Here is a 122,694-nt window from a genome sequence, read left to right as displayed (position 1 = left end):
AAACTGAGAAATGTTACAATTTTATACACAAAATGAATGCATAAATTGATGCCTGCTACAGGTCTCAAAATAGTTGGGAAGGGGGCATGTTTACCATGGTGTAGCATCACCGCTTCTTTTCAAAACAGTTTGAAGACATCTGGACATAGATGTTATGAGTTTTGGTTTTGGAATTTGGTCCCATTCTTGCCTGATATAGGTTTCCAGCTGCTGAAGAGTTCGTGGTTGTCATTGATGTATTTTTTGTTTAATGATGAGCCAAATGTTCTCTATAGGTGAAAGATCTGGACTGCAGGCAGGACAGTTCAGCACCCAGACTCTTCTACTACGAAGCCATGCTGTTGTAATAGCTGCAGTATGTGGTTTTGCATTGCCCTGCTGAACTAGACGTCATCTGGAGGGGAGCATATGTTGCTCTAAAACCTTTATATACTTTCAGCATTCATATTGCCTTCCAAAACAGGCAAGCTGCCCATACCGTATGCACTTATGCACCCCCATACCATCAGAGATGCTGGCTTTTGAACTGAACGCGGATAGCACGCTGGAAGGTCTCCCTCCTCTTTAGCCCGGAAGACACAGTGTCCGTTATTTCCAACAAGAATGTCAAATCTAGTCTGACCATAGAACACTTTTCCACTTTGAAACAGTCCATTTTAAATGAGCCTTGGCCCTCAGGACACGATGGCACTTCTGGACCATGTTCACATATGGCTTCCTTTTCGCATGATAGAGTTTAGTTGGCATCTGCAGATGGCACGGCGGATTGTGTTTACCGACAATGGTTTCTGGAAGTACTCCTGAGCCCATTTAGTAATGTCAATGACAGAATCATGCCGATGAGTGATGCAGTGTCGTCTGAGGGCCCGAAGACCACGGGCATCCAACAAAGGTCTTCGGCCTTGTCCCTTACGCACAGAGATTTCTCCAGATTCTCTGAATCTTTTGATGATTTTATGCTCTGTAGATGATGAGATTTGCAATTTTGCAATTTTTCTTTGCAATTTGACATTGAGAAACGTTGTTTTTAAAGTATTCCACAATCTTTTTTACGCACTCTTTCACAGATTGGAGCGACTCTGTCCATCTTTACTTCTGAGAGACTCACTCTGCCTCTCTAAGACATCCCTTTTATAGCTAATCATGTTACAGACCTGATGTCAACTAACTTAATTAGATGTTCTCCCAGCTGAATCTTTTCAAAATTTATTGCTTTTTCAGCCCTTTGTTGCCCCCTTGCCAACTTTTTTGAGACCTGTAGCAGGCAAAAATTTGAAAATGAGCTCATTTAGTGGATAAAAGTGTAAAATTTCTCCTTTAAACATTTGTTATGTTCTATTGTGAATAAAATATTGGCTCATGTGATTTGAAAGTCTTTTAGTTTTCATTTTATTCAAATAAAAAAAAAAGTGTCCCAACATTTCCGGAATTCGGGTTGTAGTTTATGAACACTAGTTACTTGAAGTGTTCATAAACTACTTGCAGCTATTTGGTTGATAACTACTAAAAACAACTACTAAAAAAGGGCAGCAAGTTAACAAGGATTGAGGAATACACTGAGTTAGAGGAGGAAAAGAATATAGATACTGTAGATAGATAGATTGGGGGGGGGGGCAGTGTAGTATGCTGGGGCTGGAGTGGGTCTACAGGGAGTCAGTGGTGCACTGTGCCAGGGAAGGTCATATTACCCTGACTGTGGTAGAGCAAGGTTTTAAATAGAGAGACTCACTCCCCACCCTGCCCTCAGCGCACTATTTTGGGGACACATGAGAGGGAAAGAGTCAGAATGCACTGTTACTGCCACAGCCAAGACTGACAGATGACTGTTCCAAAAAATAAAAGTGGAGATCTGATTATCCAGTGTTTGTGTTTGTGTGTTAGTTTCTATGTATCGACTTTTTGGTTTTTATGCTTTCATTGACAACTGGATTTATGACTGTCACGATCACAAATGAATTAACTCATTGTAAATGATTTCATGCTGCATGTATGCAATAAAATCATAATCATTTTGCACGTTCAATCATCTACATGAACACACTTAGTTTGAGAAAAAAATGACATAATTCTGCAGATGTTTGTGCTAATCAGTCCATCATCTCATTTGGTGTTATTCAACATTTCCTTCCCTTTGCTCATCGTCTTGATATAGATCTTATCATCCGGCCCCTTTCCTCCACCCTCTGCTCTCGATATATGGTCATCCTCTTCTTGGAACCCCTCCTCTGTCCCGCTGCCGTCTCTAAAGTTATCATGGCATATGCCGCCGACCTCTCTCTCTCTCTCACCTCCATCCTAAAGTACACGCGGGTGGTTGGTGGTATGGCTGCCAGCACTTGGCCCTGTCACTCATTTGCCCTAGACCCCCGCCCCCATCTCATTTTACCCCCGAGTTTGTCTGTCTGTCTGTCTCTGCACCATTAGTGAGGTCCGTGCTGCAGACACCGCCTTGCCCACCACACGCTCTTCGTAGTCCTTAAGTGCTAATTCAACGCAGAGGGAACATTTTTTGACAATTTTTCAGAAATCTACAGAACGCACCGGCTTGCAAAGGGATCCTTGTGTTCGTCTGTCATTGGGAACAAGCGCGCAAACTAGTGGAATACTTTGGACCTCTTGACTTGTCACCTGTTCTACCTCACCATAGCCTGGGTGCATCCGAGTGTCTGTGTTATCGCGTGTGAGTGTGTTTGTGAGTGTGTGTGGTTGAAGAGGATCTAGGTGGTGTCCACGTTGGGTTTTGGTTTGAAAGGTGCACGTGCAGGAGCGTTGCACTGTGGTTCTTCTGTTTGGATTTACTGCTCTGATCAGACATGGCTACTCTGAGAAGCTTGCTGCTGGGGCTCTTGCTGGCCCTGCTTTGCTCCTTCCAGACACCGCTGGCACCCTCAGCCTCTGTCAAAGCCCAGGATCTGCCATTCATCCGCGAGGAAGGCCTGATGGCTGATGATGATGATGATGATGATGATGATGATGACGATGATGATGATGATGACGATGATGATGATGACGACGATGATGACGATGACGATGATGACGACGATGATGATGATGATGATGACGATGATGATGACGATGATGATGACGATGATGATGATGATGATGACGATGATGACGACGACGATGATGATGACGATGATGATGATGATGACGACGATGATGATGACGATGATGACGACGACGACGATGACGATGATGATGATGATGATGATGATGACGATGACGATGACGACGACGACGATGATGATGATGATGATGACGATGATGACGACGATGACGATGATGATGACGATGATGACGACGATGATGATGACGACGATGATGACGATGACGACGATGATGATGATGATGATGATGATGATGACGATGATGATGATGACCATGAAGGTACGTAAAGTTGCTCTCGAAGTGCTGTTTAATCTCCCTGTAATTTAGCAAATCATCTGCCCCCTCTCTTGGCCCTCCATAAGTATTTTCACCAAATTGGGAAAGAGAGGGGAGGAGCAAGGGGGCCCTTTTGGCCACTCCCACTTTCTTCACCTCAGCTCTGCCTCAAAACGTTGCTCTTGGCCTGCTGTAGTTGTGGTCCAATCAGTCGGTCATGTTATCCAATCAGATCACTCAGAGCTTAGCGCAAGCCCCACCTCCTCCCCTCTCCAGCTGTCCATCACCCTGGCTGTCTTTGACTCTCTCTGTCTTCTCTTCCCTGCCTAAATAGAGCTATGAGTTCTGTGGGCCCTCTGAAGGCGGACTGCTTCAAGTCCTGACGTGCAGTACAGTACAGTGCTTATGAACTGAGGACTTAAGAGAGAAAAGAGAAAAACAAACCCAGCGCTGCAGTCTGAGCCCCAGGCCTCACTCTGGCCCAATAGATCAGATCGTTCTTTGATTTTTGTCTCGTTTTGAAAGAGCGGGTTCCACCCTTTCCTTCATGCCTATATTTGTCCTGTTTGAATTTGGAATCTTCTGCATTTGTGTCACCGTGTGAAACTACAGAGAAAGAAAGAGAGCCAGGCAGATGTAGTGGGGGAATATACCATGGAGAGAGATCACGTGGAGTAGTAGAGACCGATAGAGAAAGAGAGAGAGAGAGAGAGAGACAGGAGGATGTTGGATGGTTGTGGGGAGTATAGGAAGGCAGACTGATTGGACAGTTTGGTTCCAGATTCTCTCTCTTTCCCTACATCTCCCCGATCTCATTCTTTCTCTGTAGAGATTCTCCATAACAGAAGTGACATGTACACCACCCTGATCTGTCTACTTGTAAAGTCATTGTGTGATATTTAAATGATCTATATGGGTTTATAAAAGTTACATATGTTATCTCTATTTATGCTAATATCTATTTATTTCATTATCCTTACCAGAAAGGATTCTCATTTTCTAAATAGTTGCAAAAAAGGGGGAGGGGGGAAATCACCCCTCTCAATGTTTGATTCTTAAACATGTCCTATTGCTGTAACAGTACATTTTAGTTTTTTTTTTTCTCTTTTTCATTTAAAATAAATTAGTAAAACAGACAACTGGAAAAATACGGTGAGCAGTCAGGGACAATATGTATGAAGTGTTTAAAGGATAAACTAGGGGGACAGCAGCACAGATGAGGAGAGGTAGCAAAAGAGAGAGAATGTTCATTCATAATTTACATATTCATGTTGATACATACAGGAAGTATCACAAGGGAACAGGCAATACAGCAACTATCAGGAGATGCAAAATATAACTGTTTAGACTGAATCCTTTTTCTGTAGTAACTGTTTTTGGGGTTTTTTCCTTTTCTTTTCCTGGTGTTTGTCTTTTCATTCTCTGTTTTCTGTAATATCTGCTGTGTCATCATTCTAAATAGCACAATGGTGTGTTGTACAAAGCACCACATCTCTTAACACCACTCTGAAGCGAATAAATCAAAAGATCCTGTGTTGCACAGTGTAATTTCTGTTACCTCTGTTATTTTACCTTTAAATGAACACAGTGTGTGTCTCAAAATGTTTTAAGCTTAAATTAATGTCCATTTTTGGCAAGTATTGCCAATTGCTATTTATCTGGATAGCATACTGTACATGCAATCAACCGAGATAATTTATTAATTGTAGCCCAAAAAGTGTACTGTATTAACAAAGAAACCTAAATGCATTATAAAAAGAATATTGTCATATTGTGATGATATTAATATAACATTTATAAACCTTTATTTGTTTTTTTTTTAAATATACAATAAGTGTATACTTTGTTTTTTTGCACTTTTTGTGTTTGTGTATATGAATGTGTTAAAAGTATTAATTTTCATATATATATATGAAAATTAAACATACACAACACGTTTGTGAGTAAATATATACTCACAAACGTGTTGAGTTGTGTATGTGCATGTGTGTGAAAGTGAGAAAGAGAAAAAAAGTGGTGTTCACGTGAGTAAGACTAATTCATTCTGTTCCTCATCACAATTCTCACCACACTTTTTACATACACATATCAATAATAATAAAAAAACCACAGCTGACGATATATCTTTCAGATGATGACGATGATGATGATTATCATGAAGGATCCATTTGTTCACTGTGTGCCCACTGTGAGGTAGGATCCTCTGAGCTCTATTAGTCTAATAAAGTGCACTATTATTTGTAGTCTAATTACGCCTTCATTCAGCCAGTCTTCAACCAGTCTTGCTTTGAATTTGGCCTTGATCCAGTAATTTCTAATTTCTCCCTCAGCATTGTGACAGCTGTGATAAGTGCCCATGCAAAAAGGGAGATGACTCTGAACACTGCGACTTCTGTGATGTGAGAAACCCACCACAAACACACATTTCCTAAATAATGTAGTTTACTAAAGAACTCAATACAAAAAAGCACAGAAGTTAAGAAAAGACCAGTGCAATGTATCATACATTCCATTATTACATTGTACTTTATTTTCTAGGCTTACAATCAAGTATAAATAAAAAGTATTTGATTTACCTGACAGTATTGTTATTTTGACAATGTTTTGAATTGATAGCCAATTCATAGTTGTAAAAAGCTAACTAAATAAAAAAACTAATTTCTAACTATATAAAAACTAATTTCATTTACCAGAATAAGTCATTCTGCATTCAATCCTGTTATCTTATGCTTTCCCCCAATACATACAAATTAGCATTCTTGAAATTTTTGAAAGTCCTAAATTCTTCTCTCCAAACTCAAGCTATAAAATCTATGATAAATAAGTTTTATATACCTACAATCCAACACATGGCCCAAAACGAACTAGTGCTTAGTGAGTGATTAATATAATTATTTATTTTTATTTAATTCTATTTTTGTATCTGCTCCCTTTTTTCACTTAATACTGTTTTTAGACTTTTATTCTCTAATCATGAAAAGTTCCACCAAATTAACACATATCTGCTTAACAAAAAATGTTTACAATGCTCAATAATAATGCATTTATTCTTTGAAAGCAATGATAGTTTGATTTACAACTTCAGTTTGATTTTCAGAAAAAAAAACTACAGAAAGATGTAGAGTGTTAATAAATTGCACTTACTGTAGCTGTTGAGTGAAGCTAGAGGCCCTTCAGCTGTGTTTGTGCATTAATGACATAATGACTTGCATTAGTCACAGCATGTGGGGGTCCAGGCTAGTAACAGTAAGTGTTTAAATGCAAATTACGTGGCTGTCTGAAGCTATAGATGGCTAAAGTATATAGGGTGTTCCTTTTCCCCTACAAAACCACATATAAATATTTACACAAACAATTACTTAAAAACACTTTAACTTTTATCTTTTGTCTGTTCAGGACTGTGGAAAGTGCTACATGTGTCCTGTTTGTGACACCGTATGCAAGCCAGGTAAGAAATGCACCACAACAGTTTCATACATGCTATTTTAGTTGTTTAGATTGTGGATCATTTCAAAGTCTGATTATTTGATTAACTAATTTTACACTATTTGTTTCTAAAAGGTGGCTTTGTTGACTCTGTTTCTGGATCCCTCTATAAGTAAGATAATATTATTCTGCAAATAAACCTGCAGTATTAACTGTTGTTACGAGCATAGTCATATAATGATATATCCCCTCTTCTCTTCTTTTTCAGGACTGTCGCAGACGTCTTTAATGATGACGACGACGATGACGACGACAACTAAACCCATTCGTCACCAGCATGTGGCCAAAAGAGGAACGTGCAATTGGTGTTGCATTTCACAGATTTCCGGATTTACATTGTAGCGTTATGTTCATTGCCTTTAAGTTGTTTTTCTCTTTTTAATGCTATTAAATCACACGCTACAGTCTGGTCAATAAATACATATACATGGAACTTAAAATAATTTCATTAGGCTACCTTAAATTAAATGTATTTAATTGAACAACATTTCCCTTTTAAACAGTCTTGTTATTAACATAAGTTATGATATGAATTGTAATTGCAAACCTAACTGTGTTGTTTTGAGACTACTTATGGAATAAAATGAGGGAACGTTTTATTTATGTGTGTAAGTAATAATACTTTCAAAACATACATTATATCAGTGATTACAAAGTATTGTGAGGGATGTCCTTACTGTCTCTGTTGAATAGGTTGTAATGTTTTTCAATTTGCTGTCAATTTTTCCGCTGACGAAACATGATTTCCAAACATGATTTGTGATATGAAATATGGCCTTAAAGGGATGTTCATCCAAAAAACAAAACTGTGTCATCGTTTACTCACCATCATGTTGTTTCAAAGTCATACAATTTTCTTTTTTCAGCAGAAAACAAAGGGAAAATTTCAGAAATAGCAGGAGCGGCCTTTAGATATTTGATGTCCAATAGTAAAAGTATGCTAATAAGAACATAACTAGCACATTAAATATTTATAATACATCATCTATTATTAGGCTCTCTGCCTGTATCATGATCAGTCAATACTCACTCAATAATGTTTGTTTGTTTGACCAATGTCCATGTCAACATCGGGTCTCCTTTTGCTATTTTCACACAAATGCGAGCAGCTTATTGCCATTCTCTATCCTACAACTTTAGACAATTAGCAATCATGTGTAGTAAAGTGGCCTTGGAGGAATAACTTAATTATTAAGCATCCCTTTGATAAAACAATTGAGCAGGGAAAACAAAAAAAGCAGGGAGGATGAATGCAAAAAAGCCTTCATATATTAGCTAATTAGTCCATAGAAATCTATCTTAGACTTAGGTCAACTACAGCTATATTATCGTCCACACACCTGAAGTTACGTTGTCTGCTGCTTAAATGTCTGCTCTCTTTAAAGCTGGGTGGATTCTGATTGGCTGACAATATATTTATCGTTCATCAACAGGAAGAAAAAAAAGTCATTCTTAAAAAGATTTCAAAGACATCACTGTTCTGTGTCTTTATCAACTTTTATATTAAAATTAGAATGATTATTAATTTTTTAGTTATAGTTATATAGTTATTGTCTTTGACATGAACAGGTCTTTAGTCGTTGTCCTTGGCATATATTGGCTTTAACATGTATTCTTTGAATACTGTAATACAGGGGTCACCAGATTCGGTCCTGGAGGGCATGTGTTGAGGCAAGTAGGAGCTAAACGCTGCAGTTTGGTAACCCCTGCTATAATATAATAAAAAATTGCTTTCTACAATGTAATATTTTTAGTAGAAGCTGTGACTGTGCAGCTTATGTGCATTATTATTATTATTATATATATTATTATTATACTTATCTGACAGGGGGCGCGCGCATGACACCAGCGTTCTCAGAGAACTTTTATTCTGAAACCAGGAAGTCGAGCAAAAGATCCTTTCCGGCTCAGGATCATAAGAGGTAAAGGTAAACAGCAACTTCTGTGCCTATGGCTTATTCCCGCACGTGCAAACCTGCTATTAATATACGATAGAACAAATTACGTTTGATTTATGTGTAGCTTCCGGCATATTGTTTTAATATGTGATGTCTGTTATGTATTTCCTCGCTAGTTGACTAACGTTAAGCAACTAACGTTATCTAACATAGGCCAACGTGTAGTTATGTGAAACTGTGTGCAAAATCTGTTCACCAATACCATAAAAACAATTAATTTTGTTCTGTAAAGGACAAGCATGACTCGACACGGGAAAAACTGCACCGCAGGAGCCGTTTACACATATCACGAGAAGAAGAAAGACACCGGTAGTGTACGCCTGCTGGTCCTATGTAACGTATTTGTGTGTCGTGAAATGATTGAAATGTAATTACAATATCAAATTGTGCATCTCACTTCATATTTCCAGCCGCTTCTGGTTATGGGACACAAAGTGTGCGTTTGGGGAAGGATGCGGTCAAAGATTTTGACTGCTGCTGTCTGTCCTTACAGCCCTGCAGGGACCCCGTCGTAACGTACGAGCCACATTTGCACTCAGAGAAATGATTTAATGCTGAAATTGTCTGCATGAGGTTATTTAACTTATTAATGTGTGTTTGTTTATATTCGCTTACTGCAGTGAAGATGGATACTTATATGAAAAAGAAGCCATCCTGCAATACATCCTTCACCAGAAAACAGAAATTGCCAAGAAAATGAAGGTTTGAGCACTTTTTACAAATATATTTTGCTCTAAATGTGAATGCCCTTCACTGTTTGTCTAACACAAACACATATTTTTAAACTCAGGCTTATGAGAAGCAGAAACAGGCGCTAAAGAGTGAAGGCCGGCTGGAGTCCAAGTCTGAGGAGCGAGAGAGAGCTGAGAAGTTCAAACAGAGAGAGAACAATATTGTCTCCAAGCCAATCAACCCCTTTACCTCAGGTATGAAAGCCAGACAAGGCGGTTTAAATTTAAGTACAACACAATGAGATTCCTGCTCGATCATGTGTGTATACCTCATGTTTCTGTAGAGAAATCTAAGAACGAAGGAAGCCAGAAGGGCTCAAGCAGCTCCTCCAGTTCTGACACAGGAGCATCCAGTTCCTCTTCAGCTCTGCCCAGCTTCTGGATCCCCAGCCTGACACCAGAGGCCAAGCCCACCTTGCTTAAAAAACCCGTAGGTCTCTAGGTCTGTCACTTTCCCCTATTTGCCAGCCACGTGTCCCTAACCTTGGGTCTTCAGTAGTCCGATGTCCTTCGTGGAAGAGCATTACACAAGAGATTGTGCTTCCCCTGAAATCAGTTTGCATGCCAAGTGTTCTTTTGGTCGGTCATGATGCCCTTGATTGGTTTGTTTGTCTATCTCTCCTCCTGGCTCAGGCAGTTCTCCACTGTTTGTTCAGTAGCTTCTTGTGTCATGATTGTCCTCTTAAAGTACCTCATCCTGTATGGGGCACTCAATTTAAGAAATACACCTCACAAATATATTAACTCTTTTGACATCATCTATTATCATTAACTGTTTTTCCTTCTCTCCTGCTTTTTCAGTCAAAGACAGTGTTGTGCCCCATGTCAGGAAGTCCTTTGAAGATGAGTGATTTGATTTCAGTGCGCTTCACTCCACTGGACCCCAGTCTGGATAGAGTGGCCCTCCTCACACGCCAAGTAAGAAGCCTTCATTTTTGAGCTTTTCCTTTATGTATGTATATATTTACGTATGTATTTATTTATTATGAGCTGCATCTCTCTTTTCATTTAATACTGTATACAATACCTTTCAAAAGTTTGGGCTTGGTAAGACAGTAATAAGAAAGGAAAACTGAAATAATTGATATAAAATGAATTTTTATGTTTTCTGTTATGATTTTAACATATTAAAATCTAATTTATTCCTCATAGCTACATTTTCAGAATTTTTTTACTCCAGTCTTCAGTCACATGATCCTTCAGAAATCATTCTCAAGTAGGAATGTAAGAGTCTGTCGGAAATCGTAACGTGACGATTCATGTTTCAGATGCTGAGTATGTGAGCAGAGCGGAGCGGCAACAATTTCCCCTCCGTGCTCCGAGCATTTAATAATCACTCCGTTCCTGCTCCACTCCGGGTTCACTGATATCAGAAACACCGCTCCGCCTTCGTTCCGCAGCTAAAGTATTTCAGTATGTTTAAAATATCACAGTTCTGTTCATAATGTATATTAAAAGAAAAAAATAAAATTACAGGAGCATTTCAAAGTGGCTTATTGGAACATAGTGTGCAAACGTGTTTCCTACCACATGCCGAGCTAATAACATGGTTGTCAGCATTAAAAGGTATAATTTCTGCTTTTTGCAGTGCAAATTTTGTTTTTGATGAAAATAACAGTATGTTTTCGTCAGTTATTTTACCTACGGATCGCCGCATTTCTTACAGATTTCTGCTCATTCGAAGTCGGATACAGATGTAGTAGCACTGAAAGATTATATGTGATCCTGGACCACAAAACCAGTCTTAAGTCGCTGGGGTATATTTGTAGCAATAGCCAAAAATACATTGTATGGGTCAAAATCTTTTTTTTTTTTTATGCCAAAAATCATTAGGATATTAAGATCATGTTCCATGAAGATATTTCGTAAGTTTCCTACTATAAATATATTAAAACGTAACTTTTGATTAGTAATATGCATTGCTAAGAACTTAATTTGAACAACTTTAAACGCGATTTTCACAGTATTTAGATTTCTTTGCACCCTCAGATTCCAGATATTCAAATAGTTGTATCTCACTTATGACTGCTTTTGTGGTCCAGGGTCACATATTTGTTTGAATGCATTATTGAGAGAGTGATTGTGTGTGAATAAGTGTTGTACCTGTTTAAATCATGCTTTCACCTGAAAATATTCAATATCTAGAAGGAACAAATAAATTCCTTGAACTAGCTGTAATTTCCCGCTCATGTCCATTGCCGTCATCATAGCCTTCACATTATTTCTGATTTGAGTGATCCTTCTCTATCAAGCTAGCTAAATATGTTTAACATGCGAATTCTAGCTAAATATACAGTTAAATTACGGATCATTGGCATGAATTTCTCTCGTGATGGAGGACCGGAGTGAAAACCACAACGCTCCAATCTTTAAAAAAATCCGCTCCTCCATCCTCCCTCCATTCAAAATTACACCGCTCCACTCCGCGCTCCGCTCACATACTCTGTTCAGATGTTAAACAAATCATGAGACAATTGCTGGTGAGGGTTTATAAATGTACTTCTGAGGAAAACTGACTGTCTTCAGAAACGTTTAGATGGTATTTTCTTTGCATCTTGCCTCAGTATAAAGCATATTGAAGTAGTGTTTATAAATGCAGTGCTGCTTTGTTTACTTCGGTAACCAAGGAAATGCTGTATTACAGCTGTTCCATAAGCGCCACCTGCTGCCAGAGAGAGAATTTGCGTTCTCATTCAGCCCATCTGCTTTTATGTAGTTTTGTTGCATAATTTCATTTCACAAAGCCAAAGTATTGTGTTTTTGTTTCAGATGCTTTTTCTGTACAAGGTGCATTTTCTGCTAGAAAATGTGAACATTTTCTTAAATTTATAAATCCAAGCTAGGCAGAGCCTTAGTTTGTTTATATTAATTATTTGTTTGGGATTTATTTATATTTGTTTTTTATTTGGAAAATAATTTATTATTGTTTATTTGACAAAAGATATTCCGATGTCAGGTGCTTCATTTTGTCTGAGAAATAATAAAAGGACACTTATTCATTTACAATTTGTCTTTAATCTCGTGTTGTTAAAACAATCATAAAAAATTGGATCATGAAACCAGTATCATGAATTGTATCGCATTGCGAGTTGAGTGAATCGTTACATCCCTATTCCGAAGAAACATTTCTCATTATTATCAATGTTGATAAATGTTGTGCTGCTTAAGAGTTGTGATTTTATTTGTTTATTTTTTAAGGATTCTTTGATTAATAAATTCAAAAGAGAGCACGATTTATTTGAATTTTTTCGTAACATATGTACTGCCACTTTTGATGAACTGAATGCATCTTTGCTTAATAACAGTACTGATTTAAAAAAATAAATTAAGGATAATTCATTCAGTATTTTTAAATGTTAAATATATATGTATTGTATCTTAAGAAAAAAAAACTGACCCAAACCTTTTAAATTACTGCACGTCTTTACAAGCAGTATCTTTAAGGTATTTATCAACCGTTCAGAAATTGTTTTATGTGGTCCTCAGGACAGATACGTGTGTGCCGTAACCAAAGACACACTTGGGAACTCTGTGCCTTGTGCAGTTCTTAGACACTCGTGAGTTTGACTTTTAAACTGTTTGTTCAGCAAGAATTGATCTGACTTCATACATTTTCATACATTTAGGCCTTGGCCTCACTTTTAGTTTCTCTCACTTTTTGTTTCCTGTCTTTCCCTCAAGTGGAGTCGTAGTCACTATGGAGTGTGTGGAGAAGCTCATACGGAAAGACATGACTGATCCAGTGACTGGAGACAAACTGAAAGAAAAGGACATCATACCCCTTCAGAGGGTGTGTATGAGAGACATAATGCTATAAAGAGTGTCAATTTTTTACAGTCAATGAATGATGTCTGTCTTTGCTCTTCGGCAGGGTGGGACTGGCTTTGCAGGCTCAGGAGTGGACCTCAAAGCTAAAGAGGCCAGACCCGTTATGCAAGCATAAACGAGGATTGGACAACGCTTTGACCCTGTAAATATTGTCATTCATTTTGCTGGACTTTTTTTGTAGTGCTTTTGTTGTCAGTTGTTTGGTGAAGGGTAATTGGAGTGGATGTTGAAGTTATTTTTTTTTCTCTTGCCCCCAAAGATACTTTAATGTCATGTGTACACAATATAAAGTAGATGTGCTTTTTTTTTTTTTTTAAATAAATCATTCATTTTACACACTTCAAAAATCAAATTTGTCGTCTTTTAATAGTTTTAAGAGACATTCAGGCTTTTTGTGGTAATAATGAGGTTAAAGTTCATCATGATCTTCTGTCAGGGTCCCAAAGTCAGTTATAGTGCTGACTTTAATGAAATCCATTTTATCCATGATCTCACTGATAGAGAGACGGCCATCCTGGAAATGACATTAAGGACACAGATACATTTTGAAAAATGCAAAGGACAAATTATTTAGCTGTTACCAGAATGCAGCCTAATGTCTTTGTGAGAACACTGAAATTAAACCCCAGTCCACAATTAAAAAAACCAACATGGCTTTATTTAGAATTCACAGAGATAAAAATGTCCCACCAATACAGTGTCAATCACTTTTGTCTCCTCCCATCTATTGAGTCCCTTCTCCTCTTTCCCTCCCTCTGGCTTCATTTCTCCTCAGCTATGCCTGTTTTCATGTTGGTGATATGTTGAATGTGAAATCACAGACCTCTAAAATTCAGAACTCTGAAATTTTTCTTTGTAACAGTCAAAACATGGTATTTAATATTTTGAATATTGATGCAACTGTCCCTGTATTCAGTGCTGAATTCCTGCGCATCTCTCAAGTGGAAGATATCAGTACATTTCCTCACAATTAGCAAGCTGGAGTGTCTGTTCTTAAGGAATGTGAGTGTTCCTTACGATTTAGTTTCAAAGGATGAAATGTGTTTGACAATAAATAAAACTTTTATCTGTCTCACTAAAATACCTATCTTCATTGAAGTCTAACCCCTGACTTTTGACCCTGGAAATGTTCCTACCAAACACATGATGAAAATTAGCTTTTATTTTCATATTCAGTTTCCTATCTTCTCGCATACACCCCAAATATATTGCCCTCCCGTGTACCCAGATTTGCCAGCATTAAAGTTCATCATGTCTTTTGGTGAGATCTTCTCCGTAATTAGTCGCTTGGCTCCCGACAAACATGTTCCAGTTTGCCAGAATCTCCTTCTTTGTGATTTTGTCATCCTGGTTAGTCAATTACATGAAGCAGTTGGAAGTCCATTGCAATTCATTGGCAGTAAATTAAAAGAAAGACAGAGGTAAAGATTAATTTAAAACTGATTTTTGACTGTTATTATAGCCATTTATGCATTATTGTCAATTAATGACACCACCCACGTTGAAGACCCAGTGAAAGTCACTTACGTTGTCTTCATCGGTTTCATGAATGAGATGCCGGGCCTCATTATCAGCATGGTCAACCTCTCCAGGGAGAATCCAATGAGAGACTTCACTGGCATCAAGGAAACCGTCCTAACAAAACCAAACAAATCATGAACCATGAAAGAATAGCCAGGAAAAACACTCAGGTGATGCTGATAGATTTCCTTCCCACAACCACATACCTTGTTCATGTCTCTGAGCTCTGAAAAGTGTTTCTTTTCTGTTGTGACCCAATCTGGTTCATTCTCTCCATTTTCAGGAGTGAACATGTCCCCTAGGGTCAACAGGAACACATGCACAGTTTCAATTCATTTGGCCACAAAATATCAGTTCTAATGTAGGCTTTCATCTTTCCCAGGTGAATAGAGTAGACATTTACCAATGTATTCCTGCAGATCAATCTTGCCATCACCATTCTTGTCAATGTCTTCAATTGTTTCCTGTAACAATAAAGGATCAAAGTTTGCAGTGATCTGTTCTGGTCTGACAGATGTTAAACACTAACAATAGATAGCAAAATAAATAATCTTCATAGTAATTCTTCTGTCACTTGGCCAATTTTTATGAGTATTTCCTTAACATAAAGATGCATCCTGCAGAATCATCTAGAAACCCTCTTCCTCAAATCCTTTGTCATTGTCAGATCACACAAGATAAACCTCTCACATGTGAACAAGAGAGAATTTTTTCTCCATGTGAATCTTCCTCAACATGTATTAAACATATTTTTCTGTAAAATATGCTTTCTGCTTTACTCCGTGTACCTGTATCACAATGCCCCTCATGTGGTCAAACTCCTCTGGATGGAGGAAGGCAGTGAACTCTTCTCTGGTAGCAATACCGTCCCCGTCCCGGTCTGCGGACTTGAACCGTCTTTCATCTCTAGTGAGCATGGCTTTGTAACTCGCCTTATCATCCACATCATCAAACTCCGTATCTGGAATAAAGTAACAAAGTACATCAACAATCACTATTCTTTAGTTCTGCAGTATGTACTGGAGTTTAACTTCTAAACACTAAACATTTTTGTCTATTTAATTTAAATTCTAATTAAACCAAAATACAATACTTTCTTTTTGCGAAGATGTTGCATTATTGTGAACAGTAAATACGTAACTCATAAACAGCTGTTTCTCACTAAAAGCCACATAATTAGTAGCCATGCCCAAATTCAAAGGCTTGTTTAATTACCTATGTAATATCCGTAGGTGGTATTTTTGTACTCGATCCAGCCAATCTTCCCATCCTTGTTCTGGTCGTACTCTTTCCAGTGCTTGTCCACATTCTCCTCGATGTATCTCCTCTGCCTGTGCTTGATCCAATGGTGTAGCTCAGCATGACTGATGAAGCCATCCTTATCGGTGTCAATCCTATCCACGATCTTTCTGCACGGACAATATACAAAGTAAGACATGATAATATTATTAATCTCCTAATTACTGTCCCATTCTCGCATATTTATTTTTACCCTAGTCTCTCTTTGCTCTCTTCAGGGCTTAGCTGGTCAAAGGTCTTGGCTTCCTCTTTGCCCAGGAAGGCCTCGTGGTCATACTGGTATCCATGGGCATCATCATGAGCATGGTCACTGAGGTCAGGCTTATGATGTACACGTTTCTCCTGTGCAGGCACAGCAACTGTGACCCCAACAAACAGGGCAAGTGTCCCTAAAAAGAGCAGCTGCATATTCTCCCTAAGGAATGTGTGTAAAAGAGACAGAAAAAGATTTTATAAATTCTTTCTGCCCTAGAAAAAAAAAAGGATTATGAACACTCAAAGTCATTGTGCTCAGCAATGAAAATGTACATTTATTATCAATGGTCTCATTCAAGTTTAAATGAAATGATACAGCATAGACATTTGTTTTCAACTTTCTTAGTAAGCATAAACTATTTTATATTAAATCATAATGATAAAAAACAAGAACAAACATATAAAATCTAAAAACAATGTTTTGTTTTATGCAGTGATTTACAGCATATAATGATTATTGAACGAGCTGTACAAAAACAGTGCAATTTAAGTGAAAAAATTTAACCATTTTTTTATGTAAAACTGTATAAATGACTTACCAAGTCTGCAGTGATTTCTGCTTGAGTACACCCGTTTATCCTGAGTTGAGGAGTACGCGTTGGCACTGTTCTTCTTTAAAGTGCACGTAAAAGGGGGTGGAGCAGCCACGTTACGTGTCCTCAAAAAGTTTTTACTGACAGGAAAAAGAGCCAATTATAGCACGAGATTGGGCGGGGCCTAGGAGAATTCTAAACTCTACTGGCTGCGGAACGCCACGTTGACACGCGAACGCGCATTCAGAGAGGCAGGCGCGTTTTTTTGGCAACTGGGAAAAAGTTTTGAGAATAGCTAATATTTGACAGAAACGTTGTGTTAATTGCGTTTGGACTGTAAAATTAATGGAAATAAATTTCGTTAAATTAAACACTAAACTAGCAATTTGTTTGTGGTCAGTTTGACAGGTAGGCTATATCAGCGAGAACATGTTGAAAAATGTAATAAAATATTGCAACTAAAGATAACTGGCTAAAATATAGAGCAGCAGTGTGAACACAAATCAAAATGTTTTAAATTCGATTCATGTTTTATATACTGCAGTTTATGTTATCAAGTTGAAATCCCGTTCAAATTTACATCATACTTGTGCATTTGACAGATGGTTTCCTATAAAGTGTCATACACTCAAAGTATATGTTATCAGTTTATACATTCCCTGCAAATCGAGCCTAACCATTGTTTTGCTATCACCAGGCTGCCAGTAGAGCTATAGGTCTAAGAAGTACTAACTTGGTTTATGAGCAGGCCTAGACAAACTGCAGATTTTTACATCCATCCTCTGCTGTTTTTAGGGGAAATTTGTGTCAGTTCTGCAGAATGTACATGGTAAAATGTGTGAAATTGAGCATAATCAAATTAATAAAAAAATAGGTAATAAACACACAAGGGGCAGCATAAACGTTTGTACTGTTTGGGGTCAATAAGAATTTATTTATTTTTTTCTGGGGGGAAAAGACAAAAAACACTTTTATCCAGCAAGAATACAATAAATGTATCAAAAGTGTCCATAAATATTTTTATTTTTATATTTAAAATAAATGCTGATCTTTTGAACATTGTTTATTAATGAATTCTGAAAAAAATGTATCACTGTTTCCATAAAAAAAAATATAAAGTAGCACAATGGATCATGTGACACTGACTGGAGTTATGGCGGCTGACAATTCATCTTTTTGTCAAAGGAATAAATTACATTTTAAAGAATATTAAATAGAAAACATTTATTTTAAATTGTTAAACTGCTTCCCAAAATTCTTGCTTATACATTTTTCCCTTTTTTGATCAAATTATTGCAAAAAAAACATTTAAAAAAACTGACCCCAAACATTTAAATAGTAATGTATGCATATAAGGGAGCTCAAATTTCTTGCATCGAAATTCCATGTTAGCCTGCTTATGAGACAACGAAATACTTGCACCTATGGATGCTAGGACCAAGGCCAGTTAGTTGTGTCTACTTGTACCTCCTTCAACTTTGTCACCTCCCGATTTCGTTGTTTCTCATTCCCTCATCCTCCCTCACATCTTTTCGCACAACTTTTCACACCTGCCCTCTTTCTTTACCTCTTTGTCTCTCTCCAGACATACACAGCGCTTCGTCCCTCGGTCCTCACCCCTTTTTCTCTCTGTGTGTGTGTATGTGTGTCCCCTCTCTTCTCTCTCTTTGCCTGTGGCTGTGTGTCTAGTACCATGGAGCAATTGAAGGTGACAGGGCCAGAGAGAGAGGAGGGGAGAGGGAGGACGTGGCACTCTGTAGCCTGGGGGCACACAACAACACACAGAGAGAGAGAGATGGGAAAGGAGATGGGAGGGCAGAGACGACAAAATAAGGAAGAAGACAAGTGCTCGGAAACCAAACGGATGACACAGAGTGATGGAGAGACTGTGGGCCTAATGAATTATTTGTAATTGATGCATTAACATCAATGCCGGATTTTGGCGTCACACACGGGGTATCGAGTACAACACTTGCTCCTTTACCACATATACATGCACTCTCATACATGTACACACACTTTTTTAAGCGCTTGATGTTAATTTGTCCCGGCATTGTTGCTATGGTGACCTCTCTTCCCCCTCCCCCCCAGCAGAGAGAGAGAGGGTGACAGGGATGAACTAACAAGACACTGAAAAAATGTGCCCTGAAGGAGCGTACGCTCACACACCAGCACACATAATAAACACGCACTCAACGTCACATGTGTGCAACACTCTTACAATAAATATTAATGTTTTATTAGGATCCGTACTCATTTGCTTCACTTTTGTAACTATTTCAAAAAGTAGCCCACACGGAGAAAGATGCTCTTCATCTTCCATTGTGTTTCTGTTTAAATCCTCTGTCTGTTTTCCATGTCATTGTCTTTTTCCGTGCATCCTCTGAACGAGTGACAAAGAGGGAGACGTAGGTATGGGGGGAGGATGAGAGAGGAAGAGAGCGAAGGGTTTTGTCAACCGGAAATAAATAAAGCTGGCACCCTCCTTCTCCTCCGCCTCCTCTGTCTCTCTTTCTCGTGCCCTCCGTGTCCCCCTTCCTTGTTTTTTTCTACAAGGATACATCCATGGCCTCGTTATGTCTTCCTATTTCTCTCTTTCTGTTTCAGTTCCTTCGCTATCATGCGTGTACCGCACGAAACCCCTTGTGATTTGTTAGTGCCGTGACAGTGTCCATTGACCTGATGGTGCTTGTCGCATTAAAGAGATGGACCGCTCAAAAATTAACATTCTGTCATTTACTCACCCTTGTGTCGTTCCCGACCTGAGTGATGTTTGAAACACAAAGGAGATGTTTAGCAGAATGCTCAAGCTGCTCTTTTCCATACAACGACTGGTGTGAATGGTGACTAGGGGCTGTTAAATCACCAAAAAGTACCATAAAAGTAACATAACAGTAGTCCACATGACTCCTGCACTATGTTCCAAGTCTTCTGAAGTAATACAATAGCTTTGATCAGACCAATATCATTTTGGAAGCTTGGCAGCTCATTTAGACACCTTTCACTTTCATTTCATAGAAAAGAGCAGTGTGAATATTCTGCTAAACTTTGCGTTCCACAGAAGAAAGAAAGTCATACAGATCTGGAAAGATGTAAGAGTAAATAACCAATGACAAAATTTGCATTTTTAGATGAATATCGTTTTAATATTTGTGTAGATCTACTCTGACCCCATAAGTAATCTCTGTAATAAAATTCAATAAAAGTCAATAAAATGTATTGACATAATACTTTCTCATTCAAAGCCTTTGCATAATATTTATACCCGATTTATAGCAGAAAAAATATCCAGTTGTTCTCAGCTTTTTTGTCTTCAAGACCCGCTTTTGTTTTCAAAGGCCCTGAAACGGTCTGTTGTAATGAAAATAAACATGTTTTAGTGGGTTTTTCCTTAGCATTTTAAATTAAGATTAAGTCATTGGGGCCACCTTGAAAGTTTGCTGATGCCCCCTAGTGGGTCCCGGCCCTCTGGTTGAGAACCATTTACCTTAGAGAGAATGCATGAAAAAAGAAACATATCAGTACACAATAAAATAGCTCATGATTCTCTGATTCAAGGTCTAATACCCAAAAGGATAAAAACCCCTTTGATCATTCTTCTTACTTCAAAAGTGAGCATAAAGAGTCCTCGTATTTATTTACATAAGTTGAACCTTTCATATTAACTAGAATTAAAATTGTCATGCTTGTAAGTAGTGTTGGCTGAGTCTCCTGTATTAGACCTCCAAGTCTCTCTCTCTGTTTTTCTCTCTTATTTTAACATGTCACATGGTCTTTGGTTTTTAAAGTTAATCCAATAAAATATGCAAATATAGCATTGGGATTGTCACAAAGTGCAGTGGAGGGTAAACATGCTGTATATACTCTGATGTGTGTGTGTGTAGAAGAGAGGCGCAAATCTGAGAGCGTCTCCTCATGTTTGCATGTAATCGTATTAGCGAGCATGGAACGTGCAGAGAACAGAGTAACGTGTTAAATTTCTCTGCTCATGAGGATGGCAGTGTCTTGTTTTAAAATTGAAGAATATAATGGTCTGTTCATTGAAATTGTTTTGTCAGCACAACAGCTTATATTGTCTATATGTTTGTGTGTGAATGTGTTTTATATTATTTAAACTGCTTTCTTTTAACCCTCATGTTCTTTTTGGGGACTATTAGGCCCCAATGACATTTTAAAAGCTTTAAAAATATACTAAAAGTATAGTTTAGTACTTATGCTCACCAAGGCTGTGTTTATTTGATTTAAAATATAGTAAAACTGCAATATTGAAAAAAAAAAAACGCTTTGACATCACAGGAATAAATGACTTCTTAAATAACACTGAAATAGGAAAATATATATTACAATTTAAAATAACTGTTTTCTAAAGAAACATTTCTTTATATTATCAATGTTGATATTTTTGTGGAAACTGCAACACATTTTTTAATCACTCTTTGATGTGAAGTAGCTTAAAAATTTGCATAACTGGGATCAAACAGAACAAAGTTGTTAGTCGCGTGTCTGAGATGCATTTGAATATTTTATGATAAATCAAAGGGTTAATGCTTCATTTATATCAGCATGCTACGTTTTGATGATTTCATAGGAACACGTTTGAATTAAGTTAACTTTGAAATGACTTCTCATACATTTGTGTTGATCACAGCAGTGCAGGGGGTTAAACTATCACTGACCGCTGGCCATCAGAGCAGGTGCATGATCTGAAGCTGTCTCACGGCTCTTAGGTTAGCCATTTTTGGAAGTCGTTATCTACAAAAAGCAAATTGCCTTTGTGATACTTTAGTAATAGCTTTACGTCTCCTCTTTTTCAGTCTTTTTGCCTCCACCTCTCTCTCTCTCTCACTTCATCACCCCTTTTCCTGGCATTAAGTCCAGACCTGACACTGACACTGACTCTGTGTGTCATCCCTCTCTCTCTCTTTCCCTCTCTCCCTCATTGCTTCAAGGACCAGAGTGCCTGCAGATGCATTTCTCTGTAGCCCACTACCCCTCCCTCGCCTCCTCTCTTTCGCCCTGTCTAACTCTCTCCATCTTTCTCTCGCTTTCCTCTCCTCCCATGCTCTCTCTCTCTCTCTCTCGAACACAGTCCAACATTAACAAAGCAAGAGAACAGAGAGAGGAGAGAGGGATGAGCAGAAAGTGATAGAGACACTTAGCAAGTGTGGACCACTTTTACAATTCATTCATCTACCAGGTGAGTCTCCTGCCTTCAAAGCGACTGAGACATTAACAGATTCATGACTCTTATTGGAAAAAACGAAATAGATTTGGGAACATTTCTGGATAATTGTGGAAGGGTTATGGAAGACTTGACCTTTGACATTTTCTGTTTTGTATAGGTTACAACAATATGTTGTGTTACACCACCAAAGGCAACATTTAAATCATTTAAATATGCTTGTATTTGTCTTTGCTTGAGAGTCATACAAAGTCATATTTAATTAATTGAACTAGTTCATTTCAATTAGTGCAAAACCTTTTCACATTTTTACGTCTATATACTTGTCAGCATTATTTTATTATTTATTTATTAATTTACTACTAAACTTTATAAATTAATTGGACATTTTATTATATACATATGTCAGTATGTATTGTATATTAAAGAAGCCTTTGTGGTTGTATCAATATTTAACTGTTCATTTCCTGAGCATATCTGAGCTCTAATAATATTTATTATTATTATTATTGCATATATATTGTAATAATAATATATATTACATTTTATTTATCGTACATATACATGTACACTAATAAATACAGCTGTAATGCCATTTTTCTTGCAGCCTAATCTCTGTTGTTTCCGCTACATGTTCCGCCATATGTTCTAGATCATACTTTGCCTTTGAGAACCATGGTTTACACTCAAAACCAATGCAAATATTATTATGCAAGCACTTCTAGGTTATTTAAATGGCTAGATCTATAGTATTCGTGACGACGGCCTCCTTTGTATGTTAGTAGTTTTACATGATGTACAACTATCAGTGGAACCAGTGATATTTTTTTTTCTAACCCTTCAACAGCATTTATTGATTTAGCTGAACACTCAATTATGTGCAGGTGCTGGCTTTTTTGTGACTTAAATGCACTTGCTTTTTTGTTGGTGGCTTCATGCCTCCATTTTCGTTCTGAGTTTTGTTGCGTGTAGTCAGAGTTTGTAGTCGAAAATGTGGATTGTGTGTCTTTGTGTGCGGTGTATCTATAATTATCTCTTTGTTTTGTTGGAGTGTATGTCTCTCTCTGTTGTGTAGCATGTGTGTGTGTCTGTGTGTATTGTTGTTAACATTAGTTGACAGTATTACTCTCTCCAGTCATGCGTGTGTGTACGACAATGTCAGACTAGATGTTCTGTACTTCTTAATTACATACTGTGTGTGTGTGTAATGAACTCTCTCTGTGTGTGTTGGGGGTTAATGTATGTTTGTGTGTAAGTGTGAAAGATACATAGAGAGATAGACAGATAAAGAGAGTTTAAGATTCAATAGTAACAGACATCAGATGGGTCATTCATGCTAGTTTGATCTAGTTTGAAGTGACAGTTTTAATTACTTTTTTGTATAAGTAATTATTTAAGTGTTAAGAAATTGCATTGTGTCGTCTCAAGAAAAATTACTACATTTTAATAAATGCTGGGTGTAGTTATTCCTTCACAACGGTAACAGGGTGGATTTTTTTTAACATAACCACTTTGACATTTCTCTGTTTTAAAGTCAAATATTTACTATAGAAAATCATGAAAACAGGGTTGACGAAAGGCTATACATAAAACATAAGATGAATGGATAACAGTAAATGGACTTTAACTTATCATCGGAAAGTTAACTTCTGAAAGGACAATGATGTCATTATGACAAATTCATTATAATCTATAGAATAGTTCATTATTTAAAAAATGGATAAATATGATAATATCAGAGTTGGCAGAAAACTAAAATCTAGGTTTTTACTAAGACGCTAAAATGCTAGCTTTTGTTTCTATATTTTTTTGTTTTCCAAAAAAAGGGGCATAGTTGATAATATACTATTAGGAGATGTTGGAAACAAAGACTGAAGGAAGGCCAAAAATGTATCATTATAGGAAAAATTAAAACATAAAAAAAGATTTAAAAAATGAATAAAGAAACGTTACCTGGTGTGTTCACTGTTAAATGAAATTATTAATAATTTAATAAATTAAATTACATTATATTCTCAGTTAGAAATCATCAACATAATCAGCCAATCAAAGCCATGATGCAATTCTAAATCGGTGACACAACATAGGTCTAAAGAGTGAAATACAAGTGCCATTTACTGGACATAAATACGGAATTTATTGTATTTGATTTTTTTCCGATGACCTTTTTTCACAGTTTTACCTCTTCTGTCCTTGCTTCAGGGTTGGAGTAGTCTGGATGATAGAAGGAGAGGGTCAGTGTTTTCTCACAGGTGACTTTTGATGTATGACAATCTGACCATGCTGAACTTACAAAACGGCTCCAACTGGACTGGTCCAAACAACTGGTACCACCCGGCCGACACCATCACTCCTCAACACGGAAGAGGTACATGAGCGTTACTGAGTGATATCTTTATATATTAGTAAAGCACCTCTGTGTGTGAATGTACACTGTTTGTGTGTTTGTGAAGTTAGCTTTGGGGTGAACAAGCAATTCTTATACTTGACTGAGCACAAACAGAGGGTGCCAACAGCTACACCATCAGCCACGCATGTACACCCACATACAAACACGGCAGTCTCTGGCCTTGACATCCTCTGTTTCATTACAGGAAGGCGGAACTAAAGCGAGCAGACATTAGACACACAATTAGATGGCCATAATACAGTTGCTGCTTATTCACATGTACACAAATAAGGTCAAACTGTCAAACACAAGATGCTGCAGCGCACTAGAATTACAAAGTCTTCAAAGAGACAGTTCTGTCTTTATAATAACACACACATTTGCACACTGAAATGCAGCACTCTTACAATAAATACTCTCTGAAGTTTAATGGGTTTTTTCTCTCTCAGATGGTTGCATGGAAGATCTGAATGTGCAGATGGCCAGAGCAGGGGAAGGAGTGGTGCAGGGAGAGAGGGATGAGGTGGACGAGTCGCAGCTACACCTGCAGCTAAAGAGGAAGCTGCAGAGGAACCGCACCAGCTTCACCCAGGAGCAGATAGATGCCCTAGAGAAAGGTGTGACTCAAAGTGCTGGCTCGCACTGAGCTTTCCATGCAAAATAATCTCAGTCATAGAGAGGATGTATTTGTGTGGGATTGTTTTTGCTTTTTGCGTTTGGGAAAGACGGATCTTTTTCATATTCTGCCACATTCTTTTTCTTATACTTTCATGTACATTATACATTTTCCGTACATTTTTTTCCTCATTCTCATGTTGTTTCAAACCTGTTTAACGTTTTTCTTCTGTGGAACACAAGAGAAGTTATTTTGAAAAATGTCTGCGTTTTTTGTCTATACAATGAAAGTCAATGGGGTTCAAAATGTTCTACAGTAGAATGTCACACTTGTTTGGAACTACATGACAACATTCTCATTTTTTGGTTAAACTATCCCTTCAAAAATAAAAAATGTGCTTTTATTAAATATTTGGTCTTCTGTTAAATCTGTTTTCCAGAGTTTGAAAGGACTCATTACCCAGATGTCTTCGCTAGAGAGCGACTGGCTGCAAAGATTGATCTTCCAGAGGCCAGAATTCAGGTGATACTGGCTTTGTGAAATATTTGAATGATCCTCTTTGAGATTTTATGGTGTTAATGCTGAAGTGCCTTTAAACAATACATAAAGACACTGTTCATTATGCACTGACCCATATTGGGTGATTGACAGGTATGGTTCTCCAATCGGAGAGCTAAGTGGAGAAGGGAGGAAAAGCTGAGAAACCAGAGGAGATCAGGGGGCACCAGTTCCTGTTCTCAGACACATACTCCCCTGAGCACGTCCTTTACCTCCCCTGTATATCACTCCCATCACAGCAACAACTCAGGTACGTCTTTTTTATGACTTATCTTCACAATATTAGAACAAGTACAGCTTTGCTAAACAACCGACGGATAGATTTCTCCACTTCTTTCTCTCCTATTTTCATGCAAAATAAATTGGTGGTTGTTCACTTTGAACTGTTTGTTACTACTCTTTCTTCAAACTCCTAAAATCAAATATCAAAGTTCTGTATTGCCATGACTGTTAGATGCAGTATTAGCCAAAGCATCCATAAACGCTAAAGCAGTGATAAGCAGTAGTAGTAGTAGTAATAATAATTGTTGTTGTTACTGTAACTATCCTCTTGTGTTCTCTCATATAAGGCTCAATGCACAGTCGGAGTGATTCGTCTCTCTCAGGCTATAGCTCTCTGTCTGTCTTCTCCAGTATGCAGGTAAATCATGATGACCTTCCCTTGCAGTATACCATAGGATCTTGATAGGCAAGATGTCTGACCAAATGGACATGTAATTCTACAACAGTACTGAATCATGTAGGCCTACTCAGTATTTTATTTTTATTTTTTAGTTATTATACTGACACCTAGTGGCGCGAAAAAGCAAAAGTTTGATGTTGCAAATGCCTACCAACATTCGTCAAAATAACTTATTTTGTGTTCCACTTAAGAAAGTCATACAGGTTTTGAACGCCGCGAGAGGAAAAAATAATGACTACTAATGAAAATTAATTTTGGGGTGAACTATCCATTTAAAGCTCTAGTCAGTCACGAGCCAGGGTTGTGTACAGGTAAATCTCACAAACTAGACCGTTCGAATTTCACTAAATTAACTCACTGAATTAGTCAAGGCGATTTTTAAAAACAAAACAACAACAATAATAACAATAATACAAAACGATTTCTGGGTGCACTTTTAACGCTTACAGACGTCAGCTACTGTATGTAAAATATAAACTATTTAGCCTATTCTATGGAGGACAAACAATATTTTTTTTTAATGTCTTACTTAAAAAATTATGCCCTCTCAAACATAACAGCATCCGCCTTTTTGTTTCTTTAAAGTATGCAAAACAAAGTGCTTTCTCCAATAGTAAATAATGCAGACAAAACAATTCTAGTACACGCACCTATTACGCAACTGTGAGGTAAAACCTGACTTTCAACATAATCTTACCTTAAATAGCGTAAAAGCGCCCTCTAGTGTTTCTTATGGAATATTCACAGCCTGCTGTAGTTTCTCAAAATTATCACTCGCACGTATACAGCAGGTTTACAGTTCAACAGGTCCGATGTAGTCCATAAATCCGCTCCCTTTAGTCAAAAAAATATATCTTATATACCTCGTGCACTCTTTTAAATTATGTCATATCAACACACGCAGTGTGCTGGTCGTCTGATAGGACTGCACTGAAAAATATAATTTATTTTGCAAGTTTTTGCACGCATATTTTTGAAGTAAAATTCAAATACTGAATTAAGTAAAATCTATTTAATTAAATTATGTAAAAATTAGCAAAGGAAACAAGTACATTTAACGTGGCTACTGGCCAGGTAGAGTTTGATGAGTAATTTCTACTTAATTATTTTAAGTTTACCCTGCAATACTCTGTACATTTCACTCAGTCATGGTTTGTAAACTTTACTCAAATAACATAGCACTGAAAAAAAAGGCCTATAAGACTTATGTAAGCAGGTAGACAGCTCGTTATTCTTTTTAAGGTAAAAAGTTGACTCAACTTAGTTATACTAATAATTGTTGCTGTTACTGTAACTATCCTCTTGTGTTTTCTCATATAAGGCTCAATGCACAGTCAGAGTGATTCGTCTTAGTTACTAACTGAATGACTGAATTAAAACGCAGACCTGAATACTTGGCACATGTTACACAATGAAGGTGACAATCAGTGAATAGTGTTCGAGTATGAATGGGTCATTTTAAGTAAAAAATATACTCCATATGTCACAAAACAGCAAGTTACTTAACCTAACAACAAAAGCAACCATAAAACAGTGTAAATACATCCCGAAAACAGCAAAAAAAAAAAAAAAAAAAAAAAAATCATTATTAATTATCCATGCCCAAGTACATGATGGGAACAACAGGATCATGACGTTGATATTTTCTTAAACAATCTTTGTAAAAATAACAATTCCAAGTAAAATATATTTATAAGTTCAAACTTTAAATTCTACAAGCTTAAATTGAGTACTAATATTGAATTTACTTTTTTTATTATTCTTGCCTGAACTAAATTATTTAATGTAGAAATTACATTTGTTTTTCTGTAGTATTTACTTCACCACAAAATCATTTTTATCAGTGTGTGCACATTAAGCTAAAACATCATCAAATCCCAGAGTAAACTTTTGAGGGATGTTTCTCGCATAATAAGCTGTCAAATTATTTTATTACTGAATCTGTTGATACTCTAAATGAAATGAGATTAATCTTTTATCTTTATTTGCTCTTCTCTCCTCTAGTCTTTGCCCTCCCAGTCCACTCCAACTTACTCCTGCATGCTGCCTCCTTCTCCTTCTGCCCTCCCCCCTCTTTCCCGTAAATTTGACTCCTCATCTTACACCTCTCCCCACCTCCCACCCCCACCCACGGCCAGCTCAAACACAGGTGAGTGCCGTCTTGTATCATACTCCACCCTCACACCGCATATGAATACCGTACTCTAATCCACAGGCCAAAACACTGCATGAGCAAATAATGTGTGAATGTGGTTTAGCCACTTTGTGGTTTCATTTTGTGTTGCAAATAAGTCGTCAGAGGTGGCCACGAATGAAGAACGCACTGATAAGGCCTTGTGGTTTTTTCAGGATTCTTTCCAGGTGTTTCTGCAGCAGGGCAGACTGTAGTTCAAGGCGGCGATCAGGAGCTGGGACAAGGTCTGGGTCAGTACTGGACGAGACTGCAGTAAAAACACACCTTATCATTATCAGACAAAACCAGCAGCTTCAATCAGCAACTTTGAGCAAATTATTTAACAAAACGTGTCAGGAAACCAGTCTATGTAAGCCATAATCCTGTGAACCTCACAAACCTGCACAGAAGGAAGAGAAAAGGGACTCCAGCCTTTTTGATCTGCACAGTTATATAGGCCTATCCAGCACCATGCCAGACAATAGCACAGACTAGTCTGGTTAACATTCTCAGCTACTGGAGTTAAAACAGTGCACATCTAAAAAAAAAAAAATGAGCTGAAGCCAACACCTTGCCTCATGTTGATGCAACGGAAATGTTGTTTAATTGATGTGCCACTTACAATCAATGTGATAAACTGCATGTGACCAAAAATGAGGACGTTTTAAAACTGCTTCTGTAGTTGCCGTTCAAAAGTTTGGGTTTGGTAAGATATTTTAATGTTTCTTATGCTTACCAAGGGTGCATTTATTGATTGAAAATACAGTAAAAATAAATGCTGAAATATTTTTACAATTTAAAATAACTTATATTATTTAAATATGTATATTTTAAAGTATATTAATAAGATTTATTCCTGTGACAGCAAAGCTGAATTTTCAGCATCATTGCTCCAGTCTTCAGTGAGTCTTATCAATATAAAAACACTTTTGCTGCTTAATATTTTTGTTATAACCCTAACTGTGATACATTTTTTCCAGGATTCTTTGATAAACAGAAAGTACAAAAATTACATTTACATAAAACAGCATTTATTTGAAATAAAAATCTTTTGTAATGTCACTTTTGATCAATTTAATGTGTCCTTAAAATCTTACTAAGCCCAAACTTTGGAACGGTAATGTAGATTGATGGTATTGAAAATGATAGATTGAGAAGTCTATTATCAGTTACCAGTTATCAGTCTGTTATCATAATACTGCACTGACGTTGAGAAACCAATGACAATCAAGCTTGCAGACAAGCTAAGCAGTGACAATCAATCTTGTGCACAAAGTAGCTCAAAAGAATCAAATTGCTGTACAAAATACAGTATTGCAAAAGGCTGCAAAGACAATCAAACATACCGACCATGTGTAATATACTGAAGTTAAGTTAATGATTTATTACTGTACATTGTTAAATGGACATTGCTGTGATTTGATTATTGCTTTATTTCACCACTCTGTAACATTCATAGGTTTTTTCCTGTCAGATCCCATGAACTCACTGTAGATTGGTATGTTTGAATGTGTGTGAATATGAAAGAGAGAGACAGCAATAGAGTGAGAGTGATACCGTTACTGTATTTATAATTAGAATTGTGAACATTTTAGCGTAAACCCTTTTGTGGAATTACTAAACATTGAAATAAAAATATTACATTGAAAAGAACAACATGCATTTGTGTTTGTCTTAAAAAGTATTTGTATTCATTCTTGGTACATATCCCAAAATATTCTTCTATGATTTTCTTTTTTCTTTTTTTTTCATTTCCCCTCATCTTGATCTTTTTCTCTAGAGTAACTGTGAATTGGTTCACTAACGGCCGTTTGGGTTGTGTTTACTTATTACGGTCACCAAACAGTAGCATTTCCTGCCTGTGTGCTGGTGGATTTCCTGTTTTTGTTACTTAAATTACCACACCCATTGAAAATAATGTTCTGACAAAGTTATTCTCACTGGGACTCAGACAGTTCAGGAGTTATGAATAACTTTGATGTAATAAGATATTTTCATCTCACATACCAGAACATAAATATAGAAAATATCGCCACATGGTTATACATTTGAATATAATAACCAAGCATAGATTCAAATGAAACTTGGTGTAACAGAATTCTCTGTTTGTCCTTGGAATTTCTTATGGCACTCTCAATGCCATTCCGGAAACTGGAACGGATACACTTAGAGGTCTGACTCTGCCCATATCTGAGATTTATCCTCCAAATTTCCGGTGCACTACACTTGATGAGTTTAATTAAGGCTGATGTTAACGAGCTGTGGAGACCGGGAGGGCAAAGCACGCAAATTTGTTCTTTTGAGCAGAGGTCAATATAATAGTCACGTCTCTTCTATTCCCATAAGGCCTCAAGTCCCCAATCAGTGCATGCTTTATCTAGTCTGTGTGAACATGGGGTCTCCTCCCTAAAACTCATCGCTCCATCTCTACCCCTCCCTCTATCTGTTCATCTCTTGCCCTCTGCACACAGACTTGGCCTGTGGTTCCCAAGAGGATAAACACATCCTCTGTTTCTCACGCAAACTTCCCTGGAACAGCTGAATGTGACACATACAAATTCTGATTCTTTTTTATGATTGCTTAGATATTAAAAGGACATTTCAGATTGAGTACAAGTTAAGATCAAACAGCATTTGTGGCATAATGTTGATTACAAAAAAAAAAAAAAAATCCTACTTTTAAAAGCACTTACAAAGAAGGTGAATGCAAGTCAATCTGTAAATGTAAAAATACTCACTGTTTCAAAAGTATAGCCTCAAGACATAATATGTTAAAACAATTTTATAGTGTGAAAAAGAGCTTGCTAACCATTTCTGTGCAAAATTTTACAACATTGTCACCGTGAAATGTAATGCTGTAAACCTTAAAGCTCTAAAATTACTGTAAACATTATACAGCTAAATTTAACAGAAAACTTAAGATGAATAAAATTACATTTATAACATAATATAATAAATCTAAAAATAGATGACAAGCTTCTCATTTCTGTTTTTAAATCACCCCAAAATTGGCCCCATTTACTTCCATTGCAAGCATCTCACCCTAATGTTGATTTTTTAAAGAAAATAAAGGTCAAAATAATTTTTGTGTTAATCAGCATTATGCCATGCATGAATGCTGCTGATTCAGCTTAATTTGTATTGAATCCGAAATGTTCCTTCAGCAACTCACCTCATTCTAATCCAAAATGGCTCAAATATTGTGCATATGGCAGGCTGGCCTGATAAACAAAAGTAAAGGTAGTCAGGTACAATTCTAGCACACAGGCTAGGTCACTGGGGTTCTTTTACAATATAGCATAGAAAATACACAATAAGAACAATTCAGAGACATTTAATTTTCCTTAATGAACACAACATCTTTTTTTTTCAGAGAGGGGTAGCCATTTTGAACTCTGCACCACATTTAGAGTCCACCAGACTCTGTGTGTGTGTCTCTCTGAGAGTTCTTTGCTGGTTTCCTGTCACAGAGGAAGTGCCTCACCCAGCTGTGTTGCTCCCTATTGGCTCACAGTCAGGAGAACAGTGATTTCAGGCTGATAGGGTGGCCGAGCGAAGGATAGATAGAGGGAGTGCAGAGTGAAGAGAGGGACAACCAGTCAGGACAGGTCAGAGGGTAGGCAGGAAGAAGAGAGTGCACAGCGAAATAAAGACAGTCAACATGAAGAGAGCAAGTGAAGGAGGGTGCAGACGCGAGAGCATATCATCTCAGCTAAAGAGGAAATAACTCTGAGGTAAGACATCAGAGACCCGCTGAAGCTTCAGAGAAGAAAAAGATAGTTGCACGGACAGATATGAATTTACAAGTATAAAGACAAAGCTTGAGAGTTTGTCAACTTTGGATGTTGAGGAATGTTGCTGCTGAGAGGCTTTTGTGGTAACTACAGATTTTATTTTAATTTCTGTAGGCTAATGATATTTTCTGTGCCTGCTATTTCTTTATGATGGACAGCATTGTGACCTTTTAAAATGGCGCAGACTTTCAATGGTACTTAACCCATAATATTTGCAAACTGATATATTCCTAAATCTCTCAATACTTTCTCATAAATCTGCATTTCCTCTTGCTCCTTTTCGGTCTTGTCAGCTTGAATTGCTCTCAGCATATTTTTGTTTTTGTTTTTTTGCTAATAACTGACCTTTTTCTATCAATGCTCATCCAAGAATTGATTTTATGACCTGCTACTATGTCTCTGTTTCTCTGTCTGACCATCCATCTCTGTCTCTCCCAATCCTTGTACCAGTGTCTGATTTACAGATGACGCTGGACGGGGTTTGGGGGGGGCTGAGGGAGGACAAATGCTCCCCGAATTTCCTGTCATCAATACAAACAGTAAAGTACCATCACCAAATAACTCTCTTTTCTCAGTGGTTGAGAAATATGTTGGTTTTTGTCTGTAAATAAACCCTATTTGGAAAAACATGAGTGCTTTTGTTTTTTAATAAGATTTTTTAATAAGATTTTTTAATAAGATTGTTTTTTTTTTACTTCACTTTAGAGTGCATTCAATACGTCAAAATAGAAATTTGTCTTTAACACCAGCATACAAGACAAACAGAAGTGAACAGTATATGAACATGTAGGGTACCCTATAGACACAAACATTATAAATAAGCATATGTAGGCTATTTGTTGCAAAGAAGCATCAACATTTGGAGTAAAATCTGAGGGCAATTATAGCCAATGGAACAAATGATTTAGTTTATAAAAGTTTGTTACTGTACCATTTGAAGATACCGCAAGGTTGAACCCTGTCCATTGGGTAAATGGCTTCGTCCTACCCTGCTGCTCAGTGACATGCGCAGTGCTCACAACTAAACTCGGTCATTCACAGGACGGACAAATTGACGCGGTACAGTAGTGAAACCTGTAGGGAAGGTGAAGCTCTGTCGGTATCGACAGTGGATCTATAACATCGATATGAATCACCGAACTCTCCAATAATATCAGACACAGTGACTCTTAAGCTCGTCTGACGTTTGACTCAGTTCGTGGCTGAGTCGCGCGTGCTGTATCTGTTTTGATGTTAGTATCCTTGTTTTAATAATATTGACTTTGTCGATGCGATGTTTTGATTTGTTGCGTCGCGACTCAGCTGAATCCTTTGGACGTCGAGGTGACATTATTTACCAGGTATGCACTTTTGTAAAACAGGTAATGTTTGATTTAATCCAAGACAGTAAATTATATCCTCACAGTTATATTTATGACTGTGAATATTTACTTGTATTCAGGTGTAAATGGTGGCAGTGTGTCATTAAAAGAGTAAGCCTATCACGAATTGTTCATATATGTCAAGAGTGTGGCAGAATGAATGTAAACAGCCTTATAAACATGTTTTTCCCGTATCTTAGTAATTAGTTTCAATCAGTTTTTATTTATGCGTTCAGTGCTACCAACTTGATATTTCACTGACAGACAAACAGCCCACATCTGTAATGAACTTTGTAGGTGTCTATTTAGTCTGTTAGTAACTTTACTATAGGCTACTAACCAACCTAGTAGCCTATAGTAAAGTTACCTACAGACAAACTAGACATCTGCAGAGTTAGTTACTGATCAAGGGTTTAAGTTTTTACATGTAAGGTCACTGCAATACAGCCTGAAAACATAAAGGTTGTGTCCATACATGTGCTCCGCGTGTAAAAACAAAAGCAGGGAACCACAGTCACCTGATGACTCTGAGAGACATTGAAATGTTTGACTTTCTATGCATGTTTCACTTGACAGGTAAAATAAAAGGATATTGTTTTCACTTGTCATTAACATATAAAATGCTATTCCAGCCTGGTCAGTCAGTCTGACAGTTTTGCAATAAGGTAAATTCCTCTTCTGAATTAGAGTACATATGACTGTATTGTGAGTGATAAACATGCCACTATAGCAGAAGCTGGGTGATGACGTTTTCTCGCTTCTGCTGTGAAGTCCACACTTGTTGAAGCTGGAAACTGGTTAGAATTTACTTTGTTTAAATATTTTTAGCCTTTTATGGTATTGGGTTAAACGTGTACTATTAGTCTTTAGACTGCCTCTTATTTTACATTTCAGTACAATTATGGATATATATTTAGCCCAATAATTCAAATAATTCAAGTAATCACATAATATAGTTTTTCATTATTCCACACACAAAGTCCAAAGTAGCATTGTAGTTTAATATATTAAATAAAGCTCATTTTATACCATAATATGTGTGCCATAAAAAATGGCAGAGTCTAGTCTCATACAAGTGGGGTATGGAGGGAAAGACGAACAGGTCAGGTAACAAAAACATGTCAAGTGTTTTGAGTTGTGAAACTCAAACTTTACCCAGGGGCCCGTTTCAATAAGGAGGTTCATCCAACTCTGAGTTTAAACATGAACTCAGAGTTGACTTACTCTGAGACATGAAACTCTGAGTTTTCGGTTACAAAACAGCTGAACTGAGTTAGTTTACTCAACTCTGAGTAGGTTGACTCTGAGTTAAGCTCGTGCACCATGACTATGAAAAGTCATGATCAGCGGAGCGCCGAAATTACGATTCACCATGACAACAGCTCCCGCCAAAAAGACATCAGCGTGCGTACTTCCGTCAATGCATAACTTTAATTCTTAATAACTGCCAATAACGTAATAACTTTTATAATATCAGAGGTGAAAACTATAAATTATTGAACTAAAATTCATTTTAATGGTATCTCATGATCACAAAAAAAAAAAGAAAGAAAAAGACAGAAAAAAGAAACAAGAACGTGGCAGCAGCTAAAAATGAAGTATAAAAACACAATTCAATCAAGGTAAAGCTTTAAACATGAAAGGTTCATGGGTGTGGGCTACATGACGTTTGACATTAAATATCATTCAGTGTCTATTTCAATGCGCTGCAGCTTTTTTCACATAATTAAATATTCTCTAATCCAACCAGTTACATTTCTTAATTACAGTAATAAAATTAACTACTGACTTGTCGACAGCAAGAAGGCAGAGGCTCCCAAAAAGGGGGGAGAACCTGCACCTGCACCACTGACAGATGAAGAGGAGATGGTCAAGTATTGGAAGATTTCTAAAATCCAAAAGTAACTTATAAAAATAACTTTTTCTTTTGTATTAGGAAATAAAGATGACCAAAAAATTGTGACTAATTTGTTTATTTAACAGCTGTGGTGGTGGTGGTTATGGCTTAAACTACCCTTCCATCTGGCATCCTTCCATTCCATAAAGTAATCGGTTTCATTTTCAGAAGGGGTGATGGTGGGGATATGCTTGTCATCAGTGCATCCAAGCTTCCACACTGGAAGTCCTGAAGGAAATTCGGATTATTGGGTTACTTCCAGACGTCACAGAATGATGTTATCAAGTGAACATCATTTATCAGATTAGCCTCATTTAAACCGATTTTAACACTACTGACTTACAGTCCTGTGAAACCCCTCTTTGACGGATTTGTGCCCAGGAAAAAATTCTCAAAATGGGTGTGAGAGGGATGCACACTTTCCTTAGAATCTGCATACAGTGGACTTATAATGAGCTCTGCATCTCCGATGTTTTAAAGTGCATTTTTCTTATTTTGCAAATTATCTTCCAATAGGGTAAGAAATTAAAAGTATTCTTGTTTCCGTTTGCATTAAGATTATTTTTCTTACCCTATGGCGGACAATTTTACTTGTTTTATGTAAAATGCACTTAAAAGGAAAATCCCCCAGGAAAAAAAGACTAAATATAGACAATTATATAAGATGCATATTAAGAATTTTTTTATATTTGTACTTGAAATAAGACAAAAATACTTAGTAAGAAAATCTATTTTGCAGCGTGAATGAATGAATAAGGTATTTAAACTTCGCTAACACTATAAAAAGGGGGAGGAGACCGAAAGAAACTCTGGGTTTACAGAAGAAAACCTGCTCCCGACCAGGTTAGGTTCACAGAGTAAGTTACTACGGTAACTGACTCAGAATATAAGTTACCTCTCTTTCAGAAACGGGTTTGACTTACCCTGCTTTCTCGGGTTTGACAAACCTCCCATTTTGATTTCAGGGTTAACATACTCAGAGTTTTCACTTAACCTCCTTTCTGAAACGGGCCCCTGGTCTGCTAAAGAGAAAAACAAATGCATACCCACAGTGGAATTTACAAGTTCTGATGAGTCGTAATAACCTGTAATGTAGAGGAGCGAGTTATAAGCAAAATGCTCACAGTGAATGAGAAGAATTATTGGAATGATAATATGCTTTACAAGAACTGTCATTGCTGTTCTGATGACAACACACACACACACAAATACACTATGTACTAATATATATTGCCATAAAGACATTAAGTCTTGTTTTCTTATAAATTAAACAAAATTAAGAACAAATATCTGTCAGTGGGCTATGAAAACTTGTCTTCCCTTTGAATTAATTAGGTTTTTCTGAGCCCATTGGCAGATATTTGTACTTTTTAAATCATAAACTCACTTAATTTTGGTCAGTTTCTTGGTCATTTTTCTTTCCCAGTGTATCTTGATTTATGAATCTGTGAAGTGTTGCTAATACATAATAATACATTTTCGCTCCATCTATTTACATTTAGAGAACATATGAAATAAAATATTGATAAATTCCAAGTTTAATTTTTAAAGTAAAAAAAAAAGTTGTGACGTATTGTCAAGTATGGTGACCCATACTCGAAATTGGTGCTCTGCGTTTAACCCATCCAAGTGCACACCCACAGCAGTGAGTAGTGAACAAATGCACACACACACACACACATGGAGCAGTCTGCGGCGCCCGGGGAGCAGTTGGGGGTTCGGTGCCTTGCTCAAGGGCACCTCAGTCGTGGTATTGAGGGTGGAGAGAGTGCTGGACATTCACTCCCCCCACCTACAATCCCTGCCGGCCGGGGACTCGAACCCACAACCTTTCGATTACGAGTCCGACTCTCTAACCATTAGGCCACGACTTCCCCACAAATCTATTAATTTTAATTTTAATCTACTAATCAGGCATCATGTCTGCGTGACATTTATATTTTGCGTTATTATGCAATCGAATCGAAAACGTATTATTTGTCTTCAGCGATAATTTTTAACGGTAATGTATTTCCACCAAAAGTTACTGAAAACCCTACTTAGAGGACACTGTATATAGATAGATGTTGTTGTCATGTTTGTAAAAGGCTATAAATGACGTAGATAAAATAACTGAGGTAAACAGACTGGAACTTCTAGCTCTTATTCTGTGTCATCGTATGTTTGAGTGAGAAATAGCTCAGAAGTAAGTGTCTGTAGTTGTACTTTCACTTCCTTCAAGTACCCACAATGAATTGAAGAGGTAACTCACTTCTCTTTGGATTTGATGGGTTTTTGGTTGTATTTTAATGCACAATTCCTCACTAAACATTACACATACAAAGTGTACATTGACCTCCAATTAATCATTTGTCTTGACAGAGAGTTGTGGCTCTGGTTTAGTTTTTACTTGTGGAAATTTGGTCAGTAGAACATTGGAATTCCTGAGTGGTGTTTTGTATTGTTGCATAATATGAAAGTGTCCTCACATTTTAAAGAGTTTTAGTTCTCTCTCTGTCTCAGCGATGGCAGACGTAGTGGTCAGGCCTGCTTCCCCCTCACCCTCCATCTCCCTCCTGGAGATCAAAGCGGAGACACGATTGGTGCTGAAGTCTTTCCTGCGTCACTCTCTCTCGATTCCTCCTGGGGAGCGCCCTGGAAGGATAGGAGGAGAATACAACGACCCAAACAAATACAGGTGACGCAAATCATTCAAACTGACACAGAATTAAACACTGTAATGATGCAAAATAAAACAACTCATTTTGTAAGTATCACTGAACATCACAGACTTTTTGGCTTTGAATTCCTTTTAAATTATTCACAATATATTTTATTTGATTTGAACCTGTTTTCACCTGTCAATCATTATAATTATTTGAATATATAAACTTGCTAACCTCACTACTGTGACAGTTTTTCAAGGATCCTTCCTACTAACTTCATTTTATTCAGTAGTCCAGGGGAAATTTTAGTGGTCAAATCTGGTCATCTAATCTTGGACCAAAGCGATTCTATTATCTTTAAATATATAAACATGCAAATTGTACGGTGGCCGAGAGAGCTCAATGCGCTGCAAATAGAAAAAACACCTGCAGATTAAGAAAACGACTTTCGTCAATTTGACAACACACACACTGCAAGTGCTCACAACATAACCAAATAAAGAAACACTGCAAATAAAATGTATTTGTTTGTATTGTTAGCATTTGCTGTGTGTTTCTTTATTTGGTTGTATTGTTAGCATTTGCTGTGTGTTTCTTTATTTGTTTGTGTTGTGAGCATTTGCACCACCTGCTGTCAAATTGATGAATATGTTTTCTTGATTTGCTGGTGCTTTTTCTATTTGCATGTGCTTTCTGAAGTTGCAGCGCGTTGAGCTCCCTCGGCCACTGTAAAATTGGGGTAGTTTACCCCAAAAATAAAAATGCTGTCATCAATTATTCACCCTCAAGCTGTTCTAAACTTGTATGAGTTTTTTTCCGTCTACTGAACAAAAAAGAAGATATTTTGAAGAATGCTGGTTACCAAAACGTTGCTGGTCCTCATGTACTACCATAGTATGAAAAATACTTTGGAAGTCATTGGGGACTACAAACTCATGGAGGTTTCCAACAACTTGAGGGTGTTAATGATGGAAGAATTTGAGTTACTTTTTTTTTTTTTTTGTATTTCTGTAAATATTTCTGCCATTATTATTGATGTTCCCCGACCAAGTGATGACACCTTGTTTTGTATATTTTCAAAATAAGTTTAATAAAGCAAAAAAAAAAAAAGAAAGTTGAATAGTTTTTTTTTTTAACAGGAAATTGAAAAGAATGATCCATCTTTCTCTTTCTAGTGCCTTAAGAAAAGACAAAATGAAGAAAAATGCAAATGGATGGGACTCCTTGGATGAGGAGATCAGTGCCGCAGAGGAAAAGAAACATGGAATCAAAAATTTAATAAAAAGAAGACTGAGATCTCGTTCATCTATGATCCGCCGCTCTAAGAAAGAAGGCAGTTCTGACCCTACTCCAAACAACACCCTGGAGAAGCAGAATCAGCCAGACCAGTCTGACAAGCCGTCAACAAAAGGAAAACACAGTTTACCCAGAAAAACAGAGGTAAAATCACAAACCTAAGGCCTTTTTTTATAATGCAGTGGTTTTTTTTGTTTTGTTTTTTTGTCAAATAATATGTAATGTACTCATTTTATGTAGCTTCAGAAAAACTTACATTGCAAATTAATTTGATAATCAAAACCTTAAAAGTGCATTTTTACAATGAATGGTAGGCTCATACACTTTCAACTCTACACTTCGACTTGTGCTCATACCGGTAGTGTGTAACCTCTTAATATGTGCGAAACAAGCAAACACCGTTGACTATATCTGTAGAGGCCAAAACTGGCTTTTGTTTTATCTGGTGCATGAACGTCAAAGCTAATTAAAAACTTTTATGGGTTCAGTATTAAAAATTGACTGACCAGCCAAAATGCATTAATTTATAACTTCCAGTATGTGCATTAACTATTTGTTAATGACACATTTTCTTTTAGGAAGAGATATTCACACCATCCTCTGCATCTGAAGAGGAAGGTGACAGAAAATCAGGGGACAAAAATAAGAAAAATAAGAAAAAATTGAAAATATCTGATATACTCAAAAAAGTGTCATTCAAGAAAGAAGAGCCTCGTCCTCAGCGCCCATCCTTTCTGCCTTTAAAAGGTGCTACAGGTGTTTCACAACCTGAGGATCATACTGTTTCACCATGTAAGTTTCAGATGTTAAATCATTTCTTTAACTTGTTTTATGGATATATGTAGAAGTTGAGACACAGGAGGCACTGTTTTAGATTGTCTTATTTTGCCTGTTCTGTTTTTTTAAGAAGTCTCTTATGCTCACCAAGGCTGTATTTATTTGATTCAAAATACAGTACAAACAGCAATATAGTGAAATGTTATTAGAGTATATTCATACTGTATATATACTTTATAAAGTAATTGTTTTCTATTTGAATATATTTTAAAATGTAATTTATTCCTGTGATTGCAAAGCAGAAATTTCAACAGTCTTGTGTCACATGATCCTTCAGAAATCATTTTAATATGCTGATTTGCTGCTCAAGACACATTTCCTAATATTATCAATGAAAAACTATTGTGCAGTTTTTTTCACGATACTTTGCTAAATAGAAATGTCAAAAGAACAGCATGTATTGGAAATCTAAATATTTTGTAACATTTTAAAAAGCCTTTACTGTCACTTTCTATCAGTTTATTGCATTCTTGCTGAATACAATTTGAAAAAAATTTAAATCTTACTGACCCCAAACTTTAGAATGATAGTGTGTATGGACTCTGCATGTGATATGATGTGATATGTTTTATCTCAGCTCATCCACCTGAGTTTTATGACGATGTGGCAGAAACTCTGGACAGAATCGCACAGAAACACAGTGTGAAAAAGAAGTCCCCTGTTAGACCAGAGCCTGTGCCAAGTACACTCAAAGGTACACGTAAAACCATAAACCAGACTTGTTTATGACCTATTGGTTTAAAAATTTATCTTAATGTGTACAGTAGATGCATTGTCAGTATCAAAGCAAGAGCAGTTGAATACTAAACAGACCTGTTGACTTGGGTACATAAATTCATGTTCGGTCCTTTAACAATAGCTTATTGTTATAACGGGTTGATGGTCCAGCTGATGTTTTTTGACGTGTTGTTTGGATATTATGTTACGCTTCTTCTTTTCTTCGTAGACAATGACAAAGAGGTTGTGGTTCAACAATTAGTTCAGATACTGACTTCAGAGGGGGATGCCATAAACGAGAAGGTAGTGATCCTTAAGTTTGCCAGTCTTACTGGGATATATAGTCAGCTTGGCTTCTTATCATAAAGATTTTCTGACATAAGCAGTGTTTTGACTGTTCATGGTTTATTTTTGGTTACTTTGTGTTTATCATTGTTAGTCATTGTTTATCTTTGTTGATGTTGTAGATAAACACCAACCCCTTCCTGCGGTCCACCCTCACACGCCTCTCCTACCCATCCTTTGCCAAACTCCTTGACATGTATGCCAGTCAGAGTGAAGAACCCCCCGCTCCGCCACCAGTCAGCCCTACGTTACGACGTCTCGCCATCACCATGGACGTGTCTCGACGAGTGGTCACGGCCACTGGAGTTCAGCGTCTGACGGGGTATGCTGAACGCTACATGGAGAGCTTTGCACCATGGGTGAGGAGTCACGGAGGATGGGTGAGCAGTCTACGTTTAGCATTTTCCTCAGTCTCTCTACTCCAGAAGGGGGCAGAGTTGTCAAGTAAACAGTTTTTTGTGTGTGTGTGTGTGTGTGTGTGTGTGTGTGTGTGTGTGTGTGTGTTTTCATTCACAGGGGAACATTGCACAATTGGATGAGGTTCTGGAGTGTGATTGACCTCAGTTCATTATGAACTCTGGATCATGTAGCATGACCTCTGTGAGGAAAGGAAGAACAAGAACCAGCCAACTGGGAAATTGACACTACTTGATTATATGGTTTCTCTGCTGATGTATTTATTTTTTTGTAATTTGGATGTTTTTTAAAAAAAATGTATGTGACTTTTATACCAAAATATATGATTTCAATCATCTACTGTTGTATTGCATCCTTATTTAGTTGTAATGACCTTAAATTACATTAATATAGTACAGACAATTGGTTTAGTATAACAGATGATCTGATTTCCATTTAAAAGAAATTGACTTCACAAGTTCATCGCAAGCAGTTATAAGGGTATTTAACAAAGAATGTAATAATACTAGGATTTACTTTTTCACCTACTGTATACATTCACTTTATATTCATTTAATCATCTTTTCCTAAGCACAAATTAATTATTTAATTTATCTGAAATTCATCTGAGCTTCTTCCTAAGAGCAATGGCATAATTTATGTGCACATGCATATCACATCCAGTATTTCTAATAGAAAAGTCTGTTTAAACATTTATTACATATTCAGAATTATGATTTAAAGAGCCCTGGCACAATGGGGCGAAGGTAGGGTCAGTCCATGTATTTTTCTGCACGTAGGATTTGGCAGTACATCAGCATGGAGAACACCAAAGCAAGAATCTGGAAGAAGAAAATGCGGTCACATTATATCTAAGTACATGCTGTGCTTATATAATAATCAAACTATATGAGAAAATTTTGTTTCAAAGTACCTGAACGATTCCAATGCAAACTCCAAACCCAAGCACTGAGGTGATGTTAGCCAGCAGCCAGTCTTTGGCCTTCTCATAGCATGGCTAAAACACATTTAATAAAACATAATCAGGTTCAGTCAGCTGCTCATTATGACTAAATAAATTCTGGCATGACAATCAGGGTCTCTTATCATTTATTCCTGAATTTTCAGCAGCCTTTACTTCAGTATTCAGTGTAACATTATCCTTCAGAAATCATTCCAATATGCTGATTTGGTATGAATCAAGTATTTCAAAGAGCATTACCAGATGTAAGTAGGGTTTGTTCTGACTTTCTTTTTACGTTAAACATATGGTTGCATTTACCAATAGTTGGTGGGATTTAGGAATGTGTGGCACTTAGCTGACCCTGTGACCCCAGAAATGATCTGACCTCTTCCCAGTGATGGCAGCGTTCAGTATTATCTCTGCAGCAGGAGTCAGGAGGTTTGCCATTGGACGTTTTGTTGTGCCAGTCAGTGTGGTTGCTCACACCACAGCACTTGAACTGAAGGAAACAGAATCCATGATTCATGCTGAAGAATCTCAACCTTCATATTTGTGACTGTTATAAATTCAACTCACAATTCTCTGCATGTTGTCCCAGGATTCTTTTAGCCCTTTATTTGTGAGATAGTCTTTCATTCCCTCTCTTAGGTCATCCTTGGCTTTCTTGTCCAACTAAATGGACAAAACAGAGAGAGAAGCGGATAAACAGGAAGTTGAAGGCAAAGTGTTTTCCTGTAAGTGTTTTATTTGCAAGGCTCAGACATTAGTCCCTCACCTCTTCATGATACACGCTCAAAACCAAAATCAGTGCCACTTCTGTCAGGACTAGAAACAAGAGGATCACAAAAAACTGAAAGAACCAGAAAGAACTATTAGACTACATGAATGACAACATTATATATTTAAAAACACAGACATGGCGTATTCTGACAGTATGCCCATTTAGGACAGAAAAATCACAAATGAAATCTTTTTAATATCTCAGTTGTTTCTCTTAGGCAACAATGAGATTACACAAAGAGCATTTAGAAACCTTTGCTTCTGTTCCTAAGATTTTTCTCCTGAAAAAAAAGCACTACTCTGCTCACATATGTCTCCTCAGAAGAGATCTCAACAACGTATCATTTTGGGCTCCTTTTTTAATTATTCGATTAAAATATGAGATCAAATATTTCTTATCAAATACACTAGTCCGAAGTATCTGAATTGTGCTATAGACACCAATTTCATAGTTCTGTACTCGATAACTGCCTCTCATTTGTTTTTATTTATATGTCCTCTAAGGAGAAACACCAGAGATAAAGATGATACTTGAATGAACATCTTTATATTCAAAATAAATAAATAGATCAACATGAAATTTCAACATTTGAAATGGATCAAAAAAGTTCCTCAAAGTTGTCCTAAGACAAGAACGCATTTTGGTTTTAGGTTTTATAACAACTTTGATGAAAAGTTTTGATCCACTTCAAATGTTGATACTATATGCACATTGTATATCATATAAACATTCTACAGGTTTGTGGTCGGTAAGATTTTTAATGGCATTTTATGTATTTTATGCTCAGGAAAGGCTGCATTAACTGATCAAAGATACAGTAAAACCAATTATAAAATATATCACAATTGAAAATACTATTTTCTATTTCCATATATTTTAAAATGTATTTTATTCCTGTGATGGCAAAGCTGATTTTTGTTTCTTAACTCCAATCTTCAGTGTCACATGATCCTTCAGAAATCAGAAACATCTGAGATGAAGGTCTTGAATTAATGTTTTCCTCTGGGCAGTTTTGCACAAATCTGTTTTACTGATGTCAGTAAGGATCCAGGTATCTTACCGTCATCAATAGGCACTTCTGCTCTTTCAGAGCACCAAGGCATCCGAGGAACCCTGTTATCATGGTGACGCCTCCAGCTACAAGCAGTAGGTTGGCCGCGGAGAGTGAAGGGAAGGACAGTGGTAGAGATGAAAACTCTGACTGTGTGAAGGCGAGCCACACCCCAACACCAAATAAACCACATCCTCCCAACTGCACAAACAAGCACAGGTAAAGAGAAATAACGGTGCCATCATCATCATGCTCAGAGAAGTCACTTCCCATCAGTGTAAAGCAGTTTGAGTTGTTCTGAGGGACAATTGTAGTAGGCCTGCATGGCCTTCATAGACTTTCATTGACTAGTAGGCTACTTAACTGCATGTCCTTGCATATTTTATACATGTTTAACAATTAGGCTGGAATACACTACATGACTTTATAATTCTGAACAGATTTTAAAACACTACGTATATATACTTTTTAAATTTTTGAGAAAAAATTGGACCTCAGCATTACACACTAAAGGAGTGAGCATCACACCTTACCAGACTTTCAAGTCATTCCAAACACAATAAACTTAAGTAGAAACATGTGCCTCATTGCCAGGAGACGAATGACAAATGGAACAATGAGTTCTAAAACGGTCTCAAAATATCAACCTGGATAGAATTATAGTCTTAAGCTAGACACGTGATTTCTGTGAAAACTGTCAACTCTAACGATCCAAAATCTGCAGACTGGCTATATGACTTTCGTCCAATGTAAATCAGGGGTGAAATCTTAAAGTTGTTTTGTACAGTTCCACCCTTTATTTGAGTAGCCTACTTGCTTTAGTTCAGTGTTTGGCTAAGCAGCGTTCCCTGGCTGTTTTCTATAAACGTTACACCAGTAGTGTAGACATGTTTTTTAAGTGAGTCAATGAATCGATTCCCCGAGTGAATGATTCAAAAATTCAATCCACAGCGTTCATTCGGGAAAGCCACTGCTGTAGTGTTGTTCAGAAACGCTAACAGTTGATACTGTTTGGACTTTGTTGGGAATTGTAGATGCAGCAACAAAGTACTTGCGTAAGTATTTGTGAAAGTATTAAAGGGATAGTTCACCCAAAAATGAAAATTCTGCTCAAAGCATGTGTGAGTTCCTCTGCTTGTATGCGAGTTCTACTTAGGCAGCACCACAAGCATATGTCGAGGTACTCTCGTGAATGGTGGCGGACTGACCCGAAAGAGAAGAAATTGTTGATTAAAGTTGTTTTTTGTTTTTTTGTGCGCAAAAAGTATTCTTGTAGCTTCATAAACTTACGGTTGAACCATTGATGTCACATATGGGCTATTTTAACGATGTCCTTAACTACGTTTCTGTGCCAGGACTCTTGCTGTCTATGGAGGGTCAGAAAGCTCTCGGATTTGATCAATAATATCTTAATAATGTTCCAAAGATGAAAGAAGACCTTACGGGTTTGGAATGACATGAGGGTGAGTAATTAATGATATAATTTTCATCATTTTTGGGTGAACTAACCTTGAACATATTGTTTACTGAACTGGGGCAGCTATTACTGAAACTTCCAATTTCAATTATTGATTTGAAGATTGGAAAAGTTATGTTTCCTAAGTGAAATTACCATGGTTACCAAACAGAATATCTAAATTAGGATATTTCTGAAATAGAGCCCCTGTTGTTTAAAAGGAATAACACAACCTTGTGTGTTTGAATAGGCTCCTATCATTAAGGACAACGGTTTGAATTGAAGAAACTCTTACGGGTTCGAACAATGGTGATGTTCTACTGAATATGGTTCCACAATCTGCCAAATTGATATTCAACAGAAGAGAGAAGCAGAACTAACCCAGAAGATGAGGTTGAAAATAAACATGAGGTACTTCACACAGCAGAGGCAACCTCGTGACACAGACATTCTGCATGAAAGAAGAAAGACAGGAATAGAGTCACCAAATGACGATAAACGTATTGTGTGTGCTTTTAACGCGTGCAAACTTTCACACTCTCCTGAACTGTAGCATGGTGAGGAAGTGCCGTTTCCAGACAGGAAGAAAACACCCTTGTGTTGTACTGCTGATAGCATTAACTAAAGCTGTTATGATCCATGTCTGAAACATGTACTCATGTAGGGCCTCTCTTATACGTTAAACGTAACCAATTTTGTGGACTTTTAATAATATGTTCCACTTCATTTTACATGAACAAAAGGCAACAATCATGTCGGTGGTTATTTTTCCCATTTTGTTCAACAAAATCCGTTTCACATGTGACCACAGAGTATATTATGGGCCAAAATGTAAACATATAAGCCTCCTCGAAGTTAGGCAGCACATGGATTTATGACCTGATTTCAGTAGTATGTCAGTAATGGTTCTGGAAATTGGCACCATATGTATATGTGAATTAAAATGCATTCTTTAAATATGAGTACACAGAAACCTAATCCTATACATTTAGTTTTCTTGTCATTACAAATGCTTAAAAAAGAGGGAAATTAGCTCGAAGCATAACCCACTATTGTTTTCTCCTTATTTTTAATATTGCAAAATGTATATTAAACATGAAGCAAAGATAGTCACATACCTTGATTTAGAAAAAGTGACTGACAGGCAATTGAAGAGTTTCTATGAGTTGAGATTTCACTTTGTCCTGAATTCAAAACTTCCTGTTTTGTCCCTTTGTTTCGTACTGATGAAGTTCATGAGATCTTGCTTTATTTATTCATAGATAAAAATTATCCACATTTCAGATGTGATTTCTCCAGTTCTCAGTTCTTCTGGTTGTTAATGACTCTTCATAAGATGCAAAAAACCATAAAGGCTGATGAACTGAAATATTGGTCTCGCAGTTTTGTGGGATTCAGAATTCTTCATAAGCTTTTCTTTCTTTGTTGTTTAATTCCTTCAGACTTCTATCATTTCTCTCCCGGATTTCTCCTGAAGTTCCAAAATATATTTTCTTTTTTAATTAACAAACAACGTCAAAGTATTTGTTTGCTTGTTAGTGTGTTCCCTCAACCCTAATTATCAATTTCTGGTTCTCCCTGGCTTTCTATCTTTTCTATCAGCTATATTTTCCTCCCTCTCTTGTTCCAAATAACTTCCAGATGTAGTTCTCAGCCCTCCCCTCTCACTGTTTCCCTCTCTCCTCCTCCTGCTGGTCTCCAGAGAATCCATTCTTTTCCAAGACCCTCCTCTCCTGAATCTTTCTCCCTCCCCATTTTTCTTGGCTTTGTCCAAACAATCCTGATGGATGTGGCCAGCAGACGCACATTTGAGGCTTTGCAGCTCTCTGTGTGTGTCTTTCTGTTTAGACTGTAGATCTTTAATCTATTAAACACAATACTAACCCTTTGTAGAACCAAGAGAAACACTTTTTTGTTATTAACATATGTAGTTGAATTTATTAATGTGATTTAAGGGGACTTATTCGTATTCATATATAATTCTATTAACACTCACCCATTCACGACCAACCCAACCCCCCAATGTAAACTTGCAACAGAACGCATAAATATTGTTATTTTAAATTAGATTATTTATAATTATTAATTATTATTAGTCTTATTTGACAATTACCTGGATGAGATTAATTTTTATTTATTTATTTTATTCATTTGCTTAAATTGGACTTCATTATTATGTAATTATTTGACCCATTTTTATCTAAATAAATTAGCATTTTTTTTCTTTTTAAAATGCCAAATTTTATATGACATATGATTATTTATTATGTATTTGTGATTAATATTAAATTATAAATTAATAAATAGGGTCTAACATTAATTATAATCTATTAATTCATCTGTCTAATCATGTCTACCAAGCTCTGATAATGAATGGAATATTATATTAACAGACTATCCAAATTTAATAAAACAATAGGCTTATACCTTTAGAAGCATGGATGTGTCTGTCAATTTAAAGGTATGGTTCACCCAAAAATAAAAATTCTGTCATAATTTACCCAGGTTGTTCTAAAAGGTTTAGACCCCCCCCCCCCCCCCCCCCACACACACACACACACACACACACCACACCACACACACAATTTAGTCCCCATGAGTCTGCGTGTATTCAGGTTTAAGTCCCCACCAGGATATATGAAACTGTAGACACACACACACACACACATTTAGTTTCTGTGAATTGTGGGGACTTTCACTTCTATTACTTTTATACTGACCAAACAATATTTGTATCCCCTAAAACTTCCCCTTACAGAAAACCTGTTTGCATTGTTACATTTTCAACACACACACACACAATGATTTTGCTGAATGCTGAATTCTTGTCATTAAAATTTTAATTTAATGGAACTATATTAATCACAGTCAATTAAAATTTTTCCCCGATTACATTTGAGTGAAATATGCTGTAAGAATATTTGTTGGAAATCTTGTTGTTAGCTCCATCTGGAGGTCATTTGGAATATCATTTATTTAGTTGGATATGCCTTATTTTGATCATCAAGAAGGTGAAATGTAACCAGTTTAGATGAAAATGAATGTTTTTGCTGTTAATGAGATTTTAAACAATAACTAACAATGTCGCCGTGTTAGGGATCTCACACTATGTGTTACAATGTCAGAAATCCCCAAGGAAGTATAGGCCTATCTTGTTGGATATTTAAGAAAACCCAAAGAGTCTGATATCTTTTAAATGATTTTTCTTCAAACAAAAATAACCCACCATTGCACCCTTCCTGTAGCCAACATTTATTCACACCTCTCTACTTTCTGTTTGGCACACCCTTCCTTTCCAAGATTAGAAGGCTGCTGTTTTCTGATTTTTCTTTAATTTAGTGAGATATAGGTATGGATCTATTGCTAGCTATGTCCCGAGCAATACTTTGTTTTCAGCCATCCTTGGGTTTCTTGATGTAATTATGGTAAAAGAGACACAGCTTAATAGTGCTGATTTGAATGTTGTGTCTTAACAGATAAGACATGACAGCTCAGCAGAATTACACAGAACTGTAATGCTTGTCATTACATCCCCTCCCTCTTGCATACTGTATGCTTATTAGGTATTTTAGTTAGTTTGATAATGATTATAATTTATCATTTTAAGAGTCTAGAAATTTCACATTCACCACAGAATTTTACAGTTTTTCCTGCAAGATCAGCAAAGAAAATATTTTTAAAAGGACTATGAAAATGTTTGTATTTTAAAAATATTAAACGTTTATTGCATATTTTGCCAACATTAATATACTATGCCGTAAATCTCTGTGCTTACAGTAAACAAAAGTTTCATTCTCAGAATGTAAGTCTTAAAATCTTAAAGGTTGGCTGTTTTTTTTAACATCAACATTGTGTGCCGTAATCAGTGAATTTTAGTACACTGTCAGTAACCTCATTCCTGTAGCCAAGTACAACTGTATCTTTAGATGTGGATAAAGATGCAGATTGTGTGTTTTTTAGCTACACCATAGCAAACATTTGAAATGGATGAATGATGATTTTTAAAGTGCGGTCACATTGTTTGACAAGTTTTCATTGGTGAAATTCAGTCATTTCAATAGCAGTCCATGCAGTCTGCAAATTTGCATGAGAGTTAAAGCTTTCCCCAAAAACATTTTGCAGTAGGTTCAGTTGGTCATATGAATTTGCCATTTTGACCAATGGAGAGCTGCTTGGTTTCAAAGTTATTTCTATACATGATTCACACATCTACAGTACACTATTGACAATAATTACTCATTTTTGCCAGCAGAAGTTTGGCTAATATGACCGCACTTTTAAATATAAAACAGCAGAGGAATTTTAGAACATTGTTAAATGTCGCACCATTGCTGATACTGAATGGCGATAGTCAAATAATATATACAAAACTATATTACTTAGTCCTTGTTTATAACACAAATTACGTAATCAAGTCATTCCAATGAATCCCTTAATGTTCATTTATTCAACAGAAGACTTTCAGACAGCTGTGGTGAGACAGAATGTTTCTCCTCCGTTCATCTCCTTCTCTTCACTTTTTTCATCTCCTTTCTGTTTCTCGCTCTCTTGCAGTGTTTTTCCAGTCTTGTCTTCATTCACATCCTCATCTATGTAGAGCAGAGGCTCCTGCTCCTCCCATTTCTTAGCCTCCTTGGTACCATCTCCACCCACTCCACCATCTGACACATCTCCCTCATCCAGTGCAGCGAATGTGCTGAGCACCATATCATCTCCATCCTGTTTCCCATTATTAGGCAGAAGACCCTCCTGTACCTCAGCATCACATTCAACCCCTGCCTCCAGATTGACAGGCCCCGCCCACGCATCATCCTCCGCCCCTTTTTTCTTCTTGGACCGTTTACTTTGTCCATTCATATACACGGGGCCGAAATTCCTTGAGGCGATTTTCTTTCGCCGCAGGGCGAACAGAATCATACCCACACACAGCACAAAAATAATGGCCACAAATACTATAATTATTAATAACCAGTTGGTTTTCAAGGCCATAATACTTTCCTCAGTAATCACGCTGGTTGTTGTGGGGGTGAAATGGGTGGAGACTAATGGATAATCACCAGCATTTTGAGGGAGCTGTGTAGTTGATGTTGATATTGTTGAAGTTGTAGTGGAGGTTTCAGTGCTGGTGTCCACAGGGTCGGACATGATGGACGGAGACTCAGTCCAGTCTGCAGGTGGTGTGGTCAGGACGGATGTGGGATCGAGGGCTTCTGCTAAATCAGAAGTCATGGCCACAGCTGCTGAGGTGATTTCATCTGTAGGACGTTCTGTAGGACTGGTCGACTCAGGAGATGTGAAGCCAGCTGTTGTTTCATATTGACTTGTGCTCGGGGCATCTGAAGTTATTTGTTCAATCACTGTTGTTTCCACATTAACAGGCACCGTAGGGGAGGTCTGCTCCTTTTGTACAGTTGTTGTTTCAGGAACAGATTCTGGTGATGTTTGTTCAATCTCAATACTCAGTGGTGGAGTACTCTCACCTGTTGGTTCCTCAAGCGTGGTGTTTATTTCATTAACAAGTGTGGTTTCTGGATTATGCGGATCCGCTTCTGTCTGTAGTAGAGTAACTGTATTTTCAGGTGTGGCGGTGGGGATTTCAGAATTTAACGTTGACTCCACAGTGTTGTTATTTTGTAATGGGATGGTGATGTTTTCATCTGTCTCTGTTGTTATCTCTTGTGCATCAGTGGACTTGAAACAGGGTCCAAGAGCAAGAAACAGAAGCAAATTACCCAATACAAGCCTCATGATGAGCATACTGGCTGAAAAAGTCACTCAATCTAGAAGCTTCCTAAAAGCAATTTCAGTGTTTGGGCAACAAATTGCTCAGGTGAGCTGATATTGTCTTTGGAGATCCACTTTTGAGCCTTGAGAACGTGATTAGAAACTCTTGACTATACATTAAGGGCAAGCAGTTGGCAGAAGAAATTCATCTTTTTTCTCTGTGTGGTCGGTGTTTTACAGAGGTAATCTTGTGTGAATCTGGGCCGGAAAGTTTTACACAGGCCTGTTCCTTCCTCTTTCTCCTTCTCTGTCTCTCTCTTAGTGTAGCATGGCCATTTCAGCTTTGAAATAAACATGTGAGAGTAATAAAGACACCGGAAGAAAAAGACAGTCAGTCAAAAAGATCACACTTATTTGTCTCAAGTATATATATTTTATATTAATTCTATTTTTTGTAAGATTTGTAATGTTTGTAATGCTTACCAAGGTTTTATTTATTTGATCAAAAATATATTTTTAAACAGTAATGTCCTGAAATATTGTTACAATTCAAAATAATGGTTTTATATTTTACTATATTTTAAAATATAAGTTATTTCTGTGAAGGCAAAGCTGAATTTTCAGCAGCCATTACTCCAGTCCAGGACTCCAGCCATTACATGATCCTTTAGAAATCTTACTAATATGCTGAATTACTGCTCAATAAACATTTTTACTATTATTACCAATGCTGAAAACCCTTAATATTTTTGCGTAAAATATTCCGAATTATTTTGAATGCAAATATATATATAATTTATCATTCTTAAAAATATTATTTATTTATTGATTGATTTTTGCTATAGGGTAGAATTAAATTCGAATGCTTTTATCTTAATTGACTTTCTTAGAAATTTTGGGAGCGCTATGAAATTGGCATTGTTTGTGCTATGCTCTACCTACCAGATGAGCTACACTTCATGTGACGGGCAGAGGTACATCCTGGTGGCGGTCGTTTCAGTGCATATCTACCACATTTACTAAATGCAATTCGAGTGCCAGCATGATGTTAATGTTTCCCTATAATCTGCATATTGCCTTTTTTTGGTCTACCTGTCCTCAAGCATCTTACACCATCACAGCCACAAACTGTTTACAGTTTGTCCCCCGTTTGGTTCCTTTATGAATAAGTGCGATTGCCACTTACCTTCATGCATCTGAGAAAAGTCACTGCAAGCTTCGACCACCAAGACCAAACTGCTCATGTGAAAATCGACACATTCACGCATGCAGAGCACACCTATATCCTGTTAATTTCTCTTCCTCTCTCACTCCTACATGCCCTCTTTAATTTCTCCTCCCTCTGAAGATGTCATATCTCTGCTTGCATCTGGCCGAGAGAGGCTGCAGCCGAAAGACTAAAAAAAAAAAAATGTGCCAAAATTGCTAGGTTATAGTATGAATTATTATCTGAGGCTGAAGTAGAAAAAGAGAAGCCAGGCTCTAATGGGAAGCTCTGTGCAGGGTGTGTTGACACGTCTGTGGGTTTTGACTGCTTTGTCTGCACAATTTTGCTGTTAAGTGTCTATATGCAACCACATGTGTGTTTGAGTGTGTACATGTATATGTGCTTGAGTTTGTGTTTGATGGGTGGAGGGTATTGCAAACTTAGAGAAGTGTGAAAACTTTTGTCTAAAGTAAGGTTTGCTCAAACAGTTCAAATGTACGTCCTGTCCTTTCATATTTCACAATCTAAATGACTACATATTTAAAATGAATACAGGATTTGGCAACTTTACCAATTGCAACTCTCGGTAAGGTTCAAAAAGGTTAATTTAGGCATTTTACATGAGCACTATATCTTGACCTTGACTTTAATAACAGTTTTCTTTCTGTCAATGTTTAACTTCAGCAGAAAACTACTAAGACTAATCACTTTCATGTCCTCTTTCTGAAATTTTAGCACCTTTTTTATGATGCTTGTCTCTCACTCTCATTTTCACCACTCAAGCACAACAGAAACCTACATCATCTGTTGTAAATCTTCAAAATGAATGATTCACACCATCTCGGGATCAATATTTATTTTACTTCACTTTATTTCACATGATAATCTTTACAAGTGCAAGCCAGCAATGTCAGATTTCCAAAGACAATGTGTTATCAGAGATTTCTGCCCCTAGAATTTTTCTTGGGCATGTTATCGCAAGTCCTGACCTAGAGATTGTGGCAACACAAGATGTAATTGTGTGCCTGTATATGGACTGAAAAAAATCTGAATAGATTTTTAAATTGTTTCTTCATTCAGTACTGTTTGCTCAAGGCATATCAATTGAAATGGCAAAATGGCACATCATGTAAATATACATTAATGCAAATGTTGATTTTATTTGATTTTTTTCAGGGATTGGAACTTTATGAAAAATAACCTAGAAAATTCTGAATATTTCAGCTGTGTATCAAAAATTGATGTGGTTGATGTGGGCCGCCCTTCACTTTTCCAAGTAAGGAGAAGTACTGTTTATCTTTCTGGAGTCACGTCAATCTTCTTGCCCACATTTTATTTTGTCTGATGTCTGAGAAGTGTTATTTTACTGATTGACACATCCATTTAATTTCACTGTAAAAAAAACTTGAAAACTTAAGGCAACCGGCTTCAGGACTTTTTTTAGCGCTGCTGAGGCCTGTGCTTTTAGTAAACATAATAAGTTCTGCATATTCTATATAAACTTGTATTTTAAGTTAAGTTTAATGTTACGAAATACTGATGTAGATCATTCTTAGATTGACTAACTTGTGTATATGTTTGTTGAGCAAACTGAAAAGGTTATACAGAGTTATATCTACACACCAAAACAAGTTGTGCGTGTGTATACTCGCATGAAATGGAAGGAACTTCAGAGAGAACACTTTAATGGTGACTTGAAACAAAACACAACAAAATAAAATAAAAAATATTTCACAGAACTAAAACATCTCATTCTTAAAAGCAAATATTTGTCATCATAAGTCCCCATGCTTTGACCAAAAACATCAGTGATCAAACTGAGCATACTCTCAGCTGCCTGTTAGCTGGACCCTCGCCACCAAACTTGAGACTGTAATGCTGCCTTCATGTGCTATCGCAAATTTCCTACTTCCCAATTCTGTAGTTATCACGAGTTTGTTGTAAGTGCTTTGTTGTTGAAAAGAATAGAAATCATATACAGTAAGACGGTAGGTTCATTCTTGCCCGTTTTTATGAGGAAATCTTACTGAAGCCAAAATGTATAGACTTTTAGTCATTTTGAATAAAATATAGCATCCCATTAATTGGCATTACCCACACTATTGTATACATTCACCGTGCTATCTATACAGTCATCTCGTTGACAATTTCAGAATTTTGGTAAAAATAATTTTTTACAAGTAATATGCATCAAATGGTTATTTATGTACGTAAACATACATAAGTTTAACGGCAAGAGAAAGCAATGCAAATGTTTTGGGAAAAATCAAACAGTCACTATTATTGGTTCTCTCCTCCATCATGTTTAAAGCTTATGGCCCACCCAACTCAGAAACTTGCATATCACAATTATCTAAATATGGCTTTTAAAAGGCCATTTATGTCCAGTTTCTGCTTGGGAAATTCATATTTACGATAATTCCATTAGCATGTGATGGCAGCATAGGCTCTTTCTGTTTCATTCATAATTTAATGTCAGCTTTGTCTATATACAATAGGTCAATCAACCTAGAGTTTGTCTGTTTTATTTTTTTATTGTGCACAGCTGAACACAAATCCCTAATTAATTAATTAAAGGTGCATGTAGGATCACAAACACAACATTCAGACTTTTTTAGTAACTCAAACTTGTGTAACTTGTGTTTTAGGCATAAGCATGACGCTATAACTGTCCAAATAGTTTCCTTTGGTGCCTTTCAAAGTTTGTAACTATGTGTCCTCCGTCCTCTCCTCCTTCATGCGTCTGTTTGCATACCAGAACTCTGTTATATCGTCCACAGTCACTTTAGGCTGAATCCACAGGCTGTTCTCCTCATTATCCTGTTCCCGTCCTCTCCTCTTCATCCTCCTCCTGTCCTTCTCCTTCCTGTCAGCGTCCAGCGTGGATCCATTGACGTACCAGAACTCCACTCTGTCCTGCACCGAAGCTTTGGGGTCGGCCCAGAGGCTCTCCTTCTCACACTTTTGACCTCCTTTTACTCTCCGCTTCATCTTTTTTTTGAAGACCGTCAGACGCACCCAAAGGAAAATGGTTATTCCTAGAAATATGGTAGCGGTCATTGCTAAAGTCCACAATGCGAGGAAACAGACCAGCATGGATTGCCGAGAATGAGGTTTTGTGTCCAAACATGAAGCCACATTGTTTTCTGTGTCAGTTTTGTTTGTGGCATTTAGGCGGTTGTCAGTTATGATAGAGATGTTTGTGTTGGAGGTGGTACCACCGGGTGTGTCTGTTCCTGTCCTGTTCTCTCTTCCTGTGGTTGCTGTGGAGTTTGTGAGCCTGTATATATTCTCCTGTGTCGTAGAGTGATTTACTCCATCTGTTGAGGTGTGATATTCAGGTGCATCTGTAACGGTGGGGTCTTGTGCTGTTGTGTAAGACGGTGTGGTCATGGGAATATCTGTGTTTTGTGAAGTTGACCATTCATTACTCACTGTTGCTGTTGTATCACTGACATTGATTGCATTTGCTGATGTGTCGTAATGTTCCTCTCTGTGTTCACTTGTGAATGTGTAACTTCCCTCAGTGCTTCGTGTTTCTCTCGACTCCTCTTTCATATTAGTAAATGTGGCCTGGGTGGAGTTCGTTTCATAATTTCCTTCATCGGCTTTCGTTCTCTCATCTTCATTCTCTGTGGAATTTCTCCAAGGAACCGTTGAGACACTGTCGACTGGGTCTGATAAAGTGTCTGCAGTCTGAACGGTGTGCCCATCAGAGTTGTAAATCATACTTGACGTTGTTCCTGTTTCATTACTGTCATCTTTTTGTGGTGTCACTCTTGCAAAGTTAGTGGAAGCTGTTGTATGACTTGTATTCACATCGCTCATAGCCACATTACTGGCATTGCTTACGCTCTCGCCATCATCCATCATGACATTTTGAGTTGGAGTACTGCTGTTCAGTTGATGCAGGGATGCTGTTTCCTGTGTGGGTGTCACGTTTGGGGTTATATTTGGCTGTGTATACACTTCACTGGGCAAATTTGTTGTGCTGTCCTGCATTGTTGATGCGGTCAGAGGTGACGAAGATGTTGCATATATATGGATCCTTGGTTCTGGGTTTGTTTTTGTTGTTGCTGGAGTTATTTGTGTGGTTTCAGTGTAGTCACTCGGGGTGTTTGTTGGCAGTGTGTTGAAATAAAGAGCTGAGACGATGAGGAACTGAGTGAACCATACTGTGATGGACAATAGAATCTCCATCGTGACTTCTGTAAAAGAGCAAGAGACGACATAAGTACAGACAACGTGATAACAAGACAGGGCAAACTAATGAAAACACACAAAAACAAAGTTCAGTTCATCAATGCATTAAGTACCTGTACTCATGAACTTAAAATTAAAATTTTTAGTAGTTAATATAAATTTTTAATTCATATTTGTTCACAATACATTAAATTGTGTTAATTGAAATGTTAGTATATTAGTGTGTATAGAGATTGACGTTAATTAAAATATATATATATATATAATTTATTTTTTTATACATACTTATGTACATTTTACACACACACACACACACACACACACACACATGTTGGTTTTTATGGTTTATGGGGACTCTCCATAGGCGTAATGGTTTTTATACTGAACAAACTGTGTGTGCTATTGCCCTACACCAACCCTACACCTAAACTTAGCCCTCACAGGAGACTTTGTGCATTTTTAGATTTTCAAAAAAACACCATTTAGTATGTTTTTTAAGCCTTTTGAATTATGGGGACATAGGCAGTGTCCTCATAAACCACCTACATATTGTAATACCTCTGTCATACCCATGTCATTATACAAATTTGTGTCCTCATAAACCACATAAACATGCACACACATACACACACACACACACATACACATGTTGTGGGGACTTTCCATAGACTTCTATTACTTTTATACTGACCAAACAACATTTTCTATCCCCTAACCCTAAACCTGCCCCTTACAGAAAACCTGTTTGCACTGTTACACTTTCAGATAAACATCATTTAATATTTTTAATATTTATTCCACCCGTGGGGAATGCAGATTTCTGATTTTACTATCTTTGTGGGGACATTTGGACCCCACAATGTAGCATAAACAAGTACACACACACACACACACACATATAATCTTTTGTAACATGATAAATGTCTGCTCTGTCACTTGTGATACATATTTAATGATAAAAGTATTACTTTATTTTTCTTACTGACTCCAAACTTCTGAACGGTAGCACGTGTGTGTGTGTGTGTGTGTGTGTATAAACACACACTCACACACACACACATACTTACATACATGCACATACATAAACACTAAATCACAAGTCAACTCTATATCGTTTGAAATGTTGCTATTTGCCTAAATAACAGTTCTTTTCATTTCATTTAACTGATCTGACAAACACTCCAGGCCTACAATGAACGTGACAGACGTCACAAAATGGCATAAACTTCACACTATGCTTGAATGTGCTAAGAATAAACGAGAACCCTTACATAAGCGTCGTCTGTATAACTTAATATTTAGTTTTACGCAATTGATAGAAACAAGTAAACTCTACCTGATGTTCAGAACTCATCACACCGTCCTCTTCCTGATGCACCGTGATTTCCTCGCTTGTGCTGTGGTGCCTTCTGGGATACTTCTCTCCCCTAGATGAAGCTTTCAAATGACATGAGGAAATGACAGTTTGATCACCATGCCAACAGTAGGATGAGGTAAAGCAGGATGTGGTTCAGTGACTCCTCCTCTTCTCTCCATCAGCGCTGCTGAGGAAGAAAAACACAGAACAGAGATGTGAAAATATCCTGTTGACTAATATTACATTCAGATTGATCAATTGCACATCACTAATGAGGACACCAAACTTGCCAGAAAGATGCATTGACAAGGTGATGAAGATGTCACTTCAGCTTTTTGTGTATGTATGTGTATATAATGAACTATACATGTATGTATATAAACTATATCCAGCAACTTTCTTAACATGTAAATATTTATTTTAACATAAGACGTTAAACAACTGAGACATAAACTGAACAAGTTTAACAGGTGTTTGACAAACAGAAATGGAATAATGAGTCCCTGAATTATTATTTTTTTTTAATTCCGCAAAGCTGCATTAATTAATCAATAATACAGTTAAACAGTAGAATTGTCAAATATTATTACAATTTAAAACAACTTTTTATATAATATAATATTAAATATGAAATACAAATATTTTTCAATATTTCAGTATATTTTTAAATGTATTTTATTCTTTCAGCAGTCATTACTCCAGTCTTAAGTGTCGCATAATCTTTCATAAATCATTCTGATATGATGATTTGGTGCTTAAGAAACATTTATTAACATTTTTTAAAACAACTGCACTGCTTCACATTTTCAGGATTCTTTGATGAATAGAAAGTTCAAAGAATATAATTTATTTGAAATTGAAAACTTTTGTCATCTGTTTATTAGTTTATCTTTTATTAGTACTGTCAAACGATTAATCACATCCAAAATAAAAGTTTTTGTTTACATAAAATGTTTGTGTACTGTGTATATTTATTATGTATATATAAACACACACTCATGCATGTAAATATTTAAGAAAAATGTTATATTTGTATTTTAAATATATTTATATATCATATAAATTATATAAATATATACATGTAAATATTTTTAAAATATATACTCTTTGTGTGTGTATTTATATATACATAATAAATATACACAGTACACACACACTGTCACGTTTTAGTTATGTCTTCAGTTGACCCAGTTTCCCTGATGAGTTAATTAGCCCCTCACCTGTTCCTGTTGTCGTTTGATTATGTTTTGCATTTAAGCCTGCGTTCACCCTTGCCATTTTGTCTGCTATTGTTTGATGTTACACCTTACGTTTCAACAAGTAAAGATCATTGTTTTCTATACCTGCCTGTCTCGTTCGCATTCCTGGGAGCAATACCGTAACACACACATTACATAAACAAAAACTTTTATTTTGGATGCGATTAATCGCAATTAATCATTTGACAGCACTATTTGCATCCTTGCTTAAAGTATTACTTTCTTTCAAAATTGTATTACTGAACTCAAACATTTGAACATTAGTGTAAGGTAACTTGCATTTGATTATTTTAATTTGTTTTTTTGGCCTGTTGTGACCTTTTTAGGCCACGACCCACCAGTTGCGAAGCACTGCTGATATATGGATAGGTAGCTGTGACTTCTCACTTTTATCACACTTCTTTCTGTCATTTCTATTTATTAATTTCAGTCCTGCAGATCTCATTCTCCTTTTCCACTCACTATTATCCATATCCTAATTCTGCAATATAACTCATTACATTCTATATTGTCTGTTTATCTCGGATTCCTTTTTGTCCTTTCATTGATGCCGTAGTTGCTGTGTCCGTGTTTAATTGAGGATTGTCTTGGATTAGCTGTTTGAGAAAGCCTTAATCTGTTTGAGTCACTGAGACACAGTTATGTGAGAAGAGCTGAGGGTAATCACAGAGAGTGCCAGGCAACATATGCGCCTGTGTTAGTTAACCTGAGAGAAACGTTCGAGGAAAACCAGATCTCTTTGGGCAAAGACTTTAGATGGACAAAGAACTACAGAGTGAGGAAGACATGGAGCAGGAAATGTCCTCTGAGAAAGACGAGGACAGCGAACCAGAGGAGGAAGACGAAGCTGAGGAGGATGAAGAGGAAATGGGAGAGATGCAGGACAGAGGGGATCTGAGGAACATGGAGGTCTGGAATGGGTTTATTTCAGGAGCAGGGTTGGCAGCTGAAGAGGAGGCACTGCTGGACTGGAAGCCAGGTGACCCTGTGACCCCTCAGTATGTCCTCAGGCTACCAGGATACACAGACGGTGAGGACACCGGTTTATTTGTGTGCTTTTGTTCTTTTACTGCAACACTTTCTTTTCTTTACTGTTACTGGTTATGTCTACAGACTACCTGTGCTCCCCAGAAGACAACATCTACAATATTAGCTTCTCACGATTCAAAATAAGAGACCTGGAAGGTGGATCGGTCATTCTGGACCTAAAACGACACTGTCCGACAGGTATGTTAATGCCTTTTTAAGGTGATTTTGTAAAAGACACATAACTTGGCTGTGTGATATTTCAGATTGTGTTTGAGATGTGTTTATGCTAATGAGGAGCCAAACATGTCATTTGACCTCTAGTGGACATTATGTACAGTAGCATTTTAAAAATGTCTTGAATTTCAGCCTTACTTCTCTTTGTTTTGCTCTTTCCTAAATCAGTGTTATGTTAGAATTATTTATATACCATTATAGTATTTATTAATATTTTTATTTAGCATTTCTTTTTATAATTTTAGTTTGTTTTCATTCAAGTTTATTAATTTTGTTATGTGCTTAAGTTTGTTTTATTGATTTTGTCATGATTTTTTAATGTGTATCAATGCATTGTATATTTATGTACTATTAGAATATTTATTTATACTTTAAATTAGCATTTAGTTTTATATTTTCAGTTTATTTAGTGATTTTATAATGTGATTTTTGTTTTTGTCAAATTATACAATGTCAAAGCATTGTATTTTTTACTATGATAGTAATATTTTGAATGAGCATTTACTTTTATATTAGCATTTTATTTTCATTTTAGTTTAAGTTTTAAGTGTTTTAATGTGCCTTTGTCATTTTTATTATTACAGTTTTGTTTTAATTTATTTTTATTTCAAATGCAATATTTCTCATTTTCATTTAAAATGTCACATTTTCAGTGAAATTAGAACAGCTGTCCTAAATATGGTATAAATTCCTCTTTTTTCTCTCACAGAAATAAAAGATGTTATAGAGCTGGATGCAGGCCGTTTCATTCAGTATCACTTCAGTCCTGCATTTCTCAATCTCAGGGAGATTGGAGCCACGTATGTTTATTTATTTTATTTTATTTTTGTTGCTTTGGAGCCTTTAGAATGGATTTACATTTTTAATCCAAATCAGTATTTGCATAATGTGTAATCTCTCTTCTGAATAGGCTTGAGTTTACAGTGGGTGGTAAGGCAGTCAACAAGTTTCGGCTGATTGAGAGGCATTACTTCAGGGATCTGCTGCTGAAGACGTTTGACTTTGAGATCGGTTTCTGTATCCCACACAGCAGAAACACCTGTGAACACATTTACAGCTTACCAGATCTGGATTCACACACAAGTGAGTAACACACACAAACTTACAATGCATTTGACACATTTTACAACTGCATGAAAAATATCCATGTGAACATATGGGGCTTGTGTAAGAGTACAATGTTGACTATGTTGTGTTTTTTCAGTTGAAGAGATGATCAACCACCCTTTTGAGATGCGGTCAGACAGCTTCTACTTCGCCAATAATACACTAATCATGCATCATAAGGCAGAGTACTCCTTCAACCAGGGGCTGGAGCTCAGTGAGATCCAAACCTAAACATCAATCACAGTATAGGCGGCTGAAGACTGGTAATATGATATACAGAGTAGTGCTGTATATTTGGTTTCATGAACCATAAACTATATACATAAACTAGGAAAAGGCATTTTTACAGATGTTTGTGCTGGAGAGATGTTGTGTTGCTTGCACACTAATAAAAGACCTTTATCAGAAAACATGCTGGAGATTTGATGTTTTGTCAACTCAGCAAGAATAGATGGGGTAAAGGGAAACCCTGATGATGATTAAGAGAACAAAATTTTGAGGATCCATAACATGCCTGGTTTATTTATTTATTGCAATTAATGTTTCCCTTTATTCATTCACTCACGCCGAAGCTCATAACATCCTGTCTATTTATATCAGAACACAATGGATAGTACCTTTTCCTCTTATCAGGGGGTCTTACGCCTCCAACATAATTATAGAAATGGGAAATTATACTGTTTTTATACTACTTATAGATATAAAATATAATTGATTTCTGTGATGGCAAAGTGGCAAAGCTGATTTACTCTAATCACATGTCACATGATCCTTCAGAAATCATTCTAATATGCTGATTTACTGCTCAAGAAACATTTGTCATTGTTATTAATTTGGAAAACAGTTGTGCTGCTTAATATTTTTGTGGAAACAGTCATATTTTTCATATTATTATATCATCTTTTGTAACATTATAAATGTCTCATTAATTATTATTAATGTCTTAAAAAAACATACTAAGCCCAAGCAATTAAACTGTAATATAGGTTTACACTTCATGGCCATGCACTCACTGTAAGATATGGTTGTGCATTCATGAGAGGATGCTCCCACTGAGGGGAAGAGAGGGAGCCAGACAGAGGTGCAGGACAGTATTGATCAAAACAACTCCCAGCCTCTTGGGAAGCAATCTGAACCCGGTCAAAGCATGACTGTGTGGATGAAGAATACATGCACTATTCTTTATTTAACTCTATGACTTTAGCATCATTTTTGTTCTTGTAGATGCCTAATGTTAACAAAATTCAGCTGTTTCGTGATTCGTTATTAATAGTTTTGCTGGTTTACACACTTACTGTGGTAGTTTTGAGGGCGTGAACAGCGCGTGGATATCACATTGAATGACCATGACCGCAGTTCTCGCAATGATCGGCGCCACGCTTCTCAGTGTTGTGAGCGCGCGACCTGCGCTGATGCCAGATCAGTACGCGCGAGGAGTGGTAAGAAAGTTCTCTCTGTGTGAAAATGCAATAAAATATTTTAATGTAATGCAGTGTTTTAATGTATAAAGCATTTGAATGTATATCGAATGCAATGTTGATCAGATACGTGTCAGAAACGTTTTAAGGGGAAATAGGCCTATTTGTCATTATTTTCAGATACAAATTTTCAAGTAAAACTTTCACGTCCATGATCATCTTCATAAACTTTCAACACAAAAAATCAATTAAAAACAAATTACATATTTGGATGATGGCCTATAATCTAATAATCATCAAATACAAAAGTAACTGTAAACAACACGAGCTATCATAACAAATCTGAAACCTAAACTGTGTAGATTTTTAAAATAAATATATTAGATTATGCATCTCTCTATATAGTCTTTGTAAATTTCAAGTTTGTGTGCTTCAATGCTTTCAGAACATGTTTTTTTTAATTAATTAATCAAACAATGTATGTGAGTTTTTGTTTGTGTGTGTAGGACTGGTTGATACGGTATGGGTATTTACCCTCTCCAGACACTCTAATTGGTCGACTTCACACCAGGGAGGGTATTGAAAAAGCTGTCCGTAAAATGCAGCGTTTTGCTGGTATTGAAGAGACTGGCAAACTAGGTGACAGTTTTTTCCTCATTTATTTGTACTGTAATGCTTTATAGGTTCAACCAGATGGATGAACGCCCCTAGAGAACATATGCCATGATCTTTCTGTCACTAGCTCTGATGATTCCACTTGTCCTTTTGTCAAACTTTAGATCATGCCACTTTAGAGCTGATGGCCAGACCTCGCTGCTCTGTCCCAGACACCATCATCTCTGAGGATCTGCTGAAAGGAAAGAGGAGAGGAAAAGAGAAGCTGAAGAGGAGAGACACTCTGCCAAGGCTGAGCTGGAACAAGACAGATATCACCTGGAGGTATGAAGTCTCCAGCAATATATTTATACATTGTAAAAAAAAAAAAAAAAAAGGTTTGTAACTTCTACAGAAAAAGGTAAAAATGCTACAGTAAAAACCTGGTAATTGTTAACTAAGTTATACAGTGAACACTGTAATTGATTTATGGTTTTTGCAAGTAAATTACAATATAATTTGTAGCTTTATACCTTAGAAAAGTACAGTAACAGGACATTCCCACAAGTCCTTTAGTAATACATCACATATGATTATAATTTATATAAATTATATCATTTTTGGTGATGGTGTTTTGTGTTTTTGTATATGACCCTGTGTACTATCAATAAACACAAATATTGGGCATGTTTTATGGCCAGACCACTTACAATAAACTCAGATTCATCATGTGGATTTATTTTTTGTTACAGTGAAGCCTTTATTTATGTAACATTTTCCAGAATATTCATGTCCAATAATCCCACATCTTTCCTTTCTTTTCCTCAGCGTGCAGGAGTTTCCCTCTTCCTCTGTGTCTCCCACTCTACATCCAGGGCTGGTGAGGCTCATTTTGACCTCTGCCCTCCGAGTATGGAGTGATGTCACACCTCTGCATTTCAACGCTTCTCCATACGACCCATCACCACAGATAGAGATCAAAGTCACCTTTGCCAGCGGCTACCATGAAGATGGATATCCTTTCGATGGCAAGGGAGGCACTCTGGCACATGCATTCTTCCCAGGAAAGGGAGATCTTGCTGGTGACACACACTTTGATGATGGAGAGAACTGGAGCTATGGAGGTAAATTAAATGCTGCATACATTTTTGTGGATCTGACATCATTATCTACAGATATTCATTGATAAAAGAACAGGAGATTGGTCAGAAGTGCTTAAATGTTTTATGTTTGTGCAATTCCACAGATTGGAGCAGCTCCACAGATTTATTCACAGTTGCAGTTCATGAGTTTGGTCATGCTTTAGGCCTATTCCACTCATCCTCTGATGACTCCATCATGAAGCCTTATTACCATGGTCCTGTGAGAGACATGCACAGCTTCTCCTTATCCCTTGATGACAGACTGAGAATACAGGCGCTTTATGGTACCCCTAATATGTAAAAGACATACATTAGATAGATTCAACACTTTTGTTTTTGCCCCCATTTTTCATGAGCTGAACTCTAAGACTTTTTTATGTACACAAAAGGCCTATTACTCTCAAATATTGTTCACAAATCTGTCTAAATCTGTGTTAGTGAGCACTTCTCCTTTGCCGAGATAATCCATCCACCTCACAGGTGTGGCATATCAAGATGCTGATTAGACAGCATGATTATTGCACAGGCGTGTCTTAGGCTGGCCACAATAAAAGGCCACTCTAAAATGTGCAGTTTTACTGTATTGAGGGGGGGGGTATTGGCAGGAAATGGAACACGCTGTCGTATACGCCGATCCAGAGCATCCCAAACATGCTCAATGGGTGACATGTCTGGTGAGTATGCTGGCCGTGCAAGAACTGGGATGTTTTCAGCTTCCAGGAATTGTGTACAGATCCTTGCAACATGGGGCCGTGCATCATCATGCTGCAACATAAGGTGATGGTCGTGGATGAATGGCACAACAATGGGCCTCAGGATCTCGTCACGGTATCTCTGTGCATTCAAAATGCCATCAATAAAATGCACCTGTGTTTGTTGTCTATAACATACGCCTGCCCATACCATAACCCCACCGCCACCATGAGCCACTCGATCCACAACATTGACATCAGCAAACCGCTCATCCACACGACGCCATACACACTGTCTGCCATCTGCCCTGTACAGTGAAAACCGGGATTCATCCGTGAAGAGAACACCTCTCCAAAGTGCCAGACTCCATCGAATGTGAACATTTGCCCACTCAAGTCGGTTACGACGACGAACTGCAGTCAGGTCGAGACCCCGATGAGGACGATGAGCATGCAGATGAGCTTCCCTGAGACGGTTTCTGACAGTTTGTGCAGAAATTCTTTGGTTATGCAAACCGATTGTTGCAGCAGCTGTCCGGGTGGCTGGTCTCAGACGATTTTGGAGGCAAAGATGCTGGATGTGGAGGTCCTGGGCTGGTGTGGTTACACGTGGTCTGCGGTTGTGAGGCCAGTTGGATGTACTGATGTACTACTGTGCAATAATCATGCTGTCTAATCAGCATCTTGATATGCCACACATGTGAGGTGGATGGATTATCTCGGCAAAGGAGAAGTGCTCACTAACACATATTTAGACAGATTTGTGAACAATATTTGAGAGAAATAGGCATTTTGTGTACAAAGAAAATGTCTTAGATCTTTGAGTTCAGCTCATGAAAAATGGGGCAAAAACAAGTGTTGCGTTTATAATTTTGTTCAGAGTAGATAGATGCCTTATTTCTCATGACTGTTTACCATACAGGAAAGAAACAAGCTTTTAAACCTCCTCCATCTGTTGTTGCACCCACAACTCATCTGCCCCACTTCTCAAGACCAGCTCCTCCACATCCTCCCTATCAGTGAGTAACACTGTAATCATAACAGGTTTCAGAATGATTGTTATATTTTTCCTAATGCTGTTCTCATTTTCAGTCCAGCAGCCTCTGCTGATCGGTGTCAGAGAGGTTATGATGCAGTCGCTAATATCAGAGAAGAGGTTTTTTTCTTTAGAGGTATGATCTTTGATTTACACTACCATTTAAAAGTTTTTTTAAAGAAGTCTGTTATGACCTCAAATTAAAAAAAAAAAAAATAGATTTTTATGGCTGTGGTACAGAGGAGCATGTTCATGCTTCATGTTTACTCTTTTTCATTGTGGTCTTCCTCAGGTAATCAGTACTGGGTATTCAGAGACACAGAGTCCCTCCCTGGGTACCCGCGACCACTTTTAGAATGGGGATTATGCACTTCTGCTGGAGGACTTCCAGAGAGGGTGGAGGCAGTATTTGTGTGGCCACACAATGGGAAGACGTATCTGTTCAGTGATGGAGAGTACTGGAGGTTTGATGAAGTGCGAACAGAGAGGAAGCTGGAGGAAGGGTATCCTAAACCAGCATCCATCTGGGGGATGCCCTCTCATCCTGACGACATAATTCGATTTCTAGATGGTAAGATGTTTCTTTTATCATAATTTTTTTTAAATAATAATTTTCCTTTTCTGTCAAACAAAACTCAAAGCATTTTGTTTGTATTGACCTCAGGAGACACTTACTTCTTTAAAGACTCAAACTACTGGATTTTGAAAAGAGGAGGCATGGACTTCCCCAAAGTCTATTACTACAGACTGGATGAAATGTGATGGTCACATTTCAACTCACACACCTGATATTTCCAGAGGAGACAAAGATTGTGCTTGTGTCCAGAGTACAGCAGCTATGATATGTGCTTTGTCATCTGTGATATATTCAATTATCATAGTTTGGATTTTGCTTCTTATATTTTATTGATAATATTCATATTATTTGTGTAGTATTTACTGTGTTGTTTTTTAATGTTGTGATATTGCCTGTGAAGTTAGTGAATATGTACTTGATTTTTACTTAGGAGCAAATTTCTGCCATCGTCTGGATAGGAAAGTGTCCATTGGTTGCACACTTTAGAATCTCAGCAGATGTGTAATATCGAGACTGTTTGCCTGTTTATTGAATACTGCGTATTCTGGCATCTTAAAATTTGTGACATCCTCCTTTACATATATATATATATATAGCATACATTGTAGAGAACACTATAAATAAGTAGTGTTTACAAGCACACTAGTAGATGGTCTGAAAGCTAAAAAACAATACTTTAATCAGTATTTGATTTGCTTCTGAAAAAAAACGATCATTTCAAATAAAGATTATGCAATTATTCTTTCTGTTTTAGATTTTATTAATAATGTAAAACGAAACACATGTGAGGCTTATTCTCTGTATATTATTTATTTTTGACAAGTTTACATTTGAATTCAGCCAGATGTACACAATATATGATTTTTTTTCCACAAAAGTACTATAAACGTTTTTGGAGATCATAAAATGCACTACTTTTTCTTATTTTTAATCATACTTTTATTCAGTAGGGATGCAATAAATTGACCAAAAGTTCCAGTTATGGCATTTATAATGGTACAATATATTTTTATTTCACATAAATGCTGTCTTATTCATTAATTTGGGGGAAAAAAATCACAGCCTATCACAGCTTCTACAAAAATATTAAGCAGACAACCATGTTTTACATTGAAGATAATAAGACATGTTCTAGAGCTCTGATTTATAATGATTTATAAAGAACAGGGAAGAAAGACAGAAAAAGTGACACTGAAGAGTTATGGCTGCTCAAAATTCAGGAATATATATTTTTACAAAAAAAAAAAGGAAAGGTTGTTTTGAATTGCTGTAATTTTTTACAAAATTGCTGTTTTTACTATATTTTTGATCAACTAAATTCGGCCTTGCAGCATACATAAGAGACTTTAAAAAAGAAAACTTACTTCAAGACACGCTTGCGTGGATGAAGCGAATGATTGGAGTTGTGGGAAATGTAGTTCACAGTTAATCCCCGAAGAGTATCAGAGCCAGAGAGAGAGAGAGAGAGTTGCGACAATGGACCGTTTTGAGCCGCTCAATAGTTCCCGGATGTTAGCTCTCACACTATCAGCGCCATAGAGATGCAGCAGAAGAGACCGCTGTGACCAACTTTTAAAAGGTAAGACATTTATAGAAACAAATTATATATTATCAGCACAGCTAATTAAATTGCCTTGTTCATTAAAACGGATCATTATTAGATTATTCCTCACTTAATTAGTAGATTTACGGGATGATATTCATTCTCTACATGCAGTTTCATACATTGTTGTGTAATTAAGGCTTTTAAACGTGATTCTTACTGGTGGGGAGTTATTTAATAGACTTGGATTTATTGCAAAGGATGCTGATGGACCTAAGTGAGAATGAAAAGTTTAAAATTGGTGAGCAGTTTTCATTTCAGAATTACGCTAGACTAAATTTCCAAAAATGTTTTATATACCACTACTGTTTTATAGAAGTAATCACAGTAAACCTGTACATTATTACTGTATTTTATACTTAAACATCTTAGCAACTCTAGAAGTACTGTGTTGAAGGAGCAGTGATGCTACAGGACTGAAATGTGATGGAGAGCATCACTTAACCATTTCTCCTGTGTTTTTCTCCTTCTCTATATCTTGCTCAGAACAAGAACCACCTGAAGACTCCCTGTAATGAGACATCACCCTCACAATCAGGCTCTTCACTGGGTTTGGCAAGTCTCTCCCTGTTCTTTGTGAAAAAGTGCCAGTTCCCAAGTATGATTCCATCACATTTTGTTGGTGTAATCTATAGATTGCTCCTGCTCACTATATCCAGCCTCTCATGAAGACTTCAGATGACCCAACACTTGTGAAGAGATGACTTCAGATGAAGCTGACTCTGAATAAACATACAAAACTGCTAAATTTTCCTTGCATTGTAAAGATCACATTTCCATTGCTTTAATCTGTTCATTGTTTCTGAATACATGACATTACTTAACTGTATGATTTGTGTAGCCTAATTTTAGAACATTTCTGCCATAGGAACATTATTTTGACACGTTACACCTGTTAACAGAACTCTTATTTGTAATATAGAAACATTCATTTTCTGTAAAGCTGCTTTGAAACTATGTGTATAATAAAAAGAGCTATACAAATAAATGTGAATTATTTAATTATATGTATAGTTTATTATAAATGTATAAATAGATTGCTGTAAGTAAAAGCATAACAAAAGTCAACATACATAAAATATGATTAAATGTGTTTAAATTTGAATATACTACAAATATAGTTTTTATATATTAATAACAGGGGTGCACAAGAATCAAAAACAAGATTAATTTTCACTTAATCACTTAAAGGTTTAAAAGACCACGATGTCGTTCATATAACATGGATTTTTGAAATGGTAACTAATAATAATTTTGTTCAGTGTAGATGGCCTAAAATATGTTAACAAGGCAGCTGACCAAATTAATCCTCAAATATTAGCGGATTTGATCTTTTAAAAACAACACTGATACAGCTACATATGCTACGTATACATTATTTTATAAATCATGTAAATAAATACATTTATTGTTTACTAATTACCAAAAATCGCAGTTCTGTCTCTCTAACTCAATGCATTCCAATGCCCGCTATGAACTTCCGGGAACTATGTGAGGTCTACTTGAATCACGTGACGATCGAGCGTTTTGAACTTCCGGTGTTTCTCCGTTTCTCAACGGCTCTGGCCACGATGACGTCCAAATGAGCGTTACCTGTTCGTTCTAGCCAACGTTGCGTACATCGTTTTTATTTTACAAGCATTATTTGATACAGAATCGCTGGGTTTTGGCTTGTTGTGCCACAGTTGCTCGGTCTTTGGCCTGTAACGGTTGTACTTGTGTTCTCTCCCTGAGCGGGATCACAGAGGTGCGTATCACACACACGTTACTGAAGCTCAACGAGCAGTTAGCATGCTGTGTTACTGTGGAGGATAAAAGTTAGCACGATGAAACAACTCAAATGCTCTTATACCAGTAAACACTGAGGGTATTTAGTGAGTAACGTTATTACATAAACACTAAAACTGAAAGAAAATCAGCGGGTTGTTGTGTGGAGGAAGCATTAGCAGTACAGGAGGCCTCGGCCTGTTGCTGGTTTAAGACTGTGTTTAAGACTTGTGGGCGCGATACAGTATCTGTGTGTTAAAGTACAGTGAACAGGCTACCTAGACTTAACTATTAGTATGGGATCCGCGTTTACAACGCCTTTAACGCTACATTTTAACATATGTTTGATCAGTTGTGTACAACACAGCCTCTGTAATTATTAAACAGCCCTAGACTTGAACCATACTGCTTTACTCTCCATAGTCGTGTGGTAAAATGTTTTTCTTTCCAGTCATGTCAGAGAAAGTGCTGAATCTTTCTATTTCTGGACGTATGTTGTTAGTGATTCAGCACATTAAAAGATCAGTATTGCATTTTTGTTAAGCTTCAACAAAGGCCTTAAATTATGATGTTCAAAAGTGCAGGGAATTGTAAATTTTTTCTGTGTTTTATACAAACTTGTTGTTCTGCTAGGGTCTCTAAATAAAAATAAATCCACTTAAGATTGACATTTTTACAAGGTTGAAAAAATATCAAGTCAGCTTGATATTTTTATATCAAGTAGTCAATGTCATTTCCATTAAATCTGTTTTTGTGACATTGTGATGAGTTACTAATACTTCTGTAGTTTTAATTCCATTTAACTTCCTTCTCTATTAACTGTTTACATGTTTTGTGTACTCCTAAAACAATTAAAAAAGGAACAAAATCATAGTGCTTTTTATTTTCAGGGTAAAGCTCACCATTAACCACAAATGCAGAAGGTGCCATGTAATAATGCCATAATTCTCCCAGCAGCACACATTTATTCACATTATATTTGTATCAAATGCTTTTATCCCAGCCAGGTCACTTAAAAAGTAGGATTGTGATATGCAAAGTTGTTGAGTTCAATGTTTACTCATGAGTTCTCATGCCTCACAGAGCAGAGATGTATAACGGTATTGGGTTGACCACGCCGCGAGGCAGTGGCACGAACGGCTACGTTCAGAGGAACCTCTCCAGCGTACGCGTGAAGAAGAACAGGGACGAGCGTGGAGGAGAGAGGGATGAGAAAGACAGAGAGAGACTGGAGAGCCAGCTGAACAGACAACCTAACGCTGATATCCTAGAGCACCAGAGGAAGAGGCAGCTGGAGGTGAAATGTGCCGAGCTGCAGGACATGATGGAGGAGCAGGGGTAAGATTAAATAAAATATGATGAATTCCCTTTAGAGTTAATGTTCTGCATGCAAAGAATGTAGCCTGTGTAAGTTCTCTCAGTGGCCTCTCTGAGCTTTCAGTATCATGTTTAAATAAAGCAACATGTCAGTCAGTCAAATAATTGAGCACGACAAATGTAAGTTTTACACCTTATTACTCCGCTTCAGGCAAGTTTAAAAAGCTATGCGATTAAAAGGTTCAGCATGACTGAATATTGCTATATTGTGTAAGGCTCATTCTCTGTGTTTTTGGTTTACATTTAAAATGAATTAAGCTAAGTGCACACTGTATGAATTTAGTTTGAGTCTGTAAGATTTTTTGTAAAAGTAATACATTTTATTCAGCTGTGACACTTTAAATTCATAAAAAGGGACAGTAAAAATGTTTGTTATACAAAATATCTATTTTAAATAAAAGCTGTTTGAACTTTCTTTTCATCAAGGAGTTCAGAAAAGAATGCTTTACAGTTTCCACAAAAATATTAAGCAGCTGTTTTAAATATTGATAATTACAAATGTTACTTGAGCATCAAATCAATGTATTAGAATGATTTCTGTAACTTAATACTGGAGTAATGGCTGCTGAACATTCAGTTTTGCCATCATTCACAGGCATATGTTTTAAAATAAATGACATTTATTTTACTGTATGTTTGATCAATAAATGCAGCCTTGAAAGCATAAGAGACTTCTTTCAAAAAATGTCAAACTCTTACTGATCCCAAACGTTTGAACTGTAGTGTATTTCAAGTGTGCACTGTGATTTTTCCTGAGCTCTACGACTTGCTTGGGTTTGTGTTATGATGAACATTCTTCAGGAGTAGATATTAAGAGCAGCCTTTGACCAAGTAATCCTGTGTGACAGGTACTCTGCAGAGGAGATCGAAGAGAAGGTCAACACCTTCCGTTTGATGCTGCAAGAAAAACAAGAACCTGCCCCTCCTCCAGCAGAGAGGCCAGTGTGAGTATTTCTTCAGATTAGAGATGCACCAATTGACCGGCCAGTGATCGGAATCGGCCGATTTTTCACATGACTGGCCCGGATCGGTGACCGGCCGTTCAGTCTTACGACTTGCTGATTTCTAGCCGATCCTTGACATCACAGCCACGCTCACAGTCGCGTGTAAACATGTCGTTTCGCGTGAGAATGATTCTAATTTTAATTGCATTCAGTGTAAACTGCGTCTGATAATGTATTTATGTTGTGCCAGATGAGGCTTGCACAGCCTGAGTGAGCGTGTGAGAGAGAGGGCACACACAAAGTAACTCACAGAAATTTATAGATGCATATACTGTGGTAGAAGAAAAAAAAATATTTTAAATATATGTAGATAAGCAACATTATATGGCCATGATGTTTCCCCGAATATCAATATCAACACAATTGCAATGTGACACTGATTTCATATAATAGTATTTCAATAAACAAGTTAAAATTAAGTGACTTAGATTTTAGACAAATATTGACTGTTTTTGCTCAATTTCGTTGCCGAAAATAGTTCCTATCAAAGCCACAGCAGAACTGTTGTGTGTCTCCGAGCAACACGTTACTGAATGAACCCACGTTTTTGAATGTATCAAGTGAGTCAATGATTCAGTGGCCCATTCATAAGGACAGTCACTTGCCTCATTTCTGAATGAATCAGCCGTTTGAATGAATTGAATGAATGAATGAATAAATGACTCACTCAAAACGGACACTTGCCGCCACCTACTGGTGGTTTAGTCATATTTAAAAGTATTGCATTTTTTCAACATTTGTTTTTAAAAAAATATGTAAAACATTAATCTTATAAAATTATTTATGCATTTGAAATTTTGTAGTGTAAATGCTTTTATGGCACCTCAACTTCATCAAACTATCTGTGTAAATGCATCTAATCCACTGCTGAGGAAACAGAAGCTGCATCTGAAGTGGCAAAGATAGTTTGTTAATTCTAATTTCATTTGAATAGTAACAACGCTACAGTTTCTTATGTTAACTGAATTAATTGAAACAAAGTAAGAATTTGATGTGAAAGATTACACATTTAATAAGGTTAGGGAAAAAAGGGACCATTTATAAACATAGTGGGAAATGACATCTGTTTTGTTACATACAGCAACTCATTTTAAGTTCACTATTTCTTTCTCTTTCCAGTCACAGCGCACTTTATTTTGAGAGTTGTTTAAGTGAGAGAAAATCTTTAACTTAGTCCAGATTGGGGGAATTGTAATGTTAAATAATTAATTTTACGTAAATTGAAATTTGCATAGATTTTTGTTTGTATATGCTGTCAAATATAGTTCTTAGAAAGAAAATCGGAATCGTCAAAAATCGGTATCGGCAGGTCACACCTCCAAAAAATCGGAAATCGGAATCGGCCAAGAAAATTGCATTCGGTGCATCTCTTCTTCAAATCATCCAGACAGAAATTAAGGCTTTTTAATGGCCTTTTCTGTGCACTGTTAGTAGTTTTATTCCCATCCATGTTTTGCTCTTTCTCACAGTGTGACTGAGACTCATGCACTGGCAGCTGCTAACCAGCAAAAAAATGACCGTCTGAGAGAAGCGTTTGGTATCAGCTCTGACTACGTTGACGGCTCATCCTTTCATCCTGACCGGAAGGAGCGAGAGAAGGTGAAGAGGGAGCAGGAGAAGCTGGAAAGAGAGAAGCAGCTGCAGCAGAAGTACCAGTGAGTAGATGGAGGGGAGATTGAAGGGGTCTAATCATGAGGAATCACTTTTTCCTTTATCATTTGAGATAAAAGAGCTTGATGTACTTCAAAAATATACTGTAACTTTCAGAAGTCCAAACTTTGATGTGTTTTATCTTATCTGAGTACTTGTTTTCTCTTCTGTCTTTCTCTCATCATTTTATTTCAGGATTATTGAGTCTGACAACTCGGGTTCATCTCCTGAGCAAAAAAAGAGTCGGAAGAAGAAAAAGAAAAACAAAAGCAGAGAAAGGTAAACTGGAGGATGGAAAAGTAATTTGGAACACTTTAAGCATGAGTTTTAAGAGAATAATATATTAATGAGTCAATTTTCACTCTTGTAACAGCTCTGAGAGCCCTTCACCCTCTCCTCGACGAGAGAAGAAAAAGGACAAAAAGAAGAAAAAGAAAAGGTTTCATTTAATGCCCTTAAATTACAATATTCTGTTAATTCATACTGGGATAAGATGTATTAATTGGGTAAAATCAGTCGACCTAAATATATTTTATTCAGTTTATTTATTACTTGAGTCACTCTGGAATATGTGAACCATTTATATATATAAAAAACTTATTGGGGATGATATTTTACATTTGTAAATGATTCTCAAATCTCACATTGCTGAACAGTGTGGAGATCATTTGCATTTTCATAAACCATCCAGGAAAAGGTTTAATAGCCAGATTATTTGCATATGGTAATGTTATCACTATTAATCTGAGATACTTTTAGGCAAGTTGTCCATACACTTTACCCTATAGCTGCCATTTTGAGAAAAATCCTTCATTTAATAATTGCAAGCTTTGTCATATTTGACCCGTAATTTGAATGATTTTATTCATTGCAAAATCACCAACATTTGTAATACGTATTCATGTATACGTGTCATGTAGAAAATTTGCTTTTGTGTCCAAAAAATGTTTTGGCATTAAAAATGCTCAAGAATTTAAATGATTCTGCATCTTTTTTTTTTTTTTTTACTGCTTAAATAACTAATACATTTTTGCTTTCAGAGAGGAATCAGTGAAGAGTGGCACAGAGAGGTAAGTTTTTCTCCTCCTCATCACTGTAAGTTACTTTTGATAACTGTATGTGCTATAATTTAAATGTTATCATTTGTCTTCTTGCAGTTCATCAGATGACAGAGAAACAACCAAAAGAAAAAGGAGTGACAATGAGACTCCACCTCCCAGTAAAAGCCGAAAACGGCAGAGTGCATCCTCCAGCCCAGCTCACAGGTATCATTACATGTGCACACTATAGTGTGCCCTCAGATTTTACTCTTTATATTGAGTCAACTTTAGCTTTTTCTAATAGCACTTGCAAGAACATTTTCCACCCAATAAACAAAATTTCTCCTATTAAATGTTTTTATTTAAAATTTTCGAAAATACATAAAATATGTATGCTTGCTCAGCGTTTGAAATTGTGTACTTTATTGAAAATGTTCCTAATTAGTGAAAGTTTGTGTAAATATATACGCATGACTTTTGTTTTCAGCCCATCCCCTCAAACAGGGAAACCGCAGAATAAAACAGATTCTCGTCCAGATGAGGGGAGGAAAGGGAGATCCCCTGACAGAAGGCGCCATGGCCGTAGTGAGGAAAGTCCAAAAAGGATGGAAGTCCGAGAGGTAATGTGTTGTTTTGGAAGTCATAGAGGCATATGCACACAGTAATTATTTAATCTGATTTATTTAATTGCTTGTTTCCTTCTATTCTTATATATGGCAAGGCTTGAAATTGTGACCATTTTGGTCGCATATGCTCCCATAATTTAATATGCGCGACCTCAAAATATATTTGGGAGCATTTGTGCGAGTGCATATAATTGTTGTAATGCGACCTGTTTTCATTTCTCTAAAAACGTTCAGAGTTATGTGCTGATACGGTGACCGGACTGCCGTTCTATCAAACGTTACATAACTTCATCTTTACATTCTTAAATTTAATGCAGATTTTAGATTGGTTAATATTAGCTGTCAATCACTCAGTCACTGCTTTCCACTATCAGGTGACGGGGAGCTAACTACCGCGGGAAATGCAAAGGGAAACACTGACAGATTTCGTTGTAAACCACCTAAAGTTACAAATAATGGTGCTGGTGATAGCGATCATGTGGTGAATGTTGATCCACCAGCCGAAAAAAGGACTTACAGTTTTCGGAGAGAATGGCTGAAAGACTTTGAGTGGCTCCACTATGAAAATGCACTGTGCTCTATGCACTGCATTCACTTTAAAGCCTGTGGGACGGAGTTTGCAGGTAACACTAACAGAATTCACCACCGAATCTACACATTTTAAGCTCGAGAGCTTGGTTAAACACGGAGGCTGTGTTTGAAATGCCATACTATCATACTACTCTTACTATTTCTGCAGTATCCAGTATGTATGCTGTGCATGGTATATACATTTTCTGTATGCATGGAATACCTGGATGACCTACTATATTTACCAGAATCTGCTAAACATAACACAAGTACACTGAAATCAGTACAGAAGCTGTGTTCGGAATGGCATACTACCACACAACTCCTACTATAGTGCAGTATGCTCTGTGTATACTGTGAACAGTATGTGAATTTTCTGTATGCATGGAATGCATGGATTACCTGCTACACACGCTGAATGGGATACTGTTTCCCAGAACGCAACGCGTGTGACGTTTCATCACATGTGACATTTCATCTTCAAACACGCGAGTGAACTTGATGGGGGGAATAGTAATTATAGGCTAAATGTAAGACTTGTGTATATATACGTATACAGTGGGGCAAATAAGTATTTGATACACTGCCGATTTTTCAAATTGTCCCACTTACAAAGAATGGAGAGATCTGTAATTTTCATTGTAGGTAAACCTCAACTGTGAGAGACAGAATATATAAAAAACAATCCAGAAAATCATTTTGTATGATTTTTTTGAATAATTAATTTCCATTTTATTGCATGAAATAAGTATTATATACAATAGAAAAATAGAACTTAATATTTGGTACAGAAACCCTTGTTTTATAATTACAAAGGTCAGACGTTTCCTGTAGTTCTTGACCAGGTTTGCACACACGGCAGCAGGGATTTTGGCCCACTCCTCCATACAGGTCTTCTCCAGATCTTTCAGGTTTTGGGGCTGTCGCTGGGCAACACGGAGTTTCAGCTCCCTCCATAGATTTTCTATTGGGTTCAGGTCTGAAGACTGGCATTGGCGACTCCAGAACCTTGAAATGCTTCTTACGGAGTCACTCCTTAGTTGCCCTTGCTGTGTGTTTGGGGTCATTGTCATGCTGGAAGACCCAGCCACGACCCATCTTCAATGCTCTTACTGAGGGAAGGAGGTTGTTGCCCAAAATCTCGCAATACATGGCCCCATCCATCCTTCCCTCAATACGGTGCAGTCGTCCTGTCCCCTTTGCAGAAAAGCACCCCCAAAGTATGATGCTTCCACCCCCAAGCTTCACGGTTGGGTTGGTGTTCTTGGGATTGTACTCATCCTCCTTCCTCCAAACACGGCGAGTGGAGTTTATACCAAAAAGTTCTATTTTGGTCTCATCAGACCACATGACCTTCTCCCATGCCTCCTCTGGATCATCCAGATGGTCTTTGGCAAACTTCAGACAGGCCTGGAGATGTGCTGGCTTGAGCAGGGGGACCTTGCGTGTGCTGCAGGATTTTAATCCATGACGTTGTAGTGTGTTACTAATGGTAACCGTTGAGACTGTGGGCCCAGCTCTCTTCAGGTCATTGAGCAGGTCCTCCCGTGTAGTTCTAGGCTGATCCCTCACCTTTCTCAGGATCATTGATACTCCACGAGGCGAGATCTTGCATGGAGCCCCAGTCCGAGGGAGATTGACAGTCATCTTGAATTTCTTCCATTTTCTAATAATTGCGCCAACAGTTGTTGCCTTCTCACCAAGCTGTTTGCCTATTGTCCTGTAGCCCATCCCAGCCTTGTGCAGGTCTACAATTTTGTCCCTAGTGTCCTTAGACAGCTCTTTGGTCTTGCCCATAGTGGAGAGGTTGGAGTCTGATTGATTGACTGTGTGAACAGGTGTCTTTTATACAGGTAATGAGTTCAAATAGGTGCAATTAATACAGGTAATTAGTGGAGGATAGGAGGGCTTCTTAAAGACAAACTAACAGGTCTGTGAGACCCAGAATTCTTGCTGGTTGGTAGGTGATCAAATACTTATTTCATGCAATAAAACGGAAGTTAATTATTTAAAAATCATACAATGTGATTTTCTGGATTTTGTTTTATATTCTGTCTCTCACAGTTGAGTTGTATCTACGATGAAAATTACAGAAAATTACGCGAGGTCGATTCCTGCTTTTGTCAAAGTCGTGCTTCTCCTTTTCCCATCACATACCAGATCAGAAAGGCATTTATTTTCAATAAAAAATAAGTAAATATTTGAAAAGTGGAAATAAAACACCTGAATAATACATTGTATGTTTAGCTGTAGGTAGGTTTTTGTCCCAATAAAGTGGCATTCATCTAATAAAATTTGTGTGGATGTGTGTACGACAATTTACACACAATGTTATTGCATACTGTTTTATAATGTTCTACAGTATTGAAGTATAATTATCTGCCTCCTAACTACTATTTACACGCCTGTTGCTAAAGAAAATATTGTTATTTTAGTGTAGTGCACTTAGTGTAACTATATATCGCTTTTTCCACGTAGTGTAACTGCCAAAAATATCATTGTTCAGTTAAAGACAGCTCAGTGTTGATTCAGTTCTGTCCAATATGTAAAGTTTATCGATTATGAAATGAGTTCAATTGGGCAATATAGCATTGTTTACTAGTCTGAAGCCTTATTAACAAGCCTTTTGTAAAAAGAATGGTTAGCACATTTGTTTGTAAGGTAACAACCTTGACAGCTGTGCTGAATTACTATTCAGTGTTTGTCATGTGACAATTAAGCATACTACTCTGAAACATTTGTTGTTGTATACTGTTTCACACACTATTCTTTAAAAAAATAGTAGGCATTATGCACTGTGTACTGGGCAGTAAGCAAGTATGCCATTTTGAACACAGCCGGAGAGAGTTCCAAACACAAGAAATGCAGGGACAAGTGTTCAGGATAATCAGGTTCAATCGTTAAGGCCTTTAATTGTTATGATGCTGATTTAGGGGTCTGCGATAATATCGTAATTGTTGTTTTAACCATGTGCGATTTGACATTATCGAGTATATTGCAAGAACCAAACAAAACACCTACAGAGAGTGCATGCATACATGACGTGATGAAGTCTAGTAGGTTAGACTAGTGCGTGTGCATTTATGCCAAGTTTACACTGCACGATTTTAGCCCGATTTTTCACTCGCCGACACGTTTTGATAAATCGCCGACAAATGCCCGAAATCGGAGGCAAATCGGTGCTCGTTCACACGAGTGACAATCACGCAGTGTGAATTATCAAAGATTCAAAATCATGCTGTGTACATGAGTTCTGACTGAAAAATGCATCGGCGATGACCTACAGCCAATGAGAGAGCAAGAATACAGGGCAGCGGGTGTCACACTTCTCCAGGGAGCACGGAACAAGGAGACGAGGAATTCACAAACGAGTCTTTTAATTATCAACTGGGAGCATAGGAGGCACAGGAAACGAGGAATGACGTTTAAGATCTGACAAACACTAACTGAAAGGACTGGGGGACACTGGGTAATAGGGGAAGACGATGAGACACACCTGGAGCAAATTAAAACAATCAGACTGGGGAGAAACTGGGTCACAGGGAACACATGAGGAGCAAAAACGCAACGAAACAGTCCAGGATCCTGACAGCGGGAACGTCGGGGTGGAACTTTTTTTTTTTTTTTTACACAAAGCAATTAGCCATTTACAAACAATGTGCCTACATTTTTGCATTAGAATATACAGAACAGGTAGGCTACATGAAGATGAAGGGGGCTAGGGTTTTTTCTGTAAATAATATTAGGGCTGCCACTAACAACTTTTTATTTCTATTAATCTATCAACTAATTTATCGATTAATCTAAACTATTAATTTCCCACAAAACAAATCTACAATTTTACTTAAAAATATTTTAAGGTATGTTTTATTAAACCAAATGAAATCCAAATTTCTATGAAATCCTTTTTTTAAAGCAAAAGTAAAGTGCAACATAGACTGCAAGAAGCAAGTGTTCATCTCATAGAGAAAAATGAGACCCAGGAAATGCCTAATAACGTCCACATAAATTGTCTGATTTTGATCAAACTTCAGTGGTTTGTTCGTTGTATGATGCCGATCGGATAGATGTGACTATTATGAAAGTTATAGCGCCACTAACTGGCAGCAGGAAGTGTCATTTTTCAAATGCTTTGAATTCAGCATCTTATTTTTACTCTATTTGCTTCAAACTTCACCAGAATAATGTCAAAACATGGCCGATGTAAAACTGTGAAGGGAATATTGATATCTAAAATTATGTTGCCATGGCAACATGTCAAAGTTGAAAATTCGTTTCTGGTGATTTTGAGGCAGATAACATGTTTAGAATGTCATGAAACTCAACACACATATCAGTATTAATGATAGTTAGACACTGGAAAAAGCTCCTAAACGGTTTATAAGTTTTCAATATTAACTAACATTAGTAAACGCTATATAAGTATTGTTCTTGTTAATTTATTTAATGTTAGTAACAAACTTTATTGAAAGTGTTACAGAACTTTTCTGTATTGTTGTCTGTTTGTATGTTTCACGGTCATGATGGTTTGGTTTAACCCTTTCGTAGCTGAATCCCTCAAATCCAAACTGCCAGAGGGTTATTGTGATGCGTGTGCTCGCTGTGCACCGTTTTCCTGATGCCACGGGGGTGACGGTTGCGCTGACAGCTTGGGCCCCTCATCGCTGCTTGCAGCTTTAATTATAATAAGTTAATATTAAATTTAGATATCATATTTCCAACAAAAACACAGGAACTCTTTTGCATCTCTGAGCAACGTGACGGTGTTTCGTTCCTGAATGAATCAACCGTTTAAATAATTTGGTTCAATCGCAGTGACTCATTATTAACAGTCATTTGCTGCCACCTACTGGCAGTTTTAATTTAAAGTTTAAAGTATTTACACATTTACATTTAAAGTATATTTTCATTTTTTTTAAATAATTTCATATATCAGTATTTTTTTAAATATCAATGTTTTATGTTTACAGTATTACAACATTATATATGCATGCGTAACTGCAGGTTAAATGCATTCATGTCCTGCATTAAGTGGTGTGTAAATGCATCTAAATGCCACTTCAGAAAAATTCTAAATTCAAAGATGAATTTTGATACGGATTTCAGTTGCTTGAATGAATGAATGAATGAATGATGCATTTATATAGCGCCTTATTGTCTATTGCTGTACACCCAAAGCGCTTTACAATCATGTGGGCGGTCTCTCCTCAACCACCACCAGTGTGCAGCATCCACTTGGATTGATAACAGCCCAAATGTCTTATTATTCTAATTGACTGATTAAATGTAAATTTGACTCAAATGATGATGCGCACTTTTGGGGGGGAAAATGGCTTAATTGAAAAAATGACCATAAAAGGTAAAAATCTATTTAAATTAATTGGAAAAGATTAATTTCTATCACTGCTGTGAACTGACCACCACACAGAGTATGAAGAATATCAAAGTTAGCTGTCCACGGTAGTCCTTAAGACTACCAGCACAATAGCACACTCAGCAAAATATTGTCTAATTATCTTTATCGATAAAATCCTAGAAAATATAGAGATATCATTTTTTGTAAATATCGCACACCCCTAGCTGCCAGCCATTCTGCGCAATTTCCAGAGCTGAATGTAAAATCTAACACCGCATACACCAACCTAACCCTCGCCAAACTCTGATTAATTTAGGTGGTTTACGAAAGAAAGCTGTCAGTATCATTTTTCTCTCTTCTTCAGCCCTTTGCATTTCCCGCGGTAGTTATCTCCCTGTCACCTGATAGCAGAAAGCAGTGACTGGGTGATTGACAGCTAATATTTACTAATCTAAAATCTGCATTAAAGTTAAGAATGTAAAGATGAAATCTGTTAATATATAATTTGTAGTTGTGGTACTCGTTCATTTTTGGTGGGTGCTCCTAAATTTTTGCTGGTGCTCCTAATTTTTTCAAGTTGGGAGCACCAGTGCTACCAAGTCAAAAAGATAATTTCGAGCTCTGATATGGTCTTTCCTTTTTAAATAAGCATTCTATTTTTAAAGCAAACATATTATTAGTATGTATTCTATTCTAAACATCAACCACATTAAATGACAGCTGAACACATTCAGATGGTCTTTGGCCTTTTTTGCATCTCCTGTATTGCATTGTTTTTGGAGCACTTTGCCAAGACAAGCATTGAGTTTTAATATAGTATGTCAAGATAAAAATAGACCTCAGCATTGAATGCAAAAACTTGTCATGTAAACACTTGATGCCTGGCTTAGTTATACAGGCCTTCCTTGAACTAGATTAGCTGAGCAGTTGTTCAAGCAACCCTCTGACTAGTTGATTTTGAAAAAGTAGTTTTGCACCCCCCTAATTCTTTGTCTTCCCCAATTTTAGAGGTCACCAAGACACTCGAGAACACCTGAACACAGCAGAAGAGACAAAGGCAGAGAACGCGAGAGAGAACAAGTGCAAGAAAAACCTCAAAGAAGACTATGTGACTCCTCATCGCCATCTCTTCCACAAAAACAGCAGCGGGACAGACGACCACGGAGCCAAGAGAGAGAGAAACCCCCTCAGACAAGAAGACATGACTCCTCTTCACCATCTCCACCACGCAAGCAGCAGCAAGACCGGCGACAACGGAGCGAAGAGAAAGAGAAACCCTCTCAGCGGGAAAAACACAACTCTCTGTCTCGCTCTCCGTCTCCTAAGCAGCAGAGCGACAAGAACCGAGGGGACAATGAGAGAAAAAACAAAGGTCTAAGAAGACCTGACTTATCCTCGTCCCCGTCTCCTTCTCCACGTAAAGACAGAACAAGAAGAGGACACAGTGGAGAGAAAGAGAGAGCCGTTTCCCCCAGGGACAGGGAGAAGGAGAGACATGGGGACAGAGCGAGAGACAGACAGAGGAATAGCGATAGAGATATCCCATCTAGTAGAAAAGATAACAGAGGACGGGAGAGTGATAAAGGGAAGGAGCGAGACCGGAACCGATCTAGTGATTCTATGTCTCCTGCTAAGCATTCGCCTTATGCCAATGGAAGGCAAAAAGAACGAGATCACGAACTAGAGAAGGAACGAGAAGAACAGCGAGAGAAGGACAGAAGACGGGAGGAGGAGATGAAAGAAGAAGCTTTGAGAAAAGCCAGAGAGAGCGACAGAGAAAAGGAGAGAAACCACACTAGAAGAGAAGTGTCTCGATTAGACAGGAAGTCCTCCTCTAGCGGTCTGCCTGAGGACAGACGAGGCGCCCGAGGAAGTGAGACGGAGCAAGAGATGGCCAAGAAAGACAGGAGAACGGAGAAGAGTCCTCAAGACCAGAAGGACAAACAGATGCAAAAGGAAAAGCCCGAGAAGAAAGACAAACTGAAAGCTGCGAGCAGCAGTAGTAGTAGTAGCAGCAGTAGCAGCAGCAGCAAAAGTGACAGTGACAGTGACAGCTCCTCCTCGTCATCTTCATCCTCTTCCTCATCCTCTTCATCCTCGAAAGATGAAAAGAAGAAAAGTTCAAAAGACAGCATTGCTGCTGGTAGGTCAGTTTCTAACGCTGTCATAGCTCAGGCTATTGCACGCCGGGAGAAGGAGAACCGAGGAAGGAATGCAGAGAGTGATGAAGGCAGAAAGACGCACCCTCCCACACAAAGACAGAGCTCACCTCCTGAGTCCCAGAGAAAAAGGGACGATGTTGATAAGAGACAGCGAGACATGGAGAGAGAGCGGAGACCTGGCCACTCTCCGTCTCCTTCCACAGGAGCCAAAGACCCGGAACGTGGAAAAGAGAGGTACACTCCCACTGAGAGTTCAAGCCCACCTCCTTCGCCCCCTCAGAGAGGCCGGGACAGGTACACCCCTTCAGAAGAAGCCAAATCTCAGAGCAGAGATCGAGGAGGTGAGCGATACACCCCATTAGAGCTGGAACGAGAGTCTTCACATCCCTCGCCTGGCAGAGGAAGAGACAGACAGAGCAACCGAAAGAAAGATGCATCACCTTTGTCTCTGAGGGGGAAAGGAAGGAACGACGTGGCACAAGTCAAACAGACGGCTTCTCGACCTTCACCGAAACGCACTCCACCACGACAGTACCAGGACCCACAACGCTCACGTTCTCCCAGCCCGAGACGAGGAGCAAGGAGACCATCACCTAAACGAAACTCATCCCCTTTCCGAAGGGACCGCAGCCGGGAGCGCCTCAGAGAGCGAGAGAGAGACAGATTTAGGGCAAGGCCAATGGACACATACCGAGAGCGTTCCAGGGAGAGGAGAACAAGGAGCAGCAGATCTAGGAGTCCCCGAAGACCAAGTCCTCTCTACAGGTTAGTCAGTGTACCACAGTTTTTGGAACGCTAAACCCAACCTTAAAAGTTGTTACAGTAGACTGTTAATATCTTTATATATCTTTTGCTGTAGTGTGTCAGTAGGAAATATCAGTTTCCATTTCCAAACATTCATTTTGCCATTAATTGTAATAATCCAGTGAGATTTTTGTCTGACAACAGTCAGTGCTCCGCACAGAGATATGATCTGATCATCATCCAGTCTGTCTGGAATTACATGAAGAAACAGAACAAACTGAGACTAAATCCAGAAGAACTGTGTCAATGTCTCCAAGACCCTTGAAGAAACCTACCTGCAAAGCTGCCTGAAAAACTATGCGCAAGTGCACCTTGGGCAAAAGCTGCTTTAAACTCAAAGGATGGTCACACTAAATGTTGAGTTGATTTAGTTGATAGAAGTTAATTGATACAGAAAATCTATTTATGACGTTATTTTTGACAGCATCCTCATTTTACAGCATTTTTACACAAGTGCCTAAACCTTTTAACAGTATTGTAGCTTTGCAGGTAGGTTTGTTGAAGCATCTTGGAGACGTTGCCACAATATGTCGACATTTGAAGTGGATCAAAACCTTTGATCAAAGTTGTCCTAAAACCTAAAACTAATGCGTTCTTATCTTGGACAACTTTTAACTTTTTTGATCCACTTCAAAAACTACTCGTATATATTCATGATAGGTTACATACGGGTTATATTGTATGGCTTTTCAAGTGCCTTGCCAGTGACATGCTTAAGCTATTTAAAAAAAAAAAACTTTTTGCATTTTTTTATGATCTCCTATATTAATTCAGTGACTACCAATGCTGCATTTATTTGATTAAAACCCATTTCAAGGATCACATGATCCAATAGAAGTCATTCTAACACGCTGGTTTGGTGCTTAATAAACATTTATTATCAATCTTGAAAACAGTTGTGATGCTTAATATTTTTTTTGAAACCATTTTTTTTTTTTTTTTTTTTTGATAAATAGAAACTTCAAAATAACAGAATTTACTTAATATAAATCTTTTGTTACATTATAAACTTTTCTTTTAAAAAAAGCTTACTTTTCATTTTGCTCTCCATAATTACATATAGAGTGTGAAATTAAGTTTATAATAAAATTCTGTATTATAATATTGTATTCTGTATTCTGTATTTCTCTCCCTGCATCCAGGTCTCGTCGTTCACCCTCTCCTGTACGCCGGCGCAGAAGTCGTTCACTATCAAGAGAAAGGGAGAGAGAGCAGGAGAGGAGGAGGAATCGAGAGCGAGAGAGACAGCGTGAACAGGAGAAAGAAAGAGAACGAGAGCGAGAACAAAGAATGAGGGCGCCACCCAAAGATCCCACTCCTCCATGCCGCTCTTCATCATCCTCTTCCTCCAGTTCGTCCTCTTCAGCCTCGCCCTCTCCTCAAAGACAGATGAAGGGTGTGAAGTCTACAGATGCAGAGAAAGACAGATCAAGGGAAATTGATGAACAGAAAAAAAATAAGCAACCAGAAAGGAACTTGAAACATCCGTCTCCTTCCCCTCCTAAAGACACCCGTCTCCATTCCAACCAATCGCATCAGCGCTCTCGCTCCCGTGAACCACCTGTCCGTTCTAGATCACCAATGACCAACCAGTCACAAAACAGGGATCCACCTGGTGACCGATTAAGAGGCCAGTCCCCATCATCTGTCCATGAGCGGCACCACGGACCGCCAACGAGAGGTAAGACTGCCGTGAATGGGAAACCAGAGAAGGAGACCTCTTGCCAACAACAGAAGAGAAGCAGCTCAAGCTCCTCTTCATCTTCCTCATCGTCCTCCTCTTCCTCGTCCTCATCTTCATCCTCATCATCATCCTCCTCATCTGACAGCTCAGACTCTGAGACAGAGAAAGCCAAAGGGTAAGTGCTAAATCATTCTGCATTTATTGTTAAATTTACATTTATGGTACCCTTCATTTCAATGTTTATTTTTCCAGGAGTGTTAAAGCAAGTATAAATATAGAAGCTGGCAAGAAGGCCAAAAGCCAAGCTTCTTCATCGTCGTCATCCTCATCAGAAAGTGAACGAGAAGATAAGACCAAAAGGTAGAATATTTTGCCTTTTTTTTTTTTTCTCTCCTCTGCTAAAGAAATGTAGAATTTTCCACTGCATTTAATTCAAATTCAAAATTGACCCTCTAGGTTTGCAAGCATGAACCAACAATCTTACATGTTCAGTTTTAGGTTACTGAATTATCGAAATAACTGACAATGCCATATGTCAAATCACATTGGCTGTGATTTTATTAAAGAAATAAATATGCACAGTTTCAAAGTAAAGCACTGTGTTCATTTCTTTTACACAATAGAAGCTCATGATCCGGTGATTTCAGCATATCAGAGTGGCTTGGTTTACAGCTAATTCTGCCACACACAAATTCCTTTCTTCATCTACTCTGAATCTGGGTCACTTGTAATGTCTGTTTGGGACACAACATGAACCATCTTCCCAAACTCGTAATGAGGAGCGCTTATGAACTGCCTGTTGTCAACAAAAGAAAAGTTTTAAGTGCTCTCTGCACTTTTCCACCAAAATAAAATCCCAGTAGTTTTGTTTTAAAAATGTGTGCTGTAAAAAACAATTAATATGATTTTTTATTATTTTTATTTTACATTGAATTTACAATGGTAATATTTCCTATTTTTTTTATTTAATAATAAAAAAAAAATCTTCCTTTTTTGTAGTCTTTTTATAAAATGTTTTGGTCAAATTGTCTGGCCCTTTAAACGCAGTAATAAAAACAATACACATTTTAAGGGGCGGTTGATCATAAAAACTTCTGTGAATAATTAATTAATTAATAGGAAATGAAGCTTTTTTTAAACTTCTGTCAAAAGTTAACAGTAATTTAATGCCAGATAAAAAAAAAAGGTTATGAATATGACACAAAATCTGTTAATTAGATAAATTGTTAATATGAATTGCATCCCATTTAACTGCTGTGCTCTAAAACACTGTCTCAATCATTTCCTTTGAACTCTGCAGTCCTCCACAGGCCAAGAGAGTGCCAGCAGACTCACTGAGAGACTCTAGGTCACTCAGTTACTCTCCTCCAGCGAAGCAACGAAGACCTGCACATTCTCCACCCTCACGACGGTCAGTTCTGAACAGATCTACATATTATTACTGTAATTGTCAACCCACTGCTCTTGCTAATATTGATCTTAATCTCTGTTTTCCACCAGCACTGCAAGCAGGAAGGCGAGAAGCAGATCTCCAGACAGTCGACGGAGGAAATAAGTGAAACCTTTTTTGTTTTCTGGACTCTTATCTGCCCCTCAATGGACTGAAGCATCTCAGTATCAGACGGATGAGACTAGAAATGTGACTAGTTTTAATGGTGATATTTTCACCATTAGTAGAGGAAGGTCTCTCAAAGCCTGTTTCTCATCCCAAAAGGGAGGATTTATTTTTACTTTTATTATGGTGTAATTAATGTTTAAGGAGAGGCCAGCTGCGACACTGAAGCTCTCAACAACTGTTGCTCTGTGCCAACAGATGCTGGATACTATTTACACACACACACAAATAAAATCACAAGTGTCTGGTGGTTTTCTGTCTGCTACATTGTTCTGAATGTAGATGAACTTCTGTAATTTGGTGATCAGAATGGACTATATTCTGTTCCTGCATATGTGGACAGAGTCTGTTTCTTTTTGTTTATTTGTGGAAAAAAGAATTATGAATAATAAAACAGCAGTAGAATCTTATTGTCTGAACATTTAGTTCGTGGCACTGATGCTAATACACAGCACATTGGAAACTATATTCATACAGAGGCTTATATATTCTTAAAAACTAAAGTATATAAAAAAATTATCATTGGTAAGATGAACGGTTGGTCCTTCCCCATTCTCATGTGTTTGATGTTATTATATCAACATAAATGATATACAATAATGCAAGATCATATAAAAAGTGACATGATTTTTTTGCTGATCTTCCCCTCTTGTCTGTTTTAGGATTAAACGGATTGGAGAAAAAAAATGTTTAACATTGAAACTTTTGCTTTAATTAAAGCTATATATCTCTCACAAAAATGTGCCATGGTGTACTATGGTAACTAATACAATTACAATTTTGCTAATGTGGCAATAACCACACCTTTCATCAAAAAATTATGAAAGATTAACTAAGGTCAAGGTGTCTTTATTGGTACTCAAAGGTAAATTTGTTGTGCAGACAAGAAGTTCAGTAGTCCATAAATAAAAACAATTCCATAGAAACATCAACATGCTATAAAACACTTGAAAAATTATTTCAATCAGAAAAATATCAAACTCCAAGAAAAGTCATGACAATGTGCCTTCACACAACGCTAGCAAAGAATAAAAAAGTAATATTTTTCAATATTCATGTGTAGTTTACAGTCGTAAGACCTGTAATAACTGAGGTAACTGTAGTAGCGGCGAGTCTTTAGAGGCAGGTTGTATATTGCGTCATATTTACGCGACGGTGTTTGGTTTGAACGAGCAGCACGAAAAGGCTTTGTATGGGAATTGGCCGCGGATTTTTCAAGTTAAATTAATAGTTTAATGAACTCCAGGAACATGGGTCCAGTTGAGGTAAGTAAAACGATCTGGGTCTCATTCTATTTATCAGCAAGCAGATTTTTTTCAATCACCGAAAACATCGTTCAGCCTGCAGTGTAACGGTACTAAGAATGTTTTAGCAGTTTCCACAAATGGCTCATATACATTTTTATATGTCAATAATTATGTTTATGCACATGGAAATGTGTGAATAATTGTAATCCTGGTTCATGGCATGTTCTCTCTCTCCAGCTGCTGCATATGTCCGTGTTCTCCCAGAGTTTCTCTCCCTGCGGCCGTTTCCTTGCAGCGGGTAACAACTATGGAGAGATCGCGCTGTTCAGGTAAGAGAAGAGTTGAATCGTGCTGTTATAACAGCAGTTTAGGTGGCTCTGATAGCCAGCAGGTCTCCTAATGTTTGTTGATGTGCGTGTGTAAGCATCTTCTGTATATATTGCGTGTTGAAGTGTTCTTGTTCTCACTAGTCTCGTTCTTACAGTCTTTCAGCTGCACTGAGTCCAGATGCATCAGAGGGGAGCCAGAAGCCCATCCTTAACTTCACTGGTTAGACTGTGATTGAATTTCTCACAGATAATTTTACCTGTACCAAGTGTCCTAGATTATCCAACTCACAGACATTACAGTAATGACAAGTGAAAGGGTTTTTTAATTGTTTCAGCTCACGAAGGTCCGGTGTTCACTCTTCTTTCCACGGACACTCATCTCCTGAGTGCTGGGAACGGAGAGATCAGTGCCTGGAGTTGGGCAGAACTCATCAAAAAAGTGAGTCAGTTGTTCAGTAAATGTTTTTTTCTGGTTCGGGGGAAAAGTATATTCTCTTTCATTGTTGTGCTTTTATATGGATCAAAAATTTGCTCAGCACACATTTCATATATTTTGTCTCCACAGAGCAGCAAAGCTGCATGGACAAGGAAACCCAGTTATGAGTGAGAGACCGATTATCATTCTGATTCACATAAATTGCATACACTCAAGATAGTGATAGTTCGGTTTTATGACTCAACTACCTGAATGTGATTTCAAATGTTTGTGCAATGTCTCATTCCATACAGGACTAGTCTTGAAATACCAGAAATCAATGCAATGATCATTAACCCAAAGGTTTGTACTTCAGCTATTTTTATTGGTTATTCCTAATACATGCTCTTCCTTAAGTAACCATATTTTGTAGTTACCTGTAATAAATGTTTTTTATTCAAATTAGATTTAACACAACACAACATTTGTTTATATTGCTTAATTTCCATAAAGCTTAATTATGTATTTGTATATGTCTAAGTATCTTAAAGTTGATCAATTTAATGCTCTTTTATTCTAATTTTTTCTCAGGACAACAGCTTGATAGTTGGAGGAGGTGACTATAACATTCACATGATGGACATGGAGACTGGCATCTTTAAGGTTAGTAAGACTACACCTTTGTAACTCAAAAAACAATATTTTGAAGGCCCTGCTGATATTCTGCTTAAATAATAGAAACGGTGCTTGTCAAAAAAGTATTAAAAAAAACGTGCTCAAAGATAAATATATAAAATAAATATCTAATAAAACAAATGATTTGACATGTTCTGCAACTATAGAAATTGTTACTGCAGACACACCCTATACTGACTTCTCAAGCAGACATTTTTAAAGAATTAAACATTGTTGTTTATTAATTTAAGGATTTTTCCAAAACAAATATTTGAGGTACACTAACAGTTGCTTTTGTTTTTGAGAGGGCAAATGGCACACAAAAATGGTCACTATTTTGTGCAAATGCTGTTTGCTGCACTGAAAAATAAATGGGAGGGGGATATATATATATATATGTATATATATGTATATGTGTGTGTATGTATATATGTGTATGTATATATATATATATATATATATATATATATATGTGTGTATGTATATATGTGTATGTATATGTGTGTGTGTATGTGTAATTATGCAAATAAAATGTTATTTAGTTATTTTTTAACGTCTTGGCTCCTAATGGACTGCATGATCAGCTTTTTAAATAAATCAATTACAACACCGTAGGATCCCCTTAATGTTTGTCCCCTTTGTGTTGTTTGTTCTGCAGTCTGTACTGAAGGGCCACACTGACTACATCCACTGCTTGTGCTTTAAAGAAAGGGAAGGGGAGATCCTCTCTGGTGGGGAGGATGGTGCTGTGAGGATCTGGGGTCAGTGAATGACACTACATAGTTTCTGTTTCCCTTACTCTTCTTTGATGAAGATGAAACCAGGAATAGAGAAACATTATGTAATAAAAGTATATACTTTGTCCACCAGACTCACGAACAAATCGCCCAGTTCACTGTATTGAAGTTTTCAAATATGAGGTAAAACACGTCTCTACTTATGCTGTAGAATATATAAATAGGCTAGAACAATGCATTCATGCCACTAAGAAAAAAATAAATAAAACCGCACTGAAATCCCACTCTCTCGCTTTCAAACTTGCTCTGGTATGGCGGGTCAGGAATGCGCACGCCCCCAGTTTGGGAAGTGGATTAGCTGTCTTGCTACGGACTCTGATTGGATGGTAAGATGAACTTGTGATTGGTTGGCAGGGTCAGTGAAGCCATTGTCTTTATTTGTTCTTGTTTATCTTGTGTCTGATTTCACTGCATTTTTCTGCATTTGCATCGACATGCTTGTTTTTAAATACCTCAGTTACTATCTGCATGCTTGTAATGGTGTACTGCTCCTCTGGAATGCCCCTCTATGTATGTTAAGATGGAATTGCATAATGCCCCTATTGTTATAAAATGTTATCTATTTCCTCTCCAGCTCTGTGGTGGAGGCCCATCGCTCTCATTATGGCACCTCCGTTCCATGTCCCCCACCTCTGTCTTCTCTTTGCCCGGCTGTCAAAGGGAAGCTGTCTTTCATCAGGACCTGGTGAGAAGGACTAGTTGTCAATTTAATGTGACAGAAAATGCCATTTTTAGATATATTTTTATACAATTATTTACATTTTTTTTAAACTAATATATTATGTTGTGGTTGTATTTAGATCATGTCAGTAGGTGAGGGACCGTACGTGTCCCACTGTTTACATGGAGGAACAGTGAAAGCTCAGATTCCCTGCACTCCTTCCTCACTCAACACACTGGCTCTCAATCTCAGAAACACTGAACATAGGGTAGGTGCACTCGTGATTTGCCTTGCCAGATTGTTTTGTATATATAAAATGTATCTTCATAGGCTATGTGTGTGGAAAGTAAAGACAATTTTAACCTTTACCCAATATTCATCTTTCAGGTTATGACAGTAGGGGGCAGCAGTCACCAAATTGATGTGTTCACCAACTTCAGTTACAGAGCCTTTTCTCTGTCATTTTGAGCACATGCCAACATTTGTTTGAATTTGACTTGAAATCTGTGGCAAATTCTTGAATTACGATTTGCTAGAATTTGCTAAACAATGTATTTTTATAATACTTTTTTTTTTTTCAATGTGTGTTTTTAGCTTTACATTTGAATCATGCATTTTACCCTGAAAAGGCCTTTGAAGGTGCACTTGGTCGTTTTTTGTGTTAAACTAGTAAAATACACACAGTATAGTATTACTCATGTACATAATTTTTTTTATATGAAAATATACAAAATTATGTTAGATTTACATTAATTACTGTGTCTAAACTGTATTATCTCAGTCTAAGGAAATGGTCAAAACATTGGTTACAGAAATGCGGTGAGAAGTATTCAGTTGGTCACGTTGCCAAAACGGCAGCCCTGAGCCCGCTTGAGGCGACCCGCTTCAAGTTAAAATAAATTTTATTATGCTGCTGATACAACTGCAATATTCATTTCATGTATGTGCCAATCATTTTAAACATTTCTCAAACCACAATTCATTTCTTTACATTTAAAACTTTTTTAAATAAACAATTAGTCGATTTTTAAACACAAAATTGAGGATAAGTTTACGCTATTTCAGATTGAAAATATTTCAGTCTCAGAACCTATTGCTCTGTCTACAAAAGTTTTTGAACTAAGGTTTTTGTATGTGTTTTTTTTTAAGAATTCTCTTCTGCTCACCAAGCCTGCATTTATTTGATCCAAAATACAGCAAAAACAGTAAAAAAAATATATATATTTTTACTATTTAAAATAACTGTTTACTATTTGAATATATTTTAAAATGTAATTTATTCCTGTGATTTCAAAGCTGAATTTTCAGCACCATTGCTCCAGTCTTCAGTGTCACATGATCCTTCAGAAATCATTCTAATATACTTATTTGCTGCTCAAAAACATGTATTGTTATTATTATGTTGAAAACAGCTGAGTAGATTTTTTTCAGGTTCCTTTGTTGAATAGAAAGTTAAGAACAGCATTTGTGAAATAGCAATCTTTTGTAACATTATACATGTCTTTATCATCACTTTTGATCAATTTAAAGCATCCTTTCTAAATAAAAGTATTAATTTCTATCATTTACCCCCTCCCCCCCAATATATACTGACTCCAAGCTTTTGAATGATATAGTGTATAATGTTACAAATGCTTTTTATTTCAGATAAATGCTGATCTTTCTATTCATCAAAGAATCCTGAAAAAAATGTGCTCGACTGTTTTAAATATTGATAATAATAATAAATGATTCTTGAACAGCAAATCGTCGTCATAGAATGATTTCTGAAGGAACATGTGACACTGAAGACTGGAGTAATGATGCTTTGATCACAGAAATAAATATGTTAAAATATATTCAAATAGAATGCAGTTATTTTAAATAGCAAAAACAATTAACAATATTGCTGTATTTTGGATCAAATAAATGCAGGCTTGGTGAGCAGAGGAGAATTCTTAAAAAAACAAAACTTTAAATCCGCAGTTCAAAAACTTTTGACTGGTAGCGTATACAGCATGTTTATACGCGAATCAAGCTTACCAGCTCCAGTGTGTGGCTGAATGTCCTCAGTTGGTGTGTTGCGACAGAATAGCGAGGGCAATCGCAGCAGCAACAGGAGTGGCATGAGGAGGAGGAGGAGGAGACAGAGAAACTCAGGCACATGATGATGAGGAGGAGGAGGAGAGTGACTCAACATTCAGGTGCGGCGGCCTCGGAGGGGCGGATATGATCTCTGCGGCCGCTGGGACACTGTCCGAGCTTCCCCCTGCCTGCAGGACCGACCCGACACTGACCGACCACCCTTCAGCAACTTGTGCCAAGTCTTCCGTAATTTCCCCAGCGTGCTCGGGGTATGTGATTTAAAGTGTTTTCGGTGAGCTCTTCTTTAGATCCGAGTTTGATCTTATTATCTTTAGAGCATCTGCGGCTAGTTAAGTAGCTAGCCTAGCTGCGTTTCAAAACAACTGAGGAACAAATTATATTCGAGGAGTTGTCGAGTTGAGTAATGGACACCACACACAAGTTTGATCAGGCGGTTAAAAGAAACGGAACTTAAGAAGCAGAGCAAGGCGAGAGTTCAACTTCAGGTCTGGTAGGATCGCATGTTTTTACAGGTTTTTCGTTAAATCGCAACATATGTCTGATTTTGAGTTTCTATGGATACTGCGCGTGACCGTTTGATTCTCATATTATAGTAAAGGCGCGAGGTGGCTTATCTCAGAAGGACAGTTTATGATAACCTTACACTATAAAGTGGATCTGCCTCTACAAAATGATTATCCCTTAATGTTATTTTCCCTCGAATTGACTGTTAATCCGGTTGTACTACACAGCTAGAGGGCCAAATAGTTTCACTTTTAATTTGGGCATGTTTTAGTTTTGTTGGCACCGAAAATGATTTTCTCTTCTCGCCTGGTAAGCGGACCTCAGCCTAGGTCTGTCAGTTTCCCTTCTCTTCCACTTTTTTTTGTGTGTGTTAAAATGATCACGTGTGGCTGGACGTTGTTCGTGTTTAACCTGCTGCCTGGTTTTAGACCAGAATTGTGTTTTAATGAGAAGCCTGTGCCCTCCTCGCAACGGCCGCTCAGGAAAAACACATCCCTTCCTGTTTTCATGGAACATTTTTGGCAGTTTACTAAATCTCTGGCTTTGTCTTGACTCAGCAGTCAGTTACTAGTATGTGGGCTTTTAATGGTTCTGTCCACTGTTTTGGTTTCAATTGTAAGGGGCGAGATATGTCTGTGGGCATATATCCTGATCTCTGGACCTAAACTCGAGCGTAAAGCTGGTGCATGCGGTTTCGAACTGTGTCAGAAAGGGTGTCAGAGAGGGAGAAGCTAAATTTAGTTCCACAGCTGCTGTTCTGGGTAATGGGCGAGTAACGTTATGCCTAAATTCGAACAAGATGCGTAATACCTGTCTTTTACTTTTTTGTTTTTCAGGATTAGGGCCTAAAGGGGACCGACAGGGACTTTTCTCACTTCCGGCTTGAACCTGCATTCCTAGTCTTTTGGAGTAGCAGTGATCTTTCAAAGTGTGGGAAGCTACCAGTCCCTGCATACATCGGTTAAACAGGCGAAATGGGATTGTTGTGACTGAGATGCCATCTGTATATCTAGGAAATCAAGATTTGGAGACGAAACACCTTGGATCTCAAACAAACTGCCCTGTTTTCCGGATGATTTGGTTCCTGGTGCACTCATAGCTCTGCATTATGAGCACCATCAGCAATTAAAGAACCGCTTACTTTGCAATCTGAGTCATTTGATACTTAACCACAACAATGTGGTAATGTGTTTGCACTTGAGGGCGAGGCGGCAAAGAGTAAATTTCACGTAGATTTGAACTGTGGCTCCCTTATAGGAGCTAAACCAATGGAAATATAACTGGAAATTGAAAGAGTGTTTTAAGATGAACTAAAAAATATTGCACTGAGAGTGCAAACGTGTTACAGACAATGCAAAATCACTGATTCATGAATTGGAATGAACTGAAATCACACGGATGCATCATTTTGCGCATGAGTTTTGAGGAAAACTGGAAAGACGATCGCATGATGCTCGCAGTATTTCACCCGAAACCCTCCGCACTAAACAGCCTGGTACTTTAAGACAGGAAACGTGACAGAGGAGTTGAAAACTGTTGTTTCATGAGGACACATTTTGAACACAAAAATGGCGGGAAAAGACTACCATCATCTCTTCAAGTTGCTCATCATTGGTGACTCCAGTTAGTATTTTTCTGCTTTTCATACATGTACTAACAAATTGTCTTTTTACCAACTCAGCTGTGTAGTCTTTTTTTTTTTTTTTTTTCAAACCCAGTAAGGCACAGTCCCCATAAGAGAATTATTAATATATGGCATAAAATAAATGATTATTTCTCTAGCACCCTGTCCACTAAGAATCCTCATTGTTGTGCAGTTTCACAAGTTAACCGCAATCTGGAAAGCTGAAATGAAACTTTTGTGTGTAAGTGTATCATGTCAGTCCTCATCCATTCAGTGAATTGAGTCACTTGATCAGTTCACTAGTATGAATGTGGGAGGGATGCGTACCGTTATGAATGTTGGGTCAACGTTTTGGTCTATGAAACTGCTTTGTCCTAAATTGATTGGAGAATTCTGTCGTTTCACTGGAAGATCCAGTTATGACATTTTGATTAAACATTACCTGGTCAAAAACAGTAAAAAAAAGAAAACATGTTCTTGGATAAATTGTTCGTACTAAGATCAGTAACATGAACCTTTTTTTTGTAAGCAAATATCAGTGGTGCTATCTCACAGTTCATCATGTTTGTAATATAACTGTGGTATTAACCACAGCTGCCTCATTCAGTCCATCGTAGCCACTTACACACTAACTGTTCAGCTAGTGGCGTGTCTCTATAAAGACTGTAGGCTTTGGTTAGGATTCTGGTTGGTTTTGAACCTTAGACCTCGGAGTATTGTGGCTTTTTTTTTTTTGACAAAAAGATATGTTAAGATTACGTTGCATGGTAGGCTATAGATGAACTATATTATATATTTGTTAGAGCTATTACACTGTGTTGTTGCACTTGTTTTTATTTATTGTAGGGATGTTTTTAAACTATTTACAGTTCACATTTTCATTTTTATATATTCATGTTTAACTGTTCATTTAATTATATCCAATAAATATTAGTCATGTTTTATAAAATAATTGCTTTTCAGAATTTCTATCATATTTAATTAAATACATGTACTAAGGTATTACAGCTGAACATTTAACATGTTGCTCTGACTCTTGCAGATGTAGGCAAAAGCAGTTTACTCCTACGGTTCGCAGACAACTCGTTCTCTGGTGAGTCTGCTTGGCACAAAGTGCGTGTCTGTGTAAGAGAAAGACAGAAAATGAGGCAAATGGTCTGTAAATATATGATGTAATTCACTGTTCTCACGTTCAAGACAGAGCAAAGCAAGACAAAGTGAGAGTGTATGTTTGCTTGAAAGCGTTAAAGAAGTTCAAGTGTTAAGACTGGATGTAAAAACATGCTTTTGCACTCTTCACAGGCAGTTACATAACTACAATTGGAGTTGACTTCAAGATCCGCACAGTAGAGATTGATGGAGAAAGAGTTAAACTTCAGATCTGGGACACTGCAGGGCAGGAAAGGTTCAGAACCATCACCTCGACGTAAGCCTCGCTCCAGTCTAACTGCTTATTAAAGATGTTGTTTGACCATCCCGGTGATCTCTGTCAGTCTTCCCCTCACGTGTTTGCTGTACTTCTCTAGGTATTACAGAAACACTCATGGTGTCATCATTGTTTACGATGTCACAAATCCTGAATCGTTTGTCAACGTGAAAAGATGGTTAAACGAGATATCACAGAACTGTGACAATGTCTGCAAAATTTTAGGTTAGTTTTTTTTTTTTTTTTTTTTTTGAGTTGCAATGTGATGAAAAGAGGTGTTTTGGTTGTATATTCTCAATTTGTTGTAGTATCAAAGGCAAACATTTAATATTCCTCCACTATGATCCCTAACAGTTGGAAACAAGAATGATGATCCTTCTAAAAAGCTTGTGGACACTCAAGATTCTCTGCGCTTTGGACAGTCAGTTGGTGTGAGGTTATTTGAGACGAGTGCTAAAGAGAATATCAATGTAGAAGAGGTGAGTTTTGTTTTTTGTTTTTGCTGTAATATGTATTGTTAAATTAAAGTCACTCATTCTAAAATATCAGTATTTAAGATCATTTAAGCCTAAATTAATTAGAAAAATCCTCATTATTTATGTTTCTTCTTTTAAGCCTAAATTCATTTAAAAGTCCTCCGTATTTAAGCTCAGTACTTAACCAAAATATTTTTTTTGTTGTTGGCTTGAATGGAATAATAGACACTCCCCCGGTTTCACAGACAAGTCTTAAGCCTAGTCCTAGACTAAAATGTAAATCTGAGCTGTTTTAAGTGAAAGAAACTTGCACTGACTGATCTTAAAACATGTCGGTGCCTTTTTTTTTTGTCTTGAGATGAACACCAGTAATGTTTTTTTCATAAGGCATGTTTATAACAATTACTTAAATGGCCTAATTGAACTATAGCTTAATCCTGGTTTAGGCTAAGTGCTGTCTATAAAACCGGGCCTATGTGTCTTTTAATTTATTCAACTTTGTCTTTCTGTCCACTCTGATGTGTTAAAAGTAATATGTAAAATTTTTATGGCTTGTATTCTGTTCTGTTTGCAGATGTTCATGGCTTTCACCCACATGGTTCTTCGGGCCAAGAAACAGAGCCAGAGTCGAGCAGAAAGAGAGAGGGAGAGAGAAAAGGACACTGTCCATATAAATTCCCACAGGGACAGAGAAAGGAGGAAGAAAGGGAAGAAATGCTGTTAGAGCAGAGGTGCAAGAAGAGACGGAAAGAGGGACAAATCGAACACCTTTGCAACTCTGATCCTTTGGGTCACGTTTTGAGCTCAGAAATGTGACTTTTTTTATGTTAACACTGCGCTTAGATAAAACCAAGAGGAATAAAAAAATAACTTGCTATTATGTGCCGAACATCAGCGTTCGTTTACACAGATGTTTATCGATGTAATGTTTGTTTTTTTACAAAAGGGGAATTGACTGGCATGGATTTACACTGGCATCAAAAGCCTGGTCCAGGAAAGACACTATATACAAACTGTCTTATGTGTTCCACTGTGATTAGTGAGAGATGTTTCTTGTTGGATTAAAATTGACTTGATATGTCATTAATGTATGCAAATAATAAATTAGCAATAAAATATGATTTTAAAAATCACAAACCCCACAGCATTGTTCATTTCTAATGTCTTGCAGCTGTGAAAGAGGCATGTCTGTAAGTGACTGCTGCTGGATTGACTAAATGCTCGCTGTCCTTTGCAGTATAAAATGCACGTTTTTCAGCCAGAATTGTTCCTGAGTTTAACCTACTAAATAAATGGTGGTAGAACCATTTGTTTTGATTATTTAATTTGACCTCTGAGTCATATGTTTATGACTCATGAATCGATGAAATTCATATCTGTTTGTCAGTCAGCTCTGTCTGTTTGTCTTTTTTTTTATATTAATGCACCAAATAAGTTTTATATGAAATTACACTGAATATACATGAAGGGATCATTTAAAAAAAAAAAAACACAATAAATACCAGGTAGTGTACATGCAAAAAACAAGAAGAGAAAACAAAACAAAAATGTAACAGCAATACAATACTTCCTAAAGACAGATTCAAGAACCAAAGTGTATAGTGAGTACATTACTCTGCAAAGAATTTCTCCATAAAATGTAACATCATTCTTTTTGTTATTGACTAATATTAAAGATTTGTTTTCATTGGAAATTACATTTCCATTAAAAATACATCACAATTAGATATGCGTTTTGCAAATTGTTTGTGGATGTGATATTTACCATGCAAAATATAGAAATTCACAGCATATTCAAACCTTTTGCTTTGGTGTAAGAACATCTGTTAGAGACAGCATATAATTAACATTTTTAGGGCAAAACAGAACATCCGATCACATTTTTAAATACAAATTACAGCTACAAAATAAATGAGCCAATTCTTCCTCATGTATAGCACAAAAAGTGCAGTTGTTGTCAATGTTCATGAATTTCGATAAAAATACATTACATGGGTGAAGTATTTTAAAGTGTAGCCTACACCTTTAACTTTGTTCAAAGTAAAAAAATTGTATGGATTTAACCAAGCCTCTTTTCAATTCAAATCAGAGATCTGTGCATTCCAAAAAAATAAAAAATAAAATGTTTGGATCGAAAAATGAATCTGTGTCAGCTGACCTATGTGGAGGTAGGGTGACGTCACCGCGAACATGGCTGCCGAGAGCGAGTGAGTACTGGGTCTTTATTATGAATTCCCATATAAATCAGTAACTTAGTTGTTTGATATATGAACAGAAAATGTCTCTTAAATTATTTGAATTACAGACCACAATTGGCTACGATATAGGAGAGCTGTCATAGGTGACTAAATAGTGCATACCGTTTTAAAAAACCTAATACTACATACTAATAAAAGTATGTAAGTTAGTCAAATAATTTGGTCCGAGGTTAACATAAAGAATGCATAGTTAGTTGATCAGACTCAACCGATTGGCGTTAGATTGTCAATATCTAAGTAAACAAATGTCCAAGTGTGTTACTGTCTTTGGCCCTTTGGTCATCAGGGTAGGGTTGCACCGGCCAAGAACGTTAAGTCCACACTAGAAGCTTAGTAACTACTAGCTAGTTTGTAACTAAATCTATACATTATTTGGTTGCACCAGTTGTTCGTAAAGTAATGCGTAGTCGTTTACCCTAAATCTTCATTAAATGCTATGAATTTGAATTAATCCTTAATTCAAACTTCTTCTGCCTCACGTATACTAACGGTAAAAACAAGTTTCCATTAAAACCAATCACATTAGTCTATATGTAAGCTATTTTATATGTAAATAACATTCAGAAACTGTACATAAGAAAATGTGTTTATTATTTCATCTGACATGCGCAACACGGACCGACGCGCTAATAAAAACAAAGCACGTTTATTCACATATTGTTCTCTCTATTAATATGTGCGTGAGTGTAAATGTCAGCAGCATCATATATGCCTAAAGCATTGAAGGTTGTCGGGTAAAAGACGAGTATATTGATGCAGTTCAGTCTGCTATTTTATTCCAACCGTTACTCCTGACCAGACGCTAAATATTTAGTTTATACGTAGAGTTACACTTCAACTAGTGTAATGGTGCAACGAACAAATATTTAGTAGTGCGTAAGTTGTAACTTAGTGCCCATTTACGTCAAAATTAGGCTAAATTGTAACTTACGTACAGCTGGTGCAACAGGCCCCCTTGGTGTGTCATACTCAGTGTTGTTACATTAAGATAATTCTACACGAAATTCAGCTCACATCTGTTTGACACCACAGTGTCCTGTCTGAAATTGAAGTGCTGCAGTCCATCTACTTGGATGAGCTCAGTGTAAATCAGAGAGATGAGGGGTAAATATTTGCTCTTTTAGTTTTTCGTAAATTGCTTGATAATAATTCAGTATCATTAAACTGTATAAAAATAAATATGTCAAATCTGTCTGAATTAGAGGGTGGACGGTCAGTCTGGTGCTCTATCCCTCCACTGCGGAGGACTGTCTTTCTCAGTTTGTCCGTCTTACATTGACGATGGATCTGGACTCTCAGGTTTGTTGGACAAATTGCTATAATATTTGACTATGCTAATGGTACTTCTTTACTGGCAACTTTGTGTCCCTGTTGGTCTTCTGAGAGTATTTTTTTATTCACTTCCAGTACCCATATTCATCCCCTTGCATCTCTATTCACAATCCACGTGGACTCTCGGATGATAAGCTGCTCAGGTGTTTGATTATTATTAGAAACTGCTATTTTAAAACTTTAAAATGCCCTGTATAGTTGTATACTTTTTTTCATTGTTTTCACGTGCTCTTTTTCTGTCAGTTTACAGAGGAGTTTGCAGTTGGAGGCAGAGTCATGTATCGGGACACCTGTACTGTATCAGCTCATAGAGGTTTGGATTCCTTATTTAGTCCAAAAATACACTACTGTTCAGATGTTGATTGAAATGTATGATTTTATTCAGTAAGGATGCATTAAATTGATCAAAAGTGGCAGTCAAGACATTTATAATGTTACAAAATTCTATCTCAAATAAATGGTGTTCTTTTGAACTTTCTATTCATCAATTATTATTAAGTAGCATAACAAACGTTGAAAAAAGTAAGAAATGTTTCTTGAGCAGAAAATAAGCATATTATAAGTAAAGGCTGATTAAAATTTTACTTTGCCATCACAGGAATAAATTACATTTTAAAATACATTACATTAGAAAACTGTTGTTTTAACTGTTAAATATATAACTGTTGTTATTACTGATTTACTGCCATTTATATCAAATGAATGCAGCCTTGGTGAGCATTAGACACTTCATTCAAAAGCATCTTAAAACGGTAGTGTATGTGCCTACTAACATGTGTTTGTCTCAAACCATTTCTCTGTCTATATCATCTTTACAGAGAGCCAAAGAGATCCTGACTGAGAGCAATATTCCCCATGGAAACTGTGTCATCTGTCTGTATGGCTTTAAGGTTTGGTGTTTTCATTGTAACATGCACTTAGTGTGGTTTGTGACCTGTTTGTAAAAAGTGTAAATATTCTTGTGCTTGTTCCTCCTCTTTCAAAACCATAGGAAGAGGAAGTGTTCACTAAGACCAGCTGCTATCACTATTTTCATTCTCACTGTCTTGGCCGCTACATCACTCACTCTGAGATGGAGCTGAAAGACCGTGAGAGGGAGCTGGAGGAGGATAAAACCAGAGACAGGACGGAAGAAGAGGTGCGGCTTGTTTTTGTACACTTTCATATGTTTTCCTTACTTCAAGCAAAATACTACTCATTTGGTATTAAATAAATTCCAGTCAACAGTTTTGTGTATTACATTATTATTATAGCAATATCATTTACTTCAGTGTTACTGAATGCTTAACTAATTGCAGTCCATAAACAGGCAGTGAGGTGAGGTTGAATAAAAGGAAGGGTTTTTTGATATAGTATGTGTTTTTCGTTTCATTAACAGGAGTTAGCTGTTGTTTGCCCTGTGTGTCGAGAGCCTCTCACCTATGATTTGGATGCCCTCCTTTCCTCTCCTGCTCCAGTTTTCACACAGGTAAGACACTCGGACACACTGTATAATTCTCTGTGAATACGGTGTTAGCGGTTGGGTCAAGCTAAACCGGCCTGACGTTTATCATTGTTAGAAATGTCAAGTGGACAATGTCACCCTTGTGTTCTGTGCCAAGCAGTAGATTTTTTTTTAAACAGTGCGTCATTGTCCCGTGTGCAGTCTCTCTTGTTTGCTGACTATGCCAGGATGTCTAGTTGGAAAGCTCAGCACCCTCATGTACGCTCACTGGTCACATGCTGTGGACACACATGAACATTGTGTTTATTATTCCTTCACACACACCAGGATGATGCAGTCATCGGTGGGGAATTTAAAAAGAAATGGGCAGCACTCCAGAGGGTTCTGGAACGGCAGAAGGAAAAGGGTGGAGTTATTGACCCCGAAGCAGAGTCCAATAGATTCCTAATTCACACTAATGAGGTAAATCCTAGATGTAACATATATTACTTTTTATAATAATTTAGTAATTAAAGGGGTCATGAACTGCCTTTGTTTTTTATTTTATACTGTTCACTGAGGTCCACACGATTTTTACATCAAAAAACATTTTAGAATAATAGGCTTTTTTCTGTCCTATTTTGACTCCCTCATCAGAACGCTCTGTTTGAACAGGTGTGGCGTGTTGTAGATTCGGAAGTAAATACCCTCTGCTGTGATTGGCTAATAGTTGTGTATGTTTGACAGCATACATTCATCATAGATGGATGCTTTTTTAGGTTAAAAATACATAAATACTCGGTACATATTACTCAGACAAAGCATTTGTGATTACATAATGAAAACAGTTCCTCACACTTGGGTAGTACAACATCAGATCCAATAAAACATAGTCGGTGCAGCATCGTCTTTTAGTTTCAATCTTTCTGAAAATTCTGGTCTGGTGTGTCATTAAAAATAAAGTTCATCATGTAAAGTTTATCGTTTTGTTTCTGCGTAGACCTGCATTTGCTGCTCTTGTCATTTACCAACTATGTGCAAATCAGTGGGCGGGGCTAAACAAGCAATGATGTAGAATTAGGCGTTGATGATGCAGTGTTTAGCCACACTATTACATCATAGAGTGCAGTGTTGCCAACTGCTTTCAATATCATAATGACAAATTCACTGATCTATATAAAGATGAATATAGATTAGTGGGCAAGATGAGAACTTAGATAAGGTTTGTCCAAGAAGTTACTATATTTGTCCCTAAACTTTTGAAAAAAAGTGTCAAAATGGGTGGGGTTGTCGCTAAATCTAGCTATAAAATGTGTTTTCGTACTTTGTTTGGCGCTGAGCCAGAGACATGCTCAGTGCTTTTCATAGCCCATCACAATAATTCAGTGTTTTAAACCACATAAAATTTATTTTAGGTTTCAGACATTTAAATGAATGTGTCCCCCACCCGTTAGCCCACCGAGAATTCTGCAAGCCACCGCAGGTCGTGCATCCTGGCGCCGGAACTGCTTTAATAGCACAGTGACCTCTTATATGTCAAAAGATCAAGGGAATTTTGCTTTTTCAGTTCATGACCCTTTTAATATTGATTCACCCAGAACAGGAGGGATGATCGTATTTAGCTGCAGTGTCTACATGGCCGAGTTCTCAATGTCAAAATGGGAAAAATTAAATAAATAAATGAATGTGGGATGTGTGTTTTTCCTCAGGCTCCAGTTAATGTTTCTGACACTCCTGGAAAGGATGCCTCCGGTGCTGAATCTTCTCAGTCACTACCTTCCTCGTCCCAAGATTTCACCTATGCAACCCAAGTCTCTCAAAGTCATCACACTATGGGCGAATCACAGCGCCCGTGCACTCATGAGAGAAGGCAGCAAGATGACTTCAAGAGAGGTCGTAGAGGAAGAGGAGGCGGAAGAGGGGGATCAGCACGTTACACGATGCCTATACCTGGGATAGAACGATTGGGCAGGCTCATGCATTCTTCTGATAAGATTAATCATGTCAACTCAGGCCCACCAAACACCACACCACAGGGAGAAAGTACAGCACAAGGACAGAAATGTGAACTCAGTGATAATATAACACAGCTCAGGCAGCCTTTGACCAATGAAGAAGAAAAAACAGTTTCTCAAGAGAAGGTTACGTCAGAATCCAACTGTGGACAAGATGTGAGCCAACAAAAAGTGTGTATTTCAAAAGATGTGACTCAGACAATCTTACAGGAAGGACACCCAGAAAGGGAACATGTGGGTAGAGGATGGAAGCGTGGCGGTCGTAGCTCCGGACGACATCATGGACACTGGCAGGAGAGGAACTTCAAGGGACCCAGTCACTGGGATGCTTCAGGAAGTGTTGGCCACCGTGGAGGAGGACACAGAGCCAGAGAGGGAGTGGCTGGGCATCATCACAGAGGGGGTGGGGCTCATAGAGGTGGTGGGAGGGGTTTGCATCAGAGAGTGGAAAAAGAATTTAGGAAAGAGGGAGTGCTCTGACAATGGGAGAGGGGAGGTACAGGCAGAGGAACAAGCGTACCTCCCAGTTTCCCCAGCTGTATCATCATTATGTCAGTGTCTATAATTAAATTCTCCACAAGCAGTAAACTGACCCATGTTTTTCCTTCCTCTCTTGGGTCATCATTGTTGTTAGTGAAAATGAAGGAGTAGACATTGCAATTAGGAAGGAGTCTAACCACTGCGGAAGTTCAATGATGTTTAACTTTTTCCATAGCAATTGTGATAATATCACCAATCCATAAATCAGAACTTTGTAGGAGTCTGTTCTTTCTGTTGCAGGTTAAATAAGATAAAACCGCTAAATAAAAAGGTTAAATGTATAAATATTTAATTTACAGGTGCATCTGAAAAAAAAGTTCATTTTTTCTTGTAACATTTTTTCAAAAAGTGAAAATTTGATATATTTTAGATTCATTACATGTAAAGTAAAACATTTCAAAAGTTTTTTGGTTTTAATTTTGATGATTAGAGCTTACAGCTCATGAAAGTCAAAAATCAGTATCTCAAAATATTACAATATTTATATTTGAGTTTCAATTAATGACCATCCATACAGTATAAATTCCGGCCATCTCTTGCTTTTTGAAATCACAATAACGGGGAAGACTGCTGACTTGGCAATGGTCCAAAAGGCAATCATTGACACCCTCCACAAAGAGGGTAAGTCACAGAGGGTCATTACTGAAAGGTGTGGCTGTTTACAGAGTGCTGTATCAAAGCATATTAAATGCAAAGTTGACTGGAAGGAAGAATTTGGGTAGGAAAAGGTGCACAAGCAACAGGGATGACCGCAAGATTGAGAATACTGTCAAGCAAAGCTGATTCAAACACTTGTAAGAGCTTCACAAGGAGTGGACTGAAGCTGGAGTCAGTTCATCAAGAGTCACCACCTCAGACGTCTTCAGGAAAAGGGCTACCAAGCCACTTCTGAAACAGAGACAACGTCAGAAGAGTCTTACCTGGGCTACGGAGAAAAAGAACTGGACTGTTGCTCAGTGGTCCAAAGTCCTCTTTTCAGATAAAAGTAAATTTTGCATTTAATTTGGAAATCAAGGTCTGGAGTCTGGAAGAAGACTGGAGAGGCACAGAATCAAAGCTGCTTGAAGTCCAGTGTGAAGTTTCTGAAGTCAGAGATGATTTGGGGTGTGGTGACGTCTGCTGGTGTTGGTCCATTGTGTTTTATCAAGTCCAAAGTCAATGCAGCCGTCCACCAGTAGATTTTAGAGCACTTTATGCTTCTATCAGCTGACAAGCTTTATGGAGATGCTGATTTCCTTTTCCAGCAGGACTTTAGCACCTGCCAAAACCACTTCCAAGTGTTTTGCTGACCATGATATTACCGTGCTTGATTGGCCAGCCAACATCCCTGACCTGAACCCCATATGGAATCTATGGGATATTTTCAAGAGAAAGATGAGAAACAGTCGATCCAACAATCCAGACGAGCTGAAGGCTCAATAGTGCCTCAGCAGAGCCACAGGCTGATCGCTTCCATGCCACACCTCACTGATGCTGGAATTTGTGCTAAAGGAGCCCCGACCAAGTATTGAGTGCATAAATGAACATACTTTAAAGAACTTGAACTTTTCTGTTTCGCAAATCCTTTTTTTGATTGATCTTAGGAAATATTCTAATATTTTGAGATACGGTTTAGATAGCTGTAAGCTCTAAACAAAAAAACTTTTGAAGTGATTTACTTTACATGTAATGAATCTAAAATATATGAAATTTTCACTTTTTGAAATAAGTTACAGGAAAAAATGAACTTTTTCACGATATGCTGTGTGTGCGTGTGCTACATTTGAAGTGGATCAAAAAAGTTAATCAAAGTTGTCCTAAGACAAGAAAGCATTTTGGTTTTAAGAAAACGTTTGATCCACTTCAAATGTTGACTAGTGTGTATATATATATATATATTGAAATGTTGTTATATGCATGTGTCAATTTTATTTAATTTCTTTATTTTCTTAAATATGTGGGTATATAGTATTTATAGAGTTGTAACTTTTAGTTTTAGTTACTTTTTCTTATTTGTAAGTCGCTTTGGACAAAAGCGTCTGCTAAATGACAAAAGTAAGTATACAATATTTACACACACACGCACACAAGGAATATATAAATAATTACAATTTTAACAAACCTATCAAAATGTATAATGTGTTTGTTCCTTTTAAAATACGTTATATAAAAATGTATATATAAAGTGAGACAAAAACAGTGGCACTACTACACAAAACAGACCAGGACTGAAGTCTTCTTCTTCTTCTTCTTCTTCTTGTTTAATGGCGATTAACTCCTAAGGAGCATCAGGACTGAAGTCGCACTGCGCATGCGCGAGTCAACGCGGCGTGCGCAATGTTTTCAAATAGATAAAGATGTCTGGCGTAGCGATGTCGATGTCCAACAATCGCCACCCAAACATGAACAATTCATACGATAACTGCGGTTCAGAAGAGCGAATGGACATTGAAATAGACGCTGGTACCGACCGTGGAAGCTTGGAGACAGGAACGAGAGCTACATGTTCATCAAACGGCAGTGGCGGGGAAGAGGATGAGGCGGAGGCCGCTGATCGAGAACGAGAAGCCGCGGGCTCGAGTACGCCGTCCTCCGGGGATGGAGTGTCGCACGGCGGCGGCAGAGAACAGGAGGTGTCAGTAGAAATCGGGGAGACTTATCTGTGTCAGCGTGCGGACAAAACATGGCGTAAGCTCATAACGGAAAATGCTTATTATGATATTATTTCAGAAATACTTAATTTGCCATTTGTGGTTAATTGTTGTTATGAAATGCATAATCGACAGCCCATGCAAACCCAAAATGTGCATATACGATTTATTTATTCATTTGTTTTTTACTTTTCTTTCAGATTCAGCAGAGGTTATTCAGTTTAGGCTGAATGAGCAGGAAGGCAGAGAAGAGTTTTATGTCCACTATGTTGGATGTGAGTAGAACTGTGTGATCGTTCATGGCTGACACAAATGCTTTACAGGTTTGTGTAATACAGATTCACTGAGCACAAGCTCTCTTTTGTCATTTGCAGTTAACAGACGTTTAGATGAGTGGGTTGGAAAGGCTCGTTTGGCACTGACAAAGACTGTGAAAGACGCAGTGAGAAAGAGTGTGGAGGAAGGTGGTGGAGGTGAACTTGTGGACCAGCCAGAGAGGAAGATCACCCGAAACCAGAAGCGTAAACATGACGAGATCAACCATGTTCAGAAGGTATATTTGTCATCGCATTTCTGCACATCTAAATGACACAGTGTTGATCAGTGTTTTGTCTGAGGAGGGCCACATCAGTCTGATAGCAACATGTGTAATTATTTGACTGCGTCTTTTCTTCTTTCAGACCTATGCAGAGATGGACCCCACTACGGCAGCCCTGGAGAAAGAGCATGAGGCGGTAAGAGGAGGCAAAATTTGCATAACACGCTGAAAAAAAAAAATCTGCTTTGCATTATCACAATGCTTGTGGTGTTTTCCATCAATATTAATAACAAACTATGTAAATCTGTTTTCTCGTTTTTATCAAAAATGTTGTTTTTATTTTCAGATCACAAAAGTAAAATATGTGGACAAGATCCAGATTGGAAACTTTGAGATTGATGCATGGTACTTCTCTCCATTCCCCGAGGACTATGGAAAACAGCCCAAGCTTTGGATCTGTGAATACTGCCTGAAGTATATGAAGTATGAGAAGACCTTCAGATACCACCTGGTCAGTTCACACAATGGTTTTGTTGTTGATTCACACAGTAAGGTCTGTTATTAAACCATAGGGGGTGCTATACATCTGTGTTAATGAATTTATAGGCTTGGAATAGAGTGCATTTTTGTAGGCCAACCCAGAAGTTAGCATCACCCTACTTCTGTCAACAAAAAAAATCTACAGGATTTTTCCTGTAGATTTTGGAATTTTTTTGAAAATAAGCTCTGTGACCAACAAAAGTTTATGATTCTGACATGTTCAAGATAATCTTTACAAATGAACACAACTTTTATGAATTATGTGTAAATACAATCACCAGAAATAAAAAAGATAAAGCTATAAACCAACTACACCACAGCTGGATGACTTCTATCTCACCGAACCACTGAGTTTGACAACTCTTTCAATCTGTACTAAAAATCTTGAAAAGTTTTTTTTAAGATGGTTTACAAAAGTGTGATTATGAACACAAGAAAACTGCAAAAGTATACTAGTGAGTAGATGAGTTTTCCTATTTAGCATGATTAATGTTCCTGTTTAATGTCCCTACCAACATCTCTAGTCCCATATAGGCTCTTATTAGCAGCCTCCTTTTTTAGGATGTGTAAAAGTTAAAAGTGAAGTGAAGTGAAGTGAAATACTGCCAAGTATGGTGACCCATACTCGGAATTCGTGCTCTGCATTTAACCCATCCAACGTGCACACACACAGCAGTGAACACACACACACCGTGAACACACACCCGGAGCAGTGGGGGTGCCATTTATGCTGCGGCGCCCGGGGAGCAGTTGGGGGTTCGGTGCCTTGCTCAAGGGCACCTCAGTCGTGGTATTGAGGGTGGAGAGAGCGCTGGACATTCACTCCCCCACCTACAATCCCTGCCGGCCCGAGACTCGAACCCGCAACCTTTGGATTACAAGTCCGACTCTCTAACCATTAGGCCACGACTTAAAAAAATCATGAATGGTGTATTACTAATGTATTTTATGTTGTAGAATAGATTGTGTATGTATTAGACCTTAATTCATGCATTTAACCAAAAGCCAATTCAAAAAAACCCACTGACTTCAGGACAATGGAACTGGAAGTGCAAAAATCCTGTCTTGTTTGGGTTTTAGGCTAATTCCTGTAGCGCTTTTTACATTACATTTACATTTATTCATTTAGCAGATGCTTTTATCCAAAGCAACTTACAACTGAGGAATACAATAAGCGATTCATTATAAAGAGGCAAATAGACAAGCATAAATCTTAAATTGTGGGTTTTTTGTTAGTTCGTCTTAAAACATTTCTGGCTTTGCAGAGTAAGGTTGATGTTCTTGTTGAATTTATACTGTCTTTTGTTTTCCTATTTCTTTGTTCCTCAATGGCTCCTGTTTCAGTTGCAGTGTCAGTGGCGTCAGCCTCCAGGAAAAGAGATTTATCGCAGAAACAATATCTCGGTATACGAGGTTGATGGGAAGGACCATAAGGTGAGCCAGATTATACCTGCCATTAAAATTAAGCATAGAAACAAATTATTTTGTTACAGATTTCAAATCCCTATGCAGGGGTAACTTTTCCTTACAGTTTGTCATTCTCACTGTCCTTCTCACTGTAGATCTACTGTCAGAATCTGTGTCTCCTGGCAAAGCTCTTTCTGGATCATAAAACACTTTACTTTGATGTAGAGCCATTCATCTTCTACATCCTCACTGAAGTCAACAAACAGGGAGCACATATTGTGGGTTACTTCTCTAAGGTAAAGTGTTTTCTTTGTTGGTTTGTTTTGCAGCGTATCTGTTCATTTGTATCTTGATTAACAATGTTTTCTTGATGAGCAGGAGAAGGAGTCTCCAGATGGGAACAATGTCGCTTGTATTCTCACTCTTCCTCCATACCAGAGAAGAGGATATGGAAAATTTCTAATTGCATTCAGTAGGATTCACCTCTCAGCAGATGTTCCCTTCTAATATAAGCATATACACCGATAACTTGTCTTATTCTTCTCAGGTTATGAGTTATCTAAGCTGGAGAGTATGGTGGGGTCACCAGAGAAGCCTCTGTCAGACTTGGGGAAGTTGAGCTACAGGAGTTACTGGTCTTGGGTACTACTAGAGATTCTTCGAGACTTCAGAGGGACGCTGTCCATCAAAGACCTCAGGTACACATCCAGTCCCAAAAACAAGAACAAACCTGTATGTAAACAAATGCATGAGGTTGCATGGAGAGTTAACTGCCAAGGCTTTAATGAAGAGATCTAACTAATGCATAATGTCTACACCTACAGTCAGATGACAAGCATTACTCAGAGTGACATTATCAGCACACTACAGTCTCTGAACATGGTCAAGTACTGGAAAGGTCAACATGTCATCTGTGTCACACCAAAACTTGTAGAGGAACATCTCAAAAGTGCTCAGTACAAGAAACCACCAATAACAGGTAACATATCTGCCCCTTGTTCTATTCTTTGCTTTATATGTGTTAACATGCTTTTAAAAGTTTAAAAGTTTACATTTTGTTTCTACAGTGGACACACATTGTTTGAAATGGGCACCTCCCAAGCACAAGATGGCCAAGTTCACTAAAAAGTGAACGTTGCAAAAATGAAGAGAGTGAAATGGCCCCTTTACTCAAGATGTTTTTCACCGCTAACCTAAATGTCATGTAGAAGACCAAGAGGGAAAGGACTAAGATTGTACATTCGCATTGTAATGAGCGTTATTTTTTAAAAAAAATAAATGAATAGTATTATTCATGTCATTGTTTATGAGTCATCTTTTCTCAAAATTAACATTTTAGTGCATCAGTATGGTACCTCAGTTCTGTGATGTAGTTTAATATTTATACCAGACTCCCCTTCATGTTCGCATGGCTTTTGGAAGAAGAAAGTTGTAAAGTCAAGCTACATTATGCTGAATTATTCATTTGGCAGTATAGAATTACTGTTTCACATGAAGCACCTGTCTTGCTTTTCAGTGAAAGTTGATCGATATATACACTGTACTGAGAATAATATATATATATATATATATATATATATATATATATATATTAGATTAAGAGGGTCAAATGACTGGCCCTTCAGCTTGAGGAACAATAACTTGGTTATAATACTATAATATTTGTACACCACTGATACTGAACCTTATACGGTTTCATTCTTATCAGTGGCAATTTATTTAATAAAGCATTATTATTATTATTGTATTTATTTATTCATTATGTCACTAAATTACGTGTTCTAGATGCTTCAATGGTGTTCTTGGGAGACTTCTTCTAACCAGTAATTTGTATAACCTTGGTTTTAATGTGAATACAGTGATTAAAATATGGTTACTGTAGTGAAGCAATGAAAAATTTGTTGTTACTGGGGATTTACTAAAAAAAAAAAAAACTGGTTACTATAGTAAAATTTCAGTTTTCATAATTTGTTTAAATTTCATGATTGATTTTCATATTTTAAGTAATAGTGTAAACGTTGCATCTAAATATAGAAAATATTCTAACGATGTTATAAACAAAAACTAAGTAGGCTATATTGAATATGAAACATTTTTTAGACCGTAAAACAGCGTAAGATAAACAACGATAAAATAGCCTACTATTGTGTGGCTTGAGAAAAGATTACTCAAAATTCAGTTCATTATTATCAAAAAAATACCCCCAATCTAAGCGAGCGACACGTAGGCCTAGGGCAGTAAATCTGCTCTCCTCTCTCTGAGTGCGAGTCTTCTTTCTGCCTCATTATTTGGGAGGGGATTGAGACGGCGCGCTGTGATTGGACGCTGGCAGCAGGTAGAAACGCACAGGTACTTTTCTGCCAAGTGAAGATTCCTGCGTTTTCACTCGCTGGTCTTTTCCAACTTCTCGATCACATCACCTCCTTTGTCTTCAGCTCTCAGTAAATGTAAATTAATGTCGGAAAGATACGAATATATTTCGTTTTCAGAAGGAGAGATCACAAATCTTTAACTTGGTTCGGCGAGAGTCCTCGGACGTTTTCTTGTGCGTTAGAAAATAAACCTTTTAAGTTGATTGACATTTTTACTGTTCGAATATATGTGAGACTGGATTATTTTATTTTTTTGGATATTGGACCTCTGACATTACAAGTAAGTTTTTGGACCTAACTGTTGATAACAATGTTGATTGTTTTTTTGTTGAATTAAAGCCCAAATAAGGGTTACAAGGCCAAATTATAGCCTAGTTTATTTATTAACGTGATTATTTACAGAAACTTGTCCAACTGAACAGAATGAGTGATTCTTGGCTACAGCTCCTTGTCTTGATGTTAACAGGTAAGTCTTACAGTGTAGTAAAGGTCTAGAAGAGCTGATAAAAATTTATAAACTGTAACTTGAATGCAATCTAAGTCGCGTTGGATAAAAGCGTCTGCTAAATGCATAAATGTAAATGTGTATGACTACAACTATTTGATTCAGTGCATTCATGAAATTCATTATTTGTCTTTCTGTGTTTTAAAAGGTCTATCAACGTGTGTGGCACAAGGTAATTATTTTTCAGTTTTGAGGATATCTGAGATGAAGAAGAAATCTTTTAAAGTTCTTTTCTTTAAAGTGTTGTGTTCTTAGGAATGTAATCTTTGTACTCATATTGTTTTAATACGACTGTTTAATGATGATTTAAAAAATGATTAGAAGTGAAGAAAAATATTTAAATTAAGTAGGCTACTAAATACTGGCACCAAATACTTTTCAATAACAAAAGTCTTCAAATATTTTTCAAGGTAGAATAATAGGCCTTTTTAAAGGCTGCTCAGTTTAATCTAAATAAGACATAGCTATTTTATTATATATATAAAATTTTTTTTACTTTTATAATGTAAAAATTATAAATAATTTTTCTATATTGGTCTTCTAATGATTATAGTTTTCTTGTCACATGACTACAAAATTGTCCTTCCTGCATGTCAGTTAGAGTTGGATATCGTTCGAATTTTATCAATTCAAATTCTGATTCTTATCAATTACCTGTTTGGATTCCAATCATTCAATCATTTAGATATCAAACATATTTATTCTGTGTCTCTTTTTGCAAAACATTTAATTGCTGCTGAATAACATGAACAAAAATCAGCCGGCTACATAAAAACTGGACTCGATTAAGAGCTGTTTGTGTGCAAAATAGAGTTGCATGATTCTGGATAAATTTAGAGTTTTTTTATGGGGGTTGTAGTTCTCTCATGATTCTGAAGAAAAAAACTAAAAATAAACAACTAAACAAAATCTCATTGAATTTCTGAATGGAATGGTTCAAGGATTCACTTTAGATTATTTGTTTCATTACTGGATGAATCAGTGTTTTTGAATGAATCTCTTGAATGAATGATTCAAAGGCAAATACATTTTTAACAGTCTCTTTTCGCCACCTAAAAAAGCACACAGGAATTGATAGGTGGAATTAAAACTGAAATTTTACAAGAAGTATCCAATCCGATTCTGGAATTGATTTTCGATTCCCAACCCTCGTTACAGTGACTATATTATTTCAAATTGAATATAAATTATGTTTTAAAACAAATTGATTCTTATTTTTCATTTTATTTTTTAAATAATAACAAAATGTTATGCTAAATTATTTTTTGTCCATTTACATTATTGAATTTGGCAGATGTTTTGTTTTGTTTTTTATCCAAAATGACTTGCATTATATTTAAAGCCTCATTTACATATCCAAACGATTAAATCCAAATGACACAAAGCCAAAACATGTTCATCACAGTAAAGAAAAGCTCATTTTCATGCATTTTTAATAGCTTAAAAAAATGTGGATTATAAAAAAAATGAGCATCACGTCTTTGACCTTTATAAACTTTCTGCTCCTTCTCTTTAAGTTTGTAACCTTACCCACAACAGTTTTCACTCATGCCTTATGCTCCTGTTTGTGTAGCTCCTCATTAATATAGTGAGATGATGTAATGATACTCTAGGGGTGTTGTAGTTCAAGTTTATTTGTATAGAGCTTTTTACAAATCGTTGCAAAGCAGCTCTACAGGAAATTAAGTTTCCACAATATATTTATATATTGCAGAACCTTAATATATTTAACTTATGGCAAAATTTGTGTCTTTAATCTAGATTTAAACAGAGAGAGTGTGTCTGAACACCGAACGTTATCAGGAAGGCTATTCCAGAGTTTGGGAGCCAAACTGAAAAAGCTCTACCTCCTTTAGTGGACTTTGCTATCCTAGGTACTACCAAAAATCCAGAGTTTTGCGACCTTAGAGAGCGGGTTGGATTATAGCGTGGTAGAAGACGAGTTAGGTACGCAGGAGCTAAACCATTTAGGGCCTTATAGGCAAGTAATAATATTTTGTAAATGATACGGAACTTAATAGGTATCCAGTGCAGAGACAGTAAAATTGGGGTAATATGATCATATTTTCTTGACCTGGTAAGAACTCTAGCCGCTGCATTTTGGACTATCTGTAGCTTGTTTATTGAAGATGCAGGACAACCAGCTAGCAGTGCATTACAATAGTCCAGTCTAGAGGTCATGAATGCATGAACTAGCTTTTAGTTGAGCAGGTGTGATCTGGTAAGAAAATCTCTACTGTGTATGTACACTAAATCTCCTCTGACCTGTTCACGTAAGTGTGTGGCAGGCCTCCGCTAGGGAAACGTATCGTGGGAGGAGCTGAAGCATCAGCAGGGGCATGGCCATGGCAAGTGGACATTCAGTTGGGAGACAAAGGCCATATTTGCGGTGGATCCCTAATTGCAAAAAACTGGGTCCTTTCTGCTGCACACTGCTTTTCTAAGTAAGTATCATCATATCATCAATGACAGTGTTGATTATAGAGAAGTTAATGTTCTCTATCTCCTGTCCTCAGCCTCTCAGAGGTGTCTTCGTATCGCCTGTACATGGGACGCCATCTGCTCAATGGCTATAACCAGTTTGAGATGGTCAGTCAGGTGCAGCGAGTGGTCGTTCCAGAAGGATACTCAACCCCTCAGGAGGGCAGCGATGTAGCCTTAGTGCAGCTGCGCTCTCCGGTCACCTGGTCAGACAGGATCCAGCCTGTGTGTCTGCCATATGCTGGATTCCAGTTCAACAGTGGAACCTTATGCTACGTCACGGGCTGGGGACACTCTCAGGAGGGGGGTAAGTGCATCATAAAGGAAATAAGGGGAAACTAACAGATTTTACTGTTTCAAGTCATGCCAAAGGATGTGGATTTTTTTCTTTGGAGTAAACGCTGGATTTCCATTTAATTTCTGTAATGGTTGGAGGAGAAATAGTCAAAAAAGCAAGAGGAATGAGTAGAGCACATTCATTTCACTGAACTATTTCTATAAATAACAGTAGGTTCCAAGATCTTTAGAGTTGGGACAAACTGACCAAAAATCACACTATGAAAAGCAAAGTAAACAAACAAACCAAAAAATAAACAGCAAACCTTGAACAACATTGTATTGTTTTAAAACATTTCTGTGTCTCTTCCTGAAACTCAAAACAGTAGAGGGTTCAATTTCCAGCTAACTGAACACACATTAACTGATAAAAATGTATCATGCCTTCAATGCAGAGCAAGTTTCTTCAGCTGCCATATGTATAAATGTAAATATCCTCAGAAGGTAGAGACGCTGACATTACGAAATACATAAAAAGCTTTCTATTTACAGTCTGTACAACTGCCTTCAAGGATGAAATAGGCAGGTCAAATTGACTCTCAAACCTCTGCAGGCATGTTCATGACCCTGAATCAGAAAAAGACAAAATTTCAAGAAAAACACAAGTTATCCACTTTTCTGACATCTCTAAAATCAATCCAGAACATAATATACGATTCAGAAGATTTATTTATTGTCCTCCAGAGTGAGAAACAAAGTTTCCTGAGGCCTTGCATTTATGCAGATATCCCATTGCTGCTGCATGGAAAAGATAAAAAAATGATTTGACATGGAAATGATAGATAAGAGATAAGACTGCTTTCTGTCAGTAGCAAATACAAATATGATATAACGATCATGCAAAAGAAGAAAAAAAAAAGTCCAGACAAAGCCTTCTAGCTTATCACAGATCTATTCCCTATTTTATGTTATGTTAACAATGTTTTTGACATTTGGTAATTATTTGCATTTTGTATTTCACGTTCGCTCTGTTTATCTTTAAATAGTTTCCCTCACTGGAGCCAGGGCGCTACGGGAAGTGCAAGTGCCCATTATCAACCAGTACTCCTGCCAGTCAATGTATCAGATTTTGTCATCTGATTTAGTAACAGTCAGCATCCTATCAGACATGATCTGTGCTGGATACATGGAGGGAGGCAAGGATTCCTGTCAGGTATGTGATACTGTCACACAGCCATTGTACTGACTTATCCTAGCATGTAGAAAACATATTTGTCTCTTACAGGGGGATTCTGGAGGCCCTCTGGTTTGTCCTGGTGGCAATGGGACTTGGATTCAAGCGGGAGTTGTAAGTTTTGGACTTGGGTGTGCTCAGAAGAACCGACCAGGTATCTATTCCAGAGTCTCAAGCTTCGCGAGCCTCATCCGCACCACAGTTCCAGAAGCTCACTTTTTCGGTCACGCTCAGAGGAGTGAAAGTCAAACATTTCTGGTTATAGGCCTCTCTTTTGCATTAGTACTTTTGTGGAGATAGTAGGCTATATTAGTTAAGTAAATGCAATGTACATGTGAAACACAATGTCAAGTTTTGAAACACCACAAGTTTGGTTTGTGTGGCATTGATTTGCTATGTTTTGAATGCTTTTGTGGGGCACAAAATGTACCCAGTGCAAAGCTTCAGAGCCATTGCAAATTGTTTTTTAATAATAATGTAATGTAATAATAATGTGACATGTTTATGATGGAGAGATCTGGCCATCTGATCCTTCCTAAGCACAGATCTAGTTGTCATATACTGTTGTTACTGTGAATTAGATTTATTTTATGCAGTTTCAGTAATGTCACCAAGACCTCAGAACTCAGTCAAATGCCAATATCCTATTTAACAGGATAAATACAATATCTTTTTGTATTTCTTATATTGATTATTTGTAATGAAAAAATGTAATTGATTTGATTGCATAAGGCATAATATTGCACATTACAGCTTTGTGTGTTCCACTGCTTTCACTCATGCATTCAGTAACAGAATTTTAACTTCTTAAATAATTTTAGGATTTATATTAAATTAGAATGCCACCTGTGTTTCCCCTTTTGCTGTGTTTTTATTTATGTTTATTATTTTTTAGGATGCACAGTTATAGCTATTGCAAAGTTCTTTGAGCTTTTTTTAAATGCATCATATATTTTTTGGGACTCACATATACCTAAAGGTTCAGCCCTCTATCATACAGAGTTGCCATATGGCAACAATTCATTTCTACTTATTTCCTTGTTATTCTGAAAAAAAAAAACATTATATTGCAATATGGTATTTATATCCTTAAGGAAGTCAATGATGTGCTGTTCTTAAGTCAAATGACATTTGAATGTTCCTCCAAAACACGTTTTCCCACTGTCACCCTCACATAGAGGGCATCTGTTGACGTGCTCCAGAAATTGCTCCGTTAACCTAATTTCTGAACATCCCTTCTCAAGGGGGACATAATCTTTGGTTAGAAATTATACATTTTTATTCACAAATCAACATTGTTTAACATAGTTTTACTGTCAATTAAGAAAATATCAATGTTGCCATATGGCAACGCTGTACCACAGGTGAATTGACATAATGTATTCCCCATTGGGATTTTTTATAGATAGTAACATCAATAATATGATTGCAGTTATTTATTTATTTTAAGTGTTTATTGAAGTGTATAACGATGAGTGTGTTTGTGAATGTGTATTTGTGTCTGCATGTGTGTGTGGCAGATTCAGATGGAAATTAAGATAGGATGCATCAATTTCTAAAAGAAATGTGCATTTCAAATGAAAAAAAAAAACAAATTTCGATGTTTTTTTTGGCCATTTTCCATTGTGGTACCTCGTTTAACATATGGCAACGTTTTTCTAAAGTCAAGTCAAGTCACCTTTATATATAACGCTTTTAACAATAGAGATTGTGTCAAAGCAACTTTCCAAAATCAAAATAGGAAAATAGTGTGTCCATAATGTAAAATGACAAGATTAAACACTCAATTTTCAGTTAAAGGCATTTCATTATTTAATTCAATGTCATCGTCCAGCTCAGTTCAGTTTAAATAGTATCTGTGCAATCAAGTCGACGATATCGCTGGAAATTAAGTGTCCCCAACTAAGCAAGCCAGAGGCGACAAAGGCAAGGAACCAAAGCTCCATCAGTGACAGAATGGAAACCAGGCTCAGTCGGGTTCTCAGGTCTCCTCTGACCAGACAAAACCAGCAGTTCAATTCCAACTGCAGCAAAGTCAGATTGTGCAGAGGACTCATCTGGTTCCTGTGGTCTTGTCCAGATGGCCGTCTAGGTGACAAGGTCTTCACTGGGTCTGGGGCTCATCTAGGTGTCCTGGTCTCCGTTGACGTTCAGGGCTGTAGAGGTCATCTCTAGGTGCTAATCCACCATCTGATCTGGATATGGACTGGATCCGGGTGGCTGCAGTGACCATCTGATCTGGATACGGACTGGATCTGGGTGGCTACGGTGATCTTGGAATAAGAAAGAAACAGACTAATAATAGCGTAGATGCCATTCTTCTTACGATGTAACAAGTACATTGGGTGTTATGGGAAGTGTTCCCGGTTCCGGTTGACCTAATTAATGCAGCCTAACAATCATTTAACGGATTTGAATATTAGAAGCGTAGTGTGTTATGTGTACGCTAGGTTAAAGAGATGGGTCTTTAATCTAGATTTAAACTGACAGAGTGTGTCTGCCTCCCGAACAGTGTTAGGTAGATTGTTCCAGAGTTTGGGCGCTAAATAGGAAAAGGATCTGCCGCCCGCTGTTGATTTTGATATTCTAGGTATTATCAAATGTCCAGAGTTTTGAGAACCTAGTGGATGTGGAGGACTATAATGTGATGAGAGCTTGCTCAAGTACTGAGGAGCTAAACCATTCAGGGCCTTATAGGTAATTCGCAAGATCTTAAACTGTATAAGATGTTTAATAGGGAGCCAGTGCAGTGCTGACAGAACCGGGCTAATGTGGTCATACTTCATGGTTCTAGTAAGAACTCTAGCTGCTGCATTTTGGACCATCTGGAGTTTGTTTATTAAGCGTGCAGAACCACCACCCAATAAAGCATTACAATAATCTAAACTTGAGGTCATAAATGCATGAATTAACATTTCTGAATTTGACTTTGAGAGCATAGGTCTCAATTTAGATATATTTTTAAGATGAAAAAATGCGGTTTTACAAATGCTAGAAATGTGGCTGTCAAAGGAAAGATTGCTATCAAATAGCATACCAAGGTTCCTAACGAAGAATTGACAGAGCAGCCATCAAGTGTTAGACGGTGTTCTAAGTTATTACATGTAGGGGTTTTATATCCGATAATTAACACCTGTTTTTTTCAGAATTTAGCAGTGAGATATTTCTCGTCATCCAGTTTTTTATATCGACTATGCATTCCGTTAGTTTCTCAATTTGGTGTGTTTCGCCGGGCCGCAAAGAAATATAGAGCTGAGTATCATCAGCATAACAGTGAAAGCTAACACCGTGTTTCCTGATGATATTTCCTAAGGGTAACATGTAAAGCGTGAAAAGTAATGGCCCTAGTACTGAGCCTTGAGGTACTCCATACTGCACTTGTGATCGATATGATACCTCTTCATTCACTGCTACAAATTGATGGCGGTCAGATAAGTACGATTTGAACCATGCTAATACACTTCCACTAATGCCAACTAAATTTTCTAGTCTATTCAAAAGAATGTTGTGGTCGATGGTGTCGAACACAGTGCTAAGAGCCAGTAGCACTAATAGAGAGATACAACCACGATCGGATGATAAGAGCAAGTCGTTTGTAACTGTAATGAGAGCAGTCTCAGTACTATGATATGGTCTAAAACCTGACTGGAAATCCTCACAGATACCATTTTTCTCTAAGAAGAAATATAATTGTGAGGATACTACCTTTTCTAGTATCTTTGACAGAAAAGGGAGATTCGCGATCGGTCTGTAATTAAGATCTTTGGGGTCAAGTTGTGTTTTTTTTAATGAGAGGCTTAATAACAGCCAATTTGAAGGTTTTGGGATCATATCCTAATGACAATGATGAGTTATTAATAGCCAAAATCTATGACTTCTGGAAGCACCTGTTTTAGTAGTTTAGATGGAATAGGGTCTAACATACATGTTGT

At 37.3% G+C, this 122,694-nt stretch overlaps 16 protein-coding genes across 22 annotated transcripts; 12 read left to right on the top strand and 4 right to left on the bottom strand.

Moving 5' to 3' along the window:
• The first annotated feature begins 2,416 nt into the window (after positions 1-2,416).
• Positions 2,417-7,665, top strand: LOC306866300 (uncharacterized protein). Its single transcript, XM_079411395.1, has 6 exons — positions 2,417-3,387; positions 5,516-5,577; positions 5,715-5,783; positions 6,781-6,832; positions 6,946-6,982; positions 7,079-7,665. Exons 1-6 carry the CDS (start codon positions 2,814-2,816, stop codon positions 7,128-7,130), a joined length of 846 nt encoding a protein of 281 aa, XP_079267521.1. The 5' UTR covers positions 2,417-2,813; the 3' UTR covers positions 7,131-7,665.
• Positions 7,666-8,704: 1,039 nt separating this feature from the next.
• On the top strand, positions 8,705-13,729 carry LOC306868997 (nitric oxide synthase-interacting protein). Of its 2 annotated transcripts, none has more exons than XM_079415517.1 (10): positions 8,705-8,792; positions 9,061-9,137; positions 9,239-9,344; positions 9,449-9,530; positions 9,619-9,754; positions 9,844-9,989; positions 10,361-10,477; positions 13,046-13,116; positions 13,241-13,349; positions 13,431-13,729. In XM_079415517.1, the coding sequence occupies exons 1-10, from the start codon at positions 8,710-8,712 to the stop codon at positions 13,500-13,502; spliced, it is 999 nt and encodes a 332-aa protein (XP_079271643.1). In that variant the 5' UTR covers positions 8,705-8,709; the 3' UTR covers positions 13,503-13,729. The 2 variants fall into 2 exon arrangements, with proteins under 2 accessions (XP_079271643.1, XP_079271644.1); XM_079415518.1 differs by having other exon boundaries at positions 8,727-8,798.
• Position 13,730: 1 nt separating this feature from the next.
• Positions 13,731-17,097, bottom strand: LOC306868999 (reticulocalbin-1-like). 2 transcript variants are annotated; one of them, XM_079415521.1, is made up of 8 exons: positions 17,002-17,097; positions 16,401-16,622; positions 16,124-16,317; positions 15,697-15,869; positions 15,312-15,372; positions 15,115-15,206; positions 14,915-15,022; positions 13,731-14,734 (listed from the first exon to the last, which is right to left on the bottom strand). In XM_079415521.1, exons 2-8 carry the CDS (start codon positions 16,613-16,615, stop codon positions 14,627-14,629), a joined length of 951 nt encoding a protein of 316 aa, XP_079271647.1. In that variant the 5' UTR covers positions 16,616-16,622; positions 17,002-17,097; the 3' UTR covers positions 13,731-14,626. The 2 variants fall into 2 exon arrangements, with proteins under 2 accessions (XP_079271647.1, XP_079271648.1); XM_079415522.1 differs by having other exon boundaries at positions 13,731-13,901; positions 17,002-17,089.
• A 7,342-nt stretch (positions 17,098-24,439) lies between these two features.
• On the top strand, positions 24,440-28,872 carry LOC306869002 (paired box protein Pax-6-like; the record flags this gene model as incomplete). The annotated part of the gene is made up of 7 exons (XM_079415525.1): positions 24,440-24,545; positions 25,016-25,183; positions 25,622-25,704; positions 25,834-25,990; positions 26,310-26,380; positions 28,427-28,571; positions 28,772-28,872. The coding sequence occupies 7 exons, from the start codon at positions 24,440-24,442 to the stop codon at positions 28,870-28,872; spliced, it is 831 nt and encodes a 276-aa protein (XP_079271651.1).
• Positions 28,873-33,390: 4,518 nt separating this feature from the next.
• Positions 33,391-42,241, top strand: LOC306868995 (uncharacterized protein). The gene is made up of 8 exons (XM_079415515.1): positions 33,391-33,729; positions 38,150-38,324; positions 39,468-39,732; positions 40,167-40,380; positions 41,003-41,119; positions 41,372-41,445; positions 41,610-41,867; positions 42,004-42,241. Exons 2-8 carry the CDS (start codon positions 38,152-38,154, stop codon positions 42,043-42,045), a joined length of 1,143 nt encoding a protein of 380 aa, XP_079271641.1. The 5' UTR covers positions 33,391-33,729; positions 38,150-38,151; the 3' UTR covers positions 42,046-42,241.
• LOC306869003 (tetraspanin-4-like) lies at positions 42,135-47,821 on the bottom strand. Its single transcript, XM_079415526.1, has 8 exons — positions 47,254-47,821; positions 46,517-46,586; positions 44,689-44,880; positions 43,623-43,697; positions 43,424-43,519; positions 43,233-43,346; positions 42,818-42,901; positions 42,135-42,725 (listed from the first exon to the last, which is right to left on the bottom strand). Exons 2-8 carry the CDS (start codon positions 46,583-46,585, stop codon positions 42,657-42,659), a joined length of 699 nt encoding a protein of 232 aa, XP_079271652.1. The 5' UTR covers position 46,586; positions 47,254-47,821; the 3' UTR covers positions 42,135-42,656.
• Positions 47,822-48,967: 1,146 nt separating this feature from the next.
• LOC306868994 (uncharacterized protein) lies at positions 48,968-53,401 on the bottom strand. The gene is made up of 2 exons (XM_079415514.1): positions 53,046-53,401; positions 48,968-52,200 (listed from the first exon to the last, which is right to left on the bottom strand). Exon 2 carries the CDS (start codon positions 51,890-51,892, stop codon positions 50,597-50,599), a length of 1,296 nt encoding a protein of 431 aa, XP_079271640.1. The 5' UTR covers positions 51,893-52,200; positions 53,046-53,401; the 3' UTR covers positions 48,968-50,596.
• A 508-nt stretch (positions 53,402-53,909) lies between these two features.
• LOC306868991 (uncharacterized protein) lies at positions 53,910-58,690 on the bottom strand. The gene is made up of 2 exons (XM_079415511.1): positions 58,606-58,690; positions 53,910-57,274 (listed from the first exon to the last, which is right to left on the bottom strand). The coding sequence occupies exon 2, from the start codon at positions 57,264-57,266 to the stop codon at positions 55,776-55,778; it is 1,491 nt and encodes a 496-aa protein (XP_079271637.1). The 5' UTR covers positions 57,267-57,274; positions 58,606-58,690; the 3' UTR covers positions 53,910-55,775.
• Positions 58,691-58,809: 119 nt separating this feature from the next.
• Positions 58,810-63,911, top strand: LOC306869001 (protein unc-119 homolog B-like). Its single transcript, XM_079415524.1, has 6 exons — positions 58,810-58,936; positions 60,212-60,915; positions 60,999-61,112; positions 61,858-61,948; positions 62,059-62,231; positions 62,353-63,911. Exons 2-6 carry the CDS (start codon positions 60,642-60,644, stop codon positions 62,484-62,486), a joined length of 786 nt encoding a protein of 261 aa, XP_079271650.1. The 5' UTR covers positions 58,810-58,936; positions 60,212-60,641; the 3' UTR covers positions 62,487-63,911.
• LOC306868993 (matrix metalloproteinase-25-like) lies at positions 63,559-68,452 on the top strand. Its single transcript, XM_079415513.1, has 9 exons — positions 63,559-63,694; positions 64,180-64,312; positions 64,453-64,612; positions 65,096-65,391; positions 65,514-65,693; positions 67,024-67,120; positions 67,194-67,273; positions 67,430-67,708; positions 67,802-68,452. Exons 1-9 carry the CDS (start codon positions 63,596-63,598, stop codon positions 67,897-67,899), a joined length of 1,422 nt encoding a protein of 473 aa, XP_079271639.1. The 5' UTR covers positions 63,559-63,595; the 3' UTR covers positions 67,900-68,452.
• A 2,394-nt stretch (positions 68,453-70,846) lies between these two features.
• On the top strand, positions 70,847-89,707 carry LOC306868988 (uncharacterized protein). Its single transcript, XM_079415507.1, has 14 exons — positions 70,847-71,064; positions 72,168-72,422; positions 73,310-73,405; positions 74,935-75,120; positions 75,311-75,394; positions 75,489-75,554; positions 76,156-76,185; positions 76,273-76,380; positions 76,643-76,775; positions 83,716-85,634; positions 86,816-87,532; positions 87,610-87,717; positions 88,658-88,768; positions 88,858-89,707. Exons 2-14 carry the CDS (start codon positions 72,175-72,177, stop codon positions 88,910-88,912), a joined length of 3,861 nt encoding a protein of 1,286 aa, XP_079271633.1. The 5' UTR covers positions 70,847-71,064; positions 72,168-72,174; the 3' UTR covers positions 88,913-89,707.
• A 355-nt stretch (positions 89,708-90,062) lies between these two features.
• Positions 90,063-94,016, top strand: LOC306868998 (THO complex subunit 6 homolog). 2 transcript variants are annotated; one of them, XM_079415519.1, is made up of 13 exons: positions 90,063-90,237; positions 90,457-90,548; positions 90,704-90,768; positions 90,884-90,987; positions 91,114-91,151; positions 91,278-91,326; positions 91,555-91,626; positions 92,297-92,399; positions 92,509-92,558; positions 92,699-92,761; positions 93,010-93,120; positions 93,236-93,364; positions 93,484-94,016. In XM_079415519.1, exons 1-13 carry the CDS (start codon positions 90,208-90,210, stop codon positions 93,562-93,564), a joined length of 987 nt encoding a protein of 328 aa, XP_079271645.1. In that variant the 5' UTR covers positions 90,063-90,207; the 3' UTR covers positions 93,565-94,016. The 2 variants fall into 2 exon arrangements, with proteins under 2 accessions (XP_079271645.1, XP_079271646.1); XM_079415520.1 differs by lacking the exon at positions 92,699-92,761 and having other exon boundaries at positions 90,099-90,237.
• A 1,065-nt stretch (positions 94,017-95,081) lies between these two features.
• LOC306869004 (ras-related protein Rab-35-like) lies at positions 95,082-100,517 on the top strand. 4 transcript variants are annotated; one of them, XM_079415527.1, is made up of 7 exons: positions 95,082-95,429; positions 96,522-97,308; positions 98,352-98,402; positions 98,612-98,735; positions 98,836-98,960; positions 99,090-99,214; positions 99,786-100,517. In XM_079415527.1, the coding sequence occupies exons 2-7, from the start codon at positions 97,254-97,256 to the stop codon at positions 99,933-99,935; spliced, it is 630 nt and encodes a 209-aa protein (XP_079271653.1). In that variant the 5' UTR covers positions 95,082-95,429; positions 96,522-97,253; the 3' UTR covers positions 99,936-100,517. The 4 variants fall into 4 exon arrangements, with proteins under 4 accessions (XP_079271653.1, XP_079271656.1, XP_079271655.1 ...); XM_079415530.1 differs by having other exon boundaries at positions 95,129-95,429; positions 96,522-97,299; positions 99,786-100,353; XM_079415529.1 differs by having other exon boundaries at positions 95,238-95,452.
• An 858-nt stretch (positions 100,518-101,375) lies between these two features.
• On the top strand, positions 101,376-107,061 carry LOC306868990 (E3 ubiquitin-protein ligase RNF25-like). Its single transcript, XM_079415510.1, has 10 exons — positions 101,376-101,418; positions 102,502-102,573; positions 102,672-102,768; positions 102,877-102,944; positions 103,045-103,114; positions 103,620-103,691; positions 103,793-103,939; positions 104,180-104,269; positions 104,573-104,707; positions 105,934-107,061. Exons 1-10 carry the CDS (start codon positions 101,402-101,404, stop codon positions 106,717-106,719), a joined length of 1,554 nt encoding a protein of 517 aa, XP_079271636.1. The 5' UTR covers positions 101,376-101,401; the 3' UTR covers positions 106,720-107,061.
• A 1,984-nt stretch (positions 107,062-109,045) lies between these two features.
• LOC306868992 (histone acetyltransferase KAT8-like) lies at positions 109,046-113,189 on the top strand. The gene is made up of 11 exons (XM_079415512.1): positions 109,046-109,446; positions 109,610-109,684; positions 109,784-109,962; positions 110,090-110,143; positions 110,294-110,458; positions 111,832-111,921; positions 112,050-112,190; positions 112,273-112,366; positions 112,442-112,592; positions 112,719-112,873; positions 112,962-113,189. Exons 1-11 carry the CDS (start codon positions 109,116-109,118, stop codon positions 113,024-113,026), a joined length of 1,500 nt encoding a protein of 499 aa, XP_079271638.1. The 5' UTR covers positions 109,046-109,115; the 3' UTR covers positions 113,027-113,189.
• Positions 113,190-114,722: 1,533 nt separating this feature from the next.
• On the top strand, positions 114,723-119,062 carry LOC306868383 (serine protease 27-like; the record flags this gene model as incomplete). The annotated part of the gene is made up of 5 exons (XM_079414491.1): positions 114,723-114,732; positions 117,050-117,215; positions 117,288-117,559; positions 118,575-118,741; positions 118,814-119,062. 5 exons carry the CDS (start codon positions 114,723-114,725, stop codon positions 119,060-119,062), a joined length of 864 nt encoding a protein of 287 aa, XP_079270617.1.
• Positions 119,063-122,694: the final 3,632 nt, after the last annotated feature.

The sequence above is a fragment of the Barbus barbus genome (assembly GCF_936440315.1).
Source record: "Barbus barbus genome assembly, chromosome: 4".
NCBI classification, from domain to species: domain Eukaryota; kingdom Metazoa; phylum Chordata; class Actinopteri; order Cypriniformes; family Cyprinidae; genus Barbus; species Barbus barbus.
The sequence above is the reverse complement of the archived record's forward strand: the minus strand, read 5'-3'. Positions and strand labels throughout refer to the sequence as shown.

What these genes read in the sequence shown, in the direction of transcription:
- LOC306868998 (XM_079415519.1), top strand. Translation starts at nt 90,208, where the DNA reads ATGAACTCCAGGAACATGGGTCCAGTTGAG. An exon ending in TGGTGCTGTGAGGATCTGGG is followed by an intron (nt 92,400 to 92,508) that starts GTCAGTGAATGA and finishes TTTGTCCACCAG; the next exon opens with ACTCACGAACAAATCGCCCA. An exon ending in CTACGGACTCTGATTGGATG is followed by an intron (nt 92,762 to 93,009) that starts GTAAGATGAACT and finishes TTTCCTCTCCAG; the next exon opens with CTCTGTGGTGGAGGCCCATC.
- LOC306868991 (XM_079415511.1), bottom strand. Translation starts at nt 57,266, where the DNA reads ATGGAGATTCTATTGTCCATCACAGTATGGTTCACTCAGTTCCTCATC.
- LOC306869004 (XM_079415527.1), top strand. Translation starts at nt 97,254, where the DNA reads ATGGCGGGAAAAGACTACCATCATCTCTTCAAGTTGCTCATCATTGGT. An exon ending in CGCAGACAACTCGTTCTCTG is followed by an intron (nt 98,403 to 98,611) that starts GTGAGTCTGCTT and finishes CACTCTTCACAG; the next exon opens with GCAGTTACATAACTACAATT. An exon ending in AGAATATCAATGTAGAAGAG is followed by an intron (nt 99,215 to 99,785) that starts GTGAGTTTTGTT and finishes TTCTGTTTGCAG; the next exon opens with ATGTTCATGGCTTTCACCCA.
- LOC306868994 (XM_079415514.1), bottom strand. Translation starts at nt 51,892, where the DNA reads ATGCTCATCATGAGGCTTGTATTGGGTAATTTGCTTCTGTTTCTTGCT.
- LOC306868993 (XM_079415513.1), top strand. Translation starts at nt 63,596, where the DNA reads ATGACCATGACCGCAGTTCTCGCAATGATCGGCGCCACGCTTCTCAGT. An exon ending in ATCAGTACGCGCGAGGAGTG is followed by an intron (nt 63,695 to 64,179) that starts GTAAGAAAGTTC and finishes TTGTGTGTGTAG; the next exon opens with GACTGGTTGATACGGTATGG. An exon ending in GAGAATACAGGCGCTTTATG is followed by an intron (nt 65,694 to 67,023) that starts GTACCCCTAATA and finishes TTTACCATACAG; the next exon opens with GAAAGAAACAAGCTTTTAAA.
- LOC306868999 (XM_079415521.1), bottom strand. Translation starts at nt 16,615, where the DNA reads ATGCAGCTGCTCTTTTTAGGGACACTTGCCCTGTTTGTTGGGGTCACA. An exon ending in AGCTCAGAGACATGAACAAG is followed by an intron (nt 15,023 to 15,114) that starts GTATGTGGTTGT and finishes TGGTTTTGTTAG; the next exon opens with GACGGTTTCCTTGATGCCAG. An exon ending in ATGAAACCGATGAAGACAAC is followed by an intron (nt 14,735 to 14,914) that starts GTAAGTGACTTT and finishes TTGACTAACCAG; the next exon opens with GATGACAAAATCACAAAGAA.
- LOC306868992 (XM_079415512.1), top strand. Translation starts at nt 109,116, where the DNA reads ATGTCTGGCGTAGCGATGTCGATGTCCAACAATCGCCACCCAAACATG. An exon ending in TGGAGAAAGAGCATGAGGCG is followed by an intron (nt 110,144 to 110,293) that starts GTAAGAGGAGGC and finishes TTTTATTTTCAG; the next exon opens with ATCACAAAAGTAAAATATGT. An exon ending in AGACCTTCAGATACCACCTG is followed by an intron (nt 110,459 to 111,831) that starts GTCAGTTCACAC and finishes CTCCTGTTTCAG; the next exon opens with TTGCAGTGTCAGTGGCGTCA.
- LOC306868990 (XM_079415510.1), top strand. An exon ending in GTAAATCAGAGAGATGAGGG is followed by an intron (nt 102,574 to 102,671) that starts GTAAATATTTGC and finishes TGTCTGAATTAG; the next exon opens with AGGGTGGACGGTCAGTCTGG. An exon ending in GAGACAGGACGGAAGAAGAG is followed by an intron (nt 103,940 to 104,179) that starts GTGCGGCTTGTT and finishes TTTCATTAACAG; the next exon opens with GAGTTAGCTGTTGTTTGCCC.
- LOC306868988 (XM_079415507.1), top strand. Translation starts at nt 72,175, where the DNA reads ATGTATAACGGTATTGGGTTGACCACGCCGCGAGGCAGTGGCACGAAC. An exon ending in CCTCCAGCAGAGAGGCCAGT is followed by an intron (nt 73,406 to 74,934) that starts GTGAGTATTTCT and finishes TCTTTCTCACAG; the next exon opens with TGTGACTGAGACTCATGCAC. An exon ending in AAAAACAAAAGCAGAGAAAG is followed by an intron (nt 75,395 to 75,488) that starts GTAAACTGGAGG and finishes CTCTTGTAACAG; the next exon opens with CTCTGAGAGCCCTTCACCCT.
- LOC306866300 (XM_079411395.1), top strand. Translation starts at nt 2,814, where the DNA reads ATGGCTACTCTGAGAAGCTTGCTGCTGGGGCTCTTGCTGGCCCTGCTT. An exon ending in TGATGATGATGACCATGAAG is followed by an intron (nt 3,388 to 5,515) that starts GTACGTAAAGTT and finishes TATATCTTTCAG; the next exon opens with ATGATGACGATGATGATGAT. An exon ending in AACACTGCGACTTCTGTGAT is followed by an intron (nt 5,784 to 6,780) that starts GTGAGAAACCCA and finishes TTGTCTGTTCAG; the next exon opens with GACTGTGGAAAGTGCTACAT.
- LOC306869001 (XM_079415524.1), top strand. Translation starts at nt 60,642, where the DNA reads ATGGACAAAGAACTACAGAGTGAGGAAGACATGGAGCAGGAAATGTCC. An exon ending in AAAACGACACTGTCCGACAG is followed by an intron (nt 61,113 to 61,857) that starts GTATGTTAATGC and finishes TTTCTCTCACAG; the next exon opens with AAATAAAAGATGTTATAGAG. An exon ending in CTCAGGGAGATTGGAGCCAC is followed by an intron (nt 61,949 to 62,058) that starts GTATGTTTATTT and finishes TCTTCTGAATAG; the next exon opens with GCTTGAGTTTACAGTGGGTG.
- LOC306868995 (XM_079415515.1), top strand. Translation starts at nt 38,152, where the DNA reads ATGGCAGACGTAGTGGTCAGGCCTGCTTCCCCCTCACCCTCCATCTCC. An exon ending in AACGACCCAAACAAATACAG is followed by an intron (nt 38,325 to 39,467) that starts GTGACGCAAATC and finishes TTCTCTTTCTAG; the next exon opens with TGCCTTAAGAAAAGACAAAA. An exon ending in GGATCATACTGTTTCACCAT is followed by an intron (nt 40,381 to 41,002) that starts GTAAGTTTCAGA and finishes GTTTTATCTCAG; the next exon opens with CTCATCCACCTGAGTTTTAT.
- LOC306868997 (XM_079415517.1), top strand. Translation starts at nt 8,710, where the DNA reads ATGACACCAGCGTTCTCAGAGAACTTTTATTCTGAAACCAGGAAGTCG. An exon ending in CGAGAAGAAGAAAGACACCG is followed by an intron (nt 9,138 to 9,238) that starts GTAGTGTACGCC and finishes TCATATTTCCAG; the next exon opens with CCGCTTCTGGTTATGGGACA. An exon ending in CCACCTTGCTTAAAAAACCC is followed by an intron (nt 9,990 to 10,360) that starts GTAGGTCTCTAG and finishes CTGCTTTTTCAG; the next exon opens with TCAAAGACAGTGTTGTGCCC.
- LOC306869003 (XM_079415526.1), bottom strand. Translation starts at nt 46,585, where the DNA reads ATGTCTGTGTCACGAGGTTGCCTCTGCTGTGTGAAGTACCTCATGTTT. An exon ending in AGAAGTGCCTATTGATGACG is followed by an intron (nt 43,698 to 44,688) that starts GTAAGATACCTG and finishes TGGTTCTTTCAG; the next exon opens with TTTTTTGTGATCCTCTTGTT. An exon ending in TTTGCATTGGAATCGTTCAG is followed by an intron (nt 42,726 to 42,817) that starts GTACTTTGAAAC and finishes TTCTTCTTCCAG; the next exon opens with ATTCTTGCTTTGGTGTTCTC.